The sequence below is a fragment of the Triturus cristatus genome, chromosome 10, assembly GCF_964204655.1.
Source record: "Triturus cristatus chromosome 10, aTriCri1.1, whole genome shotgun sequence".
NCBI classification, from domain to species: Eukaryota; Metazoa; Chordata; class Amphibia; order Caudata; family Salamandridae; genus Triturus; species Triturus cristatus.
Window position 1 is genome coordinate 785,009,560 of NC_140593.1, and position 144,179 is coordinate 785,153,738.

Sequence of the window (144,179 nt, forward strand, 5' to 3'; positions counted from 1 at the left end):
CAGTCTGTGAAATCGCCGTTAGAAGCCAACATTACTACTCAAACGGAACAGGACATCCATCACACACTAAGCCTGAAGCAAAGGGAGTACAGGGATGTGGCATCTAAAGCGGCAAAGGCTAGACCCCAGGGAACCCAATGCTGCCTTTATGAAGTCGGAGACGGAGATGGGTAAACTCCTGGCATGGTAATTATGGCTCTTGTTCACCCTGATCAATCCAGCTTCATGCCAGGAAGGAACACCACCTTAATCTGAGGCGGCTCCACAATGTCTTAGACTAAACTCCAGACTTTCAGGAAGATGCCCTAGTGCTTTCGCTTGATGCTAGGATGGCCTTTGACTCAGTTGAGTGGCCTTACATGCTTGAAGTGTTGACAAAAATACTATTTAGCCCGCGCTACGTATGTTGGATAATAAAACTCCTATATACTGAACCATTGGCCCAAATAACAGTCAACTGGGGAGTGTCCCCTGCATTTAGACTCCAGCGTGGCACCCGACAGGGTTGTCCGCTCGCGCCCTTAATATTTGCTCTTATTTTGGAGGCACTTGCTGCCTGGATCAGACAAGATTCCCTGGTTCAAGGCCTCGACTGGGCGAATGACTGGGAAGATAGAATCTTACTTTATGCAGACGACATTCTGTTCTATGTTTCCAATCCAACATTCACACTAGATAGGATTATGCAAATAATTACCCAATCTGGTAAATATTCTGTCTACACTATCCTCCATGGAGATGTGCCGCATTTGCTCCGTAATTGTGAGGCTAGAATGGTCCGTAAAGGCTTCCGATATTTGACCATTTATGTGAGCTCTGATTCTAACAGTTTCTGTGTTAACAATTTATTCCCACCGCTTGCACGCCTCAGGCAGGATGTTCAACACTGGATGGCCCTGCCCCTATCCTTGCTTGTAGGGCTGCTCTATTCCAAATGATGGTGCTGCCTCGCTTTATTTATGTGCTCCACAATACTCCCTATCCAGTTCCAATTTTGTACTTTAAAGAAATTCATAGTGAGATCCGGGTGCTGCTCTGGAATGGAGCCCCTCCGCGAATTGCCATTAAGAAATTGACGCAAGGTTAGTATGATGGTGGCATTGACATCTCAGACATTCAAAAGTACTATTGGACAGTGCAATTAACAGCAGTCAACTATTGGGTACATCTTCCAACAACTGAGCCTGCATTACGCATGGACAGGTTAGCAAAGCACCCAGGGGGCCATCTTAGGGCTATATATGAGAGAACTCACCAGATAGCTTTTAAAGGCCCAACAGCAGTTACACTGAACATTTGGCACACCACTCTCCAAGTACTTGGGTGGAGGGACAAACTAACACAAGCCACCCCCCTGTGGGACACAGCTAGTAGAGGTACTCAAGGGACGCAGCCTGGTGTTGACAAGTTGGATCTTATTGGCCTCTCGAGGTTGGGGGACCTCTGGGTGCAGGAGGGAGCCATCCCTTTCTCAGGCTTGCAAGGTGAATATCAGTTAGCATACACTGAAACCTACAATTATTTGCAGATAAGACATGTATTACAGAAGGCACTGCCAGCTGATGAGGTACTTCCCAAGGCCTCCCCACTGGAAGACAGACTACTTGATGCCTATATGCCTCGTAAAGCTATTTCATTCACTTATCAAAAAATAAATAACAATTCACCTGACACCCTGGTAAACCTATGGTCACAATAGAAGCAGGACCTGGAAGGTCTTGAAGATGGTGACTGGACGGAGGCCTTGGCATCCCCTCAGGAGGTGGCCATATGCTCCAGATTCTGTTTAGCACAACTCAGAATATTACACAGTTCCTATTATTCATGCACTACCGTAGCCAAAATGGACAGTGCCATGGAGGCACAATGTCGCAGAAACTGTGGTAAAGTAGGTACATTTTTCATATTCTACTAGGTTCCCTGTGCTGCAACACTATGGACAGCTGTAATCAACGGTACAAATAATGTGTGTGGCTGTAACGTGGAACCTACTGCCAAGTAGTACCTCCTTAATATTTGGGACACATCTGATTCCACCCACATCGAATTAATCTTGATAACTCTGGGACCCATGGTAGCCAAGCACAATATTGCATGCCTGTGGGGGGGCCGGAGCAGCCACCACAATTGAGGGACTGGGAAAACGATATGGACTGGTGCATGATCGCAGAAAAGGTGGTGTATGAAGGGAGGGGATGTCCCCAAAAATTAGTTAAGATATGGGCCAAATGGAACGAGTAAAGAGGTAACCCCTACACAAATGTTACAGGGACTGATGTGAATTTATCGCTCGCTAGTTAATCTGTCTCACTAGTAACCATTGGCTGGACGAGGGAGGGCGAAGAGGGGGACCTAGAGACGCTTCTGTGAAAATGGATCACTGTTCTTATGTGAAGAATAATGCATTATATGGCAGTGGACTGTTTTCTTTCATATTCATGTTTCTAACAATAAACTACACTGGAAAAAAAAACCATAAAATGCAATGTGGATTGCAAACTGATGTTATCACAGGGACATCGCAGCAAAAACAGGAACCAATTGCCCTGCTGTAGAAGGTGACCAAAACATGAACAGAACACAGCCTGAGGCGAGTTAAATAAAGTCTATGTTCCTGATTGGGAATCCATATTAAATAAGGTTCAACCTTCTCTCCTGTGGTGATCTCCATATGGTAATATACAGTGTCCATAGCCTGGGACTTGCTATACCTGTTTGGATTGCTATGTGACTGGAAAAGCGAGCCAGTATATAGCTTTGAATTTAATCTCGCTAGGAGAATAAAAAAGCTGGGGGCTCCCAAATCTAAAAAGTATTCCCTGACATATGCTACCCATACAATATTGTTGCTATGTTCTTGCTATGATCAGTAGCGTAGCTAGCGTTTTGGCCGCCTGTGGTGGTCCCCATGTTTGCCACCCCGCTGTGGCACGGCCGCATTGGGTTTTGGGCGAGTTTTTTCCGTTTGCCTCCCCGCGGTGGACGTTTGAAGAGCGGGGGAGGGGTGGCATTGCCTCCAGAGACGGCAGATTATGCGGCTGGCCGAGGCCCCGCAGAGGGCCTCTAGAGAGGTCAACACTCTAGTGTCACCGGGGCACACCACACCCCCCGCCCCCATCAGGGGCAGGGACTCTGGGTGGAATCCCCCCAGCCTGGTCGCGGCACGCTAGGGGCGTCACTTCCTGAGTGTCAAAACTTGGGGGAGGGTATATATGCCTCCCCCACCATTTTAGCGCCCTCTTGCGCGCCCGACACGCCGTCTGTTGTCTCGTGTCGGCCGGCGTTATTGCGGCTTCTTCCCTTCCCCACTGGGCACGCCGTGTCTGCAGGGGCTTCATGTATCCAGGAGCAGGGGGTCGTCGTGCGCAGGGAAGACCTTTTGGCCTTTGTTGTCAGGGATGTAGCGCCCGGGAGCTCTTCTGCGGTCCCTGCTTTGGTGTTGGTTATGGTCGCAACGTCCCCCCTCACCCTTGTGGGAGTTGCGGAGGGAGAATCTGTGAGTGTGAGTCGCCCTATCCACTCCCCCCCTCTGCTTTGTGCCCGTGTGGGGCAGTAGATTGTCCCCTGCCGGAGATGTGCAGCTTTTAGGACGCGCCACGAAGTGGCATGGTAGCTCAGGGCGGGTTATATGGGCGTGTTCAGTTCCGTGTGCATTTTTTGGGCAGGAGTTGAGAGGCGAGCGCCTCGAGGACTTGTTGCTGTGCTGTGGGGGAGGGGGTGGCGAGCTTTGCGGGGCTCCCTCTCCATTGCTGTGAGTCAGACCGGGGCCCGGAAGTTGCGTTGTGGGGGGGAGGGTAGCGGGCCGCTAGGCTTCTCCTCCGCTGTTTTTCTGGAGCATAGTGTTGTGCACAATACCAGCCCAATGGCTAGGAAAAACATCCTAGCTCGCTTGTTGTTTTAGGCTCAGGATCATGTGTAGCTGGTAGCTTGATGTGGTAGGCGCGTGCTGGTGGGGGGCATAGGAGCACAGCAGGAGTGCATGGAGGTGCCTGTTCCCCAAAGAAGGGCCTCTTTTGCGCGCCCGACACGTCTGGTCTTGCGTCGATTGGCGTTGTTGCAGTCTCCTTTGCCCCCGCTGGATACGCTGTGTCTGCAACGCGCTTCGGGTGTTGTGTACCCGGGACCAGGTTGTGGTCGCCATGTACGGTGAGTTAGTGGGGCAGGGAGGACCTTGGGGCCTCTCTTGCCAATTTTAGAGAGAGGGTGGTCTTGTCCTGGGATCTCTATTTAATTATTTTTGCCCGGTGTGTTCAGCGGTGGTGGAGAAGGCACGCGCTGTACAAGAGGCATCGGGAGTGCAGAGGCCGAGCGCAGGTCGCACGAATCGCTGAGTAGCGAGGTGAACGCAGGGCATCTGGGTTTGGGTATGGATGGGTGCGGGCTTGTCCCTCTGGGAGGCCGCCTCAGTTTCGATTCACAGTGATGGTTGTGCCCATATTGTGCTGGGCCTAAATTGGCCTCTTGTGTGTCGGGGCATGCTGGTTGCGACCCGGCAACTTGGGAGGGAAGTTGGCTGGCCTCTCGGCGTGTGACCGGCGGGAGCAATTAAGCGGTGTATTGAAGGTGAACCGCAGCCCTGTCGCACAATGAGGTCACAGGCGGGTCCCATGGTTCAGGCATTGGCAGGAAAGGTATGGGCGGCATGGAGCAAATAAGGGGGTAGGAGCACCCAGTGTCGCTCTTTGTCCCCCGCTGGACACGATGTTCAGGCCCACGGGGTGTCCGTCATTCGCGGGCAACGAAGTATTCGGTGAGTGCGCGACTGGAGGGTCCATGGGGGCCTTTGTTTGGGCCGACAAGCCTCCTAGCTGTTGGCGGCCTGGGGATTGAAGCTGCTTTGGTTCCCTGATTCGTTGTGTACTGGAGTTAGGGCCAGGCAGGTGACTGCGGCCGCCCGAGTGCCGCCTGTTTTCCCGACTTGAGATGAAGCAAGAGCGTTACAAGTTGGGGGCCCGATGGGTTTGCAGGCGGCTTGGGCTACCTGCTGATGGTCAGCTGGTGCGCGGTATGCTGTGGTTGCTTGTCCTGACGGGGGGGCATAGGCTAGGCGGCCGATGGGTTGCGGTAGAGTAATATGGTGTCCGCATTGTTTTACAGACACGCTGTCCTCGCGGCACTGCATCGCACCCTTGAGTGTAGCCGGCCCTGGTGTTTTAGACGGTGAGTCTGGGGCCCGTTGGAGCAATTTCTTTAGCCTGCTGGATGATGACGACACGCTCAGGCAGCGAGACTAGGCTGATTTGTTGCTTTGAGATGTCTCCTACTAAAATTTACAATTATCGGCAACTTGGGACGAGACAGCTAGAGAAAGTTAAGGTCAGGGGTCAAGTTAACCTTCATTGCTCAGCGATAGATGTCCTTGTTATCAGACAGATCGCCCCATCCTCTGGGATGTTAAACCAACTCGCAGCAGCAGCACATGCAGAACGTACTGTGAAGTTTGCACGCACTTCTCTAAAGTACGGGCAGAAATGTATAGCTTCCAAACTACAAAATAGCTAATTAGCCCTACGACGGCGTTGATAAGCAGTATCATTGTCGAGTTGTATTTGCTTCCATATCACAATCTTTTTCTCTGAGACTCGAGTAATGTTTGTTTCTTTTAAGGAACATAATCGCCTTACAAAAAGGAACACAATTTGGTAGAGCAGACACAGGATGGTGGTTACCTGTCCCCTGGTGGCGATCATCCTTCTGTCGGTTGCCAGTTAAGGAGGATCACTAACTCTTGAGACAGATTTTACTATGTAATTAGTGAGTTTAAATGAAAGTATTTTAGTACAGCCAGTTCTGCGGCTTCCTTACAGAGGATAGGCCTAACGATGTGGAACCTGCAGATGTCGCAGTTCTAGCTTCCCTGTTGCTTCGTAGATGCTGTCATGCCTGCATATGCTAGTGACAATCAATTCACTTTCTCTATAGTTTGTCGTCTTATTCAGTCTCCTCCTAATGGTAGACTCTATCGATCATAAGTTTACTTGTGGTGTCTGACTATATGGCCTCAAACTTAATTTTACAGCCAGCATAGACCGTCTCGCTCCTTCGTGAGTTGATGCTTAACCCCTTCGCCGCGGCAGGAATTCCGCCGCGGCGCTGGGGGGCTTTGGGGGCAGGTGCGGTGGCGCTGTGCTCGTGACGGAACCACTCCGTCACGAGCCACGGTTGAGCTGTGCTCATGACGGAGTGGTTCCGTCACGTCTCCGCCCACTGCGCTAATCGCCCGCACAAGCGGGGAATTAGCGCCGCGTGGGCGGAGCGGCCGCCAACGGCCGCAGCATGACGGAACCACTCCGTCATGAGCACAGCGCAACCGTGGCTCATGACGGAGTGGTTCCGTCATGAGCGGGGAAGGGGTTAAGCTGTGAACTCGGTTGCTCTGTCTGTGTTTGTAAACAGATCTGACTTGTGTTTTGTTTTCTCTGTGAACTTATTACGCTATTTTATTCATTTGGCCCTCGTGTCCAGTTTTCTGCGCAGGTTGATTGGCAATGCCATTGGGCCACCAGTAGTAAGATTGGCAAAGTGATGTAGGCTTTATGCAAACAAAAAAATAAACAAAAATTAAAAAGCATAATAAGACAACTGCAGTGGCAGTGAGGTATATTGCCGACAGCGTTGCCCATTGCCAAGTACACGACAGTGACGGAAATCATGCTTGGATGCTAAATACGCCAGCAACCGTAAGGCAGGAGCCTGGGTTCCAGGGTGGAGGTCTTAGGGAGAAAGGTGGCCTAAGGGTGTGATCAGCCAGCTATGGCACTGGGGCCTTTTTCTCGTGCCTGCTTAGCGCGATAGGCAGAGCATCTGTTTATATCCGTATGTCCTGAGTTCGATCCCTGGGCATTCAGGAAGCGAGCACTGGTTTGATTGCTCGTCCTCGAGCATACAGTGTGTTCATGTTTGCCGGTCTGGAAGAAAGCCGGTTTGGGAGGTCCGCTCTTACTTTTAAGGATACTTTGTGTCTGGGGGAATTCGAGACTAGGGTGTATGGTCGATGTATGACCCAGCGCACGTGGGACCACATCCCCAGCCGGGAAAATGTGCTCAATAGCAGCACAGAGCATGCAGGTGGATCCCTTTGCAGCGTGGTTTTGCCCCACTCTAAGACTTGACTTTATTTAGTTAGGTTTGGCTGTCTGACAGGGTGCCCAGTGAATAGGGCTTGCCATGCATTTTCTTGTGCGCCTGGGATTTGCTTCTTTGTATAGTTCATATGGAGGGTGCACCGGACGCGGGGGTGGGGCGGAACAGTCTAGTTCGACAAGAGCGAATACTGTTCACTGGGGCCGAGTTATACTGAAATGGTGCCACAATGGTCTAAGGGCACCGGTGGCACCGCAGCTCACCTTGGCTAAAGAGGAGAGAGCTTGTAGTTACAGTCTTTTATTTTGTCATGAACTATGCGTTTGGTACTGTCTTCCATATAACTAATATTCCTACCTTAGCGTGCAGCTGGGTCAAGACAGCAGGCCCTCCAAATACGGTCTCCAGTGCTGCATGGGGACATTGCGCCCGCAGTTACAGTGAAAGGGATAGTCAAGCAGCCCCTTAGAGAACGCTCTTCCGCCCCCCCTTTCTGATTTTAGTAGGTTATCAACTCACAAATGTGAAATTTGTGCACCTCTTCAAGGGTGCTCCGTGGGCCACGTGCTAATATGTTCAGTAACAAGTCCACACTGTGGTTATAATATTTTCTCTTTTCACTGGTGCAGGTATCAAGCACCATTAATATCACAGCCCGAGCTCCGCCGCTTGCTGCTCCCAAGGGCCGGGAGATTTGTAGACTTGTTTGAAGTTTGCTGCTTCGCTGGGCGCTTTTGGCTTTCAGTGTTGACAAATGTCCTCTGATGTGTTCTAGATGATGGCGATTCCGCGCCTTTATGCGAGGGCCGGGGATCTTGGCTCATTTTGGCCCATGGGCACGGTGGCCATGTGTTCTCCCTGGCACAGGGGCAGTACTGTCAGGAGAGCAGTGGGATGTGGGTCCTTCCTTGTTTTGCAGTGCTTGGGCAACAGGGGTTTTGTGCTCCCCATCGCGGTGGGCATTACATGGAAGTAAGTGTTGCAGGGGGACGTGGTGTTCTTTCTCTTTTCACCATTTCCATGTTTTCATTGTGAATTGTACTACCATTTTGGGCAAACCGGTGTTGGCTTGTTGGTGGACATGGGTTCAAGCAACAACTGCAACGGGAGGTACGGCAACAGGGCAGAGGTGGCCGGTAGTGTTTGCTTGGCCAGGCGTTGGCAGGAGGTGTCGTGCGATTTCTTCGTGGGCTTAGCTGTGCAGGCTACCCGGCGGACGGATTTTTAACAGACTAGGACATGCATCGAAATTTGTGGCAGGCAGGCGACAAGAGATGAGTCTTCCAATACGGCTAAGTGACTAAATATCGAGGGGCAGAATATAGACTGCCCAAAATATCGACTCCAAAATATCGAGGGACAGAATATAGAATGCCTATCTACAAACAGGTAAGTACTAAAATATCGAGTACAAAATATAGAATTTTAAAATATAGTTACTAAAATATCGAATTTTTTAAAAGTAATAAAAATACTATAAAAGTAATTAAATAATAAACACTTAAATAAAATATTGTTAAAATAAGGTAAAAAAAACGTAAAATGTAAAACTAATAAATGATATGTAATTTTGTTTTTAAATATATATTTACTTAATAATATTATAAAATAATTATTCATCTTAATTATAAAATATTTAGAACATTATAAAACATATATTGCCATATATAGATATAAATAAACATATTTTCTAAATATAAAAATAAATAATATATAATAATTAAAATAATTAAAGTAATAATTGTTATGTTAATTAATAATGAGTGCAACAGTAGGGAAAGCGTTGGATAGCGTAGGGGTAAAAATTACTATTGCCACTCCAGAAAGTGCAACAGTAGGGAAAGCTTTGGATAGCGTAGGGGTAAAAATCACTATTCCCACTCCAGAAAGTGCAACAGTAGGGAAAGCGTTGGATAGCGTAGGGGTAAAAATTACTATTCCCACTCCAGTGAGTGCAACAGTAGGGAAAGCGTTGGATAGCGTAGGGGTAAAAATTACTATTCCCACTCCAGAGAGTGCAACAGTAGAGAAAGCGTTGGATAGCGTAGGGGTAAAATTTACTATTCCCACTCCAGTGAGTGCAACAGTAGGGAAAGCATTGGATAGCGTAGGGGTAAAAATTACTATTCCCACTCCAGAGAGTGCAACAGTAGAGAAAACGTTGGATAGTGGGAGGGTAAAAATGACTATTACCACTCCAGAGTGCAACAGTAGGGAAAGCATTGGATAGCGTAGGGGTAAAAATTACTATTCCCACTCCAGAGAGTGCAACAGTAGGGAAAGTGTTGGATAGCGGGAGGGTAAAAATTACTATTCCCACTCCAGAGAGTGCAACAGTAGGGAAAGCATTGGATAGTGTAGGGGTAAAAATTACTATTCCCACTCCAGAGAGTGCAACAGTAGAGAAAACGTTGGATATTGGGAGGGTAAAAATGACTATTACCACTCCAGAGTGCAACAGTTGGTAAAGCATTGGATAGCGTAGGGGTAAAAATTACTATTCCCACTCCAGAGAGTGCAACAGTAGGGAAAGTGTTGGATAGCGGGAGGGTAAAAATTACTATTCCCACTCCAGAGAGTGCAACAGTAGGGAAAGCGTTGGATAGCGTAGAGGTAAAAATTACTATTCACACTCCAGTGAGTGCAACAGTAGGGAAAGCGCTGGATTGTGTAGGGGTAAAAATCACTATTCCCACTCCAGAGAGTGCAACAGTAGGGAAAGCGTTGGATAGCGTAGGGGTAAAATGTACTAATCCCACTCCAGTGAGTGCAACAGTAGGGAAAGCATTGGATAGCGTAGGGGTAAAAATTACTATTCCCACTCCCGAGAGTGCAATAGTAGAGAAAACTTTGGATAGCGGGAGGGTAAAAATTACTATTACCACTCCAGAGAGTGCAACAGTAGGGAAAGCGTTGGATAGCGTAGGGGTAAAAATTACTATTCCCACTCCAGAGAGTGCAACAGTAGGGAAAGCGTTGGATAGCGGAAGGGTAAAAATTACTATTCCCACTCCAGAGAGTGCAACAGTAGGGAAAGCGTTGGATAGCGTAGAGGTAAAAATTACTATTCCCACTCCAGTGAGTGCAACAGAAGGGAAAGCGTTGGATAGCGTAGGGATAAAAATTACTATTCCCACTCCAGACAGTGCAACAGTAGGGAAAGCGTTGGATAGCGGAAAGGTAAAAATTACTATTCCCACTCCAGAGAGTGCAACAGTAGGGAAAGCGTTGGATAGCGTAGAGGTAAAAATTACTATTCCCACTCCAGTGAGTGCAACAGAAGGGAAAGCGTTGGATAGCGTAGGGGTAAAAATTACTATTCCCACTCCAGAGAGTGCAACAGTAGGGAAAGTAATTTTTTAATATTTAAATAAAAATACATTAATTAATTACCAATTAACAATTAATTAAATATCAATACATACAAATAAAAATACATATTTAGTTAATTACAATTAAATGACTTCCCACCCTATTCCCCTATAAACCCACAACCCGCTACAGAACTAAAACGCAAAATTAAATTATAAATAATTATTAATTCATAAAAACTAATATTTAACTTACTATAATTAAATTACTTCCCACCCTATTCCCCTATAAACCCACAACCCGCTACGGAATTAAATTACGCAGAAATTAAATAACATAACATATATTACTTTAAAAATATTAAACATACATTACAAAAATAATATATATTTTTAACACATATGCTAACATACATAACACTAAAAAAATTTCGATATTATGGAAAACGATATTTTAAATTCGATATTATAGCAATCGATATTTCTTACCTTAATTTCGATATTCTGACCTACTATATTTTGGTGATTCGATATTCTGTCCACTCTATATTTTAAATTCGATATTCTGGGCAGTCGATATTTCTGAATCAATATTTAGGGTGTTCACCTTCCAATACACCTATACATCGTTTAGCATCCAGGCCATGGAGTGGCTGCGTGGCACTCTGATGTCAGAAGTTGTCAGCCGGTTGGCAGGCCGTGTAGATCTGGGTTCCTAACTCGGGCCTGTCCAAGTAAGGGTTCAAGTGCCAAATGTCGGTCCTGGGATACAATTTCACAGGCTTGTGGAGCGGCAGAGCAGAAAGTGGCTTGTTTCAACCTCTCGGTCATAGATTCAGTCCCAGTAGGTCCACTCAGCATTTCATCCTTCTGAGGTCAATAATTCTCTGCCTCCTGCCTGCCACAAACCCTGCTGGGTAAGCGGTAGGGTGGGAGACGGCGTGTCGGGCGTGCAAAAATAGAGGACGCTAAAATGGTGGGCGAGGCATATATACCCTCCCCCAAGTCCTGGCTCCCAGGAAGTGATACCCCTAGCGCGCCGCATCCAGGCTTGGGGGACTCCACCCAGAGTACCTGCCCCTGATGGGGGCGGGGGTGTGGGGTGCCCAGGTGACACTAGAATGCTGACCTCTCTAGTGGCCCCCTGCAGGGGCCTCGGCCAGCGGCATAGTTTCACTATTGCCATCCTTTCCCACCCCTCCAACATAACATATATGCAAATAAATAAATACACAACACATTGTTTTGTTTGGGTAAAGTTGCTGCAGGTTTATTACATACACTGTTATGTAATAGGTGGGTTATCTTACGGGCGATCCAAGGGCAGGCGAACCCCACCTGTGCTGCCCTTACTTGTGATCCTCTTCCCGGATAACGTGACACTTGGTCCCATATTACTCACGCCCCTTTCAAGGCGGAGCGTAGCATAGCAAACCCCGGTTGTTCAGGCCCACAACCGCCCAAAGGACTAACGGGGCGCCGGCACAGTTTTCCAGGAACCTCACATGAGGCTCCTAGGATTTGGCTCTGGCACCCCCTATGGTGCCGCTCAGAGGTACCTTTCTGTAACGCCCTGCTTCCAGATCGCCCTGTAACTTCACCACAGCTCTGGAGGTGGCCACCGTCGCCGCCAGAGCCCCCCACCAAACAGCTATGGTCTTACCTGCAACCTCTCATCTCTAGCGCCTAGAAGTCTAGAAGAAAGAGATCCATCCCTACTGTTGATAGATGAACCCCATCTATATCACAATAGCCCTTGAAGTTAGCCTGGATCAGCTAGTGTCTGATGAAACAAAAGGCCCTTTTGGCCGATGAACTTGTGCCAAGACTATTCACACCATGCGGGAAAGTTCCACTGCATCACATGACTCAGCCCTGAGCCAACCCTGGGCGGGATGGTTTCAGACACTATGGCTCACATTGCCCCATCTATTTGCTGATCTTACCTCGCTGCCGTACTTTTAGCACTGTGTGCCTGGACACTTGTGTCCCTCATCTATGGGACAGCAGCCCACTTGCTAGGTGACCACTCCCCCAACCCTTAACATTTGAACAGTCCCTTTGCCTTCTAAATCATGACGCACAGGAATGTTTATAACTAGAAGTATGTGACAATGAGCAAGGGTGCCATCCTGCCCTTGCCAAGCATCCCTTATTCCTTATGGGAATTTAGCCCGCTCAGCTCCCTCAGTGGTGAAACCTCCTGGGCATACCAGCTAGAGATTCTGTCTGATTTAATACAGGGCGCCCTGCCTGCAATAAGGTGCCTAACACTAAGGATTGATTAAGTACTACTTTACCCCGATCCTAGAATACTCCCAGATAGGGGGGTGGGGGTGGTTCACACTGCCCACCCTGAGCAGCCCCAGCGGTGGAAAATGACCTGCTTCGGTAAATTTTAATTTTTGTTGAACACTGGACGTGCCAAATGTTCTTTTTGCATAGTAGCCTTTTGAGCTTGACACGTTGTTTTCCCCTTTTCTTGGGACAGTAGCACACTATTTTGACTGAGAGCCTCCGCCAAGCGAATATAGCTAACCGGGCAGGGCATTAGTGCTTAACTGCAAGAACATGTCACCTACCCTTGGTTCTGGGGTGCCCTTACTTCGCCCTGTTGACCAGACGATTGCACGAACCCCTTTGATTGCTAAACCCTCGTGAACTCTTTAATGATGTCCAATCTGGTTTGAAACAATATATGTCTAGTGCCCACTATTGGCGACATCTCACCCTATCGTGCAGTGAAAACTTACGCAGCGCATCCCGCTTGCTTAACTGCCGTCGGATCATAGATGCACAGTAACTACTGTCCATCTCTGGCCCCGGATGCTTTAAACCCGCAAAAGTGTCGGAATACCAGATCCCCAGTTTACTGTTTAGCTGCAGTACACCTTCAGTGGATCCGCTAGGAGATACCACAAACCGCATTGGTCATGCGAACATTACGAAGTACTGCTCCACCCAGTTTGACCACCAAAACTTTGGGACAGCTTAGTGGGAACACGCCCATAATGGTACATGACATTCTACAAGCGCTGCGCAGGAGTCCCCCTTTGACCTGCTCGAGCCTGTGGCCATTCTGCTGAAAGCCCTGTGGGCCTGAGGGTGGGGGGGGGGGAGTGCTACTAAACCTCAAGTCCTAGGCACTCAGGAAGCATCCCTCACTGCTGCAGGTGCCCTAAAGCATTTATTGTAAAACATTTGATGGGTAACAACCCGGTTTGCGCCCGACTTGATGTGCCATGCTGTGAGCAATTAGATACCCCACATATCTCTTCCCTATGAAGAGATGAAACAAACCGGCCAAAGCACAATGCATGGGCAGTGAGTGTGCCGACTGAGACACCGCCAGCTCTGTGTGGCACAAACCCTAACGCACCGCGTGCCAGTTTGTACATATCATTCTGAGATGACTAAGCCCTAATATGCCCCTTTCCCTGGGTGATCACCAGTACGAGGGTACAGACTGATGGCCAAGTGCTGTGCCAGCCAATAACATGTAAACGTGTGTAAAACCCAGCCGCAGCCAAACGAAACCACTAGAAGCAGTGTATCACCAAAGTGTAAAGTCCACCAGAGTCACTTTGCGCCCCCCGTACTTCCACAACAGCCAGACAGGTCACCTGCGCGTATGCCAGGTGCCAAAACCAGAGAGCGGCAGCCCTTTTGAAAACGGAATGGCGGCGCACAATCCCCGCGTTGGAGACAAAATTGACCTTGTTATACTGTGAACGAGGCACGTGCGGCACTCGAATGAGACAACGTGTGGAACTCGAATGAGACAATAACTATTCTTTGCAAATCAGAGTTTGTCCGTAACTACTGTCTCTATTGGGACAAAAGATGAACCATGATAATATCACTGATCAAGTCTGTGATGTCATATTCGCTACCTCTGGAATATTCTCATAAATCGCCATATATGAGTGACACCGCAATCTCGTCCTATGCTATGTGTGATCTTTGCCCACTTAGGTGTGAGGGGTGGGAAAGGATGCCAATGGTGATACTAGAGTGTGGAGAAGTCGCCGCCCCAAAACTCGTGTCGCCCCGGACGGACTGCCCCTATGCCCCCTTTGCTACGCCACTGGCTATAATCATGATTGATGCAATCTGCCAATACACGGCGGAAGAAGTTGTTAAATGAAAACCTCCAAATTTTAGCCCATAATAATAATGGGACTAATTTGATAGTATCTTCGATTTACGGGAGGCCATCCTCAGTATGAGTAATAACAGAGGCAGTGCTATTAGGAACCACCAACTATCTGGAAAAAAGTTTTGGGACAGATATTTGTAATCGATTACAATTGGTGACTGCTGGGAACTTGAATTTAATCTGTGTACAGACATTTTAATCTGAGATTTGGTATTCGGAAACAGAAGAGGTTTTGATCAGGTGCTGATGCTATAAAATAAAATGGAATGCGACCACGTCTGGTTGCTTTAAGGACAAGCATTAGCAAAGCCAATTGGTCAGGCATTGGCTGACATCATTTGGGGTTTGTTTGTCAATGCTTGTTTCATCGTGGCTTTTCAAAAACTCTATTATTGGGGAAGCTGCCAGGTTCTTACAAACAAAACAAAAAAGTTGCTAAAAGCAAAAATATTTTTGGGGTCTTTAAAAGCAGACATTGTGATGGTAAGCTTGACAGTGAATGGAACTACGTTGTATGCAGATAAGAAAGTGCAGAATGCTGTCACTCATAGTGAAATTAGCCTATGGCTGAAGTGGGCTCAATCCCTGACATTTTTCTTCCGCTCTCTACAGCACGTAGAGGGCGGAAGAAAGATGTGATTAACACTACAACAGACCAATTGATGAAAGGGGGTGGCTGAAAGCCCCTATTAGTAAGTGTATTATATATAAATTTTATTAAAAATCACAAAGGCTCGGCTAAAGCCAGAACTGAGAAGTGTAGTCAGGAGAAAGGCCAAAAAACGGCTCTTATGAATGTTATGTTCCAACGTGGAGGTCGTAGTCAGAGATTTAAATTACAACATCCACACGTTGTGTACCAAGGAACAGCATGTGAAAAGGCTCGCCTGGAATACTTGGTGACATGCCAAAGAGCGGGCTGCCTCCGGGGGGTAAGCGAAAGGCTTTCTGAACAGAGGGAGCGTGAGCACAGCCGTAAAACATGATCCGGAACTGTCACACGCCCGTGATGAGAACACCATCGACTATGGCAACAACATGTTTCAAGGAGAGACCAAGGGCCAGATGTAGGTGGCTAAATACCGGTCGGTAACCCCGAAATTCTGTAAATTTCGGGGTTACCGACCGGTATTTAGCCATTCCTAATGTAGGTGATTATTCGGTTAATACCGAATCTGTATTTACCGAATCTGTTTTTACCGAATCGGTATTTATTGATTCTATAAATGCAATGTAGAAAGCACATAAAAGAGTGCTTATGTGCTTTAAGAATTCGTTAATTACCAACAACTTCAAGTTGGTGGTAATTAACGAATTCCTTTAAAAATGCACTTTAGAATTTTTTTTAAGTGCCATGTGGCACACATCCATGCCCTTAGGGCATGTATGTGCGCCACATGTGCACACAGGCACATTTCAGGGGTGCAACAGAGTGTCCTTTGGACACCCTGGCACCCTTGAAATACCTCCCGGTATTACGGATTCGGTAATACCGAATCGCTAATGCAGAATGGCTTTAGATTCATTCCTATGGGCCTCCAAGCCCATAGGAATGAATGGGTAGGTATTCCTTATTACCGAATCGGTATTACCGATTCGGTAATAAGGAATATTAAGGAATCGGTATTTTTTACCGATTCATTACCTACATAAGAAATACCAATTTCTTAATACCGAATCGGTAAAATTCGGTATTAAGAATTCGGTATTTGTGGATTACCTACATCTAGACTCAAATGACGTCAACCAAGGAAGTGACTGAGAGACAGTGGGAGGAACCAGGCTGTATTTACAACTTACTGGGAGCATGGACTCCCTCTGAAGGCCTTGAGGCAGGGCTACTCTGTGATGGTTGCTCTCAGTGACCTTGAGTTATTTTATGCTGAGCCTCTGAATTTCGGATAATTGAACTTTGACCTCTTGGTTTACCCTTAATATGCTTACATTGAATGGTACAAACATGTCCTTGGTTTCCGGTTTATATGTACACGGTGAATATTATAGATTTGTTGTGTGTAGAGCAAAGTTATCAAACGAAGCATCGGCTAACTTTCTCTTGGTCCCTCGGGAGTTGCCAACTGTGGTTGACGGACCTTCAGTGGTGTTGGAACAATTTTTAGAGGGGTTGCTAGCCAATCACGTCACCTCACTAAAGTCGTAGGGATATTTTACAGCGCTTCTTTCAAAACACAACAAACGCTGCCAGAAGAAGAAACATTTGAACGACCCTTTATCGCTCACTGTCCTTCTAAACTATTCCTAGTATTCTGGGGGTGCTTCAGCACCTCCTGCACCCCCAGTTCCAGTGCCACTCCAGACAGACCACGGTGGCACATTGCATGCGTAGCACCGGTGGTTACATAGTTGTCCGCAGAATGCTTTGTCACCAGTGCTGTGTGTTGTATTGTAGCCGTCAGTGGGGTTAGGACCTGCCAGGGAAAGAGGACTGACTGCTCGTTCTGAGTTAAGGGGCAGTTTGTTCTCACCCAGAATGAGGTAACTGAATTCTTTGATGACTGAGGGCAGGAGCACGTGCGTTCCCAGAGCACTCCCGTTTCCTCTTTCTAATGCCACTGAGGTTCCCTCAGGCAGGGACAGCCTTTACTAAGATGGCACTCCAGTAAAACCAAATTTGTCCTTCCCTCCGCACTCCTCTATCTCCGCAGAGTTTCACCCTCTAACCTTTTCTAAGCGCTATAAATAACACAAGTTAGCCTCACACATCTTAATAGAGCCGCACTACACTTTTCCTGTGTGAATAAGAAATGCTTGGTTGACGGCCTGACACTGTAGGGCCCATTATGTCTGCATGAGGAAAATAATCACTGTTGCCAACCTAGCAGTAGATAACTCGGATTTGCAGTGGCGGACAAGGTGTTCTGTCACACATGTAACAATGTACCTGCCCTCAAAGCCGCAGTCTGCCCTCTTTATTTACAGATGGGTAGACCTTAAGTATTCTGTCGACAGCGCCTTGTTTTGGGAGTTTGTTTCTGATAAACAAAGAATGTAAAAGATTTTGTAAAGAGCTGTCAAAACCGATGGCAGCAGTCCAGCAAGCGTTTAGTACATTGAGAGGAACTGCTATGATGGCCGTTCCCTTCAACGCTTAGAGATGATCGCTGGGCTGGCGGCCATCTCAAAAGTTGGCAGGCAGAGTACCCTCGAGATGGCAGAGGTAATATCATCCCCCAGCATGATGGACACTACTCCACCCACCAAACTCTAATCAGGTCCTTTCTGTTACTTGCTTGAGAAGGTGCACCGCTCACCTTGCTGTCAATGAGTGGGTGCTGTGCTGGTGGTGGGGATTCTGGGGGGTGGAAGGATCCATGTATTAGACTGGTAACCATGACAAAGAGTTATTGAAAATCTGCCACTGACTTATCTGCTTCCTCCTCCCAGCTTGTGCTGGTAATGAACGGGGGGCTTTTGTGTTCAGAAGTCAGGTCCCCCCTGCCTGCCCCGCACCTAAATCACCTATTCATGTGCCAAATTAGAGGTGTGGGACCAGGCGAGGGAGCGAGGTTGAGAGGGAGAAAAAAGGAGGGAACAGAAGAGACTAAGGAAAGGAGACTGATAAAAGGGAACAAGACTTTCAAGTGATGGCTGAAGTGATGACAAGTTCTGCTCTTGCATCTGAAGTTCTGTTTACCGAACCTTTGCTACCAAAGCATCTTTACATGGTTTCAGTTAGGATTTCAGGCATGCTACTTTGCATGTGTATCATCTGCATAGCACATGTATATGTTGGGAAACACCCTTTACCATGTAGTCATTACCACGATCTGCCTTTACAACGCAGTCACTACCCCAACAGCGATGTTACCAGGCATTCCTTTACCATGCAAGTTGTTGCAACAACTTGCTTTAGGGGGGGGGCGTTGTTGGACTGGTGTTGGATTTTAAATCAAACAGCGTCCCTACTGTTACGTAGATTGAAGTTGGAATAATTAGTTATACTATTCCAAAGTCCAGCGCCCCTCTAAGGCGAGTCGTTGTAACAAATTGTGTGGTAAAGAAGCACATGGTAACTTTGCAGTCAGGGTAGAGACTTTGTTGTAAAGGCATGGGTAGTAAATGCATTCTGGGTTCTGTCATATATCCGTATAAGTTGCATAAAAGTAGAATTTTACAAACAAGCATCGTCAAAACAATATTTTTGACTTGCATTTTGAGTCTTAAAACAGCAAAATAATACTGCTTCAGTGGGAAAGAAGCAAAAAAATAATAATTCTGTATATAATGCATCTATAAGATAAAGTATTTAATGCGTGGCAATGCAGTTTACTTTTGATATGTAATAGAGTCCCTCAGGTATTGTATTATAAGTCTTCTATATGAGGTGGAATGATACAGCAGATAAGTGATGAATGGCTTTAGGTGAGAGAAAATTCTCATCTGGGAGGAGCCAAAATCCACTTTTTAATTGAAAGAATTGGTAACACTAGGTCTTGAAAACAGCTGTGCTGTCAAGGCAGGCCTAATTAGTTCAACTAGCATTGTATATTCATGGAGGTCATGAGACGAAGTGTGAGGAAATACAATGCGGACACATTAGTGAGCAAACACACAAATGCTTAAGTAAATGTCTGCACTGACAACTGACACTAATGATATAGTAGTCCAGACTTTGTTGGAATCTGTGGAGAAGAAGGATGGGTGAGTTCAGGGGTAGGTGGGATGCTGGCATCACATGACTACTATGTAGTGTGCTAGATGTTTATTGGGTGTTTCTACCCATCACTGTTCTGCCATATGTCCACACTGATGGCTCTGTAGTGACTTGTGAGTGTTGTAGGGTGCAGTGACACGCTGCCAATGGTGCCTCAGGAAGTCATAGATGACCAGGAAAAGCTTTTTCTCATTCTTAACACAGAATTGGTAGATGTCATTGTCACACCCTGGAGCTGGAGAGCTCAAAGGGGAAAGGATGCTGCAAAATAATTCCTCATACCCATTTGGTTCCCGAACATTGAAAGCAAGTCCTAAGTGTTGGCAAAGCCCAATATGTGTGGCCTTCCACAGCGTTGATATTTTGAAAACACAGCAAGGTAAAACACAGTCTTGCTTGCTATGGCTAGGAAGTATGCGAAACCTTTACCAGGCATATGAAACAAACTTTAATGAGTCTGAATGCACAAGTGATGGGTGAATATAAGTGCATTGTTAGACCAATGTTGAAGCTGTGTAGCTGTCATCCAAACGTGTGTCTGGAGGGATGGTTGGGCACTGTCACTATGTATAGAAAGGTTTGCGGCATCCTTACTCCAACATGAATCTGGACTGTCAGCTTTTCTGTACATTTCGAGAATCTATAGCATTTGCACCTTTTTTTGTTTTTTACAGAGATTTATATAGCGCAAACTTGACCCGAATCGGGTATCAGAGCGCTTTACATAGCACCAGTTACGTTACATGAGAACACACATTCATTTTTGTTAGGCACGGGGGCAGATTTACAAGCCCCCTGCGCCACCAGTATGTCACTTTTTGTGACGTACTGGAGGCTCGTTTCACTTCTCCATATTTACAAGGAGAGGAAAAGCCACCCTGTGTGACTTTTCCTCTCCTTGTAAATATGTCCCCTTCACACGCAGCACTTTGCGTGGAAGGGGCATTCCATGGGTGTTGCTGTGGGTGTTCCCACGCAACATTTCCAGATTTACGAGGAATCGTAAATCTGGAAATGCGTGTCAATGGTACGTAGTGAGGCGCAACGAGGAGAAATGTTTTCATTTCTTCTCGATTTTTCCTCTTTCAGTGCGTGCTGCATTCTACAGCACGCATTGAAAGAGGAAAATGCCTGTGATTGTTTTTGTGCAGGAAGGTGCACCTTCCTGCACAAAAACAATTTCCCCATGACGCAGGCATGCTTGCACCATGATGCAAGGGTGCCTGCACCGGCGCATGGCTGCAGGTTGTGTGCCAGCACAGGGGAGAGCACAGGAATGCAACATATTATTGTAAATATGTCACATTCCTGTGCTTCAGGAGTGCTGCAGCGTGGCGCAGCCAAAGGGCTTGCTGTGCCACTTCCTTGCAGATCCGCCCCGGGGAGATTAAGTGATTTGCCACGAATCACAGGATGTTCAGCGTCATTGCTGAGACTCGAATCTCGAATCCAGTTCCCCCGAGTCGAGGTCGACCGCCCTAGCCTTAGACCAACTCCTCTCCCCACTTTAACTTTTGACTTTGAGAGCTACATGTTTTTCGGGAGTCAAACGTTGTCAACAGATTTTGTGTAAATTGCAGATATCCATTGTTAGAGAGTCATATGTTTTGTGTGATTTTTTTTTGCCAAAACTTCCCTTTTACTAATTTTTAAATGTTGGCGTGTGTGGTTGAAATGTGCTTCCTTACTGTGGCCTGTGAGCTGCTTTCCCGAGCCACAGGGATTTGAAGGTCATTTTTTGCTGTTCATTTTTGACCAGGGAAGGAGCTGCAAAAGGTTGGCACTTTTGTTAGAAGTTCTGCCATCTGACTCCTACTTGGAGCAGGCGCTGCTTGATCCACCATTACTAATATAATACTTGCTGTGAATCCCTAATCCTTGCTGTTTGTCTCAGTTTTTAAACTTTGAATCGCTCTTTAGTGTCATAATTAGAATTTTCATAGAGTATTTATAGTATTTGCACTTTGTGAGCTAAGTGTTTTTTGGGAGCCAAATGTTACTACACTTTAGATAAATTGCACATTACCTAGTGAACAATTCATTACATTTTGGGTGCTGACATTCAGTTCCTCGCTGTGCCTGGCCACCACCAAAGGTAAGGCCGTCTGCATCTGGACACCGCCAGCTGCCAGTCATGCTGCCGGTTCAGCCAATGATGTGCCTCACATTTCTCACTTGCCTCCAGGTAAATATAAGAGATGTAAACATGGTTTTAAAAAATGCTTTTAGGTTAGATGAATTAGTGCCTCCAAATGAAGCCATTAATAGGAAAGATCAGACAGGGTGCAGAGTAGTGAGAGAGTGTTTTCAATAATTAGAAATAATATTTATTTGTCTGTGTTTAGGTTAACATCACTAGGCCACAAATTGACATTATTAGACCTGAGCGTTCTTGCACATACATCCATTTTAAAGCTTCTGAAGAAAAAGTGGTACTTTTATTTCTCTTGAATACGCTTTCACGTTTTTGCTGGTGTTTTTCCTCTTTCAGAAAAAAAAATGAAATAGGGTTTCTTTTCATGCTCCTGTAGAAGTTGCAAATAAAATGATAGATTTGTTTCCTTGAGAAGGAATCTTTGTGCTAAATGTAACTTAATTTGTAACATATTCAAGGCCTTAAGTATGTGTTGTCCTCACTCCTCCATAAATGGCACATTATTTCCCCTCATTTCCTATGCAAAGTGGGTGTTCCTTAAGTTGTTTCATATTTGGTGTATCGTATTTTCTTTGTTTGATTATTGATTCATGTTATGTATGGTCATGTTGGTAAAGAATCATGATGCTGAATCTCACCATGTTGAGTGTTTGATTTGTCACTGTCTGAAACCTATAAAATGCGCCCTTTCTGGGATGTGTGACATACTTTGGGTTTTAAATCAAGTAGACTGTTATCTGACTCCATACATAGACTTTTTGCTCTCATTATTGAAGTCAGCCTCCACTTTATACTGTTTGCTGATTTATACTTACACCTTGTGGTTCTTTCTCCTGAGGTAGACTTCATGTCAGTCGCCTTGCTGTATTTTCTTTGACTGACCAACTGAGTTGATTTATGCTAATTCTTTGCTGAACTATACTTTTGTTCTGGCTCGTTATTTGCTTTTGGAGCACGACTAAGCCCTCCACTGCTCCCACGCCTCCTATCTTTTTGAACACACATGGGCCTGATCCTGCACGTCAACCCTTTTAATCTTTTAGAGCCTTGACAGTAGTAGATTATTGTTAAAAACTGACTAAGGTTAAACCACCTACATTATCTGAATCTTATACTGGGGAATGCTTAACATACATGGTTGGCATTGGTTCCTATACTCTCAATATCTGTATAGCCTACCAGCCTTCTAACACGTTGGTTGAACACACTGATGCATTATTACAGGATATTTGTAATTTTGTTATATATAATAAAAATGCCATTGTTCTCGGCGATTTTAATTATTGAATAGATTCTACTCAATGAAGTGCTTTTGATTTCCTTAAGAGACTGTCTACTTTCAACTTACTAGTCCTAAATCAGTTTTGCACTCATAAGTCAGGGCATTTGCTCGATTGCATTTTTATTCCCTACCTTGTTTATTTATATTATTGAAGAATGCATACATTTATCATTGTCTGACCACATAGCCATTCTTTCTAATCTGAATGTCAAATCCCCACTTTGCTAAAACATGTATAACATTTGGCAAACACTTGTGACTGGGATCAGTTGGCAACTGAGGTCATCTTCTCCCGCGAACCATCCAAATCAACATCAGATAAAGGAGTGGACACCTCTGATGATCTAACTAATATAATGGCAAACCTGAACAACAAGCTCGCTTTGTTCCTGGATTTAGTAGAAGTCATCAAAGGAGTATATGGCTCACTTAACCCTAAACAAAAAGTCACTCTATGATTTAATTCAGAGTTGGCCTCTTAAACATATGGTGCAGAGTGATGATGGAGAAGACATTTTGACGTGTCTCCAAAGCAACATTATATTCTTGCAGTACATAAATAATAATTAAGCATTTGCTTTGCAAAGTCTAACTACTACTCCTCATATATTCTTTTTGCCCCTAACTTGTATAAAGACGACTTTGTATTTATTGAAGCCCTATCCTCCCCACTACTAAGTCAAGGTGCTTTTGAATATCTATCATTCCTCTGCAAACCGTTAGCCGAAGACTTTGTTTCTAGAATTTTCTCTATTAGTTCAGATTTGAAACAATTAAAGATCACCATATTATTACAATCCAATCAATTTACAATTTATCTTTTAGTCTTGCTACAGAAAAGGTTGTCACCTCCCTATTGTGGTCATCTGAAGTGGCTGGTCTCCCATGGATTGTTGCCAAACTACTATAATGAAACATTTAACAAGTTAGCTTATTCCCAATTAATTTTTTTTTTTAAATCAATCTTTCTTACAATGCAGTGTTCTTGACTACTGGAAAATAACTACAATGAGACCTCTTTCAAAAAAGCCTACTGTACCAACAGATGATCCAGGAAACTATCAGTCCAATTTCTTGTTGCCTTACTTAGCAAAATGAACTGAAAAACTTGCCTTCAGACAACTTCAAGACTACTTTGAGTCTAATAACCTGCTAAGTTCTTTACAGGCAGGCTTCAGACCAGACCAGAGTACTGAGTTGGGGGTCACCCCAGTATTCAATTACTTTTTAAAGGCTGGTAAAATGTGGAGATGTTGGTGCACTTATTCTGCTGGACCTCTGCTCAGAAATGAATTTAAATGATCACACCATCCAGCATTCAATGCAACAAAATTGTTTGGTCTGACATAATGTGCAAATAAATGGATTGAGTCTTTTCTGACAATTCGGTACTAGAATCCTCTCCTAGTAGAGTTAATTGGTGTCTTCCTCAAGGCTCTGTACTATCACACCTACTGTTTGATATACATGCTCCCAGCTTTCTCTTTACAAAAAATGTGAGTCTCGTTTTATATGTACGCCGATGGCACACAAATTCTGTTCAATCTTTCGTTGGTGATAATTTAGGTATTGTAATTGGCGTACAAGAAACATTGCATTCGGTTTTCAACTGGATGGCTGCTAATGTTTTACAACGAAATCCTGCAAAGCAAAGGCTCTAATCACCAAGTATGCTGATGATAAATGGGATTTAACTCTTTGGCCCAATATTATGGGCACTCTACTTTCTCCTGTGAATTTAGTAAAAGATTGAAAGTTCAACTAGACACTAAACTATCCCTCAAATTCTAGATTTCCAAAGTTACTTCCACCTGTTTTGGCAATTTAATTTTATTATTATAGTCATTTAGAGTGCACAGCTACCCCTAGGGGTTTCCCGGCGCTTGATGAAACAAATGAACTGTATACTTAAATTAACCATGTCTTCAAACTATTGTGGAACGCAGGAAGGGAGGTACTGTCCCTAAGGGATTTGGGAAGAGAGATACACAATTTAAGACCTAGCACTGTAAAAGAACGGCCTCCCACCTGGGCCAGATGGAACCTGGTAGAGTGCAAAAGGCTAGTTTGGAGGATCTCAGGGGACGAGAAGGGATGTAGGATGTTACTAGGTCCTGGATTTATTGTGGCCCTATTCTAGCTTTGGTCTTAAACATATGGCAAAGAGCCTTAAATTGGATCCATTTAGGGACTGCCAGCTAATGCAGTTCAAGAAAGAGATGTGAGGCAGAGGCGTATTTGGGAAGTCAGTACAGCAGTCTGGTCGCCGAGTTGAGAACCATCTGCAGGCGCCTCATAGATGCCTGGTCGATTCCCAAGTATAAGAAATTACCATAATCCAGTCTATTTTGAACTAAGGCCTGGATCACAGTCCTCTGGGCAGATTGAGGGATCATCCAAATGATCGTCCTCACCCAATTCAGCACAGCGAAACAGTTAGTGGTAAGTTTAGACACCTGAGGTTTTATTGATAGTTTGTCATTAAGAACAAAATCAATATTCTTTATCTTGGAAAACGGAGTGGGGAGAGCTCCTAGGGAATGGGGCAAATGTTGAAGGCCCCAAAGCTGGATGTGTTTACACAGGATCAAGACCTCCATCTTATCACCATTCAGCTTTAGCTAGGTAGCCCTCATCCAGTTAGCCACGTGACTCAGGCCCAGATTAAGGTCAGAGTGTCCACGATCCAAGATAGATGACAAGGAAAATGTAATTTGTGTTTGATCTTCATACGAAAAAATGGTCAGACCGCAGCTCTCAACAATGTCTGCCAATGGGTACATAGATATTAAATACCAGAGGGCTTAGCACAGAGTCATGGGGGACATCAGGAGTGAAGACTCGGATTTCAGATCTAGCAGTGACTGATCTTACTTGAAATGTGCGGTCCTTAAGAAATTAAGTTAACCAGGCGAGGTCCTTTCCTTCCAAACCCAGGGAAGATTGGCATTCGAGCAAGATGGAATGAAACACAGTATCAAAAGTTGTACTAAGGTCTAATAAAATAAGTGCATTTGTGCCCCCTCATCCAGGAGTTGTCTAACGTCTTTGGTGACTTCAAGGAGGGCGGTTATAGTACTGTGTCTTGCCTTGAAGTCCGACTGAGAAGAATGAAAAAAACTCTTGAGCCTCTACATCGGATGTGAGAAGACCATTAACATGCTTCTCCAATATTTAGAGAGATCTGTTTGAAATTCTACCAGATTGATGCCTCCAGATTAGGTTTTTTTAAAGAGTGAAAGCACCATAGCATGCTTCAAACTCTGAGGGATGAGGCACTCACACAATTGAAACTACTAAAAAATGAGTCCTTTACTTCCTTCTGAGCTTTACAAAGTGGTGGCCACATCAATAAATTTCTTCCAAAGTAGCCTTCAGGCATTAGATAATTGCCCCACCCTCCTTTCTGTTTTTATCCATCGTCCTGTGCCCTGAAGAAAGTGTGTGGTCGCTGACCACTTTACACCGAAATGCACTGCCTCACCTATGCTACATCTGTACACACACCAAATAAATATATTGTATTCCTATATGATGTGGTCCTCTTCTTTTGGCCAATATCTGAGATTGATGATTTATGTCTAAATAGACTATATACACAGGTACATATGTCCTCGTGCCTATGAAAATCTTCGAGTTTGGTTAATATATTCATATGTTCTCTTTTGACTTTGTATGAATTTAAGTATCTAAATAAGTTGTCGACAGGATTTAATATGGTGCTGTATTCTGCTCACTACATGTGTTTTAATTATTGCTTTAATATGATATGTGAGGTATGAATGGTATATATGCAGTGTGATAGTATGATGTCTTTTTATTTATTCTTTGTGGGTATGGCAGTTATTCTATGGAACTTGTATGATTAAATGATTTCTTTTGATATTGCTATATTTACACTTACAAAATCGTTTTCTTGAATAAACAAGAGAACGTATGATTATGTTATAGTAATAAGTTCCTGAAGAAAGTGGGGCGGATTACCCACCCCACACCGGACGCACAGCCTTCAAGTGCATAAGGATGCCAATTAGTCAAGTTCATCTCAATTTTTTTTATTTCTGGTTAAATCATTCAATGTGTTCAGTTATTCTTAGTTCACATGTTAGACACACTATGTCCAATTTGAATTCCTTAATGCTATAGACATGCCATAACGAGCCTTATTCTGTAGCATGGAAAATTACATAGTTGCTCCTCGATAAGATAATTTGATAGTAATAAGTTCGGCTGTTCTGTTGTTTGACTCCTTGCTAAGCGGTGAGCGGAGGTTAGCTGTTATTGTTCCTTTTCACGTATTTAATTGAATCTCAGCGGGACTATGCAAATGCTTGTTATCTGGTTCTTTAAAAGGTAACATTAAGACATTTTCAATTCATTAAAATGCAGCAGCACATCTTATCACTAAACTCAGCTAGAACGACCACATTACACCATTCTTTTTCAGCTCCACTGGCTTCCGGTAGCTCAGTGAATTCCATTTAAAACTCTTCCTATTACAGATAAGGTGATAAGTGACCAGGCTCCATCTGTTCTTAGAAGAAAACTCAAGGTACATAGCCCAACGCACACTTCACATTCAGGTCTAAAGAATTGTCTTGAAGGTCTCAAAATATGTTTGTCCTCTCATACAGGAAGAACAGTTTCCTATGCTGCTACTAAATAATGTAACTTTGTCCCTTCCTTTAAGATTAAGAGAGATCTTAAAACATTTTTATTCAGACCTGTTTACAACCTGTCACATTTGCTTCCAATCTTATGTTGATTTAACTTTGCTTAGCGCCAAGAAGCATCAGTGGACTGGTCATGCGCTCTAGAAATAAACATAACACAATACAAAACACAACATCCAGACCCCCCAGGATATTGCGGCTTGGATTAGCAAATTTAGCGGCACAAATATGGAAATTTAGCGGCACAAATATGGAAATTTAGCGGCATTTTTGCTGCCCTTTATTTTACTGTAAACATTCATTTTCAGCTTTAAAACAATGGAAACTGTTTTAGCAGAGTATTCCACTTTGAAATAGGCCCTGATGTGATGTAAGTTCCTGTGATGTCCTTTCCAGTACCCCTAGCATTTTAGTGAATTGACGCCTATGCTCTAGTTGGCCATGTTACCCCCTCAACTTCCATGTCCAATGTGCCTGTATTTAAAATATATCTTGATGCGTTGAGACAACCCATACTTTAATATATGTTACACCTGTCAATAGGGTCACGCACAATCCACATGCCTACGAAGCAAAAAACTAGGAAAATTCCAATATTACACGTAGCGGTATCAAGCTATTCCACCCCAACTGTATTCAAATTAGACAAAGATTGACCGCAGCATTGAGGCGGAATCAATCATTTTCTGATGCTCTCACAAAGTCATTCTATATCCATAAACACATTTGTTTTTTGCTTAGTCAAACGCTATATTCCACTTTACAATTGGAAATATTATTAAATGATTGTATACACACAGCAGATTATTTTAATTAAATCTTGACCAAAAGAAAGCTATAAAGCTCCAATTCTAGCAACTAGCTACCAGTTCATTTGTTTAACTAACTTAAATATTTGCAACTAAACATCAGCCCAAACAACCTGTGTTGCCCAGGAGGAAAATTATATTTGTAACTCATGATCATGTGAATAAACTGAATAACATATTGTTTTAAAATGTTGATACAGTGTTTTAGTGGTGCTTCTAGAAGGAAGCCCTTGTATGTGCCAACTCTGACTCTCTAAAACATCTGATGCTGTTCATGCTGCTTGAGACCTGCTTTTCTGCTTGAACCCACAACTACAAGAGAGACTAAGGGCTAGTTGACTGGCTCCTGATTAGAGATTTAAACACAGTACAGAGGCAATATTGCACAAGAACATAAATAAGATCAATGTACTATATGTACAACAAGAACAGATGAGTAGAGAGGTCTTTCGGTCATTATTTTGAATCTTTATTCAGAGTCTTCCGATTGAGTTTGTGATTTTCTGGCCCTTAAGAAGCCCATAACTGGGCGAAACGCTTTCGCTGCGCACAACTGTTTTTCTCAATCAGAAGACTCTGAATAAAGATTCAAAATAATCAACTAAAATATCTTGCCACTCATCTGTTCTTGTTGTATATATAGTACATTGATCTTATTTATGTTCTTTTGCAATGCTGCCTCTCTACTGTGTTTAAATATGATTAATTAATGGCTTTTTTTTTCTTCTTTTTTTCCTTTTATTTGCCTCCTCATGGACTCCGTCGTTCCCCCTCCAAACCTCCCTCGTCCATGCCATATTTAGTAGCTTGCCATTTGAGGAGGGCAACAACTATTCCATACCTATAAGATATAACACACGTGGTGGTGCGGCATATGGTCCCCTGGCTGCCAATATTTATTCATTCCCTCCTGATCAGAGACTCAGAGACAGAAATGCTTCTAACCATCTTGAACCGCTACTTGACACAGCCTGACTGAGTCCTGGATCTCCAAGTGGTGCCCCTTCAGTCCTGGACACTTGGAAGTGGTGCTGAAGGTGCCAAGATATTCCAAGTCCAAAACTTTGGACATAGAACATTTTCAGCCAAAAAGTGCTCTGAGAATCGAGAGGAGACTGGGACCTACCTTCTCGCCAATCTGCCCAAGTTGCATCACCGGTAGTCCTGACTTCGTGGTAGCTACCACTATGCTCTTGTATGCAGCAGCAAATCCTGTTCAGTGGCTCTTCGTTGGGAGGGTATCCGGCTTCCTGGAGCCCTTGTCGGCTATAGCCAGCAGCTTCATCTCACAGGAGGTTTTCAACGTCCCAAAAAGAGATTAAGTCCGAATGTAGAATTCCGTCACTGCAAATTTATTCGGCGGCTCCTGAAGGATGGAGCCTTCTCCTCAGACACTGCTGGCTGCCTTGCCCTGCTGAACTCTACCTTCTCAGACATTTTTCTACAAAACAATTTCTACGCCTGAAGGTAAGCAGAGACTGGGCCCAATCCACTTTCTGTATCCGAACCTTGCTCCTTTGCAGTCGGCCATAACTTTCGACTTTGCCCCGTAGAAAATTCATAACTTCGGTTCTACCTATTGGATTTTTCTTATTTTGTTGTAAAAGAAGTTATTCAAATGTACTCTATTTTTCTCAATTTGTATGGGAGTTTTCTTGTGATGGGTTTCAAGTTATTGCCGTTTGAGTGCTGCATAAATACTTTATCGATTGCCTCTTAGTTAAGCCTGACTGCCTTTGCGCCAAGCTACCAGACGATTAAGCACAGGTTAATTTAGTTACTCTTTGCCGTTCACCCTAACAAGGATTGTGGCTGATGCTTGAGAAGGAATCACACCCTTCTCAACCAACAACCCAGTTTCTCACTGCTACCAAATGTATGGGGGTGGCAGTTAACTTTGAGAGAATAAATCTTAAATGTATAAAAGGATGGTAGCCAGGTTGCAGTCTGGTTTTATTATCAACGTGGATGGTTATCACAGAGTTAACTCACATCCATTAAAAATGTGAACCTGGATACAGGTGGATACATACAGTTTTTAAATAAAGTATCATAAAGTCAGGCTACATGTATGGCCTGCATTTGGACCACGCTCTTGTCCTGTCCACCTTCTCAAAGGCACTGCTAAAGTTTATGAAAAAATTGTAAAAAGGGCCCTTATTCTGATTTTCCCGTCTGTCGAGAATCACATTCAAGGTCATAAGGTAGTCACAGGTGTTGTGTTAGGCTCAAAATCCTACCTGCACCAAGACAATGATCTGTTCTCTAGACAGCCAATCACAAGGAATGCTTAATAAGAGTTTGACAAAAGTTTTCCCTCGATGTCGAATATATTGATGAGACAATACTTTTTCGACATTATTATGGAACTGTTTTTATAGAGCGAAATTATTACAATGCTGCCTCAACAGGAACCTGCTGCAACATTGCTGGTTTGAAAAACATGATTAAACAGTGACTTACCAAATTTGATCAGAATGAAATATTAGTATTTAGGACAACTTATGACCTATCAAGCCAAGGGTGTAGGAGTTATTTAGGAAACTGGACAAGTTCTGTGGCTCGGGCATAGTAAAAAGACACACAAACGGGTTGTACATCGGAGAACAAAAGGACTGAAGACGAAATGCTGCCCCATATAATTCAGAGATGTGTTTGCCGTTCGGATCACCAATGTCAATCTAAGAATTTTCTTTTTTTAAATATATCAGTCTTAGAGCACCTCACTCCAAAACGTTTTAGCATCCCTGCTTTCCCAAAAAGATCATACACTTGCATTTGCATTCCAGGTTATTTATTTTTGTAGTCCTCAGGATGGCTGTATAGGCTCTTTTGGCTGCTAGCAAAGTAACCTTAAACATAATTAAAGGATTTATTTAGAGCTTGAAGAGCTTGAGATGTTAAACCAAAAGGAGCCTACATTTTTGTCACTTTAAGCAGTGAAATGATGTAACAGAGGTTTCCTAGCTTATCTCAACTGGAGAGTAGATAGTACAACAATATGTCAATCAGACTGTATTTCCTCACTCCAGCCTTGCCAAGAGTTTTAGACCAGCATTATATAGGATTAGCCAGATACCATCTGATCACTGAATTATGTTATAATGTTGCAGAGAGAGAGCATCAATTACTTCAGCTGGATTTTTAGCCCAGGATAAAACTATCAAACTTGTGCAAGATGATAAATGTGCAGAATTGATTTCAAAAACACCTGTTCACTCATATGTAGACTAGGACAGCATTAGAGCCTAAGGGGGCAATATGCGTGATATCAGCATCATCATCAATTAGCATCCTGCTTTCCGAAGATCTATATTGAAAACAATTTTATTTTTTGGGAGTTCAATATAGCACGAACTAGACCCGAAGGTATCAGAGCGCTTTACATGGACACCAGTTGAGTTACACACAGACACACATTTTTGTTAAGCGCAGGGATATTAAGTGATTTGCCTACAATCACAGGATGTCAATCTTCCCTGCCGAGACTCGAACCGCTTCCCCAGCTCCGAGGTCGACCACTCTAGCCGTTAGGCCACATCCTCTCAACAGCTCTTTTGTTCTTTACTAAGCTGTTTCCTCCTTGTGCTCCTTTCTGACTCCTGGTTTACGGTTGGGGAAATTCCCCATAGATATTTACATTACAGAAGTCCACTGGTCTACTTCTGGTTGAAGTCACTAATTAGAATTGGAAATTCAGAATATGGCTCCAGTAAATGTCCAAGTAATTCTAAGAGTTTGTAGGGTAACAGCTCTTGTGCTCCTGTGACTTGGATAAGGTGTAAGACAATAAGAAAAGGAATGGGATTGGGTCTAGAACTAGCTTTGATAAGTGCAACGAGAAACAATTGTTATCCCGGTTAATGACAGAGACAGAGCATGTGTTAGGTGTGTTTCTTAATCTTAAGAGCCTTCTCTTTAGTCATCCATTCATAGAGATCTGGACATTAGCTTCACAAAAACTATACCCATCACAAGTCCATCGGTTCAAGTTCGAAGTTTCTTGTAGACAAGAGTGATCATAATTCAATAAGCAATCTTCAGTGCCACCTTTGGCCATGTCTAGACAAGGATGCTACATCCCATGAACAAACTTTCAAATCAGCTGTTATGAAAGGACATGGATTGTCAGTTCAGACTCTCTATGATCTTAATTCCTTGGTCCGCTTATTCAAAAAGCTCCCAACTCCAGCTATTGCTTGGCTTGGTACAGGGAAGCCATCTTCTGAAAGGATGAACTCGCCTAGTTTTACTGATATCTGCAAGCGTATGTCCAGAAAGGAGGCCAAGCATTTTTCACTGGGGAGAGAGCTAAAATAGCCACGTAAAGTGCCACTATTATTCTCTCCTACAGGGTTGCAAAGTGTAGAAGGCCTAGTCAGCACAAACGTTTGGGTATGGGGCATCAAACTCTGGTTCTATTGTTATATCCATTGCTCCAAAACTAGCAGTGCGCCTAAATACTCGAGGTGTGTCATCAGGTTGCCTGAAAGTGACACTGGTGCTTTCATCCTGCTCCCCACATCTGTCATCCATAGATTCATTTTGTTCGATACATCCAGAGCACAGATCACTCAACTCTGGAATATTATTAAAGAGCTTTAGGATGTTCCCACGATTTAGACAGTTGTAGGTCCATTAGAAAAATAACCAGAGTGTACAAATCAGCTTATGAAACCTACCAATCGAACTGTCTGTCCTGAGAGTAGCTGTGGAAGTTTTGGAACAATATCCCTGTCCCAAAGAATCTGGTAATTGGGAAACTGGCAGCTTTAGGGTTGAGCTGAACTTCACCCAGGTTCGTTCAACACACTCCCTTCTTGTATGGTTTCAGACTGTTGAGCACCTATTGGAACCAGTGGCGGGCAGTGATGCTCAACAGTGGAGGTCATCTAGCCTAGTGCCAAACCCAGTGGCAGGTACTGTAATAAATCACAAGACCTTTGGGGTCACATTCCAAAGCTCTCAATCATGGCCCGACAACAGATTTTATAATGGTCCCTGACTATGAGATTCGTAATTAAGACTTAAGACAACGAGTTGCATACAGTGGCTGTCAGTGGGACAAAAAATGTAAAATAAAATGCGAAACATACTTACTCACGCTTCCTCATCTTGAGTGCAGTCAGCTCGAATCCTTCTGGAGCCTCAGCCAACCCTCTCCGAATCCCGACACTGCTCAAGATGAGCAGCATGAGAGCAGGACCAGGATTGGCTGGTGTGGGCTGCCTCGACGCTCCACCAAGCACATGGTCCTGTGCCTGATCTCCATCCAGCTAAGACAGCGAAGTGAAGAGGTTAACACTGCGCACTGTCAGACTGACCGTCGCAGGACAGCCGACCAAAGTGACATGCGCAGTGCAAACTGGCGGAGTGTGCACCATTCCACTGCTGCCAGTCAGCAGCAATGCCCCACCCCCAAACACAGCTCGGGCTGGGAGCAGTGAAAAATAAAATGCTAATTTATTTTATTGCCATTGCCATTTTATTTTATTTTTATCTTTTACTGCACTGGCAGCAGAGGGGCAACGCTCCTCTGCCCTAATGTGGGGGCCTCTGCTGAAATTTGAAACTTGAGAACTCACTCTGCAGATTTATATTAATTTTCATATTTGACATTGATATTGAACTCATTTGACATTTGCTGAAGAACAAGGAATCTTTAGGGATTGTTGCTTTTTGTGCTGCATTATTGCACTGGCTGTTCTTGATGCCCTTGTTAATTGTGGGATTTGGGGGGAAATGACTACATGTTCCTGTGTGCCTCTCAAAAGGGTTAATGGCTCCTTGAAACACTAGAGGGTCAGGACCAATGTTGGACTGGCATTTTGGGCAATTTGGCAGTCTGGAAAATGGGCCATCAGTGTGTGGGGTGTGTTTTTATGGTCCTGTTATCGCCCACTGGACAAAAAACCAGCCAACACACTGGTTATTTCAAACTGGACCATCTGGCAGCGTCAGAATGCCCAAAAACCCAGTACATCATAGTGGTCTCTGCTATTAAGTTAGAGACATTACAGAACAAATCGTTTGACCTTTTTCTGGCGTGTTTCTGCATTTTTTTTTATCCTTGGTGAAAATGTCTACCCTTCTATTGGAAAGCCCCTGACCTCTCAAGTATTGGCCCTCCTGTTTTAGAGTTGATTTTGTTACATGGTCTCCTACCACTATCTCTAATTCACTTTTTGAAGCAAAATATTTTCCTGTTTCTCTTTCTTCCACTGATTGGGGACTTACGGATGCCAGTTGCTGCTTTGCGGTTGATTCATTGATTCATTGCTACCGCAACATCCCTCCTTCATCCTCATAAGTAGGAAACATAATCCTCATAGGCACCATTTTCGGCTCCATGCTTGGACAGAGATTAATTGACTTTTATTTGGGGGTTCCAGCCTGGATACAAGATATTACCCTTTGCATGTTCTCCTTTTGGGAAATAATGTGCACAGTATGCTGGGTAACCCTGGGCGTAGTTCGCGTAGTAGCGCTACACGTAGCTATGTGAAGTGCACTTTGCACTACGCGAGATATGCGTAGCACTACGCGAATTGCGTAGTGCGCTGTTCACGATAATTGCACAGTGCCGGATGCTTGTCCGCACTGTGCAATCATTGAAAACGGCATCTTGCACAATGCGAGCTGTAGTTTTCTGCCGCTCAAGTAGATTTTCACTCGAGCGGCAGCTTTCTCATCGCAGACTGGTAGTTTCTCATCGCAAGCGGTGGCGAGCGTACGCGACCACTCGCAATGAGAAACCTGACCTCCCCGCATTGAGAATCTCGCTGAGAGGTTTATTTTCCACGCTCGCGATTGGAAACTTGATGTTGCTGATCGCGAACGAGGAAAAAGTCTCACTGGGATGTCATTTTGCTCACTCGCGGTCGCAAAGTTGACGTTGAGGACCGCGAGCGAGCAAAAAATGCCAACTACGCTACGCGATTTTGCACTGTGCTACGTGCAATTCGCGTAGCGCAAAGTAGCACAAACTACGCAAACTTCGCGAGCGTAGCGTAGTTGTCCGCCCAGGGTTAATGCTGGGGAATGTCACGTGGTACTGAAATTTGAGTATCTAATTTGTTGAAGTGTCATACTAAAACTGTTGCTATAGTCAGGAGAGAGGACACGATAGTTCCAGTCCAAATCCTGTACTAGGCAGCACACTCTCACCTTTGCACTATAGTGACACGTTTGTATGTGTGCCACTGGGCATGCTCAAAGAGTGACAGTGCTAGCGAACAGAGCAGCAGCGAAATATTTTTGTAGATATAGCTCTGCGATGCTGTCCCCCCTTGTGCACCGCTGCAGTGCGCAACTTTAAATCTGCCCCTTGGTTGATGCATGCTGAATTGTGCATCCTTGGTAAGAATGCTACTGGTGCGATTTCAAACATATGAGTACTTAAGGAAACAGACGACTGTCACGGATTACTTTCACCACTAGTTTAACTCTTTGAGAAGGCCAAAAAAAAGTTAGAAATCTGCTCTAAATGTAGTGCTCCTACCCCCAACACTTTCCGAATTTTTAGCTCAGCTTTTAACTAACTGTTTTTAAGTTTAAATCTGAATTACTTTTTGTTAACCTCTTCAGTGCCCCGCCCTTTCCACGCCCTGTGCCGGGCGTTTCATTAGCGGGCGGGGTTTCATGACGAGATAGTCTCGTCATGGGCACAGCGCAACCGCGCTCCATGACGAGACTATCTCGTCATGGGCACTGAAGGGGTTAAGGACGACATCAAGTAAAAGAACCACTCGCCACCGCTGTATCGCGGCAGTGGGACAGACAGACGGTGCAATAGAGGCCACTGATAAATGCATGTGAGTTTTAAGTAGATTAATGGTGCTGCTCTGTCTTAAGAGGGACCCTGCGCAATGTTGCATTTGTGTGGTCCAGCTGTGTGTATGCAGTTTGTCACTCAGCATGCTTCCCCAGCTTCCGCTAGCTGCCCTCTGTTCTTTCAGGAAGAGGTCGTCTGGCTTTATTTGTGTTATAACAGCCACAGCTGATCTCTGTTTACTCTTCCAGAGCACGCATAACTCGTTTGAGAGAGGTTCATCGCTGTACACATAAAGCATTTAATGGCAAAGAAAGGACTGGTGGATTCCTTCTTAATCTGTGGGTCACTCAGCCTTCTAAAACTACACTGAAAACATCAATAGGTTTGGCTTTTGTATACAACATGCAGAGAGAGTATCATACCTCTACTTGTACTTTGTACTCTTTTGTAACATGCACACGTCACCTTTCCTTTTGTAATGTATCGTTTGCTACCTCTTGTATTTTGTTTGCTTTTGATACATGCACAACGGCCACCACTGCCTCATGTAACGTAACTTTTGTTTTAGTGTTTTGAGTGTCTGCCATTTATTGCAATCTTTTTACCTCTACGTGTACTTTGTATGCTCTTGTAACCTGCACACGTCACTTTTTCCTTTTGTAACGTATCGTTTGCTACCTCTTGTATTTTGTTTGCTCTTGATACTTGCACAATTGTCACTATTGCCTCATGTAACGTAACGTTTGATTTTGTAACATGCTCACTTGTAATTTTTCTCCTTATGTATCATTACTGTTCCTATTGTGAAGCGCTCTGACACCTTCGGGTAAAGTCCGCGCTATATAAAAATGCATTAAATAAATAAATAAATAAACAACATGCATGCATACCTTAATTTATACCACAGAGCAAGACATCTAGAGACCCCCCAGCACACAGACTAACCTCACTACAGACACTGTAGCCTAGCAGAGGGCGACCTTCTTACACAGACCAACAGACATAAAGGCACAGACCAGCGACCATAGAGATATTGCATAGTAAGACCAACATAAATGCATGCTTCTACGCACACAGCCTGTGTAAATAGGTATCTGTGTAACCTGTACATATGGTGGTCTAACAAACACACACCCGATTCACATACCGACCTCACAAATGACAAACAAGCAACCACACATGGGTGGAATAGCAAAGAGAACGACAGGTGAAATGATGGACAGTAGATTGGATAGAAAATCTGTAACACATCTATAGTTACCCGTGCACTCAGAGAAACACTGGGACATATGGGGATATCGCCACCAGAGCGTCACTTTTAGCGATGTTCTGATGGTGATATGTCCGTCTCCATATTTACAAAGCGACGTTAAGCCACTTTTAGTGGCTTAACACTGCCTTGTAAATAAGGCCCCTTTTCAAGCACCATTTAGAGTGAAAGGGGTGTGCAATAGGTGTTGCTGTGGGCGTTTCACTGCAACACCCATTGCTTTTTGCAGATTTTCAAGGCTGGGGCACCGCAAAAAACGACGGCCAGGGAATACCTGGCGTTAAAATGTTGATATGGTTTTTTGCTCTTTCTATGTGTACTGCAGAATGGAACACACTTAGAAAATGCAAATCACCATTATTACTGTTTATGTGCAGGAAGGTGTTCCTTCCTGCACATAAACAATCACCCCTACAGAGCAGGCAACCATGCAACATGGCGGCAGGGTGCCTGCGCTGGCGCTAGGCAGCATTTTTAGCACGAGGGCTAGGGGAAACACAGGGGTGTGCCGAATGTTTGTAAATATGGCACATCCCTGCGTTTTGACAATGTCGGAGCACGGAGTTGTCAAATTTGGCATAACACCGTGCTCCGGCATTTCTTGTACATATGCCCCACTAACTTCTAAATCTTCAGGTACCGATCGATACCCACAGAATCACTGCTGTTCCGCTACCACTGCGCAATGACCAAAAACACGCAGGGGCAAGGTACACAAATGACTAAAAATACAGGTGCCCTCACCACATCTGACAAAGAGGGAGGGGGCATAAATTCGCATTATGCTACTACGGGTAAGTTGGTAAAAAGTATGAACGCAAATAATACATGATAGACATGTTACTATTGACCATCCAACATTTAAAAATGATAAAAGATTTTTGAGGGGCATTATCTAGTGATTCTTAACCTTTCGCATAATATGAAAAAAGTAGGGTTTTGGTGAAATAAGCAAACTACATGAGATAGGGGCTTCCCATCGAAAATCAGGATTGTCATCAGCTGGTTCCACTATGCCTGATAGATTTTTATTTGTAATACCTCCATTGATGAAATTGACCATTACACATCCTGTCTTGTCTGCATTACCACTCATCAGCCTTTCTGCTCTGGTTACCAAGTGCTTCGTTGAGCAAAAATCCAAATATATAAACGCCTTTCTAAGATAAATTAACATCTTTTTCACCTGCATATCCAACTAGATTCTCTAGATAACATTGCATTCATTTTTAACATACCTTCTAAGATACAAACTGAAAAGATGTGTACCTAAGATGAGCTGCTTGCTTCTTTTTTTATGTTTCCTACATAATTCTAGTCTTATCATGAAACAGTATGTTTCAACCCCAATAAATATTCCACCCGAGTTTTCAACAAAACTGACATCTATTTTTCTCACAATATACTTACTTTTTTTATTTTTTTCGTATAAGAAGCTAAACTTTTTGCACTACAAACAATCTCTGTATTGCCATCTCACACACTACTTTTGATTTCCAATATAATACACGAAACATGCCTACTATTGACAGATTGTGTTTGGAACATAATAATATTTACTAAAGGGCTTTTTAGATTGCTGGTTTAGTTTACTTTTGTGCTACTTGCAGAAAATAATATTTCAATGTTTTGTTGGTCCAATACAAAACAGATTGGATCAATGTAAGTAGTATCAGAATATTACAGAAAAAGTATACGTCTATATGTTTGTATGCATGCAAATATAATCAGTAGCCAAACAGAGGGGGCCTGATTCACGAACACATTTGGAAATGTACTCTCCTAGAAGGTTTGCTGTTATGTTTTGAGTACATTTCTCATTTTATGGAATTTACAAGGTCTCCAAAAGTACACCCATGAAATCTTTAACAGTCACTGGATTCAAAGAGTACTCTTGGAAAGCCTTTCGGAGGTCCCATGCACTTGAAAAGCAATACATATCTACAAGCAAAAATCTCTCGTATGGGTGTAATTTCACTTCTAATTTTTTTCGCGTTTGAATAAATAGCTTTCCTTGTGCAGTACCCTATTCCACTACAACCCCACCAGTTTTGGGTTTCCTTTCCATTCTCGCGTTCTTCCATTCTTGGAAGGAGAAGCACTCCACCTTTTCCAAGGTGGAATGAGTCTTTAGTTAGAATGACATTCCCAGCCTGTATCTCACTCTCTGTCTCTGGTAGCTTTACTTACCATAGAGTTTGTTTGAGGAAATCTTTCCAGAGTATAAAACCACATTATCAGATTTGCAAGTGGGGCTTTTATGCTCCTAAAAAGCTAGAAATCTTGTTAGTTGTGCAGGAAGTTTGCATCATTAAGAGTCAAAGTGGTGTAAGTGGGATTTACCATTCAGGAGGGCAGTCAACAGCACTTTGCGAAACCTATTAACTAAGCCGGTCATAACACTACATGGTAAAAACACGAAATAAGATATTGGCACACACTTGTTTGAACTGACCTAAATGCTGTGTTTGGATTTGTCATAAGATGACCAGACAGTACGTGTCGACCGGTAGTGTTGCCTGTGAGTCACTGGATCCGAAGTTTGCAAGAAGTGCAGGTTTCTGTTTACATAGAGCTTGATCAGGACAAATCTTTGACCCCCACACAACAGATGTGATTGATTTGGCTACCCCTGGCATATTCCTGGGGGCAGATCCATTCTCAAACCCCCAGAAGCCAGATCTGTGGCAGTGGGAATTTCACCTTAATAACGACTGCAAAATTTCACGCTACCAAATATTGTGACGTATATATCAAGGAACAACATATCGAGAAGGCCAATATATAGAATTAAGATGAGAAAGGATTCCATCGAAGGCACGCTGCACTTTAATTATTATCTTGCATAAATTAAATCCTTGTTTAACTAACAACAGTGACAGTAGGATACCCTAGGCACAATGGTATTAAACCATGGGCAACAAAGCTTATGAATGCAAAAAATGTAGATTATTGTCCTTATAATTAGCCTTGGCGTATGAGCGATTGAACTAATTAGGTTGGTTTTAACGGTGATTATTATTTGGCATCAGGATGTCAGAGCATCCTATAAAGGCATGTTGCACTTTATTGACTATTTTGCATAAATTGAATTGTGGTTAAACAAACAACAGTGTAAATAGGAAGTCTTAGGCATAATGGGTCTAAATAAGTGCAATAAGATCTACAAAATGTAATAACTGTGAATAGGTACTTTTATAACAAGTCCGTACCTTGAAACTTTAAATACTTCATGAAGGTTTTAACTGTTTTAAGAACGTTTTTTTTAATGCTTTTTATTCACGGTGTGTTATATGGTGATTTAAAGGTGTCATATTATAAGTTTGAATTAACAGAACAATAAATAAAGTATTCTTCTTATTCTTGAAGAAGGTAAGTGCATATAAGTAAGTATAGATTTACTATTCCCATCTCCACATCTAAGGTACGAGTAGAATGAAATGTTACCACACCTTCACTGCACAATGCAAGCTCTCCAAGTAAGAGAATTGGAATTCGAACTTGTGTGGCCCTCTTTCAATCCTTAGCAGACACCTATCCACTCTGAAAAATGATCTAAAATGTTTGAAAGATGGATAATCTTGTCTGATACTAACTACAAATAAGTCCAGTCCTGGAACCAAATAAACTAAATCAATGATGTCAGTGCCACAGAAACAGAACTGAATTTCAGAAATATACTTAACATATTTACATACCATGCTACAATTGGCCAACTTGAAGCTCCTCTGAAGAGGACAGATGAAGTGTACAAAGAAGTATCATGTAATATATTTTCTTATCCAAACAATATGGACTTATCTGGCAAATAACATTCAAAACGTTCCAAAACATTAGTTCACGCATATCCTGTTGACTTGAACATGAATCCCTGTGGAGTACTGCTGCAGTTCCAGTTCCACAGTTAGATGTACATACTATTTAAATATACAGGATAAAATGAAATTCCTTTACATTCATCTTCATGACACGGTAGCGAAAAACAGAATAAATAGTGTATTTCCAAATTTAGAGATCTCACTGCATTTCTCTAACATTCATAACTGCGCTGCAGAACGCTCCCTTTCTTTGCCAAAAAGAATAAAAAAATAAACCCAGAAAGCAACGTGTCAGGGCAGACTTTATTCAATTTCTCTACCTTGTCTGGAAGCGGACTTTTCATGGAGGCGGGTTTGATTAACTTATCAGGAAAGTTGAAATCAACAACACAGACAAGACCTATTTTATTTTTAGGATACAAGTTTTGTGTCATTTAGAAAAATAACTTTATTGTATGATTTAGTATTGATTTTATTTTGAACAACTTGTGAGGGGCACTACAACCTGCAAGTGTATAGGGTCTATGGTGGTCTTAAACCATCCTTATTCACATCTTATGTTGTCTTTCCATCTCCTGCCCCTTCCTCATTTCCTATCGTGGTTTAGATTGTGTGTTCTTCCTCCATCCACATGCAGTGGAATTATCGGGCTAGATTGTGTTAATATTGCTTTGGAGACAGACTATTCCTGCTCTGATAAAAAAGTACAGTGGATTGTGGGCCCGCTGCGAAACTCAACCTTTTCCACCATATGGACAGTGGAGGTTGCCATGGAATAGTATGGGTGGGGCGGAGAGGGGGGTGGGGTAGAAATAAATAAATGTCACATACCAGTCTGCCAGCCACTGCCTCTCCTCTGTTTCTCCCAGAAGCAGGAAGCACACAAGCTCCCTTAAGCCAATCACGACGCTGCTGTCACCAGCATGACAGCAGCGTTGTGATTGGTCTGAGTGCGACAGGGAGTGGGAGCCTATGCATATTTTCCACCCAGGCTGTGCCATACAGCCAAGTGGAGAACATGCTAAGTGTGCATGACTGTTTGGTCGGTCCAAGGTGGCTGGCCAAACCGTCATGCGCACTTAAGGGCCCCAACCACTCCTCACCCTGCTGGCTGTGATGACAACCCAGCCCCGTCCACCCTTTAAATTTCCTCAGTACGGAACAATAAAATGACAATAACATTGTGTTATTATTATTTTATTTCCCCTTTTTTTCCCCTTTTTAGCATAGGGACGACACTCCTCCGCCTTAGCGTAGGATCCCCCACTGCATATGGAGACCTCTCATGTCTCCCATGCACAAGTGGCTAACCTATCGAAGATTTTAAGTTTTGCATTCATCAAGTTGTAGTCCAATTTATCAATTGTAATAAATCCCAGAAAGTAAAGAAAAAAACTGAATTAGGTGAGCTAATCATACATGGGCCTTGGAAACTTAAGAGGTCTGACCATGCATGGTGTTTATATCCTGCCATCAAGGGAAGAGTATTCCTTTCGTTCCAGACTCTTCTCCAACATGTGTGAGTGAATGGCTAGTCCTATTTCTTTTCCTTGAGCAGCGTCGTCAGGGCAGAACTTTTGTCAGCACAAAATCAGTATTTTGTAACCCTTTTTTAAACTACTTAGAGTAACCTTTCCCAAAATATTCTAGTACCACAGTTAGAATAGTACATAAGCCCTCTGGACTATTTTAAGACAAGTTGCACTTTCCCCAAATATTCTAGGACTGGAATTAGAATAGTGAATTAGACTTCCCAGTGTCTGCCACACCCACTGCTGCCCTGAGCACGCATCTCAACGTCAGGAGCACAAACCTTCCCTCTAACTTGCTACTCGTGCCACCTTTCTCATCGCCTCCTCATATCCAATTTTGACACTTCCTGTATCCATTTCAGAAGGCTGAAAGCATGAACTAGCCTCACTTGGTTTCTGTCTATTGCAATTCTCTACAAGAAGTATATTAAACACCTAAACAACAGTGTCCAATGCTGATCCACAAGCTCCTGATCCATGTCAGATTTTTAGGATATCTACCAGTAACGGTCGCTAGTATTGTGATGTGGTGGGGCAGGGGGAGGGGGAATACAAACTAAAAAAGCATTATAACTATAAAAAATTGAACTTACCTGCTCTGACTGCCGCCGCCTTGCTCCCGATCCTCGCTTCCCAGACGTCCAGGAACTGCTGCACACTGTGCAGGTTCCCAGATGCCAATCCCAGCGCTGCTCTCATGCTGGGAACAGTGGTCCCAGCATGAGAGCAGCACTGGGATTGGTTTGTGCTTCGTGGTTCGGTTTCAGACATGGACTGGGAGCCTGTGTTGGTTTCTCCACCCAGCTGTCCAACACAGCCAGGTGGAGAACGGCTAAGTGCGCATGATGGTTTGGTCGGCCCCACAAGGCTGTCCAAACCATCATGCACACTTATCAGTGCCCACCACTCCCCATTCTGCTGTAGCTGCAGCGTTAGTATGGCTTGGCCCCACCCCTCTCTCGGCTTGCAGTCTGCAGGATGAAAAATAAAGTGATAATAAAAATGTTTTATTATAATTTTATTTTTGCCTTTTGCCTCTGCTGGCTTTCAGCCGGGGGGGAGACGCTCCTCCACAATAATGGAGGAGCCGTCCCTGATATCTACATGAATAAATGTAGACACCATTAATCTAAATGGAAGTTATTTAAACAGTCAGCGGTTAACCTGAAATCTGGCATGTATCAAGAGAATTCAGACAGTGTTTGTTCTAGTAATGAGTGTTTCTTGGTGCATAGGGAAAGGTTCATTTGAGGCCTAAGAAAGCCTAATGCTAATTTCTCAACCAGTTGATTCAATGTCAAACATTTGGTTGTTGTATCAATCAATCAGGACATTTGTAGAGCGCGCTACTCACCCGCGAGGGTCTCAAGGCGCTGGGAGGGGGGTGCCGCTACTGCTCGAAAAGCCAGGTCTTGAGGTGCTTCCTGAAGGAGAGATGGTCCTGGGTCAGTCGAAGGGGGGTGGGGAGGGAGTTCCACGTCTTGGCCGCCAGGTAGGAGAAAGATCTTCCTCCGGTGGTGGTTCTGCGAATCCGTGGGACGGTGGCGAGGGCGAGGCTGGCGGAGCGGAGCTGGCGGGTAGGTGTGTAGAACGTGAGGTGGGTATTGAGGTATTTGGGGCCCGTGTCGTGGAGAGCCTTGTGTGCGTGGGTGAGGAGTCTGAAGTTGATCCTCTTGCTGATGGGGAGCCAGTGCAGGTCTCTCAGGTGTGCAGAGATGTGGCTGTGTCGGGGAATGTCCAGGATGAGTCGTGCAGCTGCGTTCTGAATGCGCTGGAGTCTTTTCTGTAGTTTGACGGTGGTCCCAGCGTAGAGGGCGTTCCCGTAGTCCAGTTGGCTGGTGACGAGGGCCTGGGTGACTGTCTTCCTGGTTCCAGTGGGGATCCACCGGAAGATCTTTCGGAGCATGCGGAGGGTGTTGAAGCAGGAAGATGTAACGGCGTTGACTTGCTTGGTCATCGTGAGGGAGGTGTCAAGGATGTAACCCAGGTTGCGTGCATGGTCCGTGGGCTTTCACAAATGATTGGTAGTACCGACTTCATTCATGTGTTGTCTTCTTCTGCCACACTACCTGTTTATTGTAAACCTTTAATGACCCACAGTTTATAAACAAACACTATCAAAGTCACTGCCACTTAATGAACTATTTTGTGTGTGGATGTGCTCCTTGTGAAAGGGATGAAAACCATCACTCGCAGTAAAGTTAGCTAATGGCTGAGGTGGGCTGAACGATTGCATCATGCTGTATGCGGGAGTGGGCGGAAGAAAAATGTGATAATTGATTTTGCAAAACGTAATTGTTGGGGAATTGGTCGGACCCTCATCAATCTAAAAAAATGTATTGGCTGAAAGCAAAAATATTTTTTGGGCCATTAAAAGCACACATTGCCAAAGTAGACCTTGGCACTTAAGGAACTACTTTGTGTGTGGATGTGTTCCTTGTGAAAAAGAGAAAATGCCAGCATTCACAGTGAAGCTAGTCAAAGGCTGGAGAGGGCTGACTCACTGCCCATTGCCGCTTGCAGTATTAGAAGAAATAACAAGCATTTGCAATGCAAATTGGTCTCTCATTTATGAGAGTTAGAGGAATTGGCATTGTAAATGACAATGTCGTTAATCTACTAAAGGAGTAAAAGAGGATAGAAAATGGAAACAAGGGAGGCCAGAGAAAGGAGGAAAATTAAACGCAGATGGAATTAATCTGAGGAAAGGGGACAACTGGGGTGAATAGAAAATAGAGGGGAAAATGGAACCGGCACAATAAAGATAAAATGATCAAAAAGAGAACAAAAGAAAGCAGAAAATTCCAAAGGTTAACGAAGTAAAGAAATCAAGAAATAGAGACGAACAAATAGAAACAGGAGAAGAAAATAACAAATGAAAGCAGAGCGAAACAGAAAAAAGTAAGGTAGATGAAATGGAGCAGAAAGGCGTGGAGTGCCAATCCATTGGCCTCATTTATAAGATTTTACCATAGGGCAGAACCGCAGGCCTCCCTGCTGCGCTGCCCTATGGTAAAAGAAAAGGGCAGGAATGCACTGTATCTATGAGATACGGCGCATTCCTGTCCTTTTCCCCTGAGACGGAGCACAATGGGCTGCTTTAACACAGACACTGCGTTATAGGGGACAATATTTACGAGGCAGCATTAAGCCAAAAAAAGTGGCTTAGTGCTACCTCGTAATATGGAGCAGGTTCCTGCCCAATGGAACTCACAAAAAGTGACATTGCTATGGCCCAAGGAGGCCCCATGGACCTTATTTATGCGGCCTTGTGTCACATTTATGCCGCCATTGCGTCATTGATTGTGACGCACCAGCGGCGTAAAAAATGCAACATGTTGCGCCCTATTTACAAAGTGACGCATCTAGGCAGATGCGTCACTTTGTAAACCCCTGCGCCACATTATACCTGCACCAGGCATAATGTATGCAGGGTGGGCGTTCCCCCGCAAAAAGCCTCGTAGAAGTGGCACATTGAAATCTATGAGATGTCAGTGCGCCACTTCTAGAACGCCATTGCGTCAATATCTAATGCTTGCCTCACAGCAGGCGTAAGACTGACACAGTGCTATAATCATAGTCTTCCCCTTGTATTGCTGGAGATGCGTCACGCTTACGACACGACTCCAGCAATGCGTCAGTTTTGCGACAACAGATACGTCAATAATACTGACGTATCTGTAGTTTCATGCGACATGATGCGTCATACAATAAATATGACGCATCAATCATGTCACAAGGAGGGCGCAGTGAAAACTGTAACATCGCTGTTTTCATGCAGCGATTTAACAGTTTTCATAAATAAGGCCCCATGTTTCTAATTTCCACCATAATATCTCTGCCCGCAGTAGAGTGGAGAAAGGGGAATGGGAGGAAACAGAGAGAGTGCCACAGCGGTGCCTACGGAGCTCTTCCTAACCGGTCTCCCTGCACCTGTAATGAAAAGTGCAAGATTACTCAAAGCCCACTGAACATACAATACTAATGCTATCAGGCTACTCTATGACTCTATACGTGTATTATACTGTGGTCTAGCTTCTCTCTGGTAATGATGTTTTATATGTAGATATTTGTCTGAACTGTCACTAACAATTCTTCTTTCTGTTAGGAGTTCCTGCTGACGCTGGTGGTGCTGCACTGCTGAATGTCGGTAAGTACAAATATATATATATTTCCACATACATGCAAATTGACGATTTGTTTTGCTTGTTGTAGAAGATTTTGTAAGGCAAATTAAATGAAGTCTCTCAGCAAAAAAAAAAAGAAGCACTAAGCTGGCAAAGTCTGTAGCGCAATGAGTACAAAGCAGTTAATTATGCGCAAACTCAATATCTCAGTATGAATAGCCAGCTTAACTCATGAGTGATCCTGAAGGCTACAGACTGCAAAAATAAACTTTGAGGAGAATGCAGTCTTATTTGAAAATGTAAGATTCCAAAATACAGTCCTGACTGACCAGGCGAACTCTCCCAAAAAATATCAGGAAAATGAAGTATGTAATAAGGCGGACTGCTGAGAGTGACACGGAACCGTCACTCTCTCAGTACGCAGAGCAAATACCTGAAGTCCCACGGAGGAAGGCAGAGGACCGCTACACTGACACATGAACAAAGACTGGGATTCCAGGAAATGCGAGCGGAAAAACCTTCGCGACAAAAATCCAGTCAGCCACGGGAGCTCAGAGAATACGCAGCTAATCTCTGAACAACAACGGTTGAAGTGCAACGTGCTACAGGTCTGCAAGCAAATCAATCGGCAGTTCTGAGACTCAGGCAAAACACTAGAACACCTACAGAAATAGAATCAGAATGCCATGTTGTAATGCCCACTGAGAAACAACCCGCTATCTAAAAGCTTGCGGAGTTGAATCTCTTAGTGACCAACTGACTCCAGCTCCCTACATCCTGCCTGCTACCATATCCCTTCACAGTACCGGGAACAAATGAGTACCGTTTACATCTAACAATGAATTGATCAATCCTGACATTACCCCTCACCAAGAACCCTCCTCGTCCTTCTTTTGGCTTCAATGGATGAGTCTTATGGAATTCTCTAACCAATCTAGGGGCATGAACATTCGAACTGGGCTCCCAGGACCTTTCCTCTGGGCCAAAACCCTTCCAATCAATCAAATAAAACAATCTCCCCCATCTAACCTTGGAATGTAGTATTATTTTCACCTCGAGTTCACTAGAACAGGAGCTGGTGGAGTTACCTTCCATAGATTTGGGGGATTTCTTTTGATCAATGAAACATGAAAAACTGGGTGTAGCTTCAAACCCTTGGGAAGTTTGACCTTCACACAAACAAGATTCACCATTCTCTCCACAACATAAGGACCTACAAACCTGGGCTGAAACTTCTTGTTTCCTTTCAATTGCATGTTCCGAGTGGAAATCCAAACCTGCTCTCCAGGTTTAAAAACTGGCCCCACCCTTCTACTCTTATCAGCCTGTTACTTTTGTGATTGCTTTGCCCTTGCTAAGTTCTCAGTAGCTGCTTGATAGGCCCTCAGTAACCCCTGCATTACTTCTTCCACCGCAGGAACATCACTCTCAATTTTGTCAATTAACATATTTGAGTGCCTGCCTGAATTAAAAAAGAAAGGAGAGTAACCAGTGGATGAGTGTACTGAATTGTTATAGGCAAATTCTGCAGTCCAAAGTAAAGCAGGCCAATCCCCCTCCTGATCCATAAGGTAAAGACGCAAGTACTGCTCCAAATCCTGGTTCACCCTTTCCATCTGTCCATCAGATGAAAACTGGTCGACAAACGCGAATCCACTCTCAAACTCATCAAAAACGATCTCCAAAAGTGGGACACAAACTGTGATTCCGATCGGAAATCACTACCTTAGGAATTCCATGCAATTTCACTATATGCTGTGTGAACAAGGAGGCTAACTGAGTTGCAGTGGGAAGGGCAGCTAATGGAATGAAATGGCTCATCTTAGAAAAGTGATCCACCACCACCCAAATAGTGGAAAACCCTTGACTAGAAGGCAATTCTACAATAGAGTCCATAGAGACAGTATGCCAAGGATATGGAGCTATTGGCAGAGGCATCAATAGTCCCTGAGGTACCTGTCTGCTGACCTTTCCCTTCACATACTGCTCGCAAGATGCCACATACTGCCTCACCTGAGGTTCCATGCCCGGCCACCAAAATGATCTTTTCAACAATTCCAAAGTCTTCTTCGCCCCCTTGTGACCCGCAAGTGGGTTATCGTGAAACAACTGAATGACTTATTTTTGCAAATTGTGATCAGGTACATACAACTTTCCTTGGATGTAAGGCTTTCCCTGATTAAGTTTTCGATCTGGACCTTCCAAAATCCAATTCTGAATTTCTGCTGGTGACACACTAGCCTTTATCTTGTCTTCCAGTTCTGGATACAAAATCATTTCTACAATTTTTTCTTGTGGGATAATATGGCCTTTGTTAGAAATGGGATTTCTGGTTGGCTAGGGCTTGTGCCAAGGCCAGGCAGAAACCACCACTCTAGTCAGGGCTGGGGAGTTACATGCCAAAGATAACCCCTGCTCACCCCCTTGGTAGCTTGGCACGAGCAGTCAGGCTTATCCCGGAGGCAATGTGTAAAGCGTTTGCGTGCGCACCCAGCAACAACACCCTAGGCCCACCACAAAAGAAACTCCACACAAGGTATTATATAAAAATAGCCTTTGTATTATACCAAAACACATTAGATAATATTCACACAATTTACACTGTGCCAACTGGCACTGGGCAGAATTTTACAAGGGACTATTTACACGGGACAGGGCCACATGGACCACTGTCAGGAATAAGCACTTTTAGAACTAGCACTTAGAATATCACTTAGAACATAGAATGTGAATCACTGTAGCACACAACCAGTAACTACTGGTAAATGTTCAGTACCACCTACGCAACCCTAACCACTTTAGGAGAATATTGCGCAGGGAACCAGGACCTCACTAGCACCACCTGTACTAGGAGAAAAACAACCACCTAAGTATTACAATACCAGTAGGGGTATAAGCACATTACACATGATGCAACACAACACATTCAGAGGTGTAGGGAAGGAAAGCACCGGATGCATAACATACATTCAGCGGTGTAAAAACAAGGCACATGACGCATAAAAACACATTCAGAGGTGCAGGAAACACAATTGCGCCAAACTCACATAAGTCACCACCTGTGACTGTCCATAGGCCAACTGGCCTTGTTGGGGCTAGGACGCCCTGTGTCCCAGTGTCAGGGGCCTAAACGGAGCAGCTGCCCACAAAGTGCTGGGCAGCTGTAGAACAATGAGGGGGCCAACGCTGGAGCCTTGCAGGCTCTGACCAACTGACTGTCCCCTGAGCCCCTCTGGGCTCTAAACAAGGGACTGGCCCCTTGGAAAGTTCTAGGGGTGAACTTGCCAGAAGGGCCAAGTCCAACAGCCTTCTTTTTGAACTTCTTGTTCTTCTCCAGTGTGCAAACGGAATAAAGCATCAGCCTTTCCATTTACTGAGCCAGGCTTATAGGTCAAAACAAAGTTATAGTCGGCAAAGAAGATAGACCACCTTAATTGTACTGGAGTAAGTGTTCTGGCTGATTTGAGACATTGTAAATTCCGATGATCTGTAAAGACCGTGATCTCATGCTTAGCCCACAACAAATAGTGTCTCCATTCTTGAAATGCATCCTTTACGGCTAACAATTCTTTGTCCGCTATGGAGTAATTGATCTCTGCTGTTGTTAACTTACGGGAGCGAAATGCCACTGGATGCAACTGGCCAGTATCCTTATCCCTTTGGGAGAGAATTCCTCCAATGGCTAAAGTGGAAGCATTTGCCTCAACATAAAAAGGATCCTACGGATTCGGATGAGCCAATACTGGGGCTGTGATGAAGGTGTTTTTCAGTAATTGGAAGGCATTCTTAGTTTCTGCTTCCCAGATAAACATAACCTTCTTCTTCAACAAGTGAGTGATGGGATTAACCTTCTCAGGGAAATTGGGAATTAATCGCCTGAAGAAATTTGCAAAACTCAGGAAACTTTGTATCTCTTTGACAGAGCGAGGTGCTGGCCAGTCTTTAATCACTCTTACTTTTGAGTCATCCATCGACACTCCTTCTGAGGATAGGATGAATCCCAAGAACTCCACTCAACTGGAATGAAAAACACATTTCTCTAAATTCACATACAATTGATTCTCCAAGAATCGTTCCAGGATTGGTCGAACATGTAAAACCCGCTATCTAAAACCTTGCGGAGTTGAATCTCTTAGCAACCAACTGACTCCAGCTCCCTACATCCTGCCTGCTACCATATCCCTTCACGGTACCGGGAACAAATGAGTACCGTTTAGATCTAACAATGGATCGATCAATCCTGACAGCCACTTCCACGACCCTTTACTGACCCTTTACTGTGGGGGAACGCCCACCCTGCATACATTATACCTGACGAAGGTAAGACGTAGCACAGGGGTTTACAAAGTGACGCATCTGCTTAGATGGGTCATTTTATAAATATGGCACAACATGGCTCATTTTTTACGCTGCTGCAGCGTCACAAAAAGTGACGCAGCGGTGGCGTAAAAGTGTTGCATGCCTTCATAAATAAGGCCCTTAATTTTTGTAAGGTTGTGCAAGTCGTAGGGAAAGCTAGTGCATAAAAACAGCATAATAGAAAATCGCTTGAAGCTTGAAGGCTTAAAATATATCCAGTTCCCCACTCTTTGGCTATTCACTGCAATAACTGAGTCAGGTGTGGAGCTACCAGCTGGCAGCACAAAATAACCAAACTGCTAAGTGCCTGAGGTGCCATCTATTGAGTAGCATCCTGCACATTAAGCCATGCAGGTGTTTGAGTCATGTCTGGGGCGATGGCATTTTAGTTGTACAAAGCATGATTTGGCAACGTTTCTATGGCACTCGTTCAAACCTTAAGCATTAATAAAACTGCTGGGGTTATTAGTCACTAGGGAGCCTTTTCGTTATTATGCCAGCTCAGTAGAGGGGGAGGGCAGAGAAGAGTATAAGAGAGGGGATTAGGAAAGGGCAGAGAAAGTGAGAGTGAGAGACAGGTAGACAGAGAGGTGTAGGCAGTGAGACTGAAACATACAGAGAAAGTAGGAGAGACACAGTGAAAAGACTAGCCAAGAAAGCAAAGAACAACCGTACAGAAAGGGAGAAATAGAAGGGATAAAGATAAACAGATGGAGAAAAGAAAGGAAACAAGAGAGAGAAAGAGAGATTGCCAATGAGATTGAGAGACTGAGATGCAAGGAGAGACTGAGATATGCACATAATAAAAAGAAGTGAAAGGAGGGGCAAGGGCAGAGACGGTGAGACTTTTACCAACAGGTACAAAGAGAAATGGAGAAAGATCGAGAAAGCTGAAAAATACAAAGAAGTTCATCTCACATCGTTCATGTGTGTGACATGGGCTTGCAATTAAGGCAACCTCTTAAACGCACTCTGCTCCGGCCCTGCTAGTAGACGGCGATGCTAACATATGCTTTTAAACAGGATGGTGGCAAATCAAAATTTTATAAATAAAGTGTTGAAATAAAAACCTTGGATCATTATTTTTTTAATACACATGCCATGATATTGCATGTTCACTGTGCTTCAGGAGAGCTCTAAAAAAAACCTGGCTCTTTAACCTCTCGTAGTTCCTCTTCTTGTCTCTTCTCGCTGTGAATCTGCAACCCAGCGACGGGACACCTCAGTTGGAGGTAGCCGCACACATTATAAATTTTCATTTTATTTAATTTGTAATACACTTCACTGTCTTACATGGCTAGATCTGTGCTACACAAATACTGCAAATAAGATACAACCAGGGCGCCTGTGCACTTTCAGTGACCTGGCCAAAGGGGGCAGTAAAGAGCTGAAACTGGATCATGAATTCAAAGCTGTTGTGAATAGGGCCCCCCCAAATACGTTCATTGCCATCAACGTGAAGATGCTGTGCCCTCTTGAGTTTTTATTTATGGACGTTGTTCGTTCTTTAATAGCTGTCCATGTGCATTACATTTGTAAGTCAGAAAAAAGCCCATGAAACCGTTCACCACATTTTGTCATTGCTTGCTACCTGCGGTGGGGGCGGTGGGGGCAGAGAGTGTGTAAAACAACAGGAGAAACCCTGGCGATGTGTCTTGCAAACCCACCTAGACACAAGAGGGGCAAGAGAAGGGTCCCTTCTCCCATAAGAACACTGCCTGATATATACGTTCAAGGTAAGTTCTGTTTCCTAACCTAACTTTGTAGGCACAACCTGCCTTGAACGACCGCGACTGTACAATGCACCCTAGCTGCAGGGACCATTGTAATTCTTAAAACTATATATATACTCCCAGCAATGTAGACCCCATCCTTATTAGAGAGAAAATCCTATCGCCTAACGGACTCAACAGCTCCCGAGCGCCTCTTCAGCTGGACTTGTAGCGCAGAATGAAGCATTATTAGGGCCAGAGTACAGGGCCGACTTCAATGTAAGATGTGCCCTGTGTTTTAAGGTCTCGCGACCTGCGTTGCACTGCGCAGCAGTGCTCGCGAAGGTCGCGAGACCTTTAGTAGGTGAAAAACGGGGAAATTAAGCTGACCTAGGAATCGTACACGCTTGTGCGTGTGCGTTTCCTTTTCAGCTCCCCTATTGGCCTTTGCATGCGTCTTATTCTAAAAGACTGCACGCAATTGGCCCGAGGCGTGCGCATACCTCCTCCCATGGCCTATTGGTGTCTATTACGCACACCAACCACGTTATAGACACCAATAGGCCGTGGGAGGAGCTATGATCGTGCCCAGACACAGGTGTGACGCGCGCGCCACTTGTTTTTCTTACTTTTGGTATAAGCGCTTTACTTTTGATGTTATAAGTAAAGCGCGGGTGCCGCGATTATACCAAAGGTAAAGAAATAGAAAAAAAACATTTATTTCTTTACTTTTGGTATAATCGCGGCACCTGCGCTTTACTTATAACATTAAAAGTAAAGCGCGGGTGCCGCGATTATACCAAAGGTAAAGAAATAGATTTTTTTTTCTATTTCTTTACTTTTGGTATAATCGCGGCACCCGCGCTTTACTTTTAATGTTATAAGTAAAGCGCGGGTGCCGCGATTATACCAAAAGTAAAGGAAGAGAAAAAAACATCTATTTCTTTACTTTTGGTATAATCGCGGCACCCGCACTTTACTTATAACATTAAAAGTTAAGCGCGGGTGCTGTGATTATACCAAAGGTAAAGCATTTGCAATGCAATAAGTCCTGCATTACTAAAAGTTTGAGCTCTTGGCTTTGCAAATAATTATGCAACACCAATAACTCAAACTTTTAGTAATGCAAGACCTATTGCATTGCAAATGCTTGTTTTTGGTTCCCTGCAAAACTCCATAATAAGGCCCAAGACTTATCAGACCGAAACCTTTCTAAAATGAAAAGGAAAAGAAAAGCATATTGGTAGATATAATAGACCAATGCCTGGAAGTGAAACAGAGTTCGAGTTTCCGTAACGACGCTCAACATCCTGTGATTCTGGGGAAATCACTTTATCTCCCGTGCCGAACAAAAAATGAATGTGTCCATCTGTAACGAAACTGGTGCTCATGTAAAGCGCTCTGATACCTGATATCTTCGGGTCTAGTTCGCGATACATAAAACTCTAAAGATTTTTTTTTTTTAAAGTGAAGAATAGCAATGTCCCCGCCCCGTGTTAAGCATGCTAAATGGAAAGTCCGTCTTCAAATTGGGGCAAATATATCTCTATAATTCGGCTGAATTTCCATTACATCAAGCAGGCATTTATTTTTTTCCAAGTGGACTTAAGCCATTAATAATTCCTTCAAGCACCACGGCACCGAGCCCATCCCTTCACAACACCTGCCTGGCACTTAACAAACCTCTAACTAGCTACCTTCTCCACGTACCCATTCCCTCCTCACATGTTAGGAGTGGCCCGGAAACAGCCCCTACTCCTCACGAGGCCCCGAAACAGGCCACACATCCAAACCACTATTTCCACCCGGCCACCCCAGCAGCACCGCTCTGCCGATGTCTGCCTGAGACGCACAGCGCCTACCCTTGACTGGTGCACCCCTGAAGCTCTACCTGCTGCTCTCTTGAATGCAATAGTGATGCTTACCCATTGTTAGCGAATGTTGGGGCATATTAACAAGAATCGCTGGCCCCACATAGCGGTAGAAATATTATCACCGGCTATCGCTGAAAATTATCGCCATGATAACGCTATATTAACAATACATAGCGCTATGGCGATAATATTTCAGCGATAGCGGTGTTTACCATGGAACATCGCTGGTTTTCCAGCGATGTTCCATGGAAAACAGCGATAACATTGCTGATACGACCCTGTGGTCGTATCAGCATAATCCACCTACCATTATTAGTATGCCTTAGTCTGGAATTTAACAGACGTTAAATTCCAGCGTTAAGGCCCACGGTAGCGCGATTTTTTTTATCGCGGCACCTCTTTGTTAATATCGCGAAGCTGCCGTCGCGATATTTTCACGTGTTGTTTACACAGCCACGCCTTCTTTGCATCTCATTAGCAATGCGAGGCTGTGAAAAAACGGGCTCTACATCAAAGAAACACGCGCTAGCGTGTCCTTGATGATATTGCGATATAATTATCGCCGCTTATCGCCTGAAAACGGACGCTAAAGCGGCGATAATTATATCGCCAGCCCTTGCTAATATGCCCCGTTGTTTGCCCTAGGTCACTCAGGGTTCATTAATCAGGAGCAAAGCCCCCAACACATGACCGCAAAGAGAAGCAGGATACGCCGCGCAGGGCCTGACCTAGCTTTCTCCATGTCAGCGCTACCTGTTGAAAACCAGCGCTATAAACTTATTGCCAAATTGTCTTCCACCTTTGGGGCCCTATCCTATTCAATACTGATACCCACCCACCCGCGACTGTTTACAAAGCTTACTAAAATACTTTCAAGTTATCATTCATAAAAGTTATTAAAAGCACCGCGACGTGTTGCAAAAGTAGGCCCTTTGCAATCCCTAACTGGTCGCCTTCCTATTGCTGACCGCTGTAGTTAAGTGTTCAACCGATAATAATGGCGTTAAACTTTAGCCCCGCTAGTGTAAAAATTGACATAACCGTGAAATAGTTTGGGACAAAACGTGCTGCATATTGACCTTCAATGCTCAGTCTAAATCACCAGCAGACTAACGTCCAATCTCACGGCAGCAGCAACAACATCACCACAGAGATCCTGACATTTTCTTGTTATTAGAAAACTGCAGCTCGCTCCCCTTGCACCCCCCGCCCCACTATAAACCCTGGGGAGTGCGTGCATTTAATCACTGAGGCACAGTTACTTCCGTTACACTCCAGTGTCTTGTGGAACTGTGGGCACAGCACTAGAAACAACGCAAACCACAGATCTAATACCCCCATCCCAAGAAGAGAGAAACGTCCTAGTCTTAGTTCCGGAGACTACGCTGTTTGTGTGGCAAGCAGTTCAGCCACTGGATGGGGGTAGATCTTGAATGCTGCTGCCACAGGGCACGCTATCAGCCCTGGAAGAGGGCGGCCCCCTGAGTGCCACCTTAGGCACATCCCCACGCCCTGTCACTGGGACCCCCTCCTTGGGAGTCCCTCCTATGTCCGGCGCCTCTGCGACGTCAATATCGGTGTGCAGTGGGCTGGGGACAAGTATTTATACCTGCCCCCACCCACTGGCCATCCTCTTTGTCTCCTGCTAGACATGCTGTCCAAAGCAACAGCGCTGTGGCCAGGTGGGCCCAGCGTGAATGGCTGAATCTTTCTCACAATTTGGGTTATAATTTGTGATCAGGATAGGTGGAAGGACTGGTTTCAGACCTTTATTTTAAGTCAAGTAAGATCATTGAGTGATATTAAAGAGCGCCAAAATTAATAATTCTTTTCGCGTACAGGTAAAATGGCTGCAGAGTTTGATAGCAGAAGTGGAGCTGAACCTATCGGTTGGTTACTCAAGGGAGTATTACAAGGTGGGTGAAACTGATGGTTAGGAAACCCAGATGGAGCATGGGCAGGTTAGTTGACAGCAGGCCCAAGCACTCCACCAGTCCACCCCTGGCACTGATATTATATTTACCCCAATTTTTTTACTAGGATTTGAAATTTCCTATTGACATTTCCTCATATGGGTCCACAAACTCACATCGCTAAGTCCGTATAGCCGTAATAGTGTGCACAAGGGTCCTCTATTTGCTGCTCTTTCCAGGTTCCCAAAAAGGCACCTGGTGAGGGTATAACTGGCCTCTCTTGAGGGCATCAAGCAGTAACCCTCTGGGTTGTTATGATAGATGAACAACATTAGAGCTCAATAATGCAGGGATCAACGTTGTCCCCCGTGCTTTTTAACATCCATTTGCAGCCACTCGTGGAAGCGCTGGAAAAATTAGAAAGTCTGGTGTTCAACTACACCGACAATACGCAACTAATCTTGCGTATCGATAGCTTTACACAGGCACAGTCTAATGTACAGAATATCCTCCAGTTCACTATGAACTGGATGACCACCAATTCACTGAAGGTAAATCCAGACAAGACGGAGGTATTAGCTATTACCATAGGGGGCAACCCCTGGTCCAACTCCTTCTGGCCACAAGAGCTAGGTACTACTCCAACACCGATGCCAGTTGTGAAGAGCTTAGGCATCAGGTTGGATGACAAGCTAACACTGAACAATCAGGTGACCGCTGTGGTAGGGAACTGTGTGGGCCTTATGAGGCAACTCCGAAAACTTGTACCCCTCCTGTATTTTTCCACCATGCATACCGTAGTGTCAGCACTAATTGTGTCACTACTGGACTAAGGTAACGCGCTTTACATTGGGCTATCTGATAAACTATCAGGGAAGCTTCAGGTGGTTATGAACGATGTGGCAAGATTAATCTTCAAACTCCCTAGGAGAGCACATGTTACACCACTGCTGCAACAACTTCACTGGCTTCCAATCAAGCAGAGGGCTAGGTTCAAGGGCCTTTTTTATTGCACATAAAGCCCTGTACGGAACGGCACCTGACTACATCAAGGAACGGCTGAAGAGTTATGTGCCAGGGCGATACCTCCGTTCATCTGAGGTAAGTCTTTTGGTCTGTCCTTGGTTTGATAAAGCAACCTTGGGGGTCAAGCTTTTTCTGTGATGATACCTCAGCTTTGGAACAAGCTACCGTAAAGCTCGCGTAGGGAAGCTTCCCTTCTCACCTTCTGGAGGAAACTAAAGACTCTTTTGTTTACTCAGGCTTTTGGTTAAGCCTCACTTAGATTGCCCAAGTTTTGGGCTGTGTAGCTCTGGTAGGGTTTTATGTTTCTCACAAGCGCTTAGAGAGCATTGGTGATTTGGCGCTATATAAATGACAATAACATAACATAATATAATGCAAACACAAGAATACGTTTTATACAGTGGATATCTTGACCACATGTATTTCAAGTTGCTATTATGTCAAATGAAGGTACAGGAAAGAATTCAGACAATTGCATAGGATCACACAATTTAGTCAAGCAGGGTATAGGGACATTCATTACTTCAGGCCATCCCATCAGAATTGGTGCCGCTATGCATAATAGTGGGGACAGACACTAACAAATAACAGGTTTGGGGGGCCATTGTGGCAGGGCATGTACACACACCTCATATCAATGGGAGCACCCTTAGCGGCAAGACTGGGCCAGCAGCAGCACGTCCAGTTGGTGCTAGTTTGTCTGGAGTCACATGCAAGTGCGTCAAGTGAGCTGGATTATGTACCTAGATCACGCACATTAGGCAGAGGGGTTCCCTTAGGATCCATATAAATGAGGATGGCACCAGAACATGAAACTGCAACTTTTTGATTCCGACATAATATCTTCACTCCACTCATATTGCTAACAGTTGAACAGCCTTTGAGGTTGGTCAGCTGGACAGCACAGGATTCAACTGCATGTGGACAGATTGAACCATACCGACATGCATTTCTCAAGACCACTCGTTTATGAGCACCAGAAGCTGGGCAGGCACGTAGCTTAGTGAGGACGGTCACAAACGTATAACAGCTTGTGCGGCCACTCTAGCAAGACATTTTCACACTCTTTTTACTAACGGGCGCATCTATGTGGGAAACAGTGAGCGGTGATTGTCATTAGTGCAGGGGATTTGAGGGTTAAAGAGCATTTCAGGGTCCCCATGGCTTTTAGACAAAAGATCATTGCACAGGAGGATGGAGTGTGATTACAAAGGGCAAAGGATTGGTAATGTCAATGGCAACGCAAGACTGTCAGCACATGCTAAGTAGTATGTGTCGCATCACCAATTAGAAGGGTACTTGGAGGCAAACCAGTAAACAGGCATGCATTTGATTCTTGCGGAGGACAATTAATCCCGGGGAGAAACCTATTAAACTAGGTTCAATTCCTGGATTAAGCAACCATGGACAGCCCCGTAAAGGCCCTGCTATAGTCATCATTGATTTACTACAAAGCACCTTGGATAGGGAGCATATTAGTTATCATAGCGGATGTGTATCACAAAATGAACGGGTACACGTGATTGGTGAGGCCTCATTAACGCTTCGTCATAGCAGTCCAGATCACACCACAGAGGGCGAAGACAAGACCATGTCACCTGACAGAAGATGCTAATTTTAGTTGTCTGGGCTTGGTGATTGCAATCTCATTCCACTTTGCAGTCAGAAACGGGAAATGTAAAGTAATATCTCTAAATGGATTAGGCTCTCTCAGCAGTGAAGAAAGCAAAAGATTTAGCACATTTCTTTAATCCTAAAGTGTGATGCAAGCAACAATTTTAACACAGCCAAAACAAAGCAAAGTACTTATTGCCAGAGGCACAAGAGACAAACATTCACTGAAACCAGATTTGATACTATTAATTGTTCGCCATAGTTTAGCAATAAAACTGCTGTGCAACAGTCTGGTCAATTCAGCAGAGTAGATGCACTCCATAAACGAGTGCATGTTTGAGGTTGCTTCAGTTCAACTAAAATGTACCTGCCTTATCGCCATCGCAGCAAGGCGAGTTGTTATGTAAGTTGTCATGTATCAAGTGTGGTGTAGTTCCAAAGTGGGGAAACACTGGGTTGGAGCACAAAAAGGCTACAATGTAGTACAAAACATTGGCTATTCCGTTATTCAAGAAAGGGCAGGTAAACTGTACATATTGTTCTCCTCCTGTCCCCACCCACTTGTCTGCACTTGTCTGCACCCCGGTATATATTAGCAGAAGTTTGGAATTGGAGGACTTACGCTAGGGTGGGGACATCAGCACGGCGATACAGCATCTAAATATCGCAGTCAGACGGTGGGAGGCTTGCATGTAATATGGACATGAAATGAAGCGGAATACTGGGGGTGCAAGTCCCCTCTTCCCTATTGCATTAGATGATAGGGCAGTGGGATCCACAATGTTATATATATCTATATATCATTACACTTGCCCATAGAGGAGCAGAAGGGTTCACTGGCAGGAACCTGTAACAGAGTGGGTTTTAAAGAGGTTTTCATTTTGGCCATTGCTATAAAAGATGTGCACTCTGTAAACATGAGGATCATCAGCCTGGCGGGTTGCGTAAGTGTCACTCCAAAAAGTGTGCTGTGACTCCAATAGGGTGGAGAAATAAGGGTTGGAATCACAAATGCTGATATTTACCAGAACACATTTTGCATTCATATTGAAAAATGTGCAGGTAAATTTGCTCATATGTGCACTCCATGTCCTCACAAATCCAAAAGCATTGGCAGTGGCATCTTGTTCGGCACTCTGGTATACCTTTAGCAAAATCTGTCTAGGGGCTACACACACTAGGGTGGGGAGACCAGCATGTTGACACAACACCTGAAGATCTTGCAGCCAATAAGGACTTGAAATGTATCAGGATATTAGGAGTATCCTAGGGGGACCCGTAGTCAGATCTACCTTTGTCTTGGTTTAGGTGGGGAGGCTCATCTGGCCTCAACTAAAGGACATGAAACAGCTTAAATTCGACACATGTCACATGATTTCTATGGGGATAGGGCCATGCCTAAGGTGCCAGCTCAGGTGGGGTGATGCCATTGGTCACAAGGCTCCACCCTGTCTCCGGCCTATGACCCTCTCCAGAGGGGTCCATATTTCACTTGCTGGTTTGGCACGCAGTTATCAGTTTGAACCCCCAAATTTGGGACTGACCAAGCTGGGGGAAAGGGGGTAAACAAGGGCTTAGTCAACCCCAAATGTAAATGAACATATTTTGCACACAGTGCACAATGGATTATATCAGACAGAACTGTGGTTACGAAGAGAGCAGTAGCTTTAAATTCCCTATCAGATAATAATTCTTGCTGATGCTGTACCAGCGAATTCTGAAATCAGGGACTCGGCGGTGAATGGTAAATACTTGACTCAGCAACACCTAACCAGAAGGCCCATATTGGCACGGAGTGCACCTTAGGGACAGCATCCGGAACTATGGTTAAAGAAGAGAACAGTAGTTCTCAACTTCCGGGAAGGCCATCGAACATTCCTATGGAGGGTTAACTAAAGCTGTGGTTAAACCAGAGAACAGTAGTTCCCAACTTAAGTGGAGGTCATCGAACTTTCCTATGGTAAGGTAAATAAGCCATACGCAAGCCCACCAAGCAGGAGGGCTTGGTTCAACTATAAATCTAAATCTATTAGAATAAGAAGAGCTTGGTAAATTTGGCATGGCCTCCTTAGTGAAAGCACCACATGGTGCCCACGATAGAGACGGGGCCCAGGCATGTCAGAGGTATTGAAACTGTCCAGCGAGAAGGACTGGTAACCGCAGGTTGCAGGATGTTATGGAGCCTGCCATGGTGGGGGGACCCTGGATATGATGGCGGCCACATCCGGTGCATTGGCGGAGTTACAGGGCGATCCGTAGGCTGATTGGTACATAGGAGTACCCTTTCAGGAGCACAATAGGGGTGCCTTATGCCAAAATCCCAGGAGTCTTTACGGCAGGACCCGTCCTTCAGGCGGTTGTAAGCCTGAGCAACCAGGGGCTTGCCATACCAAGCTCCATCTCTAAAAAGTCGTGAGTAAAGTTATGGACTGGTGGTCCATGGTGTTTAAGGGGGATAATTCCCACATAAATGGTAGCACTGAGTGGGTTGACCACGGTGCAGTTTGGCTCATGAGGCGGGCAGGGCAGCTTAGGTTAGGCAGCGCTGCCTGCCTTTGGATCGCCCGTAAGTTAACCCACCATGTTGGCATACTCCTTGCATGAAATAAATCTGCAGCAAACTGATTATTTTTGGAGTGTGACTTTACTGCTAAGCGGGGGGTAGCCAATATCAGCACTATGCGACTACCCGGAGCGCACGCAGCGGGCCCTGTAAGAGGGCGGTCCGGCTAGTGCAGCATTAGGCACATCCCTGTGCCCTGCCGTTAGGACCCCATTCTTGGGAGTCCATCCTATGTCCGGTGCCTCTGCGGCATCATATCCAGTGTGCAGTGGGCTGGGGACAAGTATTAATACCTGCCCTCACCCACTGGCCATCCTCTTTGTCTCCAGCTGGACACGCTGTCACCCTCCCCACCGCTTACCCTGCATGCCGGCGGGATGGCTGGCAAAGCAATTAAATGCATTATTGTATACATTTGTGTTGCAGGTGGAGTTACAGGGTGATTCGGTGGCTGATTGGTACATATGGGTACCCTGTCAGGAGCACAATGGGGTGTCTTATGCCAAAATTCCAGGAGTCTGTAGGGCAGGACCCTGGTTGAAAAACGTTGGCGCCCACTAGTCCTTCAGGTGGTTGTAAGCCTGAACAACCTTGCCATGCCAAACTCTGCCCCTAAAAAGGAGTGAGTAAAGTTATGGACTGGTGGTCCATGGTATTTAAGGGGGATCATCCCCACATAAATGGTAGCACTGATTGGGTTGGCCACGGTGCAGTTTGGCTCATGAGGCGGGCGGGGCAGGTTAGGTTAGTCACCGCTGCCTGCCCTTGGATCCCCGTAAGTTAATCCACCACGTTGGCATACTCCTTGTATGAAATAAACCTGCAGCAAACTTTTCCAACAAAATTTGTGTAGACTGATTATTTTTGCAGCGCAACTTTACTGCTAAGCGGGGGTTGCCGATATTGGCACTAAGTGTGCCCGGGATCACACATTGTAGTGGTGCCACGGTTTCATCGTCTATTGGACCAGTAAAACAAAAAGTGGCCAATTTACCAATGAAATTACTCTCCATTGACAGCTGGCAAAGCATCCAGTTCCTCCCATAGACCATCGGACGCACCACAGCAGCGCAACATCAATTAACAATCATGTCAACCTTCACACAAAAGATGCACCTTATAAACCAGATGCAATGTGCCTTTCATTCCGGAAGCACACAGCACCCAGGAGGCCCCAAACAGGACATAAATGCAAACATTGGTATTTTAACATAGCCACCCCAGCTTCCTCTGCCTTTCCAGAATCAAGCTCGGCTCTGCAACGAACATCCACTCTACTGAGACGCAAACCGCCTGTGGAATGTCAATCTGGGGATGTATCCCCCCTAGGGGCTGCCATATTCGCATTTGATTTTTACATCTCCCTTAGCCACCAGCGCCACATCTGTTGTATTAAGGAATACACCCTGTGTTCAGGTTACTAGACGCTTATCTGGCTGCTGTAGAAATAAACAGGCATGCAGTTATCTGGCCGTACTTAGAGCTTGAGAATAAGAAAGGCTCTACTCAACCCGAGAGCTCCTCTGAAACTAATACCCACACATGTGTGTACGTCGTGTGTGTGCAGCAGTCTTCCACCCCCTCGCCCAGCGAACCACTGCCCACACACCCCACCCTCCGGTAAAGGAAAACAACGCCTAGCCAAACGTGGTCGCTTTTATTTATCTGCCATCACTGACACCCACAAACAGTCCAGCAACTAAATATATCAATATCAACTGCAGCACAATCTGCTTCCCAGTACCGGCTACCCCAACACACTCCACAATGCCCCTCAGCCTATGGCTGAAAGCTGTTGTCCAGACTTTAGTGCCTTCTGTTACAATGCCGGAGATGGACATCGCATGTCCCTTGAAGGGTGCACACACGAACTTCCACTTGTGGACCATTCTGTGGCCCAGGTACATGCTCTCCTCTGAAGGATGGAAAACTGCTGGCATTGTTTTAAATTGCATGTCAGGCACACCTTCTCTCTGTATCTGGTGTGCAGCCCTAAACCACCCACAACGTCTGATGTGGGAGCGGCATAACTTGTGCTATCACACTCAAAGTGTGCTCACAGAAAATCCTGCTCATACCTCTTACAGCCCAAACCTCGCGTAGCACTTTATACCTCCCCAGCAAGTGACGGGCAGGGCGGGAGAGAGTCCAAGGAGGGTGTGGAACTAACAGCAGGAGGTTAAAACAAGGCTGGGCAGGCACCTCTGTGGCAGCAAACTATCTTTTGAAGCATGCCCAGAAGTGAGGAGGGGGCATCACGCTAAGAAGGAGGTTGGCTGACCAAAAGAAACTGGTGCAGGAACAGACACAGAAAGGAAGGACCAACACTGGCAAACTCCAATAACAAGCCAGCATTTCTGAATGGCACAGATAACAAACAATGGCAATAGGTGGGTGTGCCCAATGCCCACAGAAGAGGATACAACAGGTCTTCGAGGCTTGACCTAAAAATGTGACTGACACAATAACAGAATAATGGATCAAGAGAGCTGGCTGGAAGCCCGTATGAGAAAGTATATTATACATTTAATTTTTGTAATATCAAAAGGGTTGGCTAACGTCAGACCTAAACAGGACTGTCTTAGTTATTGTGTGGTTGTATGGTTTTGAGTAATTATATACATTGTATATCCAGCATACAGTTCATTAATGGTGCCACAGCCATTTGACTGTGGGGTGGCATGACAGTGAATGCTGTTTCTCATTAAATCCCAGAATTACAAAGATACTGGGCCCGATACACAAAGGTAAAGTGAATGCCCTTTGTGAATACTGAAAGTCGCACAGTTCAACTTTTGGTATTCACAAAGGGCATTTACGAGTAGTAAATGCCCTTTGTGAATACCAAAAGTCGTAAAGTAAGAAAAGTAAGACTTCATCTCACTTTACCTTTGCGAATTGGGCCCATGGTCTTTCCAGTTCACAGAGTCCTCCTTTGTCACTTTTGTTTAATAGTGATAGGATGTTTGACAGGTTTCTCTTTATAAATACAGAAGCAGTGGCATATTATTCTCTGCCCTTCCCTCCCAGAAGGAAGACTGCTTACCCTTGAGATACCAGCTTCGAGTTGTGCCTTCTTGAAGACTGACATTTGTTCTCATGCAGCAGTGACTGGAAAGATGGAGATGGGCAAAGCTAAACAGACAGGCGGTGGACCTTCAGGTGAAGAACTCCTTAAGAGGTCATTGTTCAGCTCAAGATGCCTGTTTGATTAAACATCACAAACCGGAGGGCACAAAAGGTATCTTGTCACTTGTAGGACACAATATCCAGTTCAGAATTTATTCCACAGTGGAAATTTTTCAAACGCTATACCCACCAGTCTGCCCCTGAGTAGCAGTAAAATATGTGACCAAGTGAAGCTGTCCAATTTATCCAACGGACTTGTGTGTTGCATTAGCCACCAAAGGTGCCCAGTTCCAGCTCGGGATGTTTCCCTATTCTTTAAGACTCTTGCTGTAGTGCTTGACTTCACCCACAAGAATTCATGGACACACCAGTGGCTGCAATCTTAAGACGTCGGAAATTGGAAGGGATTCAGCTTCAAAAATTATTTTCTCATACCTGGACATACTTCCATCATCAGCCTGACTTCCGACACTTTGAATCTTGTGACATTTTGTGGTTTACTAACTATTCCACTATTTCTTGTGGACTTGTATTGATTTCCAGAGACTAACAGTGGGTTAACTAAAGTTAAGAGTGATTGCTACTTTAATTGAAAACTATTTAACAGCCATCTAACATCCTTTGGTAATATAAGAAGCATCCCACCAGAATCCCCCCCAGACCCTCGAACCCAGCAGACCTACGCACCAGCACCAAGCATTTTAGGTGATCAACTTCCCAATTCCGACCAAAACAATAACTTTAAACTAAGATCCTACTGTTATTATAAAACCAGTACTTTCGCCAATTGGGTGAGGTATTGATGTGACAATGATATGGTATTGTAAAAAACACTGTATTCGGTACAATACCGCCCGGGCCCTAGATAAAGGCAGTATATCAGTCTACACTATCCCTGTCGACAGTTGTTGTAAGCTACATACACCATCAACTCTCTATTATAAGCAATGCATTTTTGGAGATACATCAGGGTCGTGTCACATACCTATATGGCCCATAACGCCCCCCAGCAGCGACATCATTAGCATGTCTTGTAACTGTACTATAAGCGTAACCCCAACATCATTAACCAATAGTCTGTAGTGGTCTCAACCCAGCGGGTCAGTGCTCAGTTGCGTAGTTTTGGATGGGAACAAAGTAACACTACCTCCAGATTCAGAGTCTGATGTCACTTCCACCAAAGGGCTACTGCTGATTGGCGGGCGGACAACACGTAAGTTATTGGCCATGCTGAGGGCCTCTTGCCTACCCTCCAGTACCGCCTGCAAGGAGGGTGCCCCGGAGGAAGCCTCCTGGGTGGTGACACCTCTTCTGTGTCGTTGTCAAACTAATGAAGACACTCTTACCTGTAGGGTGTCTTGAAGAGTTCGCAGAGACGTTATGTGCCAGACTTCCCAAATCCCTACCGAACAACCAGTGTTTTTAAATAAATACCACTAGGTTACACCATAAAGCTAGGGAGGAGGGGCCGGGTCCTGGACGCTATTGAGTACCTGTTGTCGACCTGCGAGGCAACAAGAGTGGGAGACTATTTTAGTAGGGAATTCTTAAACACAGAAGTAATTCTACACTACTCAATCTTCACTTTAACCTTAAGCAGCTGGGGTTTTTAGTATCCTACCTGCGAACTACAGGTGTGTTGCATCACGTCCGTGTTGTCGAGTGATGGGTCGGGAGAAATCTGTTTTCAACTGGTGATGCGATGTTGACCAATGATGTTATGTTGAACACTGGGAAACAGCTGAAGGAAAGCGTTTGTTTTTTCCTGCAGTGATGAAACAATTATATAAACACTATTCCTTTTACAATGTCCTTCAATAATTAGTTAACTTGTTATCATCACGTTCGAGTTATCACTTACTTGTTTTGTTCCAGCAAACTCTCTCCCCATCACTTGCACTACAAAACATTAAAAGATAATGTACACACTACAAACATGACTCCACTAATATCTTCAGAAAAGTCTCTTGATCAATTAGTCCAAAAACTATAGTTCTGGAGAAAATCTTCTCTGTCTTTTCTTGGTTCGAATTTCAACATGAATGTTCCAAAAATTATTGTTTTTAGTTTCACAAAATTGACGCTGTAGCTTTCTTGCGTTGGACGTCATTAAATAACTAAAATGTGCTTAGCTTTCTTCTTTTCTTTTCTTTAGGTGTGTTCCAAGGCTCTTTCCAGGATACAAAAGGATTGCTTTACCAGGTAAGTTTCCTCCTTAAAGTTTTCCCCGAACCGGAATCAGATGTTGACTCTGGAAGGTGCGGAAGGCTAAGTGCCTTCTAGAAGTTGGGTGTGGCTATTTATAGCTTGCCACACCCAAAAACGGCCGCCGAACATCAGAACGTGACGTGCGTTCAGACGCGTATCGCCGGTAAATCGTTAGCGTCTTTTCTCCCGCTCGCAAACCTGAAAAGTTTGTTCTTTCCTTGCGAGCGCTTCTGGAGTTGCTTCTGTAAGCAGCTCGAAGTCCTGCACATGCACTTTCGAAGCTGCTGCAATACATGTCACAATGATTTATACATCAAAGCAAGTCGCATTGAAATATTAAGTACCACCAAAACATTTGCACATTACTCAGACTGTGTTATTTCTTAATTAAGCACACATTCCTTTGTTGACAACATTATGAAGTTTAAACATATTTCACACACGTAGTGCTGGTGCACGGGAAAGGGATGGGTTTTTTATATAGGGGCAATTTACCTTACAATGGTAATGAGTGTATGGTGGTAGCTTCATGACAGTACTCCCCTCTCAAACTTCCCCCTAAAACCTGAGGTATGGGTTTTGGTTTGTTTGGACAACGTACATGAAATTGTTTGACTAATTTTGGAGTGTTTTGTAAATTATTTAAATGTTCTCAAGTTCTCTCTTCGGGACCATTCCCCTTCCAGTCTACTAAGTAATGCAACTTTCCACTAATTCTTTTAGAGTCTAAGATTGTTTTGATTTCGAACTCTGGGACTCCATCAATGTCAATAGCTGATGAGGGTTGTTGGATTCTGGTTCTAGAATTATTTGGTTTTACTAAGGACACGTGGAAGACTGGATGGCAATGATATTTTGGGGGCAAAGCTAATCGTATGCTAACTGGGTTTATTATTTTTTCAATTTGGAAGGGACCAATAAATCGTGGACAACATTTCTTGTTACTTTTAATATGTAGATTCTTCGTGGATAACCAAACCTTTTCCCCAACAGAATACACTGGTGGCGAAGTGCGATGTGCATCAGTTAGCCTCTTTTGACTCTCTTTAGCTTTTGCTATTTGAAATTGGGCTTGTTGTTGAATTGCAACCAAAGACTTCACATAATTGTCTACAGATGGACTTTTTACCACACTAACATCCTGTTTAGGGATATGTTTGGGATGATATCCAGTTGCACACAAAAAAAGGAGACATATTCAGAGATGAATGATCCGAGTAAAATGATCTACTACAGTTAGGATGGTTGTAAAACCTTGTTTTGTTTTAGGAAGTTCTACAATGAAATCAAGGGACACAGTGTGCCAAGGTTGAGGAGGTAATGGCAATGGTTGTAACATACCACTAGGTGCATGATGGACTGACTTATTTTGTATGCATGTAGCACAGGTATTAACATATTCTTGGACGTCATTAAACATGGATGGCCACCAAAATTGTCTTTTTATAGCTTGATAAGTCTTTGTAACTCCTGGATGTGCAGACAACAAGGTATCATGATGTAATTGTATTATTTTTTTATGTAAGGTAGAAGATGGTACAAACATTTCTTCATTCCTAAATAATACATTCTGTCTCCACTGCAGTAGAGGGTATTAATCCTCCCAAACTTTTATTTCTTTAGTACATAGTTCTTCTTGAATGTCTTTACTTAGCTCGTTTGAAGTCACGCCTATCTGAAAACATTTTGTAGGCAAAATAGATTGTGATGTTTCCTATATTGTATTGAATTCCTCAGTGAGACCTATTCGAGTTAAAGCATCTGCTTTCTTGTTCTCTTTTCCAGGACGATAAGTGATGATAAAATTATATTCATTAAAAAAAAGAGTCCAACGTAATTGACGAGCAGATAAGGCTTTTACAGAACGTAAAGTTTGTAAATTACGATGATCTGTGTAAATTGTGACGGGATGTCGAGCTCCTAACAGATAGTGGTGCCATTCTTCAAAGACAGCTTTATTGGCTAGCAATTAACTATCTGCGATAGCATAATTTTGTTCTGTGATTGATAACTTTCTAGAATAATATGCAATGGGATGCATCTGACCTGTATCTTTATGTCGTTGAGACAAGATCCCTCCAATAGCTAATTGGGAGGCATCGGCTTCTACTATAAACGGTGCAGAAGGATCTGGGTGCATTAAAATTGGCGCTGATGTAAATAGTTTCTTCAGTTCTTGAAAAGCTTGTTCAACGTTGATGTTCCACTCAAATTTGGTATTTTTACTCAATAACTTAATTATTGGGGTTATAAACTGAGAGAAATTCTTAATGAAGCGCCTATAAAAATTAGCAAAGCCTAAGAAACTTTGGACTTGTTTGACTGAGGAAGGACTTGGCCAATCAAGAACTGCTTGAATTTTCTTTGGGTCCATCTCTATTCCTGCAGGACTAAGTATATAGCCTAAAAAGTCTACTTTGATGACATGGAATAGACTTTTTTCCAATTTGACATATAGAGAATGCCTCAAAAGCTGTTGAAGGATAGCGCGCACTTGTTGAACATGTTCAGCAGTATTTTTGGAGTAAATAAGGATATCATCTATGTAGACCACACAGCATATATCCCCAAAATCTCGTAACACCTCATTGATAAAAAACTGAAATGCTGCTGGGGCATTACATAATCCAAAGGGCATTATCTGATATTCATAAAGTCCAAATTTGGTCCGAAAAGCGGTTTTCCATTGGTCTCCTTCCCGAACCCTTACCAAATGGTAAGCCCCTCGTAAATCCAATTTAGTATAGATGGTAGCATATTTAATTTGGTCTAATAGTGTTGGAATTAAAGGAAGAGGATATCGATTTTTGATAGTTACATTATTCAATGCTCTATAATTGATGCATGGGCGCAACTCTCCCCCTTTCTTAGGCATAAAAAACAGTGGAGAAGAGACAGGAGATTTTGAATGACGGATAAATCCGTTGGCTAGATACTCATCTAAATATTCTCATAAATGTTCATTCTCTTTTTCAGTTAGGGCGTAGATACGACTACATGGTAAAGTTGCACCAGGCATTAAATCAATACGGCAGTCGTAATCCCTGTGTGGGGGTAATGTGTTCGCCTTTTTTTATCTAATACATCCAGCAGATCTGAATATTCAGCTGGTACACCTTCTAAGAGTAATATACTTTTAGAATCTCGTGGGAAATCATAACCTTGTACCTGATGATCAATTGTTTGATGTGGAAGGCATTCATGTTGACAAAATTCTGAATGAAATACTATGGTTTTCTGTACCCAATCAATCCTAGGATTGTGGCGGACTAACCATGGCACTCCTAAAATGAGACTAAACTGTGGTGCCTCTATAATGTCAAATGCAATGTGTCCGGTATGCTTAGAACATGTCATCAAAAGTGTCTCAGTGTGTTCTTGTATCAAACCAGATGTGAGCTCTTTTCCGTTCACTGCTCTAACAATTTCTGGATTCTCTTTATGTTCAGTTTGTTGGCCTTGTTCCGATAGAAACTTAGTGTCATTGAAATTGCCTGTGGCTCCAGAGTCAATGAGAGCATCCACAGACCAAGCTTGTTTAGTATTAATTAAAGATCGTAACACGATTTTTATACTAAGGTGATGGGCTGCTAACTCTGGTGTTGTAGAGGCCAAACTTGTGTGTTCACTCGACAAAGGGACCTCGTCTTTTGTCGAGTTTTCTAGTTTTCCGACTGCTGAATGAGAGCTACGTCATTTGGTTTGGTCTTCATCTTATTTGGTTTAGTTGGACATTCTTTAACAAAATGACCACAATAGAGACACTGATTTAATTTCCTTCTTTTTCCTTTTTAGTGAGAGGCCCTCTGATTGTCCCTATTTGCATAGGTTCTCCCATGTCTTCGTTTGGTGCTGATTCTACTTTAGGATTTGACCTTTCTTTATAAGTAAATACTTTGTGATCTGTTCGTCCTATGTGATCTGTCCATCCCTTTTCACCTTTTCGTTCTAACAATCTACGGTTTAATTTAACCACTAAATCTATAAATTCCTCACAATCCTCAGGGGAATTTAAAATTTGAGTTACCATGTCATTTAAATCGTCCCGTAACCCTCTGTAAAAGAGAGAAACTCTCTTCTCCTCTGGCCACTCTGCTTCAATCACTAGTCTATTGAAGCGTGAGATATAATGTAACAAATCGGAAGTGCCTTGCTTTAAGTTCAGAAGTTCGTGATCTGCACTTCGTACGAATACATGTTTTGCAAACAATTTCTTCATGGTATTTTTGAAACGTCTAAGATCATAGAGTATGGGATCATCTCGTTCTACAAAGGGACCGGACCATAGAGCGGCATCTCCTCCCAAATATGAGAGAATAAAAGCCACCTTTGAGGAATCATCCGGAAAAGCATTTTGTTTAGCTACAAAATGCAGATGGCATTGATTCATGAAAACTGTGAATTTAGCACTGTCCCCATAAAATCGCTCAGGTGCTGCCAAAGGTACAGTAACTGGTGTTACAACCTGAATTTGTGTAGTCGGTGAGGAAGAACTTGTGTGCAGATTTTGCATTTTGGGCTGAAACACCGGAGGTTTCAAAATTGATTTGGCTGCGGAAGGTCCCCAAGTGGTGGGACCATGAGGCGCAGAAGCTTGGATGGTAGCTTGTATCTCTGACATGTCTTTTCTTAAAGCTGCGTTTTCAGCTATTATGTCTGCTAGAATGGCAGCTATGTCGTTTAAGGATATTTGTGAAGAAGGGTCCATAGCGTCTGGGCAAACTGTTGATCTTGGGCTTAGCCTTCTGTCAGACACTCTCACCTGTAGGGTGTCTTGAAGAGTTTGCAGAGACGTTATGTGCCAGACTTCCCAAATCCCTACCGAACAACCAGTGTTTTTAAATAAATAACACTAGGTTACACGATAAAGCTAGGGAGGAGGGGTCGGGTCCTGGACACTACTGAGTTCCTGTTGTCAACCTGCGGGGCAACAAGAGTGAGGGACTATTTTAGTAGGGAATTCTTAAACACAGAAGTAATTCTACACTACTCAATCTTCACTTTAACCTTAAGCAGCTGGGGTTTCTAGTATCCTACCTGCGACCTACAGATGTGTTGCATCACGTACGTGTTGTCGAGTGATGGGTCGGGAGAAATCTGTTTTCAACTGGTGATGCGATGTTGACCACTGATGTTATGTTGAACACTGGGAAACAGCTGAAGGAAAGCTTTGTTTTTTTACTGCAGTGATAAAACAATTATATAAACACTATCCCATTTACAATGTCCTTCAATAATTAGTTAACTTGTTATCATCACGTTCGAGTTATCACTTACTTGTTTTGTTCCAGCAAACTCTCTTCCCATCACTTGCAATACAAAACATTAAAAGATAATGTACACACTACAAACATGACTCCACTAATATCTTTAGAAAAGTCTCTTGATCAATTAGTCCAAAAACTATAGTTATGGAGAAAATCTTCTCTGTCTTTTTTTGGTTCGAATTTCAACATGAATGTTCCAAAAATTATTGTTTTTAGTTTAACAAAATTGACGCTGCAGCTTTCTTGCGTTGGACGTTATTAAATAACTAAAATGTACTTAGCTTTCTTCTTTTCTTTTCTTTAGGTGTGTTCCAAGGCTCTTTCCAGGATACAAAAGGATTGCTTTACCAGGTAAGTTTCTTCCTTGAAGTTTTCCCTGAACCGGATTCAGATGTTGACTCTGGAAGGTGCGGAAGGCTGAGCACCTTTTAGAAGTTGACGTACGTTCAGACGCGTATTGCTGGTAAATTATTAGCGTCTTTTCTCCCGCTCGCAAACCTGAAAAGTTTGTTCTTTCCTTGCGAGCGCTTCTGGAGTTGCTTCTGTAAGCAGCTCGAAGTCCTGCACACGCACTTTCTTAGCTGCTGCAATACATGTCACAATGATTTATACATCAAAGCAAGTTGCATTGAAATATTAAGTGCCACCAAAACATTTGCACATTACTCAGACTGTGTTATTTCTTAATTAAGCACACATTCCTTTGTTGACAACATTATGAAGTTTAAACATATTTCACACACGGAGTGCTGGTGCACGGGATAGGGGTGGGTTTTTTATATAGGGGCAATTTACCTTACAATGGTAATGAGTGTATGGTGGTAGCTTCATGACAGTCGTCCCTGCGATCTGTGTGATTTCTGACCCGATCCAGCTCGGTGCCCACTTCCCCCCGAGTAAGGTAATTTTCTGTACAAACCATTCCCACATTCTCTCTGGGGTGTCAAAGAAATAGGAGCGCTGCTTGTGTAGAATCTTTAACTTTGCGGGAAACAAGAGAGCAAAGGACAGGCCCACAGCACGTGCACTTGATTTGACTCCCAAAAAAGATGAGCACCTCTTATGAACTTCAATCGTGTAGTCTGGAAATATCGATACTTTGGCATTGTCAATCGAAAGTGGACCATTATTGCGAGCATTTTGTAAAAGGAGATCTCGGTCCCTATAGGTCAGAATTTTGGCTATTATCGGCCTGGGATTCGCACCGGGGATAGGCTTTTTGGCAGGTACCCGGTGCTCACGTTCCACTGTAAACCAGTCAGACAGCCCGGTAGAAGCCACTGTCTTTCTTAGCCAGTCCCTGATGAACAGTGTGGGCTTTGGTCCTTCCGTGCCCTCCGGGAGGCCCACTATATGTAAATTGTTCTGCCGAGACCTTCCTTCTGCATCCTCAGCCTGGGCCTGTAGGATGTCAATTTGACGACGCATTTGGGAGATCTGTGCTTTATTTTCTTTGACCTTAGGTGCTGTTAGTTCCAAAGTTACTTCGGCTGTTTTCACCTGGTCTGCTAACTTCCTACTGTCATCCAATAGTAGGTTAAGGTCAGTAGAAATCGTTCCTAGTTGTTGGGCAATCGCTGCTTGGGACTCTCGTATTTCTAGTAGAATCATGTCTAGTTTGTCTGAACGAGGCATGTCTCCATCATCTTGAACAGACCTTGCCGGGGAGGTCCTAGAGGAGGGGGAGCATGATCTCACACCTGTTGATAAGTCCTCGGATTTGGTTTTGGTGCGCCCCATTGCCTACAACAGGGCTGCCAAGCCAGTGGTAGCAACAGCAAATGTAGGAGTCACTCACTCCAGAGGTAATCACTCCAACTTGTCTCCCTCCACAGAGACGCCCCTGTGATGTATCCAGTGGGCGCTTGTTAGCAACGTAGGACCCTCACCCCAAGACCTCCTCATCTATTGTCCAGCAGCAAGCAGTACCCTCTCACTTCCAGCCACCGGTCCCCACCACAGTGTGAGGTCAGTAGGCCAATGCCAAGCTGCGCCTCAATAGACCCAATTTTGGTTGTACCAGGTGCTGCTTTACTCGCACAGGAGCTCCTAGAGGCAGGCAACGCAGGGATCCACTCCATAAGCAATCCACTTCATAATCCCTGGAGCACTCCACAGGGCACGCCGCTAGTAGATATACAGAGGGGAAGACAGGTTCTGGCTAATCTTCACTCCGTCCCCCAGTCTAATTGCAGACAGTCTAAGCCAGGGCCCACTCACCGCTTCTCAGTCCCCCAGGCTCCCTTGAAGTTACTGCCGTTGCCCAAATGGACCGACCTCACACCTCTGGGATCAGACTGGGAGCAACACCAGTGGGGGGGGGGGCAACAAGTCCTAAATGCACCCCAGGAATCCTTCTTTGTTGGAGGTAATAGTCCCCCACTATACTCTTCTAGGCCTGAGGTACCCAGTTATGTTAAAGGGGCCAGGCAGCACTCAAGGGTGCGCAGGGGCTCACTGACTCACCCCCGGAATCTGCTCCAACCCCTTGCGTGATCGGCGCCACTCAGCTCACCTCCACCTCACCTCCCAGGGCCACGCAGCATCTCTGCTGTCGGGCGCCGCTGTGGGTCCGCTCAGCAGTCTCAGGGACCCCGCTGGGAAGCAGGATCTTGCTGGGGTCCGGCAGCGCCTGGCGGTTGCTGGGGAGGCACCCGGACCTGGATACTCTTACCGTAGGATAAGGCTTCAGGACCAGGCACTTCAGTTCCAGGCCACGAGGGGCCCCCCCTCCACAATCCGCCTCCGCTTGTCCGTCGTCACCGGTTCTCCTCAGGATGCTCTGTTGCTAGGACGTCACTGCAGTTTGGTGCCTCAGCCCAAGGCGCCCCTGCTGGGGGAGCGAGACTCTTTTGAGTGTTTCAACAGCGTTCGGTACTGCCACGGGGAGAAACAGGCCCGGCTGTTCTTACTGCGCCTCTAGGCCGCGGGACCAGGCGCACTCATCGTAGGGCGCAGGAGGGTGGTCCAAAGGCTGCTTCCGCTTCTCCGCCATCACAGGCGCTTCTACAGGATATTCCTCCAGGATGACAGGCTCTAGAATCCAGCTACTTCCCGTTCAGTGGGGCTGGTATACCAACCCTGGGCATCGCTACGTCAGGTGGCGCCGGCCGGGCCGCAACACCGTCTGCCGTGCCGGGAGACCGGATCCGCTCCCAATCTCCGGGAAACTTCAATCAACTATGAGTGTACCTCCCCACAGTCGTTCATCGGGTCGTAGATGGCTGTTGCTGTAAAATTTAGGCAGGGATAGTTACGGATTGATGGCTCGGGCCCGGAGCTCGTCAGTTATGCGACCGCCATCATAGACAGTTGGCCACACCCCCTTGCTTACTGTTACTAATGATAAAATATATATTCAAGTTAACAAATATTTTTTTTTAATAATAATAAACATAATTAATAATCAATGAAAAATGTATTTACAATAAAAATAATTACTGTTAAATTTTAATTATATATATCATTTAATTAACTTCCCACCCTTTTCCCCTACAAACCCAAAAACCTGCTAATAAGCTATAAATAGGTAGTTACATTTAAAAATTAATTACTAAAATACTTAAAATTGCAAACTATATTTTAAAACAATTATGACAGTTATACTAGCAATTCTAAAATAAATATATTATCTAAATGAATCAAAAACGGTATGCTTTACAGCTATATTAAATAAAATTATATTTAAAAGAACAATATTCTTGAAAACAATATTATATACCAAAAAATGATGTTCTTGTTAACAGGCTCCCAAAATATAATACTGAACTTTTTATTGTCTATTCTGTATCGCGTTTTTTAAGTTCCATGTGGTGGGCTAGGATTAATTTTCTTAAACTTTAACCATGGACTAAGCTATGGGATTAACCTTCTCACTGTTTTAAATCCCAAATGAATTTTTTATTCAAAATTGTTTTTATCCTGACTTTTAGCTTTTCTTAACTGTTTTAGCATTGTTTGCATTTATATGTGTTTGTTCTTTTATGGTGTACACACTGAAATACAGAAAGAAATGATGATGTTAACAATATTCTATCCCATTATATTTTGGTGGTAATTGTATCTTTTTTTTTTTTTTTATAAACAAATTTTTATTTTCAAATAGGCATCAAGATCAAAAAGGACATACAGCAAGTTGAGCAAATTGATAGTATTCAGACCCATCACGCAGCAGTTAAACAACAGCAGCCCAAGCAATCTCCCCCACCCCACTCCCTCCGTTTCCGCCCCATGCCTACCCCCCCTTAAACTAGGCCTCCAAGCCATTTCCCCCATACTTTACGGAACTTTTTGGGGCAGCCTCTTGCAGCATACAATGTCCGTTCCTGTGCAGCGCACCAATCCACCCCTCTGCGCCATTTGCCTCCCCTGGGTGGGTCAACCTGCTTCCAGGCGGCCGCTATATCTCTCTTGGCCACCACCAGGGCCGTGGTTACGGGAGCCATCCAGCCCATCCGTTATGCCCAGCAGCGCTAATCGAGGGTCATGGGGGACCTCCCATCCCAGGACGTCAGTTAAGTCAGTTTCAATCTCCCTCCAGAAGCCGGCCAGGCGAGGGCAAGACCAAACCATGTGAAAGAAATCTGCCGGGTCCATCCCGCACCGCCTGCACGAGGCTCCCTGGCACAGGCCTGCGCGAAACAGACGCTCCGGGGTCAGGTATGCGGTGTGAAGGTAATAAACCTGGACAAGCCGCAATCGAGCCGATGCGGTGATTGTCCTGGGCGCCATTAGGGCGTCCCTCCAATCATTGTCGTCCAGAGGACCCACCCAGGCCTCCCACCGCTGCCTCAGCCCACTCCAGTCCATCGGGGTATTATTAACCAGGGATCGGTAAATGCGGGAGATGCCCCCCTTCCCAAGATATCCCAGCATCACCTGGGCTTCAGGCGGGCTATGGTCAGGGAGTCTTGAATCTAGAGGGACGTAAGATTGGAGCGCATGGCGAAACTGGAGATAACGATAAAACTGCGAGGTATGGAGAGAAAAGCTCTTGAAAGGAGCACATGTGGCTTCCCCGCCAGACGTCACCCAGGCAGGAGATCCCCAGGAGGTCCCAGCTACGAAAGCCCCCGAGTCCCGCCACCTCCCGCATCCAAGTGCCGTGCCATAGCGGTGTCACCCGGGTTAGCACCCTCGACCACCGAGTGTGCCGTAGGGCCGCTCGCCACGCCAGAAAGGGGGCCCGCACTACCTCTGGAAGCGATCCAGGGACCGTCGCGCCATAGAGCATATTTTGAATAGAGGGGAATCTGATGAGCCGCACCTCCAGTCGATAAGCTGGATCATCCCACCCACCCGAAAACCAGTCGTGGACCACTAACAGCCGCGCAGCAAGATAGTATAGGTAAAGATTCGTCATGCTCAGGCCACCGTCATAGGAAGGAACGCGACAGCGGTCCAAGGCCAACCGGGATCTACCTCCGCCCCAAAGAAATCTAGTTGCGGTCTTATCCAGGTCCCGAAACCAGGAGCGGGGGAAGGAGCAGGGCGTGTTCTGGAGCATATATAAAAACCGAGGGAGGATCATCATCTTATAAAGAGCGATCCTTCCCAACGGATTCAACGGGAGAGATTGCCACTTCGCCATATCTGATCTGGCCTTGTTCACCACGGGGGCCACATTAAGAGCCCAGCACAGGTCCGGGAGAAGGGTAACCCAAATCCCCAGGTATTTAAAGGACAGCCGTCGAAGAGGAATGTCAGACTGCCAATCAAAACACTCCCGTGAAGGGTGGAGCGGAACCAGGACAGACTTCCCGGAGTTCAAACGGAGACCAGATGCCTGCCCAAACCGGTGAAGAATTTGGCGCACCCGAGGACCCGAGACAGCCGGATTTGAGAGATAAATAAGAACGTCGTCCGCATACAACGCGATTTTATCAGGGACCATACCCGGCCAGTCCCAGCCACGGATGACAGGATCCGCCCGGAGGAGCACAGCCAGGGGCTCCATCGCCAGGGCGAAGAGGAGGGGCGAAAGTGGGCAGCCCTGCCGCGTCCCCCGCCCTATGGAAAATGCGCGGGACAAGGTCCCATTGACCAGTACCCGAGCTCTGGGGTCCGCATAAAGGGCATCACGGAAATGGGCGTAATACTCCTGTGGAAAACCATCCGGTCCCGGGGTCTTCCCAGGTGCCAAATGGGAGATTGCCATTTCGACCTCCTGGAGGGAAATGGGCAGGTCCAGGGTCTCGCTATCCTCCTGCCCCAACCGCGCCAGGGCCGCCCCACCCTCCCCCATCAATCCCGCAAGGGAGAGTCCCCGCGCCCGGTATAGCTAGGAATAATAATCTGCAAAGGTTTGAGCTATTGCCACCGAGACCGTGTGTGTCTCCCCCGCGGCGTCCACGATGGCTGGAATTACCCGGCCTGCACGAGAATAGGTGGCCAGACGGTGCAGGAGCGTACCATTCTTGTCCCCCCACCCGTAAACCCTGGCCACCGAGGAGCGCCAAAGAGTCTTCGCCGCATCCAGAGAGTGCATGCGTATCTCTTCGCGGAGAAAGGCCAGCCGCCTCGCCCGTGCGGCGTCTCCCAACGCCTCCCGATCGCGCTCAAGCGCCAGGGCCTGCGCTTCACAAGCTGTAAGTTGCTGGAGTTGGCGCCGGCGCTGCTGCTGTAGATGCCCCTTCGCAACCCCTCTAATAGTCGCCTTGCCGGCCTCCCAGAGGACAGCCGCAGAAGAGACAGAGCCCACGTTGTGGAGGTAGTATTCCGCAATCCCTTTTTCCACCACCCCCCGAAAGGCTTTGTCCTGAAGGAACCAGGCATTCAAGCGCCACGTCGGACGGGCCGTAAAGGGAGGTGGGCCGAGGGCCATAAGCACTGGCGAGTGATCAGAGAGGCCTCGCGGAAGAATGCGGGCATCACAAACCCCTGCACAGTCGGCGGAGGAAACAAAGACTAGATCAATACGGGCGTGGGAATGGTGTGCCGCCGAAGTATGGGTATACTGGTGCTCGCGTGGATGCCAAACCCTCCAGACGTCGCAGAGGCCCTGGGCCTCAGCCCAACTCGATAGCTGTTTCACGCGAGCAGTCCTGGTAGGGGAGATCAGACCCGTCGAGTCCATATGGGGTGTATAGACCGCGTTATAGTCGCCACCAAGGACGAGAGACCCTGCCGGGAGCCTGGGGAGGAGGTCCGCCGTGTACGCAAGAGCGGACTGCAACAGGGATGGCGCTGCGTAGAGGGACAGCAGAGTAAGCGGGCGGCCCTCCAGTGCGCCACAGACCATAACGGCCATACCCTGGGGGTCCAAATGCACCTGGGACATTACAAAGGGAAAGGAACGCTTAAGCAGGATAGCCACCCCCCGTGAGCCCCTAGTGAAACCGGCATGCCAGACCCTGTCGTAGCCGTAGCGGGCGAGGAAGGGACATTTATTACCCATAAGGTGGGTCTCCTGAAGAAGGAGGACATCAATCTCCGCGCGCTGCGCGTATTTGAGGACCGCCATGCTCTTGAAGCGATCGAGCAGACCGTTGACATTCCAGGATAAGACGCGCACCGCAGCTTTAGGCAGGGGTGTGTCCGCCATGGGAGCAAGCAGGGGGATATAGGACAGGAGATAGACAAAGTGGCCGCGAAAGGGGGCCGTGGGCGGGTCGGGAAGCACGCAGGATACCAATTCCCCGCGGGCACTGCGCCCACACAGGGGCCAAGAAGCGCGTGGGCAGGAGAGCTCCCCGGAAGGAGGGACCTGGGAAGATCGGACAGGAGAGCAGGTCGAATAGTACATGATGCCTTGGAACCATAACAATGAGGAGTACACCCTCTAACAACAAAAACCTCCCTAGGAGGAAGAAACAACCCCAAACCAAACCCCACCCCACACCCCCACCCTATACTTCGAGAACAGAAGCATCTGTCACCCTAACAGTGAGTAACCAAAACCAAGCTAAAACGCTCGGGCCTGAGTGCTAGTGGACCCCTCAATAAATCAGATCAGACCCAATTCATCCGCCCTGGCCGAGAGCAACAGATGTGTAGGAGCACCGAGGCCCGACTGCGAAGTCTAGCGACCAGGAAGCAGAGTCCCACCTCCATCCCCCGGCAAAGATATCACAAGCAGTAAGTGGGAGTCAAATGGTGGGGCTGCGGGAGAGGTCCGTAGTGTCTATTTGGGGAGCAGGCTGGGTCACAGAGCCCGCCCGCTGGGGGGACACGGCCCGCTGCCCAGCGGCGTCAGGACCAGTGGGCGCCACCAAGGAGGCCGAAGAAGCCCCTGACGCCCGCCGCAGCCGCCCCCCGGAGCGCACGACAGTCACCTCCTCCCCCGCGCGCCTCCGGGGCAGCGTGCGCCGTTGCCGTCGGGACCTGGAAGAGCGGGGCGCTCCTCGCCCAGCTCGCCCCTCCACCGGAGATCCTCGACTAGCACACTGCAGGGGACACTCCTCCGCAAGCCAGGTCCAGGCTGCCCGCGGCGTGTCGAAGAAGAAAGTCTTTTGCTGGAAGATGACCCGGAGACGGGCCGGGAACTGCAGCTGATATTGGAGGCCCAGGGATCGCATCTTCTGCTTCACTTCCAGGTAGGAGCGCCGAAGCTCCTGGACCTCTCGGGTGTAGGCGGGGAATACCATTATAGTGTGGTTTTGGTAGCGGAGATTCGCGGAGCGTCTGGCCTCTCTGAGGATCGCATCTCTGTCCCTGAAATTCAGGATCTTTAGGATAAAGGGACGGGGGGGCGCTCCTGGGGGCCTCGGCGCCAGGGAACGGTGGGCCCTCTCCACCACGAAGCAGGCCGAGAGGCTGCCCACCAGCATCCAGGATTGAAACCAATGCTCCAGGAAGTCATCTGCACGACCAGCCTCCGCCCCCTCCGGGAACCCCACCAGGCGGAGGTTACAGCAGCGGGCACGATTTTCAGCGTCCTCTACTCGGCGGTGCAGCTCTTTGGAGTGGGTGGTGAGCTCACGCACCTGGTCCTGCAGCTGGTGGATGTCGTCCTCGGCGGTTGAGATACGGGATTCAGCCTCAGATATGCGTGCAGTGGCGTTACACGGGTCCTGCCGAAGAAGGGCCACGTCCACCTTCACCTCCCCCACCATGCCCTCCAGGGAGGAGCGGGACGCCGTGATGGCCTGTAGGATGGCAGCAAGGTCTGTTCCAGGGGCCGGGGCCCCGGCCCCGGCGGGGCCCGGCCCCTTCTCAGAAGTCGTGAACTTGTCCATCTTGGTCTGGGTAGCTGCGGGCGTCGACCGGGAAGCCCTGTCCTTACCTATGACGGGGGCACTTGCGTCCCCGGGGGGCGCTTCGCCCAGTCCACGGGCAACAGATCCGGTCGCGGCGATTCCAGAAGGCCTTGAAAGGAGAGCAGCAGGAGGACACCTCGTCACTAGCCCCCCGGTGGGTCTGCACGCCAACCGCCCGATCCGGCAAACGATGAGCCTGGGGGAGCTGCAGCCCGCCTGTAGCCAAGGAGCTCGCTCGGAGGGGCACCCCTTCTCGTTACAGCAAGGTCACCGGGCGCCCGTCTGCCTCGGAGAGCCCAACACGTCCACCGCTCTCGCACAGCTCAGGGTCAGGGCCCCAGGTGGCCCCCGCGGACAGGGCCACCCCCAACACACAGGCCCCCAGAGGCGGATATGGAGGGAAAAAGGGGGGGGCGGGGGGGGGAGGTTAAAGGAGGAGCGGGAGGCGAGGGACAGCCATCCCCCTACCCCTGACCGCCGGCCTGCGGCCCGAACCCCGACGAGGCGTCACTCCACCAGCTCGCCGCCGCAGGCCTCGGGACACCAGGGCAGGTCCAGCAACGTTGGTGGGGGAGAATGGGGGGAAACCTGGCCCCGGCCGTCGACACCCGGCCCGATGGGGAGGGCCCCCACCACCTCCAGCCCCACAGCAGCTCCGGTCGTCCCACCAGGGAGTGCCCCACTCACCGCCCGGCCCTCCGTCCGGCACCACAGCCCAGAATGGGCCCCACAGCACCTTGCCGCCAGCCACAGGATCCCGGCCGGGGCCCCACCGAGGGGGGGGCCGCCACTGCCGCAGCGATGATCTCACCGGGCCTCCAGGACTCCCAGGCCCAGCACCCTCGTGGGCGCCGCGGTCTTGAGTAGCCGCGCGCCCGCACCCAGCGTCAGGGATCAAAACCGCCTCCCGCCGGGCGCCGATAACAGGCAGCAATCACAGCTCCGGGGGGGCGGTCGCGCCCCAAACTCGCACCAGGAACAGCCAGGCGGGCCCGGGCCCCAAAACTGACGAAATCAGCCGGCCAGGGCAGGATCAGGCGAGGAAGAAAGGATCGGCGGGGTCTTGCAGCCAGAGCCTCACGGCAGAGCAGCCATGCCGGTCAGGCGCCACCTAGCGCTCGCAATTGTATCTTTTTTTTACAATATTTATGCCCCACCATATTTAAAAATCAATATTCTGTCTAATCACCAGATCTGAAAGCTGGCATCTCTGTCACATTCTCCAGCTCCTTGCGGGTAATGCAGAGGGTTCAAGGAGGGTTCGAGAGAGAGGGATGGAGAGAGGTGGAAAGAAAGCGACCAGAGAAGGAGAAGAGAGAGAAAAGTGGGAGAGTGAGAGGGAACAGATGGATGAAAATATAGAGATGGAGCAGGGAGAGCAAAGGAACGCAGACTGTTTTGGGCATTTTTTCCAGGGCTGCTTTTGGTTTCCCAATCTGGCCACGAATGTGAAAATTTCTGTTTGTTTCTATGTTTACTGCTTGATTGTGTGTCACAAAGGATTGGATCAGTCCTGAACCACCTACCTTTCAGCACAGGTTGCCTAAATGGATCCATTGTTATGTTATAGAGTCTACACTACGCAGAGTAAAAGGACCGAGGGCTCAGCACATTTTATTTCCTCTGGGGTGCTTTGGCAGCATAGACAAGGTGCTTAATTGAATTAATTCGGGAACTCAGCATGGTAAGCTGTAGTACCTTCATGACTAGAGGAACCCAAAGGAAATAGGATCATCCTAATGATTGTAATTGACATGTGTATTATTTATAAATGCTATTGATGGATTTATTATTTCATGCACCCACCAGGTGCCGGACTGGGAACCAAAACTGGCCCTGGCAAAGATCTCGGCCGGCCACCCTGGGAGCCGCTGAGTTGTTTGCCAGGGCCGGTTTCAGCCGATTTTGTTACAGGGGCCGATTTTGCAGCTATGCTGCAAAAACGGCCCTATAACAGAAACGGCCCCCAGGGGCCCAAAATCGGCCCCATCCTGCGGCCCACCGGGGGAATGCCCAGTGCCCGCTACGGCCAGTCCTGCCCAGGCACTCACCCATTCAATAAATACGTAAAATTGGATATTATTCTGACTTATGAACAAAAACAGTATGAACTCCATGCTGACTTATTTGAGTGGTGGCTTAGGGCCTCATTATGAATTTCGGCAGTCCTGGAGCGGGCAGCACGCCACTGCTCCACTTCAGGACTGCCGAAACTCATCGCCGCCTGCCTGCCAGATTACAAACAATTCTGTGATCTGGCCGGTGGGCGGCGTAGCAGTCCTGCGGCTGTGCTGTTTAAAGGCTCATATGAGCCTTTAAACAGCATTGCTGCGGGACCGCCAGTGCACGTTCCTTCACAGGAAGGAATGCACCATGTTGTGCATTCCTTCCATTGCAGGAACTGGGGGTGAATAACAATTGAGTGGGGGTTGCATGCACCCCTGTGAACTGAGCCTCAAGGGGGCCCTGTAGGCCTCACTGCCACCCTTTTGATGGCGGTGCAGCACCACCAGCATATTTTGGCCTCAAACTGCAGCCAGACCTCTGTAGGACCTCTGTAGGATCAATGATCAATGGCGGTAGCAGCAGTTCAGTACTTAGAATACTTCGGGTGCTACCACAGTGTGGCGGTGGTCAGACTGCCATGGACTGCCGTAGTCGTAATAAGGCCCTTAGTCTGTCCATGGAAGCCCTGCACCTTCCATGGAAAAGTCTTGGACCTGTTTAACACTAATCTTGTAAAAGTGTGAAGCTTTTGATCAGCACAGTCAACAACCCTTCAAAAAGCACCTTTTATAACACACTGAAGATTGTAACAAATCTGTACTATGGGCAACTATAATCTCCCTGTAATGCCTAGTAATTGATTTACTTATAATAAGGAAGTTGAAGGTTTTGCACCTAAGTGCTTGTTAAACGCCTACCACAAGTGACTAGTCCCCGGTTCATTCTAACAGCTGACTCAATTGAGTCAACATGAAGATGGAACTAGACTAAGTATAACGTCTGAGTTTGTATGGAATGGCCTTGGTGAACTTCATATCTAGTGAGGTGTGTGGAATGTCCTCAGTCAGCTGCATGTCTACTGAGGTGTGTGGAATGTCCTCAGTGAACTGTATATCGACTGAGATGAATGGTGTGTCCCTAGTGAACTGCATATCATATGAACATTTATGGAGTGTCCTCAGTGAACTGCCAATCATATCAACTTTTCGCTCTTGGGATGCAGATTATTCTCCACAGACACATACCTATACTTTCTTTCCATCACAAAGCCTGCATACCATCCATAAAACATTGAGTTGCACTAAGGTAAGGCATCTTCATTGTGTCTCAAGCATTTGCAGCTTATTTCTTATTGTTTTCTTGTTTTTGTCTGCACCACTGGTAAAACTTTTGACAAGCCTTGAGGCTCACAAGTCATTGAATTATTCCAATTCAACCTATTTTAAATATTTGCATGCCAAACAAATGAGCAAAAATATTCCTTGCATTGCAATTGGCACCATCTTACATAGGTATCAACAGAATATCCTTCGAGGCTTGGAATAGTGAGTCAATTGCGGTTAGACCTGGACATGGATGCTGACTTGGTGGCCTTTCTGCATAGGTCACACTCAAAACTGACAGCCTCGACCAGATACAATGAAAACGGCTCACTTCCAGCTTCTTGGGAGGTAAAGAGAGGGGTCAGAGAGGAATGCTTCCTGGCCCCCGTTTTGTTCACCCTATACATTAATAAGATAGGGGACGTTCAGTCAGCTGTTTGTAAAGACATCCCCAGGGCACGTACAAAACGTATCCTTGCTCTGCTTTATGCAGATGACGCGGTGCTACTTGCTTGGACGGCTGTGGGGTTGCAAAGCCTTTTAAATACTTCACTCTCACTTGACCTTTCTATTAACTACTCCAAATCACACATTATGATGACAGGTAGTACAAAGCTTTCTGGCCGTAGGCTATTTTACAGAGGGGCAGAACTGACTAAAGTTTCAACCTTTCCCTATTTGGGGGTGCTGTTCGACAAAAGGGGGTTGTGGGTGGCACAAAGAGTACTCAAAAAGAACACCTTGGCTAGAGCAGCAGGAGCCGCTATGGACTTCGCCTGGAGATTAGGGGCCAATCCGTTACTTGCCCTACTCAAGGTTTATAACGATAAATGCTTACCCATGGCCACCTATGGCTGCGACGTGTGGGGTTACAAAGAAGTTAGCGAACTGCAGGTGTCTGAGAATAAATTTCTCCGCAGACTTCTAGCGGCACCCTCCTGTACCCCGTCTTTTATCGTACATGAGAAGCTCAGACATGGTTACATTTCTGACCTCATCGCAATAGCTCCTTTAATGCAGTAGCTGAAAATTTGGTCTAGCCCCACTCCTACCTTGAATCAGCTTGTTTAATATATTAAATATTTGTTCCTGGCTAGGAGGATGAGGGAAAGGGAAGGTAAGGAACCTATCAAGCCCACAATAAGGCAATACATAATATTGAGTCCAGGGCCCCCAGTGCAACCCCACTGGATCTATATTAAGAATCCCCACCACTACTTTCTCTTAACTAGATTTAGGTTTAACTTCATTCATTGGTGTCTAGCTGTTCCCAGAGGTTTCTCAAAGCCATGGTGCCTTAAAGCCTTGTTCCTGCGATGATTTTTCAGAACAAGATGTCTTACACGAGTGAAGCCTGCCCTGATATTCTTACAAATGCTGTCTTCATCCCTGATTTATTTTAGAGTTGCTAGTTTCCTAACAGGAGCACTAAGATATAGGGAAAAGCTGTCCAAGGAATACTGAGCTCCTCTTGTTCCCATGCTGTGATGACCTATATGTTTTAGTGATGGGTTGTTTTTAGACATTTTTATTGCACAATACTATTTGCACTTTATATTTTATTGCACTCTACAATTTGCACTTTATATGCCCATATTATTGCTTAGACTTTGCACTCTTTTGAGCATTATTATTACTGCCTTGTTTTAGTTCTTTTACCCAAGGTTTTATACGGTTCAGACACCCTTAAACGGAAATTGTACCTGAATTGTTGGTCTGTTTTCAACAATCATGCACTGTTTCTGATTTTAGTATTTATTGTGTTCTCTACTTGCTTTATGGTCTTTGTTGGCCGAATAAAGATTTCTTTGATTGATTGAGTCAATTGTTTGTCATTTGCATCTGACTGTGAGGACAACTTGGTTTGGCGGTGGTGGGCAACCAAGTAATCTTAGGGAGAAAAGGCCACCCACATGCCAAGTTGAAGCAGTATGGGCCTCATATAGGGTTGTGGTGGGCAGTCAAGCCTTTACTGGCATTTCCAAAAAGCAAAAAAATTACATCCGAATGTACTCCCTAAATAGTGGTGGATGGTTTGATGTGGTTAAACTGGGACATTGACGTGAGATTTCTTCCAACTCAGTGCCTTGGAGCACTGCGGGTGGAATTATGATGGTCCATAACAAAGTGGACAGTGGACAGTGTTTTCTGCCGCTTACGCGATGGAGCACCCAGTCTGTCAAATTCTAAATGAGGCCATATGTTTTCACAGAGTTTCTAAATTTAAGTCATTTTATAGTCTGAGTTGAGTCAGTAAAAAGTTCCACATTGAGATGCCCTGATTGTGGCGGTATTTCCAATTATTTTCTAGCAATGAGTCGGCTGCTGGGTCAGTAGACCTTTATTGGCAGAAATTATGCTTCTACTTGGAGGGTAATGGTCACACATCTCTGAGAGGTTGTTGGGTTGTTATTTGAGCAGCCTTGTAGAACCTTGTGAACAAATCTGAGGGTTTTAAAACCTAATAATTCTTTAACATAGAGATGACTCAAGTATTTCAAACAGCAGAATGTGGTCACAGCATTTGAGACCAAACAGAAAACAACCTGCCTGGCTCTTAACTCGCTGGAACTTTCTGAGCGAGTTGTAGTCCAGCGTAGAGGCTGTTGCAATGATCTGGGTGGCACATACATCACATACAAGGTATGTACTTGTGATCAATTTAACAGCATTCATCCATAGATTAATCAAGTGATGTGATTTAACTACAACATCAATCAAATGAGCCAGAACTTGTGATCTATGTAAAAATAAAAAACACAACAGAATGCTACCCCCCTACATGCCAATTACAATATTTTATTAGTATGGCATACTGACCGCTGCTTGCAAAGACCATTGACATTATAAGCGAAAAGGGTACTTATGTTCTAAGCAGAATAACAGTTGTTGGGGTACCTGGCTCCCTGGCAGTTAAGCTTGTATACGAGTTGTGTACGTCTTTATGGATGTTGCAGGGTTTTGTTTTTATAGAAGGGTACCTGTACAGCAGGGGTCATTTTGTGTCATCTACCCACTAACAGCTTCCCACTTTTCTAAAAAGAAGCACCCAATTCCATTTCCAGAAACGACTGAAAATACCATTCATGATCTTCAATAAAATCCTCAAGTTCTCCCGTGTCAGTCCTGGGTAGCTCACGCGATCTTGATTTTTATTTTACTTAAGTGCTAAATTTATAATGGGAAAATATCACACAGTAGAGAGTTCAAAGAAAAAACAACTGGATCGGGACACTGGACATTTTGATCCCCTCTGCCATCACCCTGTGCCCAACTACTTCACATCGACTCGTGTACCCATTCCACATCCTCTTGTGCCCGTTCTGCACATTACCCTGTGACCTGTGATGCATCACATCTAGTGCACATTAACAAGTGCCCCCTCCACTACATCACTGTGTGACACCTGCTACATATCACCACATTAGTCTCAATGCATAGTCCTCTGCCCTCATCATTCAGTTTTTTGCTGATGCGTAATAAATACAGAGTGGTTCCCTGATGGGCAATATTAGGGGAACCCCCTTATGCGAAACACTTATGGACCTGATTATGAGTCTGGCGGTCACCAGAATCGAGCAGGCGGTTCACCGCCCACCATATTACAACTGTTAAAGTCATATCGTCGGTGGACCACCGGCTGCACCAGGGAACAGTCGTTCCCTGGCGTTGGCGCAGCTGCGCCACAACGCAATATGCTCAGCATATTACAAGTTCATCCACTGCCAGCATTTCATGGTGGGAGCCCAGCCATGAAAAGGCTGGCGGTTGGGAAACTGCCGCCCCCGCCATGGGGATACATTTAGGGGGGGCACAACATGTGCCCCCCTGTCTGTATTCCCACAAAGTTCTAGCACAGCATGGACTTCCACATCCATGCCCTGCTGGAACTTTTTTCCTGTTCCCATTGCTGTGCCTGTTTTCCAGGCACCACCATGGGAAAGGCAAAGGACCGCCGAACGTATCACTCGAGTTCAACTCGTGATACTGTTGGCAGTCCTTGCGTGGGTTTGGTGCAGTGGAGCCAGCGTTGAGCAGGTGCAGTTGTGCCAAACTCGTAGTCAGACTATTTTCTCCCTAAGGTGCATCTTTCAAAGCTTCCATGAGGCACGTCACAGAATGCTCCTCTGAGGACTGGTGCTCTGAAGCACACTACATGATGTCTCCCTGAAGCACACTACACACTGTTCTGTTTTCCCACTTTATCATGAGTTCCACAGATGCACATGAACATGTCCGCCCTTCTGCATATGTCTGTGAATGAATACTCATTTGTGGGCATGGATGCCTTTATGCATATTGGTCTGCAAGCATGAGTGCTATATTTAATTTCTTTGCTGGTTGTGAGCCAAAGTACAGAAATGGCCAGGAGCAAAATATGTGTAAATTGAACTGCATCTGTGAAATTGTCTCTGGGTGCCATGTCTGATACAATATGGGTGCTACATAGTAGAATTAGGGTAAACTAACTATTTGGGCCCAGTTGGCAGCAATGTGTAACTGGAAGAGTGGGACCAGACTGATGCTACAACAGGTAGTTGCTTTACGGCACAACCACAACTAGTCCCACAAGAGTAACAAAATGTATGAAATTGTGTAAACATTTAATTTCCACTATGCAAAAGGGAGCACCCAAAAGGTAATTTTGACTGGAGCTGGGAAAAAAAACTGCAATGGTGATGGGAAGGGTTCCTCCTTTTGTTAACTGTGACTACTGGTGTTACGTTGGAGTGCCCTCCGAGTATCAAAGACAGAATATTGTGATATGGAAATATCAAGGATAAAATATAAAAACTGGGATATTGAAAGGAAGAACAGATTTTTTATAGCTAACCCCACACATATTCCATGATGATACATATAAATATCTATCTTCAAGGTATGTGGAAGCGGAGTTCAGTAAGGGGCAGAAAAAGAGCCGCCAGACTCGTGGAGGCATGGCGGCGGCAGTCTCCCGACCCCCATATTACAATTAGGGTGGGCAGACCGTCATTGCCCCGCTGGAGCTGCCAGGGAACCACCGTTCCCTGGCGGTGTTGTGGCGGTCAGGAGGCATCAATATGCTTGGTGAGACCGCTGCTGTCCCGCCAAGCATATTAGGAGTTTCCTCTCTGCCATGGTTTTCATGGCGGTTTCTCCTCCATAAAAACCCTGAAAGAGAGGAAACAAAGGAGGCCAATGGGCCCCTGTGTGCCTCTGTGACCTGGGGTGCATGCAGGGGGGCACAACATGGGCCCCTTACCTTTGTGCATACACCCCAGTTCCCGCACGGCATGGAATTTTCAGTCTGTGCTGCGCAGGAACTGTTTTTGGCGTTCACATTGCGGTGCCCATTTGTAGAGGCACCGCCATGGTGTCACGTGTTCCATGCGGCCATTGTCGTTTTCCCTGTGTTCGCATGAGCCCGTTACAGACTGTCCTCTGCTTTGCGCACGTTACTACACTAACTTATTTTGCTTTGTGCCACGCTGCAACTTTCAATAGAACATGCTTTTTATTTTTGCGTTCTGTTCTTTCCTGGGATTTAGTATGAACATTGCAGACAAGGTCAAATAACAATGCCCCTTGTTATTCTGTTCTGGTCAGGCCCTAGCACCTAGACAAAACATGCAGATGCAGCTGTTGTTTGGGAACATGTACATTGGTCATATAGGTATACAAGAAGGGGTAATGGACACACTTGGAAAGGGATCTTTCCAGGGAGTGGAGCGTGACAGCACCTGTGATGTAGATCTTCCAGCTATAGACTGAGGTACGGAGTCTGCTGCTAACACCCAGAGATCTTCTAATATATCATCATTTTGCTTGTATACAAGGGGAGGGTGGTTAGGCTACTCTGTCATATATAATGACAGCTCCTTTTATGATTTACGAACTACTTGCTATGCTGACCATATTTGTGTTAGCCATTTTTCTACTTGTTGTGGAACGTATACTGCATACTAGAGCACGATAGTTAAAATGAACATTTTAAACTTTTCTAGTGTCTCTGTCAGATCTTACTGTGGACGAGTACAAGAGTGCGAGCAAAAGGGTGTGTTCTGCTGCCGCGACTCCTGAAAGGGTTGGGAGTGTTGTGTTCTGGGGTGTCTAATCAGTTGGGCCTCTGTGAGTGACTAGGAGGATAAGTGAGACACTATAGCTATTGGGTCCCTGGGCTCATTGGTACTCAGGTGGCAGGATGACTCAGTCCCTGCCTACTAAGGTTCCATGACCCCAAGCATAGGTCTGTGACTTCGCAGAATCCTTGCATCAGTGGGAACGCCCAAAAAACAGCCAGACAGACAGGAAGAAACCCCAAATCTGGCCGGCGGCCCAACCAAGGCTTTGGGGGTGCGCTGCCAAAGTCGTAATCAGGACCTTAAGCTATACCTCGTCTTAATGCACTTACCTTCGATATTATGTTCTTCCATATATTGGCCGCGATATTCTTATATGACGATATTTTTTCGTTCGATATTCAGAAGTCAATCTGTTATGCTTCAGTCTGGATCTGGGAGATGCATGCAGGCATGTCAGGGCACAGGTGCATGTGAGATGACCGGGGCATAGTGGAGTGTGCAGAAGCGACTGAAGAAGTAAAGTTGGCAGAGGAGAAAAAAGGGAGGAAAGGAGAGGTGCTATGGAAGAGCGAGAGATGAGGAGAGAGAGGAAGCGAGAGTAAGATGGATGTACGTGTAGGAAATAGACACAGACAGTGATGGAGGTGCATTTTGGCCTGGGTTCCACAAAAGTCTTTGACAAATTTTAGAAAGAGAAACTTTGAGCTGGGCTATTAAAGCTTTGTTGACGTGCTGCAGCGCGCAAGTCATTTGTTGGTTTTCATTGAACCGGTTTTATGTCTCTTTATGCCTAACATATGCACGACAGATCTCTGTTTCATTCCATAATGACAGCTTTGAGGCCTGAGTCATCGAATTTAGGCAGCATGTGTGATTGCGTTTATGCACCACTAAGCCTTCAGGCGCTCTGGGTATGTTGCCTGAAATTGGCACAGCTGTGTTTTGATTTAAGTCCTGCAATAATTTCCAGAAGTTTTGACAGGATTAGATGCTACCAGCAGGTGAAGCGAGGCAAATAAAAGAGGCTCGATTTAAAACTTCTGCACAATCATAACGAGTTCTTAATGACCTGCCTTTGCACGCGCCATTTTAATAAATGCTTCACCTCGTATGTTCCAAGAGGGGAATAAATAGCATAGCAACTAGTTAATATTAAAAAAAAATAATAATGAGGGACTCAGATATAATGAAACGTGTTATTTAATAATGATGACAACAATGTAAAAAATGCGTAGCTGGATGCTGCTACGAAAAACACATTTCCTGACCCACTGTTAAACGTCTGACAGAACATGTAAATAGTTGATCCTGCCATATTTTTGTTGCCTTTTTCTTCAAGTGAATTGTGAAATATTTTTCTGTACAGACAGTTGCTGGCAGGATTCCGCCTCCTGCTTTTGGATGAACGTTTGTAAACATGTTGCTGTAGTAGGTGCCGGACTGCCTGTCCAAACATGGCGGATATACTGACTGACTTTACCACGGTTTATAAATCCGACAAGTCGCAGTATAGTGTGTGGAGCTGCAGAAGCTGCTCAACATTACAAGAAAACTGCCACTAAAGGTTAGGGCTCTGCAGCCCACGTTAACAGTAAGCCAAGGTGCAATTTGTGGAATTTGTTTTGAAGAAATTAGGCAAGATGCCCAAAAGTATGCAAAACTACACAATATTACTCAAGATGACTATCTGGCATGTTGCACAATTTTTTTATCGTGAAACACATCGTCATCTCATACTGTAAGTCGATGGCTTTTTGCAAGTTTACCCCAACTTTTCGCTTCCACTTTTTGACTATTACCTACTAGTGCAATGACACTGTAGTGCGCTGGGTCCTGGTGACCAGACCTCAGTGCATATACTCTAACCCTTAAAAGTATATGATTCATTGATTTACACCCAATTGACCTAAGTTAATTTACTTATAAGTCCCTAGAATATGGTTCTAGGTGTACCTGGGGCCTCTAAGTTAAGTGTCCCTGGTGGACAGACAAACTGATTGTGCCACCACGAGAGTGACAAAGCAAAACATGACTTCCATTCTGCCATTGCAGACTGGAAGAGCGGTTTTGATATTTCTAACTTGACTTTACTATTTCAACCGCTGGCAAAGCCCAAACCTTCCTTTTTAATATTTGTTAATCAACCTTAGGGCAGGCCTTCGTAGCACTAAAGGCAGGGCGTATTATATTTAAAATGCCTGACAGTAAAAACCCCACATTGTCGGTTTTACTGTGGAAAAGCTAGTAGCCCCATTGGTGATTACAGAGATACACGCTGACAACTCAGCACTGCTAACTTTCAAATGGGACTACTAAAACTGGAACTCCAAGGTATCAATCATTGCATTAAACCCTGCTTGTTGCTCAAGTACAATTTAATGTAATTATTTTACAGATGGCATCTTCAGAAAGTTGCCACTTTGTTGCCCAAAGTTGTGCAGTAGCCAGTCTCGATTGCACACAGCTGTTGTCCTTGACACAGCCTTCTGTCCTTCTGGGAAGAGGTGAGAACGATTCTCTGGGAGTGGAACAAAGGACCCGCTGCGGGGAGATGTGACTGTCTTTTGGCAGGATGGCCAGAGTGGGTGTGAACCCAAAAAGTGAGCTTCAAAGGCGAAGCTGCCTTTGGAGGGCAAATGGTAGTCATACTAAGAAGGGGCTGCTCTTTTGTTTTAGTGGACAGATTGGCATCTCAGGCAGAGAGGGAAGAGCCATTGCCTAACCGTTTTTTCACGGGGAGTTTAGCTCCCTGTTAGCCACACCTCTCGGTTGGGGTAAGGCGCTACATTTCTTTACACCTGCAGCCCTTCCTGAACGCCTGATGGACCTTACATGGTGGTATTTTACTGGCAGTCATTCTTTCTCCTGGCTTGTGGGCTGCATATGAAGGCTGCTGGGGCCTTCGCATCCCCACCTCGATGGCAGACACTAGGAGTTTTTTTTGCCATCCCTATTGCTGACCCTGCTTGCTGTACTCTCTGGAGCTTGTTGAGAGTGTCAATTCAATTCAATTCAATTCAGCTTTATTCGGTACAAATTAATGACCATAAAAGCATACACCATCACAATCACAAATACAAAATATGAACGACTTAAAGCAGACATGATCGAACATAACTAAATGCTATAATTAGTTAAAACAATAATTTACACATTTAAAATTACATATCTACATCTAAAAACACATACTTTTCCTCGAATTGATGCATTTGTTTAAAAAAGTAGCAGTATAAAAACAGATGTCCGCAGATTGTAAATTAAAAATCAATTTCATTGCGTGCTCAACCGTACGTGTACCGTATTTAACAAACATGGGTTTAAGCAAAACGATACGGAAATTAGAGTACAGCTTGCAGAATAATATAAAATGCATTGTACTCTGCTTGGAGATCCCATCACATCTACAAGGTCCTAAGGGATATTTTTTCATTACTGGATGGGCCACCAGATGATGCACTATTCCAAATCTCAATCTGGTCAGCACATATTTATGTGTCGGCCTGGTGACAAGGGTTAAATAGACAGGGAATCCATCCATGGCCAAGTATCTGTTATAAAACATAACAGTGGACAAAGTACCAGCAATAACTGTTCTCTTCCTCTCAGCAAAAGCTAGGAAGACCCTTTTTAACTCGACTTTGGGGATCAATAAAACAGCGTTCGGATCATTTACAATATTCAGGTTAAAAATATCTGAGAAACACACAATAATGTATTTAATCCAGGGTATTGCTATGATTTTATCTAATCGCAAACAGTCCTGGATAATAGACCTTGTGAAGGACTTTTCCTCATTCAACCAAATAGACCGCCAAACCATCAGAGGTCTAAGTGACAAAAGGTCAGATAGGTAGTTCACAGATAGTTCTTGATGACATAAGGCATTAGAGGCCGAAGTGGGTAAACATAAAAGTTTTTTAAAAAAGGAATTCTGTTCCAGTTGCAATTCATATGCGCAACTGTAACCCCAGATTCCTGCCCCATACAATGCAGTTGATACACATCTAGCCTGATAAATTTTTACCATGTCTCTGGTCCTACGATCCCCAATTTTCTGAGCAAATCTAAAAATTCCATGGGCATTTCTAGCCATTTTATTGCGTATATTATTAAATTCATGTGTCCACTTTTTGTCATTAGAAAAAGTTATACCTAAATAACAGAATTTGTCCACCTGCTGTACTTTTAACTTATCAATAAAAAACCCTTTCACTACATGTTTAGATTTCTTTGGGCCACAAATCATAGTGTACGTTTTACTTTTGTTAATAACTAATTTTTTGTCGTCAATAAAGGAAGCAAAACTATCCATCAATCGTTGTAACCCTATCGGAGTTCTTGACAACAATACAGCATCATCGGCGTATAGTAACACCGGTACAGGAACACCATTAATCATTGGAGCATCTGCGTGTACTTCCTTTAAAATTGCATCAATCCCATTTATAAATAAAATAAATAAAAGAGGGGCTAAAACACAACCCTGCCTTATACCTCGTTTTACGCTAAAGTTCGGGGTACATTCTCCCTTCCTACCAAAACGTACGCATGTTTTTAATCTCTCATACATCCTGGCAAGAAAATAAATTATGCCCTCTGGCGCACCCAATTTCAACAGGGTCGACCACAGAATAGAGTGGTCGACCATGTCGAAAGCGCTGCTTAGATCAGCAAAGCACATATATATATGGCCAGGTTTGGCTTCACTATACTTCCCGATCAATAATTCTAAATTGATACATTGATCGAGCGTACCCCTGCCTTTTCTAAAACCATATTGGCTATCTGCCAAAATATGATCTTGTTCTGCCCATTCTTCCAATCTTACCAGCATAATCCTACTCATAACTTTTACGGAAGCATCCAGTAATGAGACTGGTCGGTAGTTTTTAGCCTCAGACCTGGATCCTTTCTTATATATGGGTACGATTATAGACTCCTCCCATGTCGACGGAGGGTCTATACAAACTGCGGCGTTAAAAACAACAGCCAGCAAAGGACCCCATACTTCTGGCGCATCCTTATACACGTCGCTTGGAACCCCATCCGGGCCTTGGGCCTTTCCTCCCTTACTTGCCCTAATCCCCCTTTCAACTTCTTCCACAGTAATATCAAGTGGTAATATAGGCCATCTATCTGACCCATTATTACTATTTTTACCTGAATCAAAGATTGTTGAAAAATGGGTAATCCAGCCTTCGCATGAGACATTTGCTGTTAACTCAGGTGTATTTGTCTCCTTAAGGAATGGGGAGTTGACTGTTGCCCAAAATAATACAGAGTTAGAAAGTTCCGCCGCTTGGTTAAGAGAATCCCATGCCTGAAGCTGTAGAACCGTCTTCCTAGCTGTAATGGCCTTTTTATATTCTAGCCTCAAAGTTGTTACTAATTTTTTATCCCTAGGTCTTATTGCTAGGGCCTGCTTAAGATCAGTCAGAGCAGCAGAACAGGTTTTATCAAACCAGACAAAACCAGGTTTTGTACCACCCCTACTACCACTTGTGAACTTTGCGTTAATGGCATTGTTGATTCCTATAAAACTAGATAAGACCCGCTCATGATCCAATCTATTTTCTAAAATAAAAACTATCACCCTTATGCATCAAGCCAAAATCCAGTCGGTAAAATACCGATTCCTTATTAGCTCCCGGTATTAAGTAAAAAATACCCAATCCCAATGCATCAACCCAAAAGCAGAAATCGGTATTTAAGGAATCCTTAAATAGCGATTCTTTAAATAGGGATTCCTTAAATACCGATTCCTTAAATAGCGATTGCATTAAATGGAATCCCAAAGTGAGATTCCTTAAATGCAATGCATCAAAGTTAAAAAATTAGCGATTTCGCTAATAAGGGGAGCAAATTACCATGAAGATGAACTGCATGGTAATTTGCAAAAACTTTGAAAAATGCACTTTTGTGCATTTTTCAAAGTGTCATGTTGCGCACACACATGCCCTTAGAGCATGTGTGTGTGCAACATATGTGCACATATCATTTTCAGGGGTGCAACAGGGTGTCCTTTTGACACCCTGGCACCCTTGAAAGTGCTCCAGCTATTAGCGATTCGGTAATACCGAATCGCTAATACAGAATGGCTTTACATTCATTCCTATGGGCCTCCAAGCCCATAGGAATGAATGGGTAGGTATTCCTTATTACCGATTCGGTATTACCGATTCGGTAATAAGGAATGTTAAGGAATCGCTATTTGAATAGCGATTCCTACATGCATAGCCTTTTGCTATTCCTTATTAGCGATTCCTTATTTTTCGCTAATAAGGAATCGCAAATGCTAATGTTGATGCATATGCCCCAATGTCTGCTAAATTCTTCATAATAATGGATTCAGTCAATTCGGATGCTTTTGTACCTATCCACCTCAACCTTACCCCATTAGCCCGATGGGCTTCGATATTTCCAACCGTGGTCCCTGTCTCTCTATCATTCTCCCCCCACAAAGTCATGGGCACAATAATACAATTGTGATCACTAGTGTCCATTATTTCCATTTCCAATGGGGCAAAACAATCGGCAATACTAGAGGATACCAACACATGATCAATTACAGACTTGGAGCGCCAATTCCTAAATGTGGGGATAGGTAAGCCATTACTGTCCCTGCAGCAATCCAAAATTTCCAGGTCAAGGCACCCCATTAATGTATTCACATTTTCCCCATACATATCATGACCAAAGTGTGGGACCTCCCATCCGTCATTATTCGTAACCCCACAAGCCTTTGTAGATAATAATTCACATAACGGTGTATTGAAATCCCCACACCAGATAATATCAAATACTACATTGGAGTCCAAACTTAAGGTATCAATAGCGTTGGCCAGTTCGGTTATTATTCTGCCCCTGGTGCTATCAAAAATGTTGTTATAATAATTGATCAGAAGGATGTTACGACTTTTGCCTTCGCAAATCCAGATCATCTGTATTAGATCGCCCACCGGCACATATTTTTTCACCAGCATCTGGCGATTGACCGATACAAGGGTGAGTAAGCCCCCTTTAGCTCTTCCCGGGCCCTCTCCATATGCTGGTAGGTTATATGAAACAAATCCCTCATAATCAATATTATCTTTGCACCAGGTTTCCTGGAAACATAAAATATCGTACCTATTAATAAAGGATTCCCAGCCAGGGTCTCTACTTTTAGATTTCAGACCAGCTACATTCCAGCACACCATCCTGGAACATGTACCTGTTCTGGTGGTAATCCCAATGATGGAACCTCGGGCATTTCCCTCCGTGTTGCCAGCCCCGCTTGATTGGCCCGCTTCACATACATTCATACTACCCTCATGATTATTCTCTGCCTCATTCTGATCAGGCACAAATCCGGAGACCATAGAAGTTATTTCAGGTACACCGTCGTCCATATATTGATCCCTATCGGGACCCTCTTCCCTTGCTAAACCTATCTCCGTCTCTTTTGTGCGTCAATCATTGGAGTCCAGGGAACTAAGTGCATGAAATCTATTCTGTGTAGGGATATCAAAATGAGGTTTAAAAGTGGGCGGGTAAGTAGAGATTCTAGTATTGTCCCTCCGGTTGACATTAAGGTGATTGTAAAAGTAACCTAGTGCTCGGGCACATACATTGCCATCGTTAATTGGGAGGGATGCCGCTCTTAGGAGGACGGTAGTAACATGCTGTGGGTGTTTGAAATTAATAATTACACAGTCCCCTTTTGAGCTTTTCCTATCGTTCCCGATCCAATTGACTCTTCTGGTAGTCAGGACATTTTCAGAGAAATTCAATGGGAAACCACATTGTCTATTTAGCCAAGATAGACATTTGTTTTTTAAGGAATCATGGGTTTCCTGGTGACCCCTGTTATCAAGCGGCGGTACATTTGTAAGTACCACCACATAAGGAGCACACTCAGGTGGGAGGTTAATAGCGCACTTTTTGTTAGCTTCCTCCCATCTATTTATATTATCTATGGCAGGCAAAGCCTTGCTAATTAAGTGCATGCTCCTTTGAGGTGTTATGGGGTTAACACTATTGTTCCCTTTATTTCCTGTGGCTTCCTTAGAAGAGTCTCCCTGTCCCTGATGCTTATGTTGATTGCTAGTAGTGTCAGTTGCAGCAATTGTGATAGTAGTAGCAGCGGACACCTCTCCTGGTTTGTCTAAGACCTTTCTAAGCAAACCACCCAATCTAGCAACTTCTTTTGTCAATTCCTCAATTTTTGAGACCAAAGGATCTATAATGCCTCTAATCTTTAAACCAATAATCTCCTCTAGGTTAGTTACTATATCATCCTCCACTCCCACCTTATTAGATTTGCTCATTACATTAGTATCTGCGACTTTATCTGGTGAGGCTGCTCGTTTCCGCCCATTCCGCAGTGCCCCCTTTTTAATAGGGAATTTCCTACATGTTCTAACTGCCCGTACTTTTGGAGTCGGTAGACATTGTTCCACCATATCAGGGCAGTCATCTGTTCTTAACTCATTGGGGGTAGTTTGTTCAGGCTCGAGATGTCCCATCTCTACCAACTCTACCACTTCCGGAATAATAATGTCAGAGTGATTGTTCGCATCCTCCATGCTAGATGCTGATGAACCCCCTACAGGGCTCTCTAATTGCGGGGTGCTAATTTTTCCCAGCGACTGTCGCCTTTCAGAGTTTATCTTACTAACCTTCTGGACCAAATAATTATCCATAGTGCGTGGCCCAGAAAGGGGCTTAGATCTAGACATATTATAAAACGGCACAGCCCCGTCTAAAGCTTACTGAATTGTTATAACGGTTTCCCCGTTTATATTTATCCTATATTTAAAACTTTAAAACAATAGCACAGTCTTAGCAGCCCACTCAATGTCACCCCCGGAGCTTGTGTACCATATATGTTCAGGAACAGCGTCTCTGGCCCAGCCCAGTCCCTTCTGGCCTCTGAGGGCCACAGAGGGCCCGCCCTTTGCCCGGGCTTAGCCCGGCGCCGCCCGCGCGCGTCCCGCGACGCGGAGGGAGCCTCACAGTTTTAAGCGCCTCCGGGCGCGCAGGGAAGCGGAAGCGGGAAGTGCCGCTAGGGACTCTGGGGGCTGTAGTCCCCAATGCGGCGTCCAGCAAAGTCTTTGGCGGCAAAGAAGAAGACCACAGCGCCTCCGGACCCCCAGGCTATGCAGAGTGCGCAGCGGAGCGTCCACCAGCCAGGTATGCTCCTCGTTATGCCCCCGCTCCACCGAGGGAGCCTCACAGTTTTAAGCGCCTCCGGGCGCGCAGGGAAGCGGAAGCGGGAAGTGCCGCTAAGGACTCTGGGGGCTGTAGTCCCCAACGCGGCGTCCAGCAAGGTCTTTGGCAGCAAAGAAGAAGACCACAGCGCCTCCGGACCCCCGGGCTATGCAGAGTGCGCAGCGGAGCGTCCACCAGCCAGGTATGCTCCTCGTTATGCCCCCGCTCCACCGAGGGAGCCTCACAGTTTTAAGCGCCTCCGGGCGCGCAGGGAAGCGGAAGCGGGAAGTGCCGCTAGGGACTCTGGGGGCTGTAGTCCCCAACGCGGCGTCCAGCAAGGTCTTTGGCGGCAAAGAAGAAGACCACAGCGCCTCCGGACCCCCGGGCTATGCAGAGTGCGCAGCGGAGCGTCCACCAGCCAGGTATGCTCCTCGTTATGCCCCCGCTCCACCGAGGGAGCCTCACAGTTTTAAGCGCCTCCGGGCGCGCAGGGAAGCGGAAGCGGGAAGTGCCGCTAGGGACTCTGGGGGCTGTAGTCCCCAACGCGGCGTCCAGCAAGGTCTTTGGCGGCAAAGAAGAAGACCACAGCGCCTCCGGACCCCCGGGCTATGCAGAGTGCGCAGCGGAGCGTCCACCAGCCAGGTATGCTCCTCGTTATGAGAGGGTCATTATCCTCACCAACAAGGGGGATGCTCATGCTGCCGCACCTAGGGGACTTGTTTGGCACAGATAAGCAGGCCCTCTCACTCCTAACTGTGCAGCCCACCGTTGTTCCCGGCATCTGGTGAACGTTTGGAGATCCTCGGTGTAGGCCTCACAACGCCCCTTCCACCAGGTCCCTCATCGCCCTTCGCATACTCGACGTGCACAGTGACTGCTGTTACACTCTTGGAGTCCCGGGGCTGCTCCTGCTGCCATTCATCTAGTATCACTGGGATCTGGCAAGTGAGTCTTTAGGGGGAGCAGAGGTATTTCCCTAAACTGGGTGGTTAAAGTACGGAGCAATGGGACGGCCACACACAATCACTCAGGGGGCACTTTTGAAGCCCTCCCACAGGCCATGACTGACTGGTAAATGGTGCTGGTCACTCAAATGTAGCCGCTCCCACTCTTTCTATAAGTGACAAACTTGATTCTGTTCTGGCAGCAGTGGAGAAGATTGATAACACTTTAGAGACCCCGTGGACCTCCCTAGAAAGCAAAATTGACGCAGAGACGATGGTTCTGATGCTACTTCATGTGGATTACTGCAAACTTGCGTACAAGGTTTATACAGCTGAGCTGGCACTTTAGGAGCTTCTACAGTGGATTCTGGAAATTGGCTCTTCGATGCTCTTGATGGCGAAGCGAGTTGGGGTCCTGGAGCGCCGCATGGAGGATGCAGTAGGCCGATCGTGTCGCAACAATGTACGAGTGATGGGCCTACCAGAAGGGGCAGGGGGATCGGATGCTGTTGCCTATGTGGAGAAATGGTTGCAGTGTCTGTTACCCCAGGATACCTTTTCGCAGTTCTTCTTGTAGAGCATGCCCACCGTGTGCTGGCGTGCCGGCCACCACCGGGCTCGAACTCCAGATTGCTCCTGTTTCACTTACCACACTACAGAGACAGAGATGATGTCTTATGGGAGGCACAGAGGCTGTGTGAAATCACAGTAGAAAACGCCAAGATAGTGTTTTTCCTGGACTACACTGTAATGGTGTAAAAACAGCGAACTCCTTTCTCGCAGTTAAACGTCGGCTCTGTGAGCTGGACATCCGATACGCCCTCTTCCTACTGGCCCGCATATGAGTAGCAGCAGGGGGGGAAGCCACGTTTCTTCAGTTTCCATCGTACTGATTGGAAGCAGCAGGTCACTCCACAATAGACCGCCCTCCACAGACTGGCATGGCAATGCATGGCGGGACAGCTTTGCGCCGACGGGGCAGATGTCCCCAACACGACACTCTTCCCAGTTGAAAAGCCTGATCTAGAACAAGTAATAAGGAAGAGACATCAGGCATTACAGAATGCTGCAGTGATTTGTGAGCAGGGGCTCCAAACCGGAGCAGGGCTCCGACAAGTCAGTTAGTGACGATGGCTCTTCTACTACACGGCGCTCCGAATCGGACTCTGCCACTTTACCTGAGGTCACGCCGCAAACAACTGATGACACCATCTGATGCCTAGAATGCATGTCTGCTAATGTCTAATATTTCCTTTATCACTAGGGGCATGCACTGGCATGTGACCCCCTGAAGATGCTATGTAACCCAGTTGTCATTTTTCCTTTTTATAGGGGGAAGGGAGTGGCGTTATGGGGTCACTGTAGTGTCTGCATCGTGGACAGTTTACATTACATCTGTGCATTCTTCAGCCATCAGACAGGCCATGTTCTGACGAATGTATGGGTTCCTGTTAATTCCTCCTCCATTATACAGGGTGCTACTTTGCTGGCTGCCTAGCTTTCCTCTCATCAGTCCCTTGGCTGGTTAACTCTTGCCGAGTGTTAGTTCTATCATTATTCGGGTGGAAGCATGTTTCACCTCTGCTCCACTGGTATTTATGATTTTCTTTTCATTGTTTGTATTTGTTTAGTTATGACTCGCAGTTCATTATGGCCCAGTTCACCACTTCAAACTATTCTTATGCCCTGTATGTGCCGCTACACTCTCACTGACACTAGCGCAGTGTCCAATGTGTGGGAGACCCATTTTAACATACTGGCTTGGCGATACTATTCTATCTGACCTGCAGTCTAATCGAGCACACAAGTCCGATGATGGAGCTAATGATGTAGCGGGTAAAATGTTTTCTTTTTATATACCCAATCCATTTATAAATGCTTGTATTAAAATGACTAATGATTAATCATAATAATTAATAGAGTGTTGTTTTCTAAACTAATCAACCTTAGTAACCGAGAGAATATACGTGGGATTGCTTTGCATGGCTACAAATAATTTGTAAACTAAGTCTGTATGCATATTAATAGGATAGATGTTGCTTATGTTATGTTATCAAGAATTCTGCTTAAATAAACAAGTATTAATGGCTTTGGATGTGGCATATGACTAGATAAATGCACACCCATATGGGTATTAGCAAGGGAAATAACACTGTTCAACCATTTCAATGTATTAATGACGTTTTTGTGTTTCTTTGCTTAAGTTGACCATTTGGGCCTGCTATAAAATGGCCGCCGACTGAATCAGATCTTACGAAGTAAAATCAATGAAGAGAAAGGAGAAACGCGCCTGCGCAAACCTCAGCAGCTGCGATCTGCCGGTGAACTGTCATCACTGTGCCCATCAAGGCTGCACCGGGCGAAAGGCCAACCCATCAATACAAATTGTTGCAACCTAAACTATGGATTGCCAACGTTCCCATACATTCGTTTTGGAACTTTTAGCATGTGGGAACGACATCGAATGTTTCCTGATAAATTAGGATGTACTTTGATTGACCAATAAGAAGCTCTGAAAATGAAGATTGTAACTTTTTTAATGTAATTTTTAGTATAAATAATAGTAGACTAGAGAGGGTCGTGCTGAACGCACTTCATCATATCCAGTATCCTGATGTTATGCTGACGGAGAGGACGGTGACTCTGCATGATAGAACAGAACTTTGACGATTTGACTGAGGACCAGATTCTGACTTAGAAAACTACGGATGTATGTCGTTACAACGCACACTTTTACAACGCATGCACTTACAACGCATTTTTTACAACGCACAATCCATTACAACGCATGACATTACAACGCAGGACACTACAACGCATTTTTAAAAACTACCTTTACAACGCATTTCCATTACAACGCATACTACCTTTACAACGCATACCATTACAACGCATAATATTAAATTGCATTTAAGGTAAGTATTAGATAGTATAGGGGTAACAATTACTATTCTAACTCCAGGGGGTGCAACAGTAGGGTAAGTGTTGGATAGTATAGGGTTAAAAATTACTATTCTAACTCCAGGGGGTGCAACAGTAGGGTAAATGTTGGATAGTATAGGGGTAAAAATTACTATTCTAACTCCAGGGGGTGCAACAGTAGGGAAAGTGTTGGATAGTATAGGGGTAAAAATTACTATTCTAACTCCAGGGGGTGCAACAGTAGGGTAAGTGTTGGATAGTATAGGGGTAAAAATTACTATTCTAACTCCAGGGGGTGCAACAGTAGGGTAAGTGTTGGATAGTATAGGGGTAAAAATTACTATTCTAACTCCAGGGGGTGCAACAGTAGGGTAAGTGTTGGATAGTATAGGGGTAAAAATTACTATTCTAACTCCAGGGGGTGCAACAGTAGGGTAAGTGTTGGATAGTATAGGGGTAAAAATTACTATTCTAACTCCAGGGGGTGCAACAGTAGGGTAAATGTTGGATAGTATAGGGGTAAAAATTACTATTCTAACTCCAGGGGGTGCAACAGTAGGGTAAGTGTTGGATAGTATAGGGGTAAAAATTACTATTCTAACTCCAGGGGGTGCAACAGTAGGGTAAGTGTTGGATAGTATAGGGGTAAAAATTACTATATTATGCGTTGTAATGGTATGCGTTGTAATGGTAGTATGCGTTGTAATGGAATGCGTTGTAAAGGTAGTTTTTAAAAATGCGTTGTAGTGTCATGCGTTGTAATGTCATGCGTTGTAATGGATTGTGCGTTGTAAAAAATGCGTTGTAAGTGTAGTGCGTTGTAAAAGTTGCGTTGTAAAGGTTGTTCCCCGAAAACTACAAATAGCCAGAATAGGTAAATATGACAAAAGATGAAATTTACTAATTAGGTCTAACTTGCATTTGATTTAGATAAAGAAAGATTAATTGAATTCATGTGTTGCGTTGTTCTTTCATTGAAATGTATTATTGATTGATTCAGAGAATTAAGGAGTCATTAAGCTAATTCCAACTAAATGATTCATCGACCAAGTTTGTGTTCTCATTGATGGGAGGAGGAGGAGGAGGAGGAGGAGAGGGATTCTGTTAGGTGATGTTAGCGAGTTCCCATCAAGGGAAGCAGTGTAGTTCGGAACCAGATGTCTTATCCCCTTTCTGAATAAAAGTACGGATAGATTGATTAGAATGAATGTTGGTGTTATGGGCCCCACCAGCGTGTGATGTGTATGTGTGTGTGTGACTGAGAAATCACTCTGTTCGTGGTAGTAAGGGGAAATTGAGGAACTCGAACTGCACCAGTTTTTCTGGTAGCTAGAGATGGTTTTTATTGTTTTGGTTTAATTATTTTTGGCATGTATATAGCTTATCGATTATTGATTGGTATTGATATTTGTACTAACACTATATGTTGAAGTCGTATTGAGTTTTATGTTGTCTACACGACTTCTGGGATGTAGGAAGTCGGGAATTGGTAACAGTTCCGTAGCAGAACAGAGGTAAGCGCTGCTCTCGGGAAAGACGGGATTGTGGTTGCCCGTAGGTACACGGGAGAAACGTGTGACGACTGAAGTTGCACGACGCATTGTCTGGGTTCGATTTGGTGACATCACCGTGTGTTGCCATTAGTGAAATTCTCTGTGTGAGAGAAGTGTGAATGATAGCGAAGGGTACCTGTGAAATTTTGGTCTTTAAGTACCAGGAAACCAATTGGCATACCGATAACGCTTATCACTGAAAAGGTAGCAGGTGTTCTCTGAGCTTGTTAGAAGGACAAAGTAGAGGTAAGCGCTGCTTCATTAACGTGTGTTATAATTCTGTAGTAGGACAGACTGTTCGCTGTTCTCGGAAAAGACAGGATTCTCTGTGAATGAACTACATTTTCTTGTGTGAAAGTGCATGAATGAAATAGCATTCGGGTTAATTGTGAAACTCTGGTTTTCTTTCTCAGGAGCATTGCGTTTCCAACTATGTGTCTTAAATCTGGAGAAACAGTTAATTGATGCTTGGTAGAAGGGTGAAGTAGAGGGATGTGCTACTTTATCAACGGAAGTAACGATTCTGTGGTAGGGCAAAGGTAAGCGCTGCTCTCGGGGAAAACAGAATTCTCGTGAGAAAGGTCTATTGCTATTCTGTGGTTAGCGAAGCAGACAATGGAGATGTTTATATGTTGTAACTAACGGTGTTGTAAAAATTGAAACAAAATCTCCTGAATAGTCTTGTAAAGGAGGGGTAGACTGGAGACAGGAGTCAGGAGCAGGAGCTGCCGCAGCGACTGCTGACGTCAGAAAGACCGCGCTGGGATTGGACAGCTAGTCAGAAGTGTAAAACTTTCTGGATTGGTACGTTAGTGTAAAGCCGCGCTAGGATTGGAGAAGTACAGGGTGACGTAGACGCTCCAGGATTGGTGCGTTAGTGTGAGTCGCGCTGGGATTTGAGGATTGTGACAGTGACGTAGACGCGCCAGGATTGGTGCATTAGTGAGAGTCGCGTTGCTATTGGACTAAAGATCGTACAGTTGAAGAAAAGACTAAAAGGTTCACGAGAGAAAGGAAGATGTAATATCATTCACCCGAGAAAAAGAAAAAATCCTTGTTTAGTAAAATAAAAGGATGGTTTGTGAAAGACAAAGAGATTGTGACTAGGGAAGGACAGCTACTTCCTCCGACAAAAACCCCCGCATCCTTCATGGTTGCGAAATATGGATACCATACTTGCATTTGGTTAGACAATTGGGCAAAGTATACAAAGGAAGACAGAGTTTTGGCGTTTCCAGAAAATGGTTCATTTAATTTGGCAATTTTAAGGAACTTGCGGGAGAGAATGATGAGCTTAGATCCACGGCCTAGACCGACACAGTTTGAGGCGTTGACTGAGTGGGAGGATGAAATGCATGAGCGAGAAAAACAGAGAAATGGCAGTAGATATAGATATATGTTCGGACGGCCAAATGATCGCGAAACCCATTGTGATCGAATGAGAAGGTGGCGAGACGCAAGTATGACTGAAGGACTGTTTCCCATAAGAACTGCAAAGTGAAGGAATGAAATGTATAGAGAAAAGGCATAATGTAGAACCTAGAGGGTATGGAGCAAATGAATCAGAGGATGATGTCCTAGATGATATGTTCTACAAAAACCCACCTCCGTACAGACAGGAATCAGAGACAGTAACTTCAGGTACTCCAGTGAGGGAAACACTACGAATCATCAAAACAGAAATTGCAACTCCAGAGGTAAAGAGAAGAAATTCCCTTAGGGAAGATGGAAAATAAGACTGAAAGTGAAAATTCGAGGGAATTAGCAAAAACCACGTTAGAACTGACAGAGAAAATAAGAGAATTGACTAAAAGCCTAGAAGCAGTTACAGTCCCTGTAACCATAGGTCCAGTTATGCCCATTTTTGAGAAGAAGAAAGAAAGTGAGCATGGTCTAACAGTTCCGTACGTGAGCAATAGACAAGCGGAACAACCCCTAATGAGAGCAAGGGAAAATCCTTGGAGACACACCATGAGTGAAGGTGAACTACATGTGTCAAAGAACCCATTTTATAATCCTGTTATGTTGAAAGAAGCAGAATGGTAGGGGGATCGATATTAGAACCACAGAGAATGACAGAACCAGGGAATGTAGAAAAATCAGTAGGTATAACTACAGACGACTTGAGCGAATGGCTGAAGGGTTTGCAAGGTAAAGAGAAAGAATCCCAAACCATTGATGTGGCAAAATTACACATGGTGTTAGAAGAATTAATAGTAGGGACAATTCCCACAGAAAAGCTGAAAAATTACCAGGATGAGGAGCTGTTGTTCTTATGTAAGAGTGTCACTTGGAGAGCAAAGAATTTACATGACAGGCTAGAAGAAATAGCAAGTGAAATGGGAATTGACATGGACAAGGTAAAAGCTTTACAGAAGCCTTACCGAGTGGATTTCACGGAAAAGGACATTGAAAATCTGAACACTGCAGGACGAATAGGGCAGATTAAGGACATAATCACATTGTTAAGGAAATGGGGAGATGTGGACAAATGGAAAAGCAGCTGAGGATGATACCTCAGACAGAACTTTCTCAGCATTTCCTGTGAGAGAAAAGGAAAAGGTAGTAACAGAGTTTCCTATGAGAGAGATTCCAGGAGGGGGATATGTGCATGTCCCTTGGACAAGACAGGACATTTTGTCATTTACAAATGACTTCCCTCGATTGCAAGAAAAGCCCGTCGAGTGGTACAGACAGGTAGACAGATTTGTTAAGTTGTCAAAGGTGCTGTGGATTGATCTAAATAGTCTATTTGATAAAATAGTGCCAGCCGACTTATGGGCAGAATGCAAAATAGTCATAGATTGGCCAGCTAAAGAATACCCAAGAGATCCCAAAACAGGAGCACCAGACCCCGAGGTAATGAAGAAATACGAACAAGTTATGGTATTTTTGAAAAACAAAGTGCCTCCCAAAGAAACAGATTGGGTTAAAATAGATCGAACGCATCAGGAAGTGAAAGAATCAGTTCATGCTTACTATGAAAGGCTAATACTAGCTTTCAAACAGTTTGGTGGAGATGAGAATCGTGGAGAGAAGGATCTGAGTAATTTTGTATACAGATTTGTGCATGGTTTACGTCCCGAAATTGGTGAAATGATTAAGCAGCACACTGTTGATTGGCAAAGCAAGAAAATGTATGAAATCCTGAGACATGCTAAATACTTTAGTGATGAGATTGAGGCAAAGCAGCAAAAACTAAAAGAAAAGGCAATGTGGGCTCAAGTGAAAGTCACAGAAAGACAGGAAGCTCAGCTAGTCGAACAAGCCAATAACCCAGGAATCAAACCGAGATTTGGCCCAGGAAAGGGAAAAGGTAATATAGAAGAAGCTGAAAAGAAGTTTCCATACCACAATTGCGGAAGGTTAGGGCATTGGAAATCCGAGTGTAAATATCCACCAAGTACTAATAATGAAAATCCATCATTGAATCCACAGGTGCAGTGTGAGGTGAGTGGCCCACCGCAGCAACAGCAGAAGGCTGTTAATCCACAGAATCAGGTGCCAAAACAGCCATTACCGCAAAGCAGAAATACCCAGAAATATAGCAAAGAAGTGGGATTCTACAATGAAGAACAGGTAAACAAACCGCAACGCGCGCGCGCTGTTTCACAATATTGGCTGAAAACTGACGAGAGTGAGTTAGAGGAGAATTATTGACGGTGCCGAAGTGAGGAAGAAGAGTGCGTACTTGGCGCAACTCTAGAAATAGATCAGACAGGACCATTTGTGGATGGGAAAGTTAATGATGAAAACATTACTTTTCTAGTAGACACTGGAGCTACGCGATCTACTGTCAGGTCAGCAGATGTGAAGAATCTTCCTCTCTCGGATGAAACAATCCAAGTAGTTGGTGTGTCAAACACCCAGATTAGGACCTACCTTACCGAACCGGTAAAGGTTAAAATAGGGAAATTCACAGACATGCACCGATTTGTGGTGTGCGATACCAGTCCTGTGAATTTGTTAGGAAGGGATCTTCTGTGCAAGATGAATTGCACTATATTCTGTACTCCAGATGGAATAGCATTTGAGACACCAGATGAGGATGTACTGTATAAAATGACAATAGCTAATCAAGAAAATGGAATTACAGGAACTTATGCAGTATTTAACCCTGATGAATTACCCAGAGAATGGAAGCAGTCAGTGAAAGCAGGAGTCTGGGATTTTACTGGAGAAGATGTAGGCCTTATGAGAAATATAGATCCAGTAAAAATTACACTAAAAGAAGGAGTGATTTATCCAAACATTCCACAATATAGACTGACACCTGAAATAATTGAAGGAGTGACACCTTTAATTGAGAAAATGATTCAACAAGGAGTGTTGAGGGAAATAATGAGCAGTTTGTGTAACTCACCTATAATGGGACTGAAAAAGCCCAATGGGAAGTTCAGGATTGTGCATGATTTGAGAAAGATTAACAAAATTGTTGTGTCATGTTGTCCCATTGACCAAATCCATCAGTGATTTTGTATCAGATTCCTCCTGATGCAGAATGGTACACATTAATTGATTTGTGTCATGCTTTCTTTTCCATTCCGTTGCATCATGACAGCCAGCCGATTTTTGCATTTCGGATTGGAGAGCGTATTTTGGCATGGTGCAGAATCCCACAGGGGTACACAGAGAGCCCCTCAATTTTCAATCAGTTGCTAAAGAAATCTCTGGAAAGTCTAACCATGCCTGAAAATTCAGTTCTGGTTCAGTATATTGATGACCTATTGGTGGCGTCAAAAACATGCGAAGCTTGTGAAACGGACACGATAGCTTTGCTGAATCATTTGGCGGATGGAGGACTAAAAGTATCTAGGACAAAATTGCAATTCTGCAAAAAAGAAGTACAATATTTAGGACATAATATTGAAAAAGGGTTGAGAAAAGTAACCATAGACAGAATCAGAATTATTGGAGGAATGAGAGCCCCAATGACTCAAAGAGAAGTGAGAATGTTCCTAGGGATGGTTGGCTACTGTCGTCAGTGGATAAGTAACTTTTCCCTGATTGCCAAACCATTGGTAAAATTGACAAAAAGTGAGGTTAAAGACCCCCTTGAATTGAACAAAGAAGAATTGGCAGCATTCAAACAATTAAAAGACAGCCTTTGTGAAGCCCCAGCTCTGGGGATGCCAGACTATGAGAAAGAATTTGAATTGTACTGCAGTGAGAGAAATGGATGTGCACTCTCAGTGTTAATACAGAAACATGGAAGATTGAGAAGACCAGTTGCATATTTTTCATCAATGTTAGATCCAGTGGCAGCAGGTTTGCCAGGATGTCTGAAAGCAGTAGCTGCTACATGCCAAAGCCTAGAGCAGAGTGAAGGAATTGTGATGGGATATCCAGTAAGAGTGTTTGTACCTCATGATGTGGCGATCCTTTTAACAAGGAGCCGAACACAGTTCATGTCACATAGTCGGCTGACTAAGTATGAGAAGGTCATTCTAGGTGATTCTAGGTGCAACCAATGTGAGTCTGGAAAGATGTGTGAATGTGAATCCAGCTACACTATTGCCAGATGCAGAGAGAGTGGAGGTAAGAGACGATGTTGATCAGGAAGTACAACTTTGTACCATGCGAGGGTGTGGATGGAAATAGCTTAGAGACTGAGTTGCCCGATGTCCTATTACATCATGGAGAACTGGGTAATTCTATTGGTGAGCCACGAAATAACGTGGGGGAAGCAATAAGTCACCCTCTAACACATCCAGTGACCATGGTTAGTGAAAAAGGGAATGCCTCCACTCACATTACTATTTCGAACAATAGACCTCCGCCACTAAAAATACTGTCATGGAATGTGGCAGGCCTGGGAAACAAGTTTGAATGTCAGGAATGGTTTGAATATACTGATCCTAAAGATTTATGCCTGTTCCAGGAAACTTGGGAGAGGGAGGAACATTCGAGGCAGGGTTTTGCAGTATTCTCCATTCCCGCGAAATGGGGGGGGCAGAGGGCGCCCATCGGGAGGCCTTGCAACCTGGGTCGCAGTCCACTTGGGATGTCAGGCCATGCGTCTCCCAGTGGCCTCAGAGGACATACTTGTGGTTCTGCTGGAATGGTCCATCTGCTGCAGATTAGCAGTGGTAAATGTATATTCAAGGCCGGTTACCATTTCGCAGGAGTCCTCCACCATTGACGAACTGTCGGATCTTCTTGGCGAACTCCCCAAGGGGATCCCATTTGTAGTGGGCGGGGATCTGAACTTACATTTTGAGCCCCTAGCTGGTCTTTTAGATGGGGCTTCCTTAGAGGAAGATGCAAGATGGCTAGTACCACCGACAGTATCTACATCACCTAAAGCTTGGACCCCATTAGCACTCCAGATTACCGCCCTAACTCTGAAACATGGGGTGAGGGCATGTAACGGGCGTGTTAAATCTGATATCCCGAGTAAACCCACGTTCAACCGGAAGGGAAGGGAGTCAAGATTAGACTATATTTTAGTGCAATTATCTTCGTGGTCGCATGTCATTGACTTTAGGGTAATAGATAGAGAAGACAGCGATCATAACGCCCTGGAATTGGACTTTCTCCTTCCTGGTCGGGATCATGGGGAAGTAGAACCGCCTAAGACAAATCCGGGGCTAGCCCTTGAAAACAATAGGAGGAGAATTAAGTGGGAGAAATTAGTCGCAAGCACAGATAAGCTCCCTCGGTTTTATAATAACCTCATTCCTATACTGGAAAAAATAGGCACTTTAAGTGATGAACCCAGTTCAGGGGAGAAAAACAAACAAATTTGGTTGGCGCATGAAGAAGTCGTTAAGACTTTGACTGCAGATTTATTCAATAATGGACCAAGGAGGGGGGGTGGAAAGAACCAGTGCACATGGTATAATGCAGCTTGCCGCAAGGCAAGGAGGGATCTCTTGTCGAGCATCAAGAATCGCAAAAGTAGGCCTGAGATACAAGCCAGGAGACGTGAATATAAGAAGCTGGTTGTTAATGCCAAGATTGAGTGGGACCAGAATAAATGGGAAGAACTCACTAGCTCCCTAGCTACCATGGACTCCCGTAAGTTTTGGCGAATTGCTAAGACAGGCTCTGAGGAACGTGTTCTGGCAATAGAACCAAACATTTCTTCCAAGATATGGCAGGAGCACTTCCAGTCTCTTTATACAGTGGAAGCAGGGCATGGAGGTTGTACAACCCTACCTGTATATAATTATCTGGAAGGGTTTCCATTCACTGAAAAGGAGGTCCGGGCTGCTATATCAGGCTTGTCAACTGGCAAGGCACCCGGGTTGGATGGTCTCCCGGGTGACCTTTTTAAACAGGAGCCAGATATATGGGCCCCTTATTTCCTGGTACTATTTAATGCAGTTCTGAAGGGTATGGAGGTGCCCTGTACTTGGCTGGGCGCAGAGGTGGTTCAGATTTTTAAGAAAGGCTCGCCTCTGCTCCCATCCAACTACAGGCCCATTAGCCTGATAGATGTGTCGCAAAAACTTTTTGGAAGGCTCATTCTAGATCGTCTCCAGAGCTGGATAGAGGAAACTGCCACCATGAGCTCATACCAGGCCGGGTTCAGAAAGGGGGTATCTACTACGGACCAAATTTTTCGCCTTAACCTTATTTATTGGAGGACGGCACTTATCGAGGGGGGCAGCTTGTACACGGTGTTCGTGGACTTGCGTGCCGCCTTCGATTTGGTGCCGAGATCCAAACTCTAGAGCGTCCTTGATGACCTGGGAGTCCCGCTAGATATTCTGGCTATTCTGATTAAATTACACCAGGATAACTTTGCGCGGGTCAGGTGTGGCAGGATGGGGAGTTTAACAGAAAGCTTCCCCGTTGACAGGGGGGTGAGGCAGGGATGCGTGCTTGCACCCACCCTGTTCTGCCTCTTTGTCAATGGGGTAATTGCCCACCTGACCAGGATAGAAGATATCGACGCTCCTAAACTGAATGGCAGCAGGGTGCCCGCCATAATGTTTGCAGATGACACCCTGCTGCTGTCTAAATCCCCCATGGGAATTCAACGGATAGTGGATGGGTTCTTGCAATTTTGCACCGAGAGGGGCCTCGAAATTAATGCCTCCAAGACAAAATATATGATTTTGAACCCTACCCCCTCAACACGTCCTAACCCCTTGTTAGGTACAGTGCGATTTGAGAGGGTTTCCACATTCGAATATTTGGGGGTAACCCTGAACGAGAAAATGACATGGGGGACACATATGATCAAGGCAAATATGAAACTATCACAGAAAGTGGGTGGTATCATTAGAATGGTGGGCAAATCTATATATCGTCGGCTGGGCCCCTTGATACAGATCTATAAATCTCAAGCTCGGGGCTCAGTTACATATGGGGGTGAACTATAGGGTCATACTCCTGTCAAAAACCTAACAAGAGAGCACAGAGAACAAATTTCTCAGGCAGTTGGTGGCTCTCCCCCCGAGTACGCCGTTGCTTCCTCTGAGATTGGACCTAGGCCTCAGGCCAATCTCCGAGGAACTTGGTTTAAAACCTTTAACCTTCTGGCAACGACTTTGGAGTAGCCAGGAACTTAGTGACTACAGAAGCGAGCTGCAGGACTTCCTAACCTTACCAAACATCAGTATCATCCCATGGTTAAGATATATAAAAAGATCATGTGAGAGTTTAGGTCTAGTGGATCTATGGACCGACCCTGTAAACTCAAGCAGGAGGACCCCTCGAAAGGTACTTTCACAACTCTACTACCAGTCAAAGCTGACCACTGCTTTAGACAGTATGCGGGTCGGTTCATTGTCTAATACATTCATAAAATTGAAAGATTCTTACCTAATGGAAAGTGTTTTGGATGGTATGGCTCCTGTGATGGCAAGAAAGCTCTATTTGCAGTGGAGATATGGTTCTCTACCTCTGAGGGCCTTTACCAGCTCTTGGTCCCAGCCCCCAACAACAGAGCAATGCCCAGCCTGTGCATATCCACAGGAAAGCGATTTACATGTGGCCCTTTTTTGTAAAGCCTACCAAAGAGCGAGGAAGTATTGGCTCGTACCCATTCTTAAAAACATGGGATTCAGGAAATATTTGCCTGCGTTCAGAATTCTAAAAACCGATCTGTCACCTCCGATTGTTTTTGCAGTGGCAAAGTACTTAATGGCTATGTGGCATGTTCGAATCCGCCTTTTAAAAGAGGGGGGGGTTGTATAATGCCAAAAGATTTTAGAATACTTTTTCATGCTTTTAATGGTTGTATTATGAAATTTTCGAAAGCCATTGTTTACATGTAAATGTTAAAATAACGAAAATTTTACAATTTTAAAATTGCTATGTATTTATATCTTTGATGATCTAAATGATCGAAAATAAAGAATATTTGATTGATTGATTGCTTGGATGTGCTTGATTTTTGCACGAAACCCAGACCAGACATAAAAGATTTACCATTGCCAGAAAGTGATTATGTGTTGTTTGTGGATGGATCTGAGAACAGATGAAGGATTGTTGAGTGCAGCCTATGCTATATGCACAGTTGCCACAGTCATAGAAGCATCACACTTGAAAGGAGTTAAATCCGCTCAAGTAGCAGAACTAGTGGCGTTGACAAGGGCATGCAAAATTGGGAAGAATGTGAGAGTGACTGTGATAACTGACAGCCAGTATGGCTTTGGAGTTGTCCACGATTTTGGCCAACTTTGGCTGCAGAGAAGTTTCCTGATCGCAAGTGGAACTCCTATAAAGAATGCAGAAGTGGTGGGAAAGTTGCTTGAAGCAATACAGTTGCCTAAAGAACTGTCAGTTGTAAAATGTGCTGCTAATAGTCAAGGTAGTTATTATATCACTACTGGGAACCGATATGCCAATGACATGGCTCAGTACTGTGCCCGAAATCAGTATTCAATCAATAGGGCAAAGGAAATGTTTTCTTGCTCCATAATGTTTACTAACGTTGTGGGAACATGGGAAGAAGTGAGGCAGTTGCAGGATGAAGCAGGAGATGAAGAAATGAAACAGTGGGTAAAAGCAGGTTGTGCACCAAGGGAGAAAGATCATGTGTGGGTCTATCGGGATGGAAGACCAGTAATGCCTGATAGCATGATGTCAACCATGGCACGGATGTATCATGGCCAAGGACATCTAGGGAGAGATGCCATGATAAGGGCCTTTAAGCAGACCTGGTACAATGCAAAATTCAGGTTGATAGCAGAGAGTCTCTGTCAAAGATGCCTGATATGTCAGCAGTACAATCCTGGAAGGAAAACAGTGGTGAGCCTAGGCACAATAGGCCGAGAGGGAGGATCTTTCACCAGAATGCAAATAGATTTCATTGAAATGCCCCCTTATAACAGGTTAAGGTATGTTCTGGTAGTAGTTTGTCTGTTCTCCAGGTGGGTGGAGGCATACCCAACAAGAAGAAATGATGGAATCACAGTGGCTAAGCTATTGTTAAGGGAATTCATCCCAAGATTCGGGTTCCCAGTGACCATTTAATCAGACAGAGGAGGACACTTTTACAATGAGATCATGAAATTGACTTGTGAATCATTGGGTGTACAACAAAAACTACATTGTGCCTATCGACCAGAGGCTTCTGGTGTGGTGGAACAAATGAATGGTATGATCAAAAACAGAATGGGGAAAATGTGTTTAGCCACAGGAATGAAATCGCCTGATGTCTTGCCTCTAGTCTTGATGACAATCAGATCTACTCCAGACAGAACTACAGGTTTGAGTCCCCACGAAATTATCATGGGACGAGCCATGAGACACGTATTTGTTCCAGTCAACAAATTGATGAAAATAACTGATGACATGATTTTGGATTATTGTAAAGGCCTGGCTGACGCAGTCCATTCTGTGTTTCACCAGGTTGGAGCGGATGCCACCACCCTTGAGAGAAAACCATCTCGTGACCTGAGCCCAGGTGACTGGGTGAGAATAAAAGTCCACAGAAGAAGGAATTGCTTGGTTCCAAGGTGGGGAAGGCCAAGGCAAGTTATCCTGACCACAACAACTGCTGTGAAGTGTGCTGGACTGAGAAATTGGATACATGCAAGTCACACCTTGAGAGTTCCAAATCCAGCAGATAGCAATGGAAAATAATATTTTGATGATTCGGAATCAAGTGCTGATTCAGATAATGAGAATTCAAAGACAAAAGAAAATCCCGACAGGGGGGAAAAGGAGCCAAGACTAGTTCCAACTCCAAGAGAAGAAATCCTGAGGAAGAGATTGCAGATTTCAGATAGTTCAGATTCTGGAGACAAGCAAAACGCCAGTGGCGAGCATAGGAAGAAGAAGAGAAAAGAAAAGAATGTCTCGACAGAAGTAACATTCACACCAGATGAAAGAGTAGGAGAAGTTCCACCTGAGAAAATTCTTGAAGGAGAAGAAGGGACAGAAATAGAGAGAGAGGGACAGATTTCTGCGGAAGACCCCCGAGGAGGTGTAGGGACATCCAACACTGAGTTAGGTAAAGGGACAAACAGCAAGCAGAAAGATTGCGTGTCGGAGACCCGAGGAGGGACAGAAGTAGGGCCAACACCAGAGGTGGAGAAAGTAGCTGGTGGAAAAGAAAAGCCAGATGAGACAGAATCTGAAGACAGTGAACCAGAAGGTCGAGTTCTGAGGAAAAGAACGTGGATCGAGGAAAGAAACAGTAAAGATGGTAAACCAAGAAGAAATGCTAAAGGAGACCTTTGGCCAAACAAAATAAAGAGACTGAGATACCGATTGACACGAGTTAAACCCTCAAAAGCTGAACAAGTGAACGAAGTAACAAGTCAGCACAAAGAAAAGGAGGGTGAAACAGAAGTGTCTGAAGAAAACAAACGATCGAGAAAACCAAACCAGAAGTATAAGTCACCTGAATGGACGTATGTGGCACTGCCTGAACAAGGAGAAGAGGTAGATAGTCAAGGAAATCCGGAGGAGACTTTTCTGAAAGTGGTGGAGGAAGAAGAAACAGTGGAAATCCTGAGAGTTAACCTATCCGATATCGGAGAAGAAGCAGAAGATCAGGAAATTCTGTATGTGGATGATGAGAAGGAAGTGAAAAACGATGAGATGCCAAACTGAGTGATATCAAGAAGGTCCTTGTAGAAAATATAAAGGATTGAATAAGAAATTGAAGGACTAAGATAACCTGATAAGTGCCTAGCTCTTCCAGGTGAAAGTACGAGGAGTGGAGTAGAAGAGGCCAAGTCAAAAGACACGGTCAAATTAACAAGATGGCTAACATAGATGATAACAAGAGTAGATGTACCTTTATGAGAAGATGGTGTAAAATGTGTTGTTGTTGTACAGGATTATTAATGCTTCTTTGGAGCGTACTTGCTCTTTTGATCTCTTTCAAAGTAACTTTAGATACACTAGAAGGGCATACCGAGAATAAGACTAATGTAGTGAAGAATTCACAAAAGGTAGTTCCATTTAAAACAAGCACTGAACATATGCACAAGGATAGGTCTATAACTGATTTTTCTAGCAATGTATTTTCCAAATTATTGTATGAATATGTGACTTATCATCACCTCCCAGCAATTTATGGAATAACATGTAGCGTTTTAACCAGTATATTTTATCAAGTAGGGAAATTAGAATATAATCTGTCTAATATAGATAACATTCTTGGACAATTGCCCATGAATAATGAATTGAATCCAGCTAAAACCGCTAATGTACTAGGTGAGATTTTTATAGAGACTAAAGAACTAACCTTAGAATATATTTTTAGAAACAATTTAACTTGCAGTTTGAAGACAGAAGAGAAAACATTTCTAGATATGGTCGAAGAAAGGAGATTGAAGATGCATAAAAAGGCAGAAGGACATGAAGTAGGGGAAAATGTTTGGGACATAGACGGGAAAAAGGAGACAAAGGGTGAAGCTAGACCAACAATAGCTATAGATTCACCACAGAAAGGCAAATTATGTATTATGAGGGAAACATCCCAATATGATTATTATTATATAGGGACAAGTGAGTGTCATGATACATATTTTATTGCATCCGGATGGGGATTTAGAGGCGGAGAAGATCCAGTTTTTCCTGGGTTGTACTACATTTGTGGGAACAAGGCTTATTACAGGTTGCCCGACCATTGGTATGGCACATGTTATGTTGGCCTGGTCTTTCCAAAGATCTTTCACATGGATAGAGTAGAAAATAGTGGACCACATAACCTATGGATGCGTAGTAGAAGAGAAACTTGGTTAGAAATTGTAGGTGATATTTTTGGAGCCTTGATACCAGCAGTGGGAATATCTTTGAATGCAAATAATATTCGGAAATTGTCAACCATAGTGGATCGCTTGTCAACAAGCACCGCTGGAGGATTTCTTTTGGTAAACACTGAAATGGTTGCTATGCGTGCTATGATTATGCAAAATCGACTTGCCCTTGATATCTTATTGGCAAAAGAGGGTGGAGTCTGTGGAATGCTGAAAGTTCAACATTGTTGTACTTACATTCCTGATGAAAGCAAAGATCTGAAGGTATATATTAAAAATATTACTGAACTGCATGATGAAATAGTACCACTGGAGGTTGAAAGTATCTGGACTAAAATTAGTAATAAGATGGGAGCTATTAAAACTTTCTTAGGAAAATTAGGTAGTACTATATTAGGGAAAATATTATTTCCATTAACGTGTGTAATTTTCATATTATTAATACTTAGATTAGGATGTGTGTGTTGCAGACATAAAAGAAATAAAAAAGAAAATTAGACGAGAAATTATCAAAAAGAAACAAGAAAGGAATTTTGAAGAGATAGAATTGGAAGAATGGAAGGAGAGTATGTATGACAAAACAAAAAGAGAAGATGAAGGAGAAACAGAATTAAAATTGAGCAAGAAAACATTTCGAATTTCCATAAAAGGGAAAATAAATTGATTTTTTTTTGTGGGTTTTGTTTATGGTGATAAAATCACCAAAGGGGGGATTGATGGAGCGGGTAAAATGTTTTCTTTTTATATACCCAATCCGTTTATACATGCTTGTATTAAAATGACTAATGATTAATCATAATAATTAATAGAGTGTTGTTTTCGAAACTAATCAACCTTAGTAACCGAGAGAATATACGTGGGATTGCTTTGCATGGCTACAAATAATTTGTAAACTAAGTCTGTATGCATATTAATAGGATAGATGTTGCTTATGTTATGTTATCAAGAATTCTGCTTAAATAAACAAGTATTAATGGCTTTGGATGTGGCATATGGCTAGATAAATGCACACACATATGGGTATTAGCAAGGGAAATAACACTGTTTAACCATTTCAATGTATTATTGACGTTTTTGTGTTTCTTTGCTTAAGTTGACCATTTGGGCCTGCTATAAAATGGCCGCCGACTGAATCAGATCTTACAAAGTAAAATCAATGAAGGGAAAGGAGAAACGCGCCTGCGCAAACCTCAGCAGCTGCGACCTGCCGGTGAACTGTCATCGCTGTGCCCATCAAGGCTGCACCGGGCGAAAGGCCAACCCTTCAATACAAATTGTTGCAACCTAAACTATGGATTGCCAACGTTCCCATACATTCGTTTTGGAACTTTTAGCATGTGGGAACGACATTGAATGTTTGCTGATGAATTAGGATGTACTTTGATTGACAAATAAGAAGCTCTGAAAATGAAGATTGTAACTTTTTGAATGTAATTTTTAGTATAAATAATAGTAGACTAGAGAGGGTCGTGCTGAACGCACTTCATCATATCCAGTATCCTGATGTTATGCTGACGGAGAGGACGGTGACTCTGCATGATAGAACAGAACTTTGACGATTTGACTGAGGACCAGATTCTGACTTAGAAAACGACAAATAGCCAGAATAGGTAAATATGACAAAAGATTAAATGTACTAATTAGGTCTAACCTGCATTTGATTTAGATAAAGAAAGATTAATTGAATTCATGTGTTGCGTTGTTCTTTCATTGAAATGTATTATTGATTGATTCAGAGAATTAAGGAGTCATTAAGCTAATTCCAACTAAATGATTCATCGACCAAGTTTGTGTTCTCATTGATGGGAGGAGGAGGAGGAGGAGAGGGATTCTGTTAGGTGATGTTAGCGAGTTCCCATCAAGGGAAGCAGTGTAGTTCGGAACCAGATGTCTTATCCCCTTTCTGAATAAAAGTACGGATAGATTGATTAGAATGAATGTTGGTGTTATGGGCCCCACCAGCGTGTGATGTGTATGTGTGTGTGACTGAGAAATCACTCTGTTCATGGTAGTAAGGGGAAATTGAGGAACTCGAACTGCACCACTAACACTGTGGTGGGGACCCTGGGCAGGTAACCTGAGATTGTTGGGTGCTTGTCACTGCCTTATTCATAGCAATGCCCCTCATGCCTACACTTTCTGAAGTCATCAACACTGGTTACTTCATGTGCTAACCTTCAGCGATGGCAGATGTGAGGTGGGGTGGTGAGTAGCCAAGCCGGGTGGCCCAGAGCTTAATTTGAGCCGGTGGTTTCCGGTGCTCAGCACCAGCACTGAATTGGTTTCCGGTGCTCGGCGCTGGCACTCAATTGTCAATTGTCAACACCGCAAGGACAGTTTGCCACATGGTGGCGCTACTCATCTAATTTAGAGATGGGCAGAACGATGTTGGTTTATGAATACAAAATACATTAAAACTGACTTTTACCTGCCTCCTCAGCCATTCATTCAGCTTTGGAGACCTGTAATATTTGAGCTGTTGCACTTGCAGGTGAGATGGTTAGTAGTTTGTTTGGCAGCAATGACAGGGGCGATGGATGGTGCAAGCTGAAGTGGCCTCCTGGTCAGGGCCCTGGCACTTATTATTTTACAAACTAAGCACTGGGGTGGCCTATTAAGCTGTTTTGTTAAAATGATCATTGTTTCATACTATCAAAAAGTATGAATCTGTCTGCAATGCCATAAGTGATTCATTCGCCTGGCGATCTGCCTCTATCTCACTGCCACGCCATGTTTCTCATGAGGTCTTGTTTAGACTCTGTTATTATGTGTTACGCGATATTTTGCTCTAACCGTTGACGGCATTGTTATTGTTCTGTAAAATGTAAAACTTCAATAAACAGATTCAATAAATTAAGTAAGATTACACCGGTGTAAATTACATTTCAATCTGGTTTTGTTTACAGCTCATCATATGATGATTAAAGCACCAGTTAAAACCTGTGTGCATTGCTGATACCTTCAACTAGTTTCAATGCAGGGGAATGGCTACCTAAGCATTCACTGAGTTGCAAGTAACTATAAGGAAGCATCTCTGCATGCATATCAGGGCACTGACCAGTATATAGTATGGCTGCGAGTAAACAAAAGCACCTGAAAAAGGCGATTTCCTTTTCAAAATGAATTAAAGGTCCAGTGGGAGGCATGGAGTGCTCAAGTAGGGTAGTCATCCTGCCCCAGGCATTCTGAGCATTATGTATCGAGCCATGGGCTTTTCGTTTTCAAATAATTGTTATCAGGTGTGGTTCTGCAATTGGTTGCATTGAAATAAAATTAAGGCTACAACTCTCAAAATTCACTAATTTCTGAAATGAAAGTCCAAGGCAGGAAACATGGCCCCAGTCTTAGAGGAGCCACTACCTGCCACCAGGGCTTCTTGGTGCTCCCTCTCATTTTCAGTGTTGTCCCTTTTTAGTTTTTATTTTCTGAAGCGTTCTGTGTAAGTTATTCTGTCCCTACATCAGTAGGAAATAAGTTGATGTCGCACTGTTGCTACATTGGATTATGGAGAAGGTAGTGTTGTGCTTCAAGATGCCCGTCATGCTGGTTGAGGTTTTCTTTGCCACCAACTACTCCTCAAGGTGAGACTCATTTTATAATATGAGACATTGCTACCTTGTAGTTCTTCACCTTTGTGTCTGAACTTTGTAGTTCTTCACCTTTGAGTCTGAGGTTGAATTATGTTTAGTTTTGCCTTCGGTTTTCACCCTGCTTTTTGGGCTAAAATGAATATCAAGAAACACTCTACTTAATCTGGTCTTATACTCTCCTGACAGTGGTTCGGGAAGAGACATTACCAGGGCAACACAGACATCTGTCTTCTTCTTGTCTTCCTGTGCAGATTCCTGTTGTACCACCTCCTTATCCTGTTCAGGCCATTCTCCTTTGTTCTACTACTCCTCCAGGGCAACCTCTTCTCTCTGTGACTCCTGCACAGTCTTAGTTGCTTATGGCATCAACTGTGCAGGCTGTATGGATTAGTATTTAGGCTTGACTTGAATTGACTCGTTAACTGTGGGGAATGATTCTTTAAAAGAGGTAATTGACTTCTTTTTTGCAAGCAGACATATTAATTGGAGAGGTCCTGGCCCACATCCAGGGGAAGGTGGGGTTAGTGGGAGATACCTGTCCTTCCATGTCCTTTGCTTATGATATACCACTAGATGATGCCTTCAGCAGGTATCAGAATGTATTGAAACATTGGTTGCCCTAGCTGTCCAGTTTCAGCTTCTTAATCCACTTAATTAGGAATGGTCTAAATCCGAGATGGAGGTCCTGCCTTGTTTCTTGCAGAAACATTACCATCTGCTGGGTTTCGAGGAAGGCTTTCCTAGTACCTTAAAAGTAACTCTTTGTTGCATAGTTTGGCTGGCTATATTAAAGTACCGTCCGAAGAAGCTACATCCTCAGATGCAGAGGACTGACGTGTGTAGGCCTCTATGAAGCAAGTTCATGATGTCACAATTTTACCAGGTAGGTCCAAGACACTCTCAATATACTACTCTGCCCCTGCCTGCACTTCAGTTTCTAGGCCTTATTTGTCACTCTGGATGAAGGAGAGCATTGTGGGTCTATGCTGAAGATGTAGAAAAACAATTAAGAGTTGGTTTCCAATGTGGCATCTGATGGACTAAAAGCTAGTTTATCACTACAAGGCGACATTATTGAATAAGTTCCTGGAGTGAGGCAATGTTCGTCCGCTGGTTGTTCTAGTGGGGTGTTGGCGCTCTAAGGCAGTACGCAAATATTATAGGATGAACATAGGCGTAAGTGCAATGCAAAAGGGTAGGGAGAACCACCCCTCTCCCTAGAGTGGTGTAAACCACAGACCAAGAACTCCAAGGTCCCCTGCACACGCTAGTGGTACACAGAATTAAGTTAGTACAGTAATGAGTGTCAGAAAGAAAAATACTGTTCATCCACTGCTCTCTGTGGTTGCAGGATTTATTGTCCTTGTTGGGCGTTCCTTGGTACAGAGTCTTAGCCAACCCAACACATGTTTCGTCGCTACCATGAAGTACAAAGTGACTTCTTCAGGGCTAAATTCCTATGATTACGGTCCTTATTGTCGTTTGTACTTCCGTCCCGAAGGTAAATAGTAGTAGATGGTCTGAAGGGTAACAGAGACCGGCATTCCATTTAATTAAAGTTTCCTCATGAAGCAGATTCTATTTTCTGTGATGCAGATGAGTATTCAGAATATGCAGCTACTAATTATTGTGAGACCCTATTCGTAGGGTTATGGCTGTCAGCCAGCTTTGATTGTGTTGCCGCTGGTCACCCGATCTGGTGAAGCAGCTGGTGAAGTCTCCTGCATGTGAGAAGGACGGCGTTTCTGTCACACGCGGGAGACTTCATCAGCTGCTTTAATTAAACGGAATTCTAGTCTCTGTTACCCTTGAGACCATCTACTACTATTTACCTTCAGGGCGGAAGTCTACCACTAGCGTGTGCAGGGGACCTTGGAGTTCAGCGAGGCAATGTTGCACAAGACATATTTTCTGAGAGTACATTTTTGATGAAGTCGAGAGTGTGCTTTTTCCGAAAGCCTGCTAATAGATGCATGCATCATTTAACATATTTGACAGCCTTTACTGTAAACCACTGTTATTTGCCTAGTATGTGAGGCTTGAATAGAGTATCTTATCAATCTGGTAGGGGTTCCTCCTTAAAAGGACCCGAAAGATGGTTTACATAATTGCTGGACTCTGACCTTTTCGCAGGGTCAACCACAAACGTTTTGCTTTACCTTCCTGTTTTCTGGACCTGTTTTTGTTAGTGTTTGGGAGTTTTTACACTTTATCACTTCTAACAATTGCGGAAGTGCTTGTGCTCTCTCCTTTAAACAAGGTAGAATTTGCTTACTCACAATCAAGGTCATCAAGGTCTATCAAAATGTTGTTTGCAATGATTGGATGTTTGTCATGGTCTACAAAGCTTATACCCTTGGCCTTGAGTTCTCCCACACGTCGCTCATTATTCATTTCTGCACCTGAAGCCTGGCTAGAAGATTCTCATAAGAGTCTTTCACTTTCGAAGGGGATTGCAGATCTACAGAAGAAACATGTGATCATTCCTGTTTCCAAAGAAGAGTAGGACTTGTGTTTTTAAAATTCCTGTTTCCTTAACTGTTTCCGGGGGGAGCTTGCTAGCAATCACAGTTTAGAACAGAGTCAAACTCTTATTGAAGACCATCTCCTTTCTTTTGACAGTTTCTTTAAGACATCATTCCTCTTGTCGAACCTGGAGGCTTCCTTTCTTCCATCTAACTGAATGGCACTTGCTTCCACATCATAATTCTAGCTCTTTAGTAGAGGGTCCTGTCATTTGTAGACCCCAAAAACTATTCCAGATTTAACTCCTGCACTTTGAGTGGAAAACTGATATGGGTTTTTTGCTGGAAAAGCGTTGACTTTTTGATGAGCCTCTCAATCTTCAGGGAAATTTGGGTTGATGCATATCTGGATAAAAAGCTAATTAATGCATCTCTTTGCCTGGCCTAGTTGCACACATCTCAAGCACATTATGTCAGTTATTCCTTTGGGTGGATGGTATTGACACAGAAATGGTGCTCTTCCCCTGTCTGCAGAGGGCATTATACAGAGCCATTTTACTTGTCATATGGAGGATGGTCCTACCACCCAAAACAGTGATGAAATTGAGGTTCAGAGATGATGTCTCAGTTGCCAAGTGGCTATTGTCTGCATACAACTGTAGTTTCATGTGGATATTTTGTATAATGCCTTGCTCTTAACAGTCTTACCCTTGTCTTGTTTTTATTTATTAAATAATGTTTCTGTTGAAGTCAGTTGGATTTGATGCTATGCTTGCTGTACAACTGAATTAAGCTCTCTCCTTCTCACTTCCATGTCTTACCTCCTTTTCAAAAGCATTGCTTCCTGCTTGTTTGTGGAGCCTTTGGTCAGATGGCACCTGAAATCCATGTTCTAACATGTGCTATTAGAATCCAGGTTCTTCGAGTTACATCCTGCCGATTCTTGGTCCAAGCTTTCTGGGGCATTTTCCTTATACTGGTTTGATTCAAATCATCTTTCTGGGGTGAGAATCTTCATCCTCATCCTCCACTGGTCTTGACCAGTGGAGGATGAGGATGACTTATCTCTTCATCCGCAAGAGCGGATGAAGAGATAAGTCGGACCCAAGGGCCTCCTTGTGAATTTCCCAGAGTTTGGAAGGAGAGGCACACCTTGTCAGGGGTAGTAGGTTGCTATATAAATGCAATTGCAATTATAATACCAGACCAGATTTATCAATTCTGACAGGTATTTTCCTACCCAAAATTTGGGCATTTCAGGTTTTAGCACCTAGAAGGGGGAATCACTAAGCGATTACCAAGTTTTTTTCTGCTTGTTATCTATGATTCTGTGTTTTTTCCAGTAAGATTTACCACCTCAGTTAAACAGGTGGTAAGTCTCAGTGGGGGTCATGGTGGGCCTAGAGGCCGGTGGTGGATTGGGCAGGGTCGTTTTCTGTTTCTTCTTTTAGTCAGGCCGAATGGTCTCTTTTTCTTTTGCTGTCCCCCCTCTGTTTGTAATTTCTAAGTCCAAGATAGATGTGTTGGTTCAAATTGATGGCTTGGAGTTGAATGAAGAGGGCTGTTCAAATTGGAGATGTCCAATGAAGTGGCTGGTCCTTTTCAAATGTCTACAGATACTCCCATTCTGAAAGCATATTTCAAGCACTGGCATTTCTTCTTTCCCCGGTGTGTTCTCTCATATGTTATCTTTATAGCTGTAATGAATTATAATTCTTGGTGTTTCAATGCATGGTTTTCAATTGGAAATGCCTCCTTCCTCTGTGGATTTTGTTGACTGCTATTCAGGTCTTCTGAGAGCTAGTGGAGTTCTGGCTTCAATTACTGGTTATACCTCCAAGTTACTTCAGGGGTATGATTTGGAGCAACCTAGATTTAAACCTATAGAGCACTCGTTTGATCTCCCCATGGCTCTTCAGAACATTTCAAATGATCCCTTGAAACCTTTGTACGGTGTTTTTTTGAAATCGCTAACTTTTAAAGCCAGGGTGAATCCAGTGTACTGGTTGGCTTCACTTCTGACAGTACAATGAGGCCTACCTCTACTTCTGCTTGCATATTTAATCCCATTCCTTTGCCTTTAGGTCCAAGAATATCACTCAATGTACTTTTTCTCAGGATATTGTACTTCCTACTTTGAGTTATATGGGCTAGGCCATTATCCCATGCAGGAGTCATGGATGTGGGGTTTACCAGGTGTATTTATCTATACCACATGGATCCATTTTGAATATTTGATGTCTTATTTATCGCCTTTGGTAAGGGTTGAATGGGTCAGAAGCTGACAGTTTCTACTCTCAGTGGTGTATGACTGCTATTGCAATGTCTCACAACTTGGTTAAGGTTCCCGTTCCTTTTGGAGGTCCGGTTAGGTCAACTTGTGGGATGGGAAGATTTGCTCTTCGGTGGAATACAAGAGTATTTCCACTGTGGATATATGTAGGAGCATCACCTGGTTGTCTCCAAACACATCTATTTGTCACTAGAAGTTGAATGTCCTTGGCTCCAAGGCCTCCTTTGAGACAGCCATATCTAGTGTGACATCTGGTCTTCTGGAGTCTGTCCTTGATTTATCACTCTTTGCATTGCTCTCAGATTAAGCATTTCTATATAGGCTTGACTTGTGTATCTTATTTTGAGGACCCATCCTGGGATTACTAAATCCTTGTGGGTTGGGACCGTGCATGTTGTTGTGTTTGAGAGGTTATGTTTTTTTATTTCTGGAACCTCTGGTTAAAGGCAGTAGCTATTGAAAAACGGAGATTTGGCAAGGTGGAGCAATTATTTGTGAATACTAGTTCAAGATTACTTTTAAGTAGTCTAGGGATTTACAAAAACCACGACTTATTTTATACATTTTTAGCCCTCAAGTCGCTGTGTTTGAGGCTCCACAAAGCGCTTTCCAGCCTTTAACTTTACTGCCTTTAACCCTTGATTGGGTCAGCACTGCATCTAGAAGGGCCAGATTTTGTACTTTGCTTCTTTGGCTTTATTATAATGGGAAAGCTATGGCATAGCCTTGTTAAGTGGGTGGTGGAGAAGGGCTCATGGGACCCCAGCGTGTGCCCCATGGTGGACAGTTGCCGGCTTGGGTGCCGGCTTGGGTGCCTGTCCAGATGGTGCACAATTTACACAATGCATGCAAACTGTTTGTATGCAGAAGAGTGTAAACAAAATGGCAAGAGAAACATTGCAAATGAGGATAATACTCGCAAACTTCTACCTTTTTGGGAAATTCTAAATATAGGATTGCATATCCGTACTTATTAAACCACACACATTTGGCAAGCAAATCGTCCCTTGCAGGCCTGTATAACTAACTGCTGCCATTAAAGGGTAATTTGTCTTCCCTCTCAGATGACCCCATGGGAGCGAGCCCTACTATCGTGTGGCGCTACTGCCCACGTCCACACCAGCACTTAATGTGAGTCTGTGGTTTCCGGTGCTCGGCACCGGCACTGAATTGTCAACACCGGCGCTGGGGACACTCTGCTACAGGTTGGCGCTGTCTGGCTAATTTAAAGATGACCACAACAACAGTTAATTATTAACTCAATATACATTAAAAATTACTATTACCTGCCACCCAAGCCATTCTTTTAGGTTTGGGGGCCTAACTTAGTCCACTTGTAGGAGTGTAATGGCTAGTAGTTGTGTTGCAGTGCCATTGGCAGCACTGGCAGGGGCAATGTGTGGTGCAAGCTTCAGCAGCCCCCTGACGAGAGCCCTGGCACTTATTTTTATTATTTGTTTTTACAAATTTAGCACTGCTACAGAGCAAGCTCTTGTGCAGCTTCCCTGCTGACCTTCGAATCTTCCTACAATGTAATATTTCTAATTGTGTGCACTTACATATAAATGCATATATCCGATCCTCTTCACTCGTTGACATTTTCAAGTTTGGTGTTTCCTTGCAGTGTGCTGCATCCTGTATAGAACACTGTTTACACACCAATTTATTTCTGTCATTTCTGTATGGGGGTGGCGTCAGAGTAACTGGGCCTCAAAGAATAGTTGGCTTTCCCTAGTCAAAAAGGAAGATCATCTTGGAGTCATTCTAAAGCCATCTGATGACTTCAGCTGAGCTATTCCTGTAATTATCTGGGGACGTCATCCCAAACCATCCTGAAGTATGCTTATAGAGGAAAATATTTAAATGGGATGACTCTTACTGTAATCACAAAAACTACTCTAGGATGGTGTTCTGATGACTTCCACTGGCAGAGAGTGATTACCTTTTACAACTCCACGAATACTAATTGACAACTTTGGGATGAGTGTGAATTACTCCAGGATGGGCTCCAGACAATTTAAGGATGATTGTGGATTATTCCTGGATGATCCTATTACCACTTTAGGATGGAAGTTGATTATTCTGGAATGATCCCATGACAATTTCAGGATGAGTGTGGAGTATTCCAGGATGATTTAATGATAGAATTATTTCCAATGCCATGAGTTCCACAGTAAGACCTAGATTTACAAAAGTGTCACTTAACGCAGCGCAACACCCAAATTTGCTGCGTTGCATCACAGGGTGAGAGCAGGAAAGTGCCATGTCTACCCCTCTCCCTTGCACCATTAGGCAGTCGAGCACCATGCAAACACATTTGCACTATGGTGCAAAGGTGTCTGCGAGAGTCTAGCTTAGGTTTTGTACTGGAAGGGCCCACTTGCAGTACAAAAAATACTATGCCTAGAAAAACATGAAAACATTTCCCATTGGTTTATAAATCCTGAAAGATTTTTGCGTCAAGTCCGCAATATAAAACTTAAGCAAACCAAAAACAAATCTTCCATAAATCTGGTCCCAATTATAAGATCAATATTCTCCTACTCTGGAAAGATTACCTTTTAAACTCTACCGTGAGATGCGGGCACTGTACAAAAATAATTCTCAGAAACCTTCCTATTGGCTAGCTTTGTGCTATAGAAATATCATATGCATACAAAAGTAGTGGCTTCAACAATGTTATACTTTGCATTCAGATAAGATTAACAACTTGTGCAGCTACTCCCATACTCCTTACTCACTGGGACTTGCCTTACCTTGAGGTACAGAGCATTATCTGAAGCTTTTTAATGTGGTGAACATTGGCAAAAGACTGAAAAAAGTAATGGTTAAATGAAAAAGCATCAAAGGGGATGTGTTAACATGTAATTTTTTGATCTAAAACACACCTTTGGCCCCATAGGAGCCAGGATACTGAACAAGAGAACATAGAGAAAGTCCAGGACACTGTTCAAGAAGGGAAAACATGCCAGGATACTACAACAAGAACAAAAAGGCTTAATGAAAGCCAGAAACTTCAATGTTTGTTTTTAGATTCAGAGTTTTCTTTAGTCCTCTTCCAGTATTCCTTCTCATAGTTCTGTTGTCCAGTGATGGCCATCCGTCATCCCTGCACATAGACCTCATAGCGTCTGGAGGAAAAGAAATTAACATACATCAGTATCATGTTAAACACCACTATTTTAGGTTTTTAATAGGACTGGGCTGCCTTTAAAATGTTCCAATCCTTTTATTTCATATAGTGTGCCCGATGAGATATGGTTACAAGGGTTCATAAGCTTAACATTAAGGTTACTTGGTCAAAGAGGTAATGGTGAGAGCAAGGCATTGATGAAGAGGTGGGCAGGTAAAGAAAGAAGAGGTAAAGAAAGAAGACTCACCTGTCCAAGTGAAGAAACCGCTGCTGTTCACCTGGCGCTGTCACCCTTCCTCTGCAAACAGAAAACAATCAATACCAGATTTCATTTACAAAACCATCATGGAGGCAGCCATGTTGAGCCTGAACTCTACTTACAGTATTCTTATTTGGAAAACAGTCTAAAAAATTACCATACTGACCAGAAATCCAAATAGTAGCTAACAACCAAATGCTAGAACAGGGCAACTGATCTAATTTTTGGGAGAGCTGAAATTAAATCCCAACTCAAGGACATGCGCCAGATTTGCATGTCATTTTTAGCGCAAATTCATAATGAGTTACAACCCCTCCCCCATTGCTCTTCTGCAGACGGCTGCTAGTTAAGTGTGAAGGAGTCCGTGTACAATAATATGATCCAGGACCACATATCGAAACATATTTTAACACTGTATGTATATTCATGTATTTTCATAGTCCTAAATCAATCAGAATGGAAATTGTGCCAGTAGTGGCTGGGTGTGGTTCTGCTTGGGCAACAGAATCCCCCAATACCAATTGACAAGTGCAAACAGAGCAATGAGGCCATGCTTAGTAAGAGCAGAGCAAGGCAAGTTTGCCCCATTGCACTGTTCACCGCCATGCGGAATGGGGCACTGACCACATAAATTAATGGACTCATGATTATAAGGAACAGGGAACAACTCTGTGTTCCAGACCATGGACAATGGATATATAATGTCAGGTCACCAGTTGCTATTTCTTTTTTCAGGTTGTAAGTTGCTTACTCTTACTGGCTGAGAAAAACTTGGAAAAAATAGGGGTTCACTATATATTAGCACATGGACATACTTTAATATTTTTGCCACGGTAGCATGAGAAAGGTAATATCGCTGCAAGCGTTCAAACATTTTTGTAAGACTGAATCTCAATGCACAGCCACGGTTGCAGTGGCTTTCACATGGCCAAGTGATGGTGCAGGTCAGAAATAGACATCTAAGACATCCAGAGACAGGAGAGAGATATGCTGTGTGTTCTTTTCCAGCTTGGGGAAGTGACAAGTTCGGCATTTAACCGTTGACTGATTCAATGTTGTCCCTTTACAGTTGCATGACTGTGGCACCAAGCACCTTCACCACTCATTCAAACAAATATGCCTCTGGAAATACTATCAGGACAGAGTGATAGCTTTCCAGGATACCAGTGATCTATCTGTTCCATAACTATCGAAGCATTTCAAATTTGTTGAACAAGGATCCATTCTACATCCTCCTTACAGCATCTAAAAAAAGCTAATACTGAAGATGGCCATAATCTATGACACAAAAGCTGGTTCACAAAAAACAAGGCCCGAAACACCCAGCATTAGCCAGAACAAAGCTTAAGGAGAGCAGGGTGCGGGCATTGTCAGCCCCGCCCGCTCCTATTGCAGACAGGGAGCTGGGTGGAGTCAAGTGCGGATAAATTGGTCAGTCCGTGACAAGAACATGGTTCGCGTTCAGTCACAGATCTGCCTAGCATTTCCCGCATTCCCTTTGTGTTGTCGACTTACCTGCTCGGGTCCTGTTGTCCCGCAGTCGGGAATTCGTGGTACCTTGATTGGACATCTCTGACATGTTACGGCTCCTTCATGCGGGTCTTTCTCTTACAGGTTGTTGATATCTTCTTTCGGGTTCCTGTCCGCATCCATGTTCCCTCGCCGGAGGTACCCGCTTGTGTAGGTCTGTTTCTTCGCGCCGGAGTTTCTTCAGCCTCTCGTCCTGTACAGAATACAATGAGAGAAGAAAGATATATTTAACCAAAGAATCCTCGTCTATCAGGTATATGGTAGGATGATGTTATATATGGTTAGAAGGACATAGTTACTTATCTGATTTATCTGATCCACGGAGAGTGGAAAAACGGTTATTCTTTTGCTTCCCTTATTTAACACGGGCTGGATATAAAGAGAAAATAGATGTGAGTTAGTTTCCTGATTTCTTAAGGAGACGCTATATTCTTATCTGACCCAGCACCTTTTTGTGTAGATTTTTCATATTACATCCTATCTAGGAAAATATGTTTTAACTAGGATGTATATTTTTGGGGTCTAATTGAGTGCTACAGCGGCATTTGTTAAGGTTAGTCCCTCTCATTGTTTTTTTAAATTATACATATAACTTCTTTTACCATAAGGTGAATAACTAAGCTCACAAAAAAGGGCCACTGCCCATTCTGCAGAACCAGGCAAACAAAGTTGTGGGCTCTCAGCCATGCTGCATAACCAGGCTAAGAAAAAGCAGGGCCCTGGTCGAAGGTGCATAACATAGGCTCAAAGCCACTGTGGTACACTAAAACATTAAAAAATAAAATACAAAACCCTACGGCCAATCACCACTTTGCACATGCGAAAGACAGGCACCATTATATCATGGAAGCCAACAACAGGACAGGGATTCCTACCATTATACCCAACCCAGCATTTTAACAGAGGTAGGCAACATATCATGCGTGCTCACATATGGCCAAGAATGACCCTTTTTGTGACTGGGCCAAAGTTTTCCAAAGGCTGGGTATCATGCAATGGTTGCCTAGTTGCCAAGGAAAACCATTATGTGTGGGTCAGCATATCACCAGTGTTGGCAATGGGAGCAACACTACTCCCTCAGGCACTCACAGAGTCTTAAATGTTTTTCTAGTTTACCTTTTACGGCTGTCACGACGCCAAATGGTGCTCCAGGCTGTCTTGCTTTTCCCCCTCACGTAGACAGCAGTAGTTCCCCGATTAGTACTCCTGGGAGAAGTGGGCGTGAGTCCTTTGGGTAGTCTGCAGGAGACAACTGGGAGAGAATGACACAGCCTGGGGGAGGGTTTTAAACAGGAGAGCACGAGAGCAGCAAGCAGGAGCGGGAGTGCATGGATAACTGAACACTGCAGTGGTGAGAGATCTTGGTACGTGAAAACTGTAGGTGTGAATGAAAGCATGAGTGACTCCACACCCGTGTAAACATTTACAATCCTTCTGATAGGACCATCAGGAAGAATGAAGTAAATGAGAATGCTAGCAGCTGAGGGACAGTATGAGTTAGCATACACAAATCTTTTATTGGTTCATCTATTTAAACTCAATAATATTTGGTGTTAGAACTTTCTATGTAGAAGCCTCTACTCCAGTGGTGGCTGCTTTCAATAGAAAGTGGTAGGGTGGCGGATATTTAAAAAAAGAAAAAAGGACTTACCTGCCGCTGTCCAGCTTCTTCCACGAGCGCAGTCCAGCTCCCAGACTGCGCACCCAATCGAGAAGCTGCTCTCATGCTATTACCCAGCATGACAGCATCACCAGGATTGGCCTGAGCGGACTGGTTTAACGCTCACTAAGGCATATGAGTCTGTGTCTTTTCTCTACCTGGATATACAACACAGCTGGGTTAGAGAAATGTAAGTGTGCATGTTGGTCTGGCTGTCCTAGATTGGCTGGCCAAACCACCAAGTGAACTAACACTGCCCACCACTCCTCCTCCCGGCTATTGTCCCTAGAGGATGGCCCGGCCGTAGACTTGGGCCACTTGGCCTAGCCAAGGAAAAATAAAATGATAAATTGTTTTATTATCATTTATTGTTCATCTGCTGGCTTTTAGCAGTGGGGGCGATGCTCCTTTGCCACTACGGAGGAGCCGTCGCTGCTCTACTCTCTACCCTCCCAACCCCACCACCTTCAAACCTTACCAGGAGAAAAGAAAGAGGTGCGGAGCATCTCCTGAAGCTCCTGGTATTTTGGCTTCTGTGGTCACGCTGCATCTGAAAGCATTTTATGAAGATGCACACCTGTGATCAGCAGATGACACACAGCTCTGCAACCAGTGCATTGCCCACCTGAAACGCTTTACCATACCATGTGCAGTGTTGGTCTTGGACAGAAAATCGGGCTGGACACCTAATTAAAAGTGGCTGATTTTAGTAAATCAAATAGCTTAAAATGTGTCCGACGTGTGAAAATCGGACAGTTTTGAACTTGTGTTGTGTTTTACATATTGTGTCCCTGCGCTGACACCGTAATGTGTGCGCGTTTTAGTGTCCCTCCCGGGCACCTGTACCAGCGGTGAGGTCACCAACTGTCAACTGTCAATGTCAGTTGACAGCTGATCACCCAGCCGACTGCACGCTGTTCTTCATCCAGGCGTTTACCTTCGGTATCGTGGATACTTTACAAAAGTGGCGACGAGGACCAACACGGGAGCCCACGGGAGTGACACAAGTGAATTTAAAAGAAAAAGGAAACCATTTGAGAAAGAACTTTCAAAAAAGTAAAAGACTCTTTTATTTAAAAAAATAAATAAAAAATTCAGCTTTGACCTTCAAAGAAAACGTAAATACCAGGAAAAGAGGTCAGTGCAACTCGTCGTGGATATTTTATAATATTTATAAGAGAACATTTTTATTGCACATATAAACGTTAAGAAGATGATCTACTTTAAAGTACATTCGTGAAGAAATGAAGACGATGCAGAACTATGGTAGAAACTTGTAGAGCACGTTTTCAAACGACTTTCAATGCAAATACAAAGTAATCGTCGAACTGTTTATAAGTGACATTTTGAAGATACGTGTGAGGAAAAAACTGAGTGTAAGTGGATGCTTAAGAACTGAGGCGCTACAATATTTTCTAAAGTAAACGGATAGAAAATTCACCACAGAATTTCACCACAGAACTTGCAACGGCATTAACGGATTGTCAACTGCCGTAACAGTCAGCTGGTCAACGCGTCATCTTGGAAGTCTGCTGACGCATGCAACGGGCTGCGTCACAACGTAAGCGGCCATTTTATAATAGAGGTTAGCGTTCTAGTCAGCGTGCAAAGAACGTAAGCGCCATTTAAAAAAAAAAAAAATTGTAAACAAAGTAAGCGATCGCAGAAACGAGTGCGGGCGACGCGATCGCGTGAAGCAAACACAAGTACTTCACGCAAGATCTAATTCAAGTCTCCAATAAATTTCAAGGTAAACACCATAACAAACAAGGCCATTCATAACTAAACGTTCACATCGTGCATTTTGCATATAAGAAGGAGGAAATAGTATGATTTGCAGGCTATAAGTGTATCGTTAATTCCTCTTGTGCACAACATAACTCAGCGTCCTGGCAGCATAAAACTACTACTCATTTTCCAATGTATATTTATGGAAAATATTCTCTAGCAAAATATAAAATTAAGGAAACCTTTCAGTGAGTACGTCTTATAACAAAAAAAAAAAGGTTATTAAACACACATTTTTTTTCTCCTGTTATAGTAAAATTTGCACTGCACACCCCATTAAAAAAATAATCCCCTATACAAAATAATATGGCATCAGGATGCATTTGGAATCTGTCTCCTCCAGAAACGTTCCTTCGCGGTGGGGGAGAACCTACACTGAAGTGGGAAGAATGGAGAGAGTATTTTTTGAATTATATCTCCACATTAGAGGAGGATGAAGAAGTGAAACCAGAAAAAAAATACAAAATGTTGATGCATTGCCTAGGCGCAGGAGGGATAAAGGTATATAATTCAAGTAACAAAAAAGTGAGAGCAGAAAATGAAGGAGACGTATTCATGAACGCGATTGGTGATTTAAACACATACTACAAACCGACAGTTTGTGTGGGAGTTGATCGATACAATTTTTTTCATCGCAAACAGGGTAAAGAAGAGACTATTGACGACTATGTCTCAGCATTAAAAGAGTTGCAGATTCAGAGCACTACATGACGAATTTATAAGAGACCAAGTTGTAATGCAGGGGTCAAATGAAAATATTCAGGACAATTTATGGGCTAAAGGAGAGTACCCCCTACAGAATATTATTGATATAGCGCGCAAGGCAGAACTAACAGGGCGCTGCGCAAAAGCAGTACCTACAGAAAATAAAGAAAAGAAAGAAAGTGAAAATATAAGCAAAGTATCTGAACAAAATTTAAATAATAAACAGAATTGGAGGCAGAAAGTATTCAAACCACAGAAAACATGAAACACTAAAATGGGGACAATGCTACAGATGTGGCAGTACTTCACATTTAGCCAACGATTTGAAATGCCCTACACGCGACGCAAGATGCACTAATTGCGGCATCAAGGGACATTTTTACAAGGCATGCAATAAAAGAAAGACTAAACAAATAAAAATCGTAGACGAAACCGATGAATACGATCCAGCAGATTCAGAAGAAGAAAATATGAACATGTTAATTCTAAACATTGATGAAGAACAAAACGGAAAAACCAAAGATGGAAATGCCACGAAAACCAAAAAACCAATTTGTAACATGACCATTGGTGGAATTAAAATTAGCATCGTGGCAGACTCCAGTTCGCCTTATACGATAGTAAATTAAAGAGTATGGTCAGATATATTCAAAGATAGAATTGGTGATCATTTAGAGAAACCAGACATGATTATAAAATCATTCACAGGCAAACCAATATATGTTTGTGGTTACAGAGATCTGAAATTTGCATTCAAAGGCAGAGAGTCAGCCGGAAAATTGTATGTATCCAAGGTTGGTCCATCAGTCTTGGTGTGGATGGACCAAGGGAACTTAGGTATAATAATAGATCCAACAAAAAGTTACCCAGTAATGAGCATAACGGAACACAATGACCAGGCAAGGTACTTGCAAAAAAATTTTCCAAAAGTATTTAGCGGAAAAGTGGGTGCTTTGAAAGGGTATCAACACAAGATAAAACTCAAGCCAATAACAACCCCTATAGTGCACAAAGTGAGAAACATACCCTTCGCGGTAAGAAAAGAAGTAAAAGACCAATTAGAAAAACTCCTAGAGGAGGGTATTATTGAGAAAGTAGATGCATCAGAGTGGGTTGCACCCTTGGTGATTGCTAAACGGTCCAACGGCAAATTGAGATTATGTGTGGACCTTCGAGATCTAAACAAAAATATAGTGTTCGAGCAATACCCACTTCCAAAAATTCATGAAATGTTGGCCACCACTAAAGGTATAAAGTTTCAGACAACAGCAAAAGAAAATTACGACAGAAAACACGGAAGTAAACCTGTAGTTCTAAAGGAAGGAGACATAGTCAAAGTTAAGAGGAGCAGACACATCGTCAAAGGACAGGATAGGTTCACACCTCCGTTGAGTGTGTGAGAGGTTTATTGCAACTCTGCACTCCTCAGTGATGGAAGGGTGTGGCATTTCTCAAATCTTGCGCCATTTAAGCACCAGAGTCATGACTCAGCCACCAGTGACAAAACAAGTGGGAAAAGTCAGAAACGTATTTGTGTTTCCGATGAAGACTCTGAATGTGAGTACACCACAGAAGACAGACCCGGTGGAAGTCAAGGAGTTGGAGTTAACTCTGGGGTTGCTGACAGACAGTCTTTGCCTACTACCAAGGAAAGGGTCAGGCGGAGGTTGCCCACACCACCAGAACGAGACATTGTCGAACCGGTAGCAACCAGTAGGTCTGGTAGACTTTTAGGTCCACCTACCAGGTTTAGAGATTTTGTTTGTGAGTGATATCTTTTCAGTAACTTTCCTTGTCTTTCCATATACCTTGTCCTTCCCCTTTTTCCATTTTCCTACGGGAGGAGGATGTGTTGTGTTTTACATATTGTGTCTCTGCGTGGACACCGTAATGTGAGCGCGCTTTAGTGTCCCTCCCGGGCACCTGTACCAGCGGTGAGGTCACCAGCTGTTAACTGTCAATGTCAGTTGACAGCTGATCACCCAGCCGACTGCACGCTGTTCTTCATCCAGGCGTTTCCCTGGATTCCGTGTTGGTCATAATTTAATAAAGTACTTCTTCACTTCACTTCGGTATTGTGGATACTTTACAACTTGTAAGGGCACGATGAATCAGTGTTTTGCAAGGTATGGGAACTGCATGCATGCATTTGTCCTTGCTGTTACATCACGGAAATCAACAGTAAACATAGCCTAATAAGAGCACATTGAGACGGGATACGGACGCTCTGTTTTTGGGGGAATAAATCTCATGCACACAACAGCTCAACTGTGAGGCGTGGAGTTGGAGTCCGATCCGGCCGGCCCCTGCGCGCTTCTTGAGTTCTCCGGATCATTTCCCATTCCGTCGGACAGGAGGTCACATCCGAGGCGAGTTGCGAACGCCCCCCCCCACTGGGATACAAGCACCATCTCTCCCAAACAAAGCACTACATTAGCACCGAATATAAAGAGTGGCGCATTCCCGCCTTTAAAACAAAGGATGGCGTGAAAACATGAAAGTACGAGAAAGGGAGGCAAAACACAAACCCATCGCACACGCTGCCTCTTCTCCCTGCCCCAATACCAAAATACTGACGAAACGGAGGAAATCTCTCTTCTCTCCCTCTCCAGTCTCCCTGAATCTGGACGACGAAGGACTTTCTCTGCAGCCTGCACCTCAACTTCCACTTCCGTCCAATGCAGAGGAGGCTACTGTGTGATTCAGGAAATAGAGAAAGGACTAGAAAACTGTATCAAGTCATCAAGCACTGGCAATTACAACCGATGCCCTAACTCGCCTATAGAATGTAAAGGTAGGCGAGCATACAGATTAATAGCAAGACCTGAGCTACGAGTTGGCTCAGGCTGGAAAAGCCGGTGGACGAGCACAATTTGAAAATAGTGGTAGCACAAATGAATATTTATGAATTGTAAGGTAGGAAAGGGGTGAGAATGAGATGTTCGTGGAATGTTTCAAATACCAAAAGGAGTGGTGCGGTGTCTTCGCCGGCATGGATTCCCAACTTGGAGAGGAATTGAGACTGGTATATATATATATATTTTTTTATTTTTATTTATTTGGGGGTGAGTTTTATATAGGGAGAAATAAACCCCAAGAAATCAGAGCACTTTATTTGAGCACCATGTGCGTTACAGACGGACACATTCTTTTTTTGTTAGGCTCCGGGAGATTAAGTGATATGCCCAGAATCACAGTATTTTCAGCATCCCTGTCGAGGCTCGAACCAGATACCCACCCATCTCCGAGGTCGACCACTCTAGCCGTTAGGCCACATCCTCTCCTCTTTTGATTTTCTATTTTACTACACTTTTCCAGAGAAGGTTTCTAAAAATAAATAAATAAACTAAAATGTTCGACATGTTCCTGAAGCAATCAACAAATCATCTTCAAATTATCATGTACAAGTCTTTTTAATTAGAAAACTATGGTGCTAGTCAAGTAATCCAACAGTCATTTCCGAATGATGATAAAACCATCAGCAGCAATGCATCTTGTGAAGTAATTAGGTACTCAGTTTCAAGTCATCCTCAAATCATCAGGAACTGTCACACTTTGTGAAGTCATCAGATAATCATTTTCAGGTCATCCTGAAATCATCGGGCTCAAGTTTCTAAACTCTGCTGATGACTTTAAGAGCTTGATGATGTCTGATGACGTGAAAATGACTTCTAATGTAGTTGGATGATCATCCAATGTCTCTGGGATGGCTTCTAAAGTCATCCTGTTTGACCTGGGTTTCCCATGCTTCCTACTTACAGATGTTCGAGAGTGCAGTGAACTCAGTGGAGCCCAAGCATTATAAAGACAAATCTACAGAGCAGTGCTTAAAATCACTGGCTCTAAGGGATTTACTGCTTACTAGGATATTACCCGGAGTTAAAAGGGCCTTTCTGACTGAGGCAGTGCTTAATCTGAGCAGGTGGTTGGAGATGGGGCCCCCCCGCATTCATTTCCGGAGATCTGGCACTTGTTTTTCCTCAAAAATCTTTGATCCCGATCCAGAGAGGGAAAAACACAAAATGGAGGCAAAAGAAGGAAGGCAAAAACAGAGACAGAGGGAGAAAGTTGGGATGAAAGAGAAACTGCAGCTCTAAAATAAAGAGGCAGTATGTGGATGGCGGTGGATTAAAAAGCCATGGAGTGGAATCATGACTGCACAGCTTTTATATTCATCACAGAGACCATCGATAGCACCGCCGCAGGCTTCTGTACCAAACTTTGAGCCCTGACACATTTTACAAATTAAGCACTGTGATGTTAGATGTATCCTTTTCTCAGGGTTGTTGCTTGCTTGAGTTCATTCAGTGTAAATCCTCTGAGTTGCTGCTTACCAATTATGTCCATATTTTATTTGAATTTAAGGACAAGGAAAGGGTATATATTAGATGTGATTAGATGCAGTGAGCACTAGAGAGCTTTGAAAGTTGTGGGGCATATATAGCTGCAACAGCTGCTCGAAGTGAATGAGCAAATCAAGTGAACACAACTAACTTCCTCTCAAAGAGGTTTAGGAGAGTGCAAGGGTAGGGTTCGAGTCCCAGGGAAAATGTGAAAAAAATGAGGACAAACAACAACTTTTACAGTACAATTTTCAAATGAATTTGCCAAACGCTATACGATTTGGCAGAATTTCACAGTCAGCTCTGAAGGTTCACTGATGATATATTCAAATAGTTTCCAGGTGGGAGTCAGATGCTGTTCGGAGCGGGTGGGTACAGGCTGACAAGACCTACAGGGCACCCAACCATGCTTGCTGAAGTATTTTGCCACCTGGAGTCCTGGATCCGTCCTACCATGGCTCGGCAAATTGGGCCAAGTACAACCCTTTCCCCCTTTTCCACCTTGACTTTCAGGGTAGCAAGGACGAGCAATCACACGCTTGGGAAGGAGGCACACAGGGGCGTAGCTAGAGCTTGTGGCGCCCGGGGCTATCCCTCAGATTGCCGCCCCTGGGGGGGGTGTTGCTGAGGAAATAGGATGGCGAGCACTTGAAAGAGGTCCGAGAGACACGTAGTAGCGCCACTAATGGTTACCTCGATCATGCAAGTTACATGCACATACATGACACGGTCCAAGGCTACACAGTTGAATGCACCGGTGACTGGCAGTGACTGGCAGTACTAAAGAGAACACACAGACTGCATGATCTATCTGGGGACTCAGAAAAACCGCATGTGACATCCATCAGAGAGCTGCGTGAACAATTACCGGGTAATCCCCTCAGCACAATGCAAACATGCACATACATGACACTGTTCAGGGATCCATCATCTACAGCTGACATTAAATGACCATTCATCATGGTCCCCCCATTAAAGCAGTGCACTTTGTGATCTCCATGGTACATGTTCTTTGCAGCAAGCACATTCACCCTCTGTGCTACCTTTCCAGGAGTCAACCCTTCCACTAGACAAAACTCCGATCTCTCTTTAGGAAGAACATTAATCACCGAAGTTATCATGACATTTTTATTGTTTCTGAAAATTGCTGGAGGGCAGGAAGGAGGCAGCAAGTTTTTTTTAAACCATAATATACTTGCAAACACTACTCACCCACCAGAAATAGGTACCCAGTGCAGTCACACCGTTCGCATCGCCCAAACCTGCTCAAGGTTCACGTAACCTCAGTGACAGAGTCACAGTGACTGGATCACTGATGCTCTAGGGTGTGCTGCTTCGTAGGCCTGCCCGCAAGACTGGAGATGAACTTCAGTATGGATTGTGGTGGACAGGCCTTCAAGGTTAACTCACAATTGACACCACTAGGGTACACCTGCTTGTGCTAAGACATCAAGCCTTCTAAGGTCTAATGGGACTTTCTAAGGTCTAGCATGGGAATGTTTTCCGTCAGTAGAGTGGTCTGGTGTACTGGTCATGAAGGCTAAACCCGGGTTCCCAGTTCTAAATTCGACAGCTCTGGCCATAGTGCCACGTCCTCTGCCCCACTGAACACCATACTGCCCCACTGAGAGAAACTCACACTGCCTTCAGCTACAACCTAATTGTGCCCGCTATAAACACTTGGATGTGGTTCCATTCAAATTATGCACTTGATAAGAGTAATATGCTGCCTAAAAAAAAAAGTTAAAGCAAACACTCATAGGGAATGCAAGATTAAGTAAAGCATGTGAAATGTAAGCAGATACAACATGGTTACCTTAGCCCCTTCGCCGCGGGGGTAATTCACGGTACGGGGGGGGCGCGGTGCTCGTGACGAGCCCAGCTCGTCATGAGGCACAGTGGAGCTGTGTTCATGAGGAGCTCCGCCCACTGATTGATTCTCCCGCACAGGCGGGGAATCAATCGCGCGTGGGCGGGCCGCGACCGTTATGACATGAGTACAGCTCCACTGTGCCTCATGACGAGCTGGGCTCGTCATGAGCATGCAAGCGATTAACGATCTCTCACTCACTATTCAGAAATCAGCGAGTGGTTTTCCCTGAAAAGTTAAGGACATGACTAGAGGGCCTTGAAGGGAACCGTTTCACTGTTGTAGTATGGGTTAGCCACTCCCTATTTACAAAACTAAGTTGGCATAACCGAGCCAACTGTTAGAAAGCCAGCTTGCCGTTTCTGCTGCTTTGCACGCGACACTGTTGTTATATGTTATTCATTTTAGAAATGCTTACTCGACTTTGCCTTACAGGATAACAGTTTGTTGTTTAACATTCTTAACAGTGTGCTGCGACCTTCGTCTGTACATCATGTAAAGAACAAGTCTAGGACACTAGACGGTGCAGTGTTGTGTTCAGATTGATTGTACCACTTTTTAGACATATCATACATGCAGCTGCCAATATCTGAAGGACAAGTGCTTTTAATATTGCAGGACAGAATGTTTTAGATTCATTCGAACAGAAGAGCTGATGCATGAGAGAGCCTAGCTGATCCTGTGATGTGATTCTACTAAGCTGATCTATACGGTATGGGGTTCCCCCTGTTAGCCTAAGAGACCTTCTTTTAGTATAATAAACTTATTAGTTACTAGAGAAAGGAGTGTGGCTGTTTACCACTGTCATTATTATTATGATTGCGCCTTTCATTGTGTATGGTATTGTAACAATGCTGATGGTTCTGATCTTAACCATTTGTCTACTAGTGTTAGCCAAAGTACTGCATCTTAGGACACGAGGTTTATAAAATAAACTCTTTAAACTTTACCGTGTCTGTATTATTTTGTTGTGGACTGCTAAATAAGTACAAAGAGGTATTTCGGATTCCCACCACTCCTGAGAAATATCTAAGTCGCATGTTCTGGGTTGTCTATACATTGGGACCGCCTAGCTAGATCTAGGCTAACGAATGGGACACTAAGCTAGTCGGATATGGGGTTCTTGGTTCTGAGGGGAGTTTCTGGTACACCACAATTCTCTGAGGTCCTGGTTTCCTGCGCATAGTTCTGTGCATAAGCAGAATCCCTGCAACATGGCGCCCAACGTGGTTATGGTCTGATACGCCTTATTAGTACTTTTATTAGTCCACAACGCCCTCACTCTGGTTTCCGGATAACGGGAGTGACGGCTTAATCTACCTAGGTTTCGACTAAAGGTTCGTTCAAGCTTGATAATTAAAAAGATTAGTTTTTACTGAACCCAAGTGCTACTGTAGAACTTGTCGTTATTCTTTAGTGTGTCCTAATGGCGGTCGATATAGCCGCGCATAGTCGGGTTCCTCTACGTCAGCATTTGAGGACGTATGGAGTGCCTGATGACGGGCTGGCTGTGGTCTTTGTGGTTGCTGCTGATGCAGCACACCCTTATGAGTTGTTCTACTCTTGGGTGACTTTTCCAGAGGTGAATGCGGACGATGATACGTTCCACACCTACACTGCCACACAAGTACCTGCAGCTTATGCTCCGTATAGGACACTAGAAATACCTATTTCTGCCTGGCAGCATACCATTTGGTTTAATGGCGCCCTTCCCCATACGGTGGCACCGCCAAGACTGGGCCCTTTGTCCATTTCAGGGGCTGATTGGCCGGTGCTGGCCGGTTTTACACCCCATCCCAACTACTTGACGGTTGGGGTGGCTGACTTACGGGTACTACA